Below are 144,179 nucleotides of genomic sequence, written 5' to 3' on the forward strand. Positions count from 1 at the left end.
TTCCGCTCTGTTTCCGTTTCATTTTCTGACTTCTGCTCTGACAGGAAAACAAGGAAGCTGAATCTTGTGCTCTCAAAGCCCTGACTCCCTGGTATCAGATTGGAAGAAGGCTAGGTGGTATAGGAGGGGTTTCTAGGGCTCCAAGGCTTTGAGTAGTGAAGGAGGCGGCCTCTCAGTGTTCTTGTAGAGTCTGCAGCTAAGATGGAGCCTGCATCTACCCAGGGAGCCAGCTGAGCTACCAGAACTGTGGAAAGCAAGTGAGACAGAGCCATATCCCAGGCTCCAGAAAGACTCCACACTTCCCAGACATTTCCATTAAGAAGCACATATCCCACATCACCAAGAAACTATCACATGCAAATCCCTAACCCGAACAATGCAAGCAATGCATTACTATTCTAGAAGCTTAGGATTTAAGACGGTTACATCATTTCTGTTCTTTGAACTTGCCTCATTCTGCTCTTGCTATTTTCCCTGCTTGAAGCACTCTTCTTTCAGACCACCCTTTGGCCAGTCCATTATGTTTGGGTCTCAGAAGAGATGTCACCTCCTCAGAGTGGCTTTCCCTGTACTATCCCATCAGTCTGTTCTTTTTTTTGTTTGTTTTTGAGACGGAATCTCGCTCTGTCGCACAGGCTGGAGTGCAGTGGCCGGATCTCAGCTCACTGCAAGCTCCGCCTCCCGGGTTTACACCATTCTCCTGCCTCAGCCTCCCGAGTAGCTGGGACTACAGGCACTGGCCCCCTCGCCTGGCTAGTTTTTTGTATTTTGTATTTATTTATTTATTTTTTTAGGCGGAGTCTTCACTCTGTCGCCCAGGCTGGAGTGCAGTGGCACCATGTCGGCTCACTGCAAGCTCCGCCTCCCAGGTTCGCGCCATTCTCCTGCCTCAGCCTCCCGAGTAGCTGGGACTACCGGCGCCCGCCACCGCGCCTGGCTAATTTTTTGTATTTTAGTAGAGACGGGGGTTTCACCGTGTTAGCCAGGATGGTCTCGATCTCCTGACCTCGTGATCCGCCCGCCTCGGCCTCCCAAAGTGCAGGGATTACAGGCGTGAGCCACCGCGCCGGGCCAGTTTTTTGTATTTTTTAGTAAAGACGGGGTTTCACCGTGTTAGCCAGGATGGTCTCAATCTCCTGACCTAGGTGATCCACCCGTCTCGGCCTCCCAAAGTGCTGGGATTACAGGCTTGAGCCACCACGCCCGGCCTCTTTTTTTTTTTTTTTTTTTTTTAAAGATGAAGCCTCACTATATTGCCAAGGCTAGTCTGGAACTCCTGGGGTCAAAGGATCCACCCACCTTGGCCTCCCAAAATGCTAGGATTACAGGTGTGAGCCACTGTGCCCGGCCTCCGCTTTATTCATAGCACTTAACACCATCTGCTTGTCCTGTCCATGAATTTTATTTGTTTCAATGTCTGTTTCCCTCTTCTGGAATGTAAGCTTCTGAGTGTAATGGAGGAGCAAGGGCTTTGTTCACCAATGTATTTCCAGTGTTAGAACAGTGCCTTGCACACTGTGTGTCTTCAATAAAGATATGGTCAATAAATCAATTTCTTTAATCCTATACCTCTGTTTTATGGATGAGGGAGTTAAGGATCACAAAGGGGAAGTGACTGGCAAGAAGTCACATAGCTAGTGGTAGTGATGGGACTTGAATTCGGGTCTCCAGCCTCCCAGGCTGGTTCTCCCACTCCACACTATTTTAATCTTTCACAGATTTACCTCTTTCCCTCTCTTCCTTTTTTCCCATATGACTAATAGTCTTTACGGGCTATGCTAAGATGGGCACACCAAGTCTTAACAGCTCCAACCTACTCTTTTCCTCCATCAAAGTCCTATCTTACCGTTTGATTTGTTCAACAGTACAGGAATGCCTACTATGTGATGGGATGATGATGCAACACTGAGCAAGACAGAAACAATCCTTGCCTTGGTGGAGATGATATCTACTTCATAGGATTTATAGTGCTTGGCATACAATGCTCATAAAGAACAGCTGTTATAACTCACTACAAAAAAGTGATTTTCCCACTGAAGGTGTAGAGAAGGAAGTTACGTGGTTCTCACAGAACACTCACTTCCCTGGAGAAACTGACAATTCATTTCTCTCTGTAGCTGCCTTGCCGTGCTCCTGCCTCCACTTCTGGAGGTGGCCTTGGCCCTAGACTGGGCAGAGGACCAGCCCAGTGTACCTACTCTCAGCAGTATAGTTTCTAGATGCTACACTTTCCATGGCCCCAGTCCTATGGAATTGGAGTAGCTGATCCTAATCTGGGATGCTGGCTCTGATGTCATGCCATTGTGGGGCCAAAGTGACCATACTGGCCTCTGATGAAAAGCAGCTATGCTTTACCAGAACTTTATGCTACTTCTTTTTGCTGTGGATAAAAAGGCATTCATGGCCGGGCACGGTGGCTCAAGCCTGTAATCCCAGCACTTTGGGAGGCCGAGACGGGCGGATCACGAGGTCAGGAGATCGAGACCATCCTGGCTAACACGGTGAAACCCCGTCTCTACTAAAAAATACAAAAAACTAGCCGGGCGAGGTGGGGGGCACCTGTAGTCCCAGCTACTCGGGAGGCTGAGGCAGGAGAATGGCGTAAACTCGGGAGGCGGAGCTTGCAGTGAGCTGAGATCCGGCCACTGCACTCCAGCCTGGGCGACAGAGCGAGACTCCATCTCAAAAAAAAAAAAAAAAAGGCCGGGCGCGGTGGCTCAAGCCTGTAATCCCAGCACTTTGGGAGGCCGAGACGGGCGGATCACGAGGTCAGGAGATCGAGACCATCCTGGCTAACACGGTGAAACCCCGTCTCTACTAAAAATACAAAAAAAAAAAATAAGCCGGGCGAGGTGGCGGGCGCCTGTAGTCCCAGCTACTCAGGAGGCTGAGGCAGGAGAATTGCGCGAACCTGGGAGGCAGAGCTTGCAGTGAGCGGAGATCTGGCCACTGCACTCCAGCCTGGGCGACAGAGGCAGACTCCGTCTCAAAAAAAAAAAAAAAAAAAAAAAAAAAAAAAAAAAAAAGGCATTCATTGGCAGTTTCCAAGGATGCTGGGTGACATTTACATCCATCCTGACACTTGAGGTGACACCAGTCAGGTGTCATTTACCAAAAGCATCCTTTTTGGCCTCTGCCTGATCACTTGAAGATGCCCATCCACCCAAGGACAAAGACTCTGCCTTGCCTGCAACTGCAGGAGCCAAACACTCATCATTTAAAGCCCATGGTCACTAGATATTTTTCACCCTTCCTTCAGTGTTTGCCTTTCAATAGTTAGAAAACCTTGACCCCACTGAGTGGCCTAGTGGGAAGGCCTTAGCCACTTGGGGGTGGCAGTGGCTACAAGGCAAAAGAGCCAATGAGGTTTAGAGTATTGTTTAGGCTGGACTTGGCTGCTCTCCAGCTATGAAAGAAGGTTAAGGTCATTTGGGGGGTGGGGAGGGAGGAGCCTGGGAAAAGAACTACTGGCCACACCCCTGGGTTCTCTGCTGGCTAGGTTCTATTTACTTCTCAAAAGCAAATTACTCACAGCTCACTGGCCAGCAGTTCTCTTGGCCATGGTAACTCCAGTCAGAAACTGGAACCAGGCTAGGCTCTCCCTGCATTGCAGGAGAGCAGATGAAAGGAACCCAGGAAACCGAACTCCTAGGTAATGCTCCACACACAGTCCAGATATGCATTTCTAGACTAGCAAACGGAGCTCGAGACCCAGAACAAAAATAGCCATTAGCAATATTGCTTACCAAAATTGTAGATATGAAAAACTTCCCATTTAACTTTTTCTAGAAGAGTCCTAGGAAGGCATCTTGGTTGACAAAGGTTTTCCTTTCTCAATTGAGAAATACTAATTATTCAAATCCTGTTCCTGACCCAAATATTAACAGCCACACTTAGTCTAATGAACACTTGATTGAAATTCTTAGGACAATTTTACCTTGTGTTAAAGACAATAAAAACAAATCTTGCTTGCTGAGCTCCACAGCTAGATCCCTTACTCCTGGTTGGGTTCTCATCCAGAAAGGATGGACATCCAGAAAGACAGGACATTTTAGCTTTGGCATGTTCAAAGTAAACTTCCAAGCAGGGATGACAAGAAAGAAGGTAGTGTGGCATATTAAGAAAAGCATGATCCTTGGAGTCAGGTGGAACTTGCTTGGTGTATGAACTTAAGTCTTTCACTTTTCTTAGCCTCTTTCTTCAGCTGTAAAATGGGAGCCACATACTGACTTCACAGGCACAGGATTGTTGTAGGATTGTGATGTGTTATGTCCAGAATATAAGTAGGTACACAATAGAAAACTGTTGTTTGTTTCAGATTTCACTTCTAAGTGTCCACAGTAATAGCATTTTTTTCTCTTACTGCTTCTGATTTCTCCTGAGGAACTTGAGGCTTCTCAGTTTCCCTAAGGAAGGGGGTGAACAGAGAAACTATACATTGTGACATTAGCCTCATAAAAGCAACTCCATCTAGCCAACATTGACAGTATCATTCAACTACTACTAAAGTAGATGCTATGTGCCAGGCTGTATGTTAGCACAGGGATGCACCAGAGAACAAATTAACCCTCCCACCACCCTCAATTTACATTTCAGTGGAAGGTGACAGGTAAGTATAACTTGTAATAGGCCAGATGGTAACAAGTGCCACAGGAAAAATTAGGCAGACAAGGGAAATGTAGTTGGGGGGCAGAGATTGCTATTCTAAGTAAGGTGACCAGGAAAAGTCTTACTTATGTATTTGGACAAAGACTTGAAGCAGCTGAGGACTTGAGCCATGCAGTTATTTGGTGAGAGTAGAAAGTACAAAGACTCCAAGGTGGAAACATCTCTGTACAGTGGGGTGAGTAACGGGCAAGACGGATGGTGCAGGAAAGGTAGAGGTAAGCTAGATAACTCAGGGCCTTGTAGGCCACTTTGAGTCTGGATTTTTTTTTTTTTTTTGAGACGGAGTCTCGCTCTGTCGCCCAGGCTGGAGTGCAGTGGCGCGATCTCGGCTCACTGCAAGCTCCGCCTCCCGGGTTCACACCATTCTCCTGCCTCAGCCTCCCGAGTAGCTGGGACTACAGGCGCCCACAACCGCGCCCGGCTAATTTTTTGTATTTTTAGTAGAGACGGGGTTTCACCGTGGTCTCGATCTCCTGACCTTGTGATCCGCCCGCCTCGGCCTCCCAAAGTGCTGGGATTACAGGCGTGAGCCACCGCGCCCGGCGAGTCTGGATTTTTACTTACTCAGAGCCAGAAGCACTGAAGGCATTTTATCTGACTTACCTTTTATAGGGGTCCTTTTGGTTGTTCTGTTGAGAATAGGTTCAACCAGGCAAAGCAGAAGCAGGGAGGCCAATTTGGAGGTATTTCAAGAATCCAAGATATAACAGTGTCTTGAACTACAGTAGTAGTGCGGGATTGAGGATTACTTTGTAGAGTGCTAACAGATTGGATGTGGAAGTGAAAGAAGTCAAGGATTTTTTTGGCACGTGATAGAATGGAGTTGCCATTTACTGAAAGGAAAACACAAAAAACCAAAACTATGGTAGAAGCAGGTTTCTAGTGGGGGAAAGACAGGACATTTTAGCTTTGGCATGTTCAAAGTAAACTTCCAAGCAGGGATGACAAGAAGATGGCTGAATGCTCTAGTCTGGAGTCAGGGAAAAGAGCCAGTCCAGAGATATTACAAGTGATTAAGTTGGAGGTTGCCTCCAGATAAATGGTTGTCTTATTTTGGACAGATGCCACTATTTAGGGGAGATCTCACACTAAGGGAGGTTTGCAAAAACAGGACTACCTCCTACCCCCCGACAAAGGTCAAGTTTTAGTTTGAAAATAAAAAGCTTCACAAAAGTCTTACCAAGATTTAATGTACATTTATTCTTAACACGTGGAACATATAGTATAAAGATTTCATACTGAATAAATGATATTCATTAAGCCAAAAAAGGAAAAAAAGGAGGAATTTACATCAAGTTTTAGCTACATTGTTGAAATACAAATATGCAGATTTTATCACTGAAAAAATCTCAATTGTGTTTCTTCATCAGAACTTCAACTGAACCTAGAACTTTTTCACACCTCGATTAGAAAGAAAACAAAACAAAACAAAAACCCAGAAAAAAATAAACTATAAGTTGATTGGCTGCTGAGACAGCAAGGACTTTTTACAGAGACCTGTACAGCATCGCACCAAGAGGGGCGATGTCTGGCAAGAGATTAAATAGCTGTGTCTCGCTTTGTGCAGGTCACCAACTTGTTAACTCGTCATACTATAAAGGGGTAGCTGGGATGAGGACCAAACTGTGGGGATCCAAGGGTATGTGCAATGTACAACGTCATATATATACACACGTGGCAGCGCAGCCGCTGCAGCTAAAGGTTAAAACCAGTTCTAAGAGGTGATCTCAGGGTTATTCATACAATCAAGGAGGAGAGAAAGAGGTCAGGGTGTTGTAGGTTCACACATGATACTTTGGGGGAAAAGCCTTTTTTTTTTCTCCTCAACGTTTAACTAAAAACATTTTTAAAAACTACAGCTTGCTGCTGACCCAGCGTTTTCTCGTTTCCATGTGAGACATTATTATTACAGTATGTTTACAGTATCAGGTGTACAGTACAGTACATGAAAGGGTCTACACTCTACTGCACAGGCCTCTCCAGTGAACAGGGTCTGTTCACAACTGCGAACTTCTTGGCTCCTGCAAGATTGTGAATGTACAACAATAAACCACACACAGTTCAGCAGTCACCTTTTTTGTCCTTCAGAATTTTTTTTTTTGTATTTTTTTCCTTTTTTCTTTTTTACCATTAAAAACAGTTATGAAATGTGGCGTCCCGTTGATGCAAGGACTGGGAAAGCCATTTTTATTTTATTTTTTTTTCCCCAAACTCACTGTAAACAACAGTAACTTTGGTTAAAATAAAAAAAGTCTTCTATGTAGGCAGAGCTTTGTCTTTTCAAAGAGGGTGGGGTGGGGTCCTGAGGGGAGCAAGGTGAGGTCAAGGAACAGAAAGGCGTGAGGTGGTGGACGGGGAGAGGCGGAAGGAGGAAAGAGAAACAGGAGAGACTTTTTCCCAAGGGAGAAGCTGGACAGCACAGGGTAAACTGGATTCTGAGGTGGTTTTGCATAAATAAAGGGCAACAGTCAGTTTCTAAGTTCTCCACACACGCACACACACACAGGGGGGGAGGTGTCCCACGGCTGTCATGACTGGCCAATCAAAAACAGTACATCACAAATGACTTGTGAAACCAATGAGTTCATCAACGGTGATACCGAGATGTCCAACAGCCGTGATTCGTACAGAGTAAACTCTGAGTGGTTCTCGTCCACCTTGGCCAGGGCAAGCAGCGCGCGGGCAGCCCGCCGCATCATGTCCACACTAGTTGGCTCAAAGGGTGGGTTCTGCATGTGGAGGAGGCTGGCCTGGCTCTGCTGGAACTGCGTGGCGGCAAGGCTGTCCTCTAGGAAGCCCAGGAGGTTGCCGATACTGCCTTTCTGCACTGCAATGGCACGAGCTGCCAGGCTGTCCCCCTGAGCCAGGTTGGCCAGCAGTACCACAGCCATCTCCCGGCACACCGGGTTCTTTCGGTCACTGAGGAAGCGCACCATAGTGCTATACAACTTCTCCAGGCGACTGAAGGGGGGTGTGGCCAGAATCAGGTCCACATTGTTGTCCTGGATGCTGAGTTTGCTGAGGGTTTCCAAGACCAGTCTCTGCGGGGAAAGGACGGCATTGGGGCCCAGGGTGGAAAAGGGGTCCTGGGCTTCAGCTGAAGGGCAAACTGCCCAGTGTAGGAGTCCGTCCAGGACAGGCAGGCAAATGCTCTCGGGGTATGGGGATAGGTCCAACTGCCCCGAGATGTTGGCGAGTGTAACCAAGGTGTTTTCCCGGAGCATCTCCAAGCAGTCCCACCACCACTCCACTTTGTTGCAGCTCACCCCTTGGTCCTGTTCCTCCTCCTTCTCATAAGTTAGTGGTGCCTGCTTCCGTTCTGGGTGCTTGTGGTGCAGCAGGATCAGCTTGCCCAGGATGAGCAGCAGCCCTGGGTGTTTGGACATCTCAAAGTCATTGCCTGGCACAAATGACAGGCTTCGAATGGTATTGGAGACACAGACACAGCGCTTGGCAAGAGAATCCTGCCAGTCCAGAAGGGTACACAGTGGGGTCTCATCCTTACTGTGGGGTTCGTCCTCTAGGATCTTGATATTCCGGTGGCTCTGTGCTGGGCTAATGCCAAATGGAAACTTGCTGCTCTCCTTGATGGCCTCTGAACTCTTAGCTCCATCCTCGGTCAAGGTGCTAGACCGAGTAGACAACATGTCATCCATAGTGGCTGTGATCCGTTTTTCTGGAGGTCCATCAGGTGGGGGTCCCTCCTGGTCTGTTGTCCCTGGCGTACCCTCTGCTGTTGTCACATGCTTCCGGGGGGCTGGTGGGCAGGGTGCATGAGGCCGGGAAGGCAGCAGCTCTGTCTTGCTTTCGAAGTGGGTCTGGATATGCTCAGTGGTGTCCCCCCCACCAATCCGCCAGTGCAGCAGGCCACTGTCAAACTCCTGCACACGCCCAAGCTTATCTGAGCAGTCCACCACAAATGGGTCATTCTTCTGTACGATCTTTACTGGAAGCTTGTCAAACTTACTGATCAGCTTCTCCTCACTATTCTCTGAAGCTGGCTTGTCCTTGCCTGAAAAGGCTATCTCCTCATCATTTTCAACTACTTCCTCTTCTTCTTCCTCTTCTAGTTTAGGACCTAGAAGTTCTTCTTCTTCTTCCCCACCCTCCATGGGAGCTGGACTAGACACCTTGCTGAACCTCCCAGGATCCAGTAGCGTTCTCTGTCCTGGGTCACCCACCTCATACTCCTTTAAAATGCCAAAGATCTCAATCAGGCATCGTCGGAAATATTCTACAAGGAGCTCTAGCAACCCTGGGAGCTAAAAAGAGAAAGAACAGGAAATAAATTAAGGGATAAAAGTGGTCAAAGAACAGAATCCTTGACTTGAGAGACCTCCCCAAGTCTTCTGTATCAGCTGGGAGAGGCAGAGTTGCTCCTTTCCCAAAGGTTCTCCACAGAGCAAATTGTTCATCTTAATCTCTTCTATGCCCAACACAAAGTTCTTTCTTCTGCCCAACCTACCTTCACATAAGCCTATCTCCAGGAACACTAGCCAACAGCTTTGCACCTCACCCACCAGGGCCAGTCATCTCTTAGCCTTCTCTTTTCCCAATCAATCTTCTGCTGTTCTTCACCAGGCCAGTTTCCAACCTGGTGGTCACTGCCATATTATCTCTTTTAGGACATTCTCTCCATCTCACTGCCAAGTGGAACCCAAGCTTAGGCATGGTGACTCAAGCTAAGAGAAGAGAATGCAATGTGGGCAGATGTTCATGGCTCTCTTCTCCAAGCTCCCCAATAGTCCAGGGGGCTGGAACTCCATGGATCTTGCAGCATAAGGAGTGGGATGAGGCTTCAGCTCTCCAAACACTGGTCCAAACTGGGGCTACAGAGACCCAAATTCCACCTTGGGTAATATATAGGCCATTTATTTACCTCTAGAAGAAAACACTCCTCTCCAGTCACAATCTTTGGCTGAACAGTAGAGCAGATGGGAAAAAAATAAGGGCTTTCAAATTAGATCTAGGGGCTGGAAGCAGTGGCTCACACCTGTAATCCCAACACTTTTTTTTGTTTTTTTTTTGAGACAAAGTCTCACTGTCATCCAGGCTGGAGTGTAGTGGTGTGATCTCAGCTGGCTGCAGCCTCCGCCTCCTGGGTTCAAGTGATTCTTCTCCTGCCTTAGCCTCCCGAGTAGCTGGGATTACAGGCGCCTGCCACCACATCGGGATAGTGTGTGTGGGGTGTGTGTATGTGTGTGTGTGTATTTTTTTTTTTTTTTTTGAGACAAGAGTCCCGCTCTGTTGGCCAGGCTGGAGTGCAGTGGTGCAATCTCAGCTCACTGCAACCTCTGCCTCCTGGGTTCAAAGTGATTCTCCTGCCTCTGCCTCCCAAGTAGCTGGGATTACAGGTGTGCCACCAGGCCCGGCTAATTTTTATATTTTGGTAGATATGGGGTTTTACCATATTGGCCAGGCTGGTCTTGAACTCCTAACCTCAACTGATCCACCCACCTTGGCCTCCCTCCCAAAGTGTGAGGATTACTGGAGTGAGCCACCACGCCCAGCCTAATTTCTGTATTTTTAGTAGAGACGGGGTTTCACCATGTTGGCCAAGCTGGTCTCAAATTCCTGACCTCAAGCGATCCTTCTGCCTCGGCCTCCTGAAGTGCTGGGATTACAGGCGTGAGCCACTGCTCCCAGCCGGTAGTCCCAATACTTTGGAAGGTTGAAGTGGGAGAATCAGTTGAGCCTAGGAGTTTGAGACCAGCCTGGGCAACACAGTGAGACCATGCCTCTACAAAAAATAAGGAAGTTAGCTGGGGCCTGGAGCAGTGGCTCACACCTGTACTTTGAGAGGCTGAGGCAGGTGAATCACTTGAGCCCAGGAGTCTGAGATCAGCCTGGGCAACATGGTGAAGCCCCGTCTCTCAAAATAATAATAATAATAATAATAATAATAATAATAATAATAATAATAATTAGCTGAGCATGTTGGCGTGCACCTGTAGTCCTAGCTACTTGGGAAGCTGAGGTGGGAGGATCACCTGAGCCTGGAAGGTCGAGACTGCAGTGAGCTGTGATTGCACCACTGCACTCTAGCTTGAGTAATGGAGATCCTGTCTCAAAATAGATAAATAGCTGGACATGGTGGCATTTGCCTGTAGTCCCAGCTACTCAGGAGGCTGAGGCAAGAGGATCACTTGAGCCCAGAAGTTTGAGGCTGCAGTGAGCCATGAGGGCACTACTACACTCCAGCCTAGGTGCCAGAGTCTCTTAAAAAAAAAAAAAAAAAATTCTGGTTTTTCCAGGAAGTAGCTGTATAAAATAAAAATTCCTAAACTTTACAGGGTTATTCTGAGGTGTAAATGGGAGATGTCAAATACCTGGCATATGAAAATTGCTCTATCAAAATTTTTCCTTTCTCATGGTAGGCAATAATATGCAATGGAAATAAAATCAGGCTTAGGAATCAGATAGATTCTACTGACAGCTATGTGAACCTCAACAAGGGTAAGACTCTGAGCCTATTTACTCATCCCTAAATGACCATATCTCCTGTCTCTGAGGGCTGTTGCTAGGATGACATGAAACAGAATATTAAGGACCTGGCACAAAATAAGAGCACAATAAATGGTAACTATTAATAAGTCAGCTCCTTGATATACAGGTTGGTAGGTATTAAAGATGATCAAAAGAAAAAGAGTAGGATGATGCAGCACAAACTCTTTCCAGCACCTCTACTAGTGTGCACATCCTATGGAGGGTGGGTCTGAACAATCAGCTTTGTAAGAATATTGTTAAACAACCAAATCCCCCATCCAACTCTACATCTAAGGACACTGGGATCAACAAAGGCCCCTACTGTTCAAAGAAGAAAGGGAAAAATGGAAACAATGTACTCTGCTCACTGATAAAAAGACCACAGATTCAGGCCAGGCCTGGTGGCTCACGCCTGTAATCTTAGCACTTTGGGAGGATCACTTGAACTCAGGAGTTCATGAACCTGGGCAACACAGTGAAACCTTGTCTCTATTAAAAAAAAACAAAACACACAAGATTCTTCTAGAAAATGTGGTGTCCCCACTGGCATCAATAGAATCTGCATTCTTACTAATACCCCAAAGTGTCTCCCAAATTCCTTTTGAAGTCAATCCTGTGTTAAGGTATCATGTAAACAAATTATTATTGCTCTCAAGATCCTGGGCCCGTGCCCAGAGGCAAAGGAAGCAAAGTACTGGCATGGAAGATATCTACAAGAGTGAAAGAGAAAGACCATGGTGGCTAAAGATGAGACATTCCCATTGTCTACACTAAGAAGATCCCAAACCATCTCAATCTTCCCCAGGCACTGATACTCACCTGACTGAGATTGAAGGTCATGATGCTGTTGTCATCATATAGCAGGATGTTGATGGTATCTAATGCCCATGTGCTCTCTGCCAGGAGACCAGACTTGAGGGACATCATTACCCGCCATGCCTCCGGGGTTCCTGAAATAAACCTCCATGTCGTCCATCCACCAAGCCCGGGTTGGCTGGAGGCACCCCCAGGGTTGCCCCATCAGTGAGGCTACTCTGAAGATAACACAATGTAGAAGGCAGTTCCTGTCTGGGAGATGACACACACCAGCCCCTCATGGCTTCTAAGCTGTCTGTCTAGGACATCACTGCATGGCAATGTTTTGAAGGAAAACTTTTAGTTAGCTTATTTCTTCCTTTTCCAAAGTTCTTTGGTTCTATTTTAGTCAATACTGGACCAGATTCAACCTCATCCAGAATATTAAGGTGGAGGGAACAATGGACAAGACGGAAAGGGGCAGATTAGGCAACCGAATGAGGGAGATCTCCTTACCAATGTCTTTCATTGTGAGCCGCCTCCTCTGCTTCAACACAGGCTGTGTGGCTTCAACAGAGCCAGGTGGGAAGGTGATATCCCGCCGAATCATGGGGGGCTGCACAGGGGCAGGTGCTATGTGTGAGGCAGGTACTGGGGGACCTGCCTTCTGCATTTTCATCCCAGAGTGCAGGAATGGAGACTTGCTAGGAGAGGTGCGGTTCTCCATTGGCCGGGGCAGGGGAGCAGGGCTGGATACCTGAGGAATGTGATTCTGCATGCTTGGCGGGGGCTGGTAGTTAGATGGAGGGGGCCTTGTCATGGGGGGCACAGGGGCAGAGGGACCATATGGGGGCTGGCGTGTGCCATGGGAAGGCCACGGGCCTTCATGGTTGGCCCTCTGATCTGTGTGCAGCATTTCATCTGTTCGGTTCACGCCATGATAGGCGGGGCCCTGGGGAGCAGAGCCCGTGCTCTGCCTGTTGGCATAATTATAGGTCATGTCATTACGCCCCTGCCACATGGTGCCTTGCTGAGCAACCTCAGCTGATGCCTGTATGGGGCCGCCCATCATTTGCGGTGGCATGTTTTGCTGGGCATTGGTGCCAGGGGGTGCAGAGACACGGTCTCGGCCAAACTGGAATGGAAATTGGTTCTGGGGGCCGCCTGCTGGTCGGCGCTCAGTAGCAGCGGTGGCAGTGGCAGGATAGGCATTGCCATATTGGTTGTATACATCTTGCTGAGGGGAAGGCTGGGCAGCTTGTTGCTGGCTGGCAGGCTGGGGCTGGGCTGGGGGCAACTGCTGCTGCTGAGGTTGCCCCTGCCCAGTGCTGTATGGCACGCTGTACATCTCCCCTTCATGCCGCTTGGCAGGAGGGCCATATGTGCCATCCATTGGCCGCTTGTAATTCTAAGGCAGAGACAAGCAGAGGGGAAGTTAATACTCTGCACTCAGGGACATAAAGCCCACAGATGCCGAGATGGCTACAACTAGATGCCTGGTGGCCATAGACTCCAAGGAAACATGGGAATCACCTTAACAAATTATTTTTTGAAGTTGTTTCCAAAAGCAACCACCACTCTTTCTTCCCCTCCCTTGCTCTAAGTAGAAAAATATACAAAACCTAACGATCAAAATAAGGTCTATTTCTAGCCCCTTCCAACTCCAAATAGAGAAGAGATTGAGGACTTGGCTCTTCAAGCAGGACTGGCCAGTCAGGTGAGAGAAGAATGCCAAAATATCTAAAGTGAGCTTCTTAGACTTCAACACGTTAGTTTACTAACTAGCTTTGAAGACGAACCTGCATGCCGGTCCATTCCCAGCTACCCTCCTCACCTGCTGCTGCTGTTGATACATTGTGGTCTGCTGGCTGGGGAAGGGGCTGCCAGAAGGGGTACCTTGGGTGGAGAACTGATTGCCATAGGAATCATGTCTACAGGAGGCAAAGAAACACAGGATCAGGGTGGGCAGTGGCAAAGCCTGAGAAACAGCAGCACCAAGACCAGGCTTTACTCACCGTTGCTGCTGCTGCTGCTGCTGCGGAGGGTAGCGGCTAGGAGAATACATCCCCGAGTCTGGGTTGGAAGGCATGAGATTAGGCTGTGGGGCCCCAGTGCTCATGTTTCCCTCAGGCCCTATTCCAGGCTCCGTCCTAAACAAAATTGAAGAGACAGATTGAGCCCACTATAGCCTCAGGGTGCTGGCGGGTGGACAGGAGCTGGGGTCATGCTTACCTCACTCTGTCATAAGGACCTCCATAGGGATAGTGCTGTCGTGGTCCCATCGCCACATTTCCTAGCCCAGGGCCAGCAGCACGACTGTAGGGGTCACCCATCCCGCCGTTGGGGCCCTGCCCTGAGGACATGAAGGGATCACTCCCTGGAGCTGAGTGTAGAAAGGCAAGCAGTGAACAAACTGGTAAGTTGGCAAAGCTGGTAATATATATTTGTCTGCTCCAAAGACCCAGGCCCTCTTCAAGTTTGATCTCATTGTTTTCCAGACAAGTTCAAAACAGAGATCTAAAGAGGCCCCAACCAGCAAAAGGCATGTACTTGTTAAGGGATGACAAGGTGAGGTCAAGGAGGAGACAAGAAAGGAGGTAGGGATGAAGAGGGGTAGTTAGGGCAGGAAATGCATTATCTCAGAAGATGGCTCCACAAGAACCCTGAGCCACTCTCAAGATTTCCCACCATTTCACTGGTCCCATCTTTACGAGCACAAGCTCAAATAGCAATCAGATCAGTCACCTTTCCTCATGCTGCCATAAGGATCCTTATTTGGCTCATAGGACATGCGCCCCATCATGTCAGAGGTATTCATACTGGGCTGATACCCAGGGTTTGGAGTCATGGAATTCCGCTTCTGGAATGTGGAGTCACTTCCATCATTAAAGGCATCCTGGATCCCAACCGAATTGCTCCTGCTCCAGAGTGAGGAAAACCAATTAGACCACAAATAGACCCATTTCTCCAATGTAACACAGGACACGCAGTAGTCACTGGCTGGGAAGGCAGAGGCAAAGACCACCCTTTGGCTGCAAAGGAGTTCCCATGCACTTATCTCCAGCCATACCTCCCAACCATCTGCCCCTGCTCTTGGCCATACCTCATGCCTGGCAATGGGGGGATCTGACTGTGTGGTGTGGATGCTGGAGTTGGTGGCTTTAAGTCTCCTCCTTCTGCCATGGAACTGCTGGTTGACTGAGGAGTCTGGGGCCCCTGCATAGATCCTGATCCCGCTGTGGACAGAGATACAATTTGAGCAGTTTGCTTGGCATGAAAGTGTTTAACTCTCACACAAACACACGAATGACCCAGAATCTCTTTGGGAAAGTTCTTCCTAAGGCCTTTAAAGCCTGATCACCCTTCTTAGCAGAGGATCTACAAGGCCAGGTCATGAAGACGGGAATTTGAGGGTTTTGTAGCTCTTTGTTTTTGTTTTACATGTAGAAAAGAGGAGTGATGTGGCCATGACATCACCATGCTGGTGATTCCTTGAGTCACTGCCAGCTTCCCTGGCTATTTCTTTTCACTCCTCCAAAGGACCTTGTCTAACCTATTAAACCCTGTAATGCTGGTGCATGAGCTCCAGTCAGAACCTCCCAAATCCTGGGTAGGGAGGGGCTTCCAAATCTGGGATGTATTTTAGGAGTCTAGGAGCTCCTGTTCTGAAGCATCCAGCTTGGTGTCATCTCTCAAGTTCAAATGTTCTTCTAAGCTGATGAGTACAAAACTACTAGTAATTAATGTTTCCAATAGTTACCATTCCTGGCAGTAGATATCCCACTGCTGAGGCCTCCCCAGCTGATGAGTCATCTCAGGCACTCATTACACCCTCAGAGGTCAACACCAGGGCACATGTGTTTACACCCACCTTCCAGGCACCCTGGTCTTCTTCCCTCTCTAGGCTCGCCCTAGGCCTCAGCCTCCTCTCAGAAAGGAGGGTGGGCAGAGGCACTCCCATCAGGGAGTTCCATTCATATTCTTTCCCCACTCCCTCCTTTCCATTCATTACCATCTCAGCTCCCTGGGGAATTCAGGGCTCTAGTCTGAGCTGCATTCTAAGGTGCTGACATCAAGGGGCCAAAGCTCCCAGATGGCCCTGTCTTGCTGCCATTTGTCAGTTCCCTCAACTCCTCTTGTGCCCCTCCCATTCACAACTTTACAAACATTTGGCAAGTTGCCAGCTGCACGACAAAAAGTAAAACTTTAAGGGCTGCTGCAGAGTACCTCCCAAGGGAGTTTCCACTGCCCACTCTCTAGTCAGCCAACCTATTAAGCCCTGTGGTAGGGCAAGGCAGAGCACAGATCCTTGGCATATCCTACTGGAGGCAGGTACCACTGAATATGAGGCCAGGGCAACAGACCCTCTCAGCCTTGGTGGGGCCACTGACCCCATCCTTACCAGGAGAGGGAGGCTGGATCTTGGGCTGCGACTTCTTGGAATCAGCAGCTGCAAAGATGTCTGGGGGAGGGTCTTCTCCCCGTTCAATCTTGCATTCAAAGGCATAGAGACACTGGATATACTGCTTTTTCAAGGAGCTGGCAGCACTGCTTGATGTGCCCACATTGAGGTTGGTTGCAAGTTCCCGCCATTTTTTGTTCTTGTTGACCTGTATAATCAAACCAAAAGAGTCGGGGTATATCTCCCGCCTGGTTTTCTGCCCGAAAGTCCCAAGCCCCATCAGGCTGCAAGGTATTCATCTTTGTAAAATCACAGTTCTTAGTTAATTAAAAAAGTTAAACTTGCTTGGTGGATACTCCACAAGAAGTGCTAATCTGCAGCTGGCTTCGTTTTACCCTCAGGATGTTCCACTGCAACTATCAGACTGTGCTTATGCAAAACAGGGCAAATTTCACATTACTACTGGAACAGAATTCAGAGTCCAGTTTTTTAGTACACTGCTGAAAAATGGTGTACAAATCATCTGCATATCTAAATCCTTTTTTTTTTTTTGTTTTGAGACAGAAAAAATAAATCTCGCTCTGTCGCCTAGGCTGGAATACAGTGGCACGATCTCAGCTCACTGCAACCTCTGCCTCCCGGGCTCAAGCGATTCTCTTATCTTAGCCTCCCCAGTAGCTGGGATTACAGGCGTGCACCACCACTTCTGGCTAATTTCTGTATTTTTAGTGGAGACAGGGTTTCACCATGTTGGCCAGGCTGGTCTCAAACTCCTGGCTTCAAGTCATCTACTCGCCTCAGCCTCCTAAAGTGCTGAGATTACAGGCATGAGCCACTGTGCCTGGCCCTAAATCCTATTTTAAATGCACTAATAAAAACTAACATTTTATAAAATGGAGACTCGTGATAGTATCAATGACCACCCTGCTTGACTTGCTTTGTTAAACTGAGAATTTACACATCTGATTTTTTTCTTGGCATGGTGCTCCCTGCAAATTTGACATTCTTGTGCCACTGGCTCCCCTAACATATCTCACTGACAAATAACCGCAGATCCCTTTCCCTTACCAGTCACTGTCCTGATGGTCCAGGTGTTCAGGGTCTTATTTATTTATTTAGAGACAGAATCTCACTTTGTCACCCAGGCTGGAGTGTAGTGGCGCCATTTCTGCTCACTGCAACCTCCTCCTCCTGGGTTCAAGTGATTCTCCTGCCTCAGTCTGCCAAGCAGTGGGACTACAGGCGCCTGCCACCATGCTCCACTAATTTTTATATTTTTAGTAGAGATAAGGTTTGGCCATGTTGGCCAGGCTGGTCTCAAACTCCTGACCTCAGATGATCCGCCCGTCTCAGCCTCCCAAAGTGCTGGGATTACAGGTGTGAGCCACTGTGCCTGGCCCAGGGCCTCATTATGACTTTTTTTTTTTTTTTTTTTTTTTGAGACGGAGTCTCGCTTTGTCACCTAGGCTGGAGTGCAGTGGCGCGATCTTGGCTCACTGCAAGCTCCGCCTCCCAGGTTCATGCCATTCTCCTGCCTCAGCCTCCGAGTAGCTGGGACTACAAACGCCCGCCACCACGCCCAGCTCATTTTTTGTATTTTTAGTAGACAAGACGGGGTTTCACCATGTTAGCCAGGATGGTCTCGATCTCCTGACCTCGTGATCCGCCCGCCTCGGCCTCCCAAAGTGCTGGGATTATAGGCATGAGCCACTTCGCCCGGCCTTATTATGACTTTTGTACCTCCCCAGCAGCCAACCTACAGTTCTGCCTCCTTCCCTCAGCTTTAGGGCACACTGACCAAGCCCATTCCCCAGATGCTCCCTACAATTAGTCTTTCTGCTCTAGATGGACAGGTCTCCTTCTTCATGTATTCTTACGCTTATTCATCTACCATATGGTAAATCTGTTCCCCCAAGGCCTGGGAACAAGGGTTTTCCAGTCCCTGTACACAAAGGAAGTTCAGTAAGTCGTAATGTCTGCTGATACGGTACCCATGACACTAGAAAGAGGAGTTTCAACAGGCACAGAGGGGGACAACCTAGATGGGGCAGAGGTGACTAGGAATACTTCTTAGAGTGGGTAACACCTGAGCTAAGTCTTCATGGTTGGAAATGGCTTTGGTGGGAAATATCCAGACTCTCTCCCATCTCCGTGGCATCTAGGCCAGTCTACTGGATTGGCCACTCTTCCACCTAAACCCTACTAATCCTTTAGATAAGCTCAAGATGCAGCTTTGCTTTCTTGGAGCCTTCATAAACTAACTTATAAAAAGCACTCTTTTGCCCCTGAATTATCACTGTCTTTTAAAAGTTCAATTACAAGGCATTTTAAAGGTTTGCATCCTTTTGCAATCTGGAAGAGACTCAGACATCAGAATTCTCTCTGTATCTCATCCTAGGTTCAGTGAACCCTGAAGCTCACCCAATCAGAAGCGAGCGAAACCTAACCCAAAGCTCCCCTTCCCTATAGGCAGGGAAGACTTGACTATGAGATCTGAGTATCAGGGAGAATGGCAGGAATATACATGGAGTCACCTCAAAAGCCTTCCATGGCTTTGCTTCTCATGCCAGTTATGTGGCAGTATGCACGTGTCTTGTTTTGTTTTGTTTTCCTTTGTGGGGGAGGGGAATAAAGCCTGAAGGGAGAAGGAATTCGTAACTGACTGTTGGCTGGCTTCATTCCAATCACTTTCTTTTCTGCTGGTGACAGCTGTTTTCCTCTTCTGATTTAGAAGGTCTGGAATAAGTCCCTCCCTGCCACGCCTCCCTGAGCTCAGCCACAAACTGATCCAACAGCAGGCTTCTGGTCTGGTGACTACAGAACACACACAGGAGGAAAGTCTGCAAGGCACAGTCTGCTGTCTGCCTGTGCTGCCTCACCTGTTTGCCTCCTGGGCTAAGTCTACAAAATTGTAAGGTATCAGAGTAGGCGCAAGCTCTGGGTGGTGTCCAATTCAGGTTATCATTTAAGTTTCCCATACAGAAAAACTAAACACATCATTTCCTACTACTTTTTCCTTTATAATAAGCTATTTCTACTAAACAGTTCCTGAAATCCTGTCTCTACTGGGAAGATTCCAGGAATGGGAAGATCTACTTATACTCTGGCTGCCTCTGTACCATCTTGCAGGCCGATTTATGTGGCAGAAACCTTGCTGAAAGTCAAGGTTTTTCTAACTTTTGATAGTCTAGTGAGTTATATACTGTTACATAGTGTTTGTATTTTACAAATAAGAAAATTAAGGTTCAGAGTGGTTACACACCTTAAGGTCATATATGTTGTAAGTGGGTAAGAAGGGACTCAAAACCAGGTCCATCTCTCCAAATCCTGTCTTTGCTACTATGCCAAATTGCCTCCCATGGAATCAGAATGCCCACAGACCTTCCCTAGCTTTGCATCTCAGTGGGACCCTAGATACACGGTAAACTTACTGCTAATACCTCATACTACCAGGGAGGTCTCTGCTTCCTGCCTTATCTTCTGGGAAACCTGTGCTCCCTGGTCTATCAATATTATCAATATTCGACTCAGAGAGCAGGAGAGGATGATGTCCCTGTGGGATGCATGGTACCACGTGAAGCCAGTGAGTACCTAAGAAAGGGGTTTGTGGAAACCACAGGGGCAGTCAAGTGTCAGGCACCCACTCACCTGAGTCAATCCACCAATCTCCTTCACAGACACATAGAGGCGATAGAGGTCCAGAGGTTTCCTACCCACAGCAGGCAGATTTGTCATGCCCATGGCCTTCTCCTCAGTGAAGGCCAGATAACGGTCCACCCACATCTTCCTCTCAGGCTCACCACCCAGCTCATACAACTTGGTGATCTTCTCATTGGTTGTAGTAGAAGAACTGGATTTCTGGAAGGTTCAGGTCAAAATTCATAGGAATGGGTCAGATTCAAAGCCTATGCTAAGGGTCTCAGAAGTCTCTTGACTGGAGCAGTGTTAAAGCTTCTTACTCTGGGGTGGTCACTAACACCTGCCCTGCCTTCACAAGGTTGAAGGGCCAAAAAAGAACCAATTTTTATTTTTCCTATAAAGGAAGGAAGCTAACACTGAATATATGTTATGTACTGGGTGGGATGCTAGATGCCTTTATATATTAGATATTATAAAATTATCCCCATTTTTAAAGATAAGGAAGCAGGCACCAGGAGGCAAAGCGTAAGATCTCACAGCTTTTAAGTGGCAGGCTGAGGATCAAATCCTTGTCCATCTGACATCAAAGCCACTACTACTCCCACACTACTACCCAGGAGCCTGAACATACTTAGGTACTATGTTTTAGGTAAATCGAAAAACTCACAACATGATCTTGAGGCAATGGGATGGACTAAAATGAAAAGAAACTCTTTGCCTCTTCTAAAGAAAGGAAGGGTTTCCCACCTGGTTGAAGGGCTTTGGATATCATCCTGTCCAAGACAGAAGGATGGTCAAAAGGGCTGGGAGCTAGAGGTGAAAACTCATAGGAGGTAACAGCTATGATTTTTATTTTCCCTACGTATATAGATAGGGAAAGTGAGGTATGGCCAAGGACAGAAATATTTCAAATGACCCAAATGCTGAGTAGGACCCATTACTTCTGCACAGCCTAACAGCACACCCAGGACCAACCTAAGGGAAGCCAAGGAATCAAGTCTCATGTGCCTTATCTCCTTCTTTACAGTACACAGGGTACCATTCCTGCTGCCACGAGTAAGGTTCAGGAAGAGAAGAGCAACTAGTTGCCCATGGCACACCCCATCTATCAATGCTTGAGTACAGGAGGCACGGTTTCACAGAGGGCACCAGCCAAACAGTACAAACAGTTTGATGCTGCAGGGTCTGGCATTTCCCCCATAACAAACAGCTGTGAGAATATTATGTTATTTACCAGGATCCCTTAGACCAACCCAGACCCAACTCACTGAGCTATTATTCTGAGACCCTTCATGATAAGAGGAGGCAACAGCAGCTTTTTCAGAGACTATCTAGTCCAGTGTCATAAAAGGCTGGGATCTTGTCTCTCTCTTTTCTTTTTCCTTCCTACCACTGAAAAAGATAGGACACAAAATTGAAAGAGTCAAGACAAAAATTGCTACCTTGGATTTGGATTCTGTCTTGGGTGTCCCGTCTGCCTTGTTGTTCATTTTGGTGGCTGGAGTTAACTTGACATCCCCAAGGCCCATCATCTCTGGGCTGGCTGCCATCCCTGTAAAAGAGAAAAAAATTCTCAAGACCAGTAAGTTTAGCTGTGATGTGACTCCTGAAGAAATCCCTAGTGAGAATGACTAGCACTTACCTGCAGAATTGTTGGCCATGGTTCCACCCATGGAATATGGGGGTCCCTGAGGGTTGATCATGCCAGCCATACTATTAATCCCTTGTCCATAAGGAGGTCCAGTTCCCATCATGCCCCCTTGATTCATATTGGGGTAGCCTGGCGGCCTAAGGAAGAAGATGGAAAGTGAGAGAGACAAGGTTAGACTCTGGGCTTTTAGATTTGAACTTGAGCCAAATAATGCTGTGTGATCATCTAGTTAGGATTAAAAGGAAAACACTGATGGGTCCCCAAAACTAGAACTATGCAACATCCGGATATTATTTTTCTTTATTTTCTTGAGATACGGTATTGCTCTGGCACCCTGGCTGGAGTGCAGTGGTGTGATCATAGCTTTTTGCAGCCTTAAACTCCTGAGCTCAAACGATCTGCCTTCCTCAGCCTCCTGAGTGCCTAAGACTATGAGGCATGCACCACCATGTCCAGCTAACACCCAGATTCTCTTATCTTCTACATCCCACAAAAGATACTAAGAGAGTTCAAGTTCTGGATAGCGAACAATAGTTTATTTAATTTTTTTTTTTTTGAGATAGAGTCTCGCTCTGTTGCCCAGGCTGGAGTGCAGTGGCGTGATCTCGGCTCGCTGCAAGCTCCGCCTCCCAGGTTCATGCCATTCTCCTGCCTCAGCCTCCCAAGTAGCTGGGACTACAGGTGCCCGCCACCATGCCTGGCTAATTTTTTGTGCTTTTAGTAGAGACAGAGTTTCCCCGTATTAGCCAGGATGGTCTCAATGTCCTGTCCTCGTGATCCGCCTGCCTCGGCCTCCCAAAGTGCTGGGATTATAGGGGTGAGCCACCGTGCCCGGCCAATTTTTTTTTTTTTTTTTTAGATGGGAGTTTCATTCTTGTCGCCCAGGCTGGAGTGCAACAGTGCGATCTCGGCTCACTGCAACCTGCAACCTCCGCCTCCCAGGTTCAAGCGATTCTCCTGCCTCAGCCTCCCAAGTAGCTGGGATTACAGGTGCCCACCACCATGCCTGGCTAATTTTTTGTATTTTTAGTAGAGATGGGGTTTCGCCATGCTGGGCAGGCTGGTCTTGAACTCCTGACCTCAGGTCATCCACCTGCCTCGGTATCCCAAAGTGCTAGGATAACAGGAGTGAGCCACCGCACCCAGCCACAATAGCTGAATTTCAAAGGGTACAATTCTTTGAAGCAGAGCCCTGCTGTGTCTTTTAAGTACTGCCTCCCTCAAAGCCACCTCCAAAGTCAAGTTGTATTTCCATTTAAGGGCCCTGTCTGTGGCAAAAGACATAGATGAAATGCTGAACTGTACCACTTTTTGTCATGCTAAATTCCAGACTGGAACCCTCAGCATATCACCCAGAGGTGGCTTTGCATTATTTCTTGATGGGCTAATGCAAACTTTGCACTTCCATCTTTCTGAAGTTCTACCAAATCCAGCTCTTTATAGTCAATCACCCTATTTTACCTTGGTTCATCAACAACTCAATAAGATTTAGTGGCCAAAGAAGTCGTTAAACCTAATCACGTGAGCCTTCTGCACTCTAGCACCAGAGTCAACACACAGGACCACATAAAACAGTAAGAGAAATGGCAAACCACAAGCTTACCATTTGCTATTTCTAACACCAAAGATCCAAGACATATGTATCATTAAGAATCCTTTTGGAAACCAAAATGTTGACTGATAGAAGTTAAACCACCTACTCTGAACACTTATTTTGCAAATCAAAATAAGCTGTCTTTAGCCCTGGCAACATAGTGAGACTCCGTATCTATTTAAAAAAAAAAAAAAAAAAAAAAAAGTCTAGGCATGGTGGATCATGCCTAGCACTTTGGGAGGCCAAGGCAGGCAGCTCGCTTGAGGTCAGGAGTTCGAGACCAGCCTGGCTAACATGGTGAAACCCAGTATCTACTAAAAATATAGAAATTAACAGGGCATGGTGGCGGGTGCCTGTAATCCCAGCTACTCGGGAGGCTGAGGCAGGAGAATCGCTTGAACCTGGGAAGCAGAGGTTGCAGTGAGCTGAAAGTACATTACTGCACTCCAGCTTGGGCAATGGAGTGAGACTCTGTCTCAAAATAAGTAAATAAATAAAAAAAAATAAATAAATAAAAAATAAATTAGCCGTGTGTGGTGGTGTGTGTCTGTAGTCCCACTCAACCACGCCCAGCCAAAACCCTGTTTTTTTTTTTTTTGAGACGGAGTCTCATTCTGTCCCCGGGCTGGAGTGCAGTGGCCGGATCTCAGCTCACTGCAAGCTCCGCCTCCCGGGTTTACGCCATTCTCCTGCCTCAGCCTCCCGAGTAGCTGGGACTACAGGCGCCCGCCACCTCGCCCGGCTAGCTTTTTGTATTTTTTAGTAGAGACGGGGTTTCACCCTGTTAGCCAGGATGGTCTCGATCTCCTGACCTAGTGATCCGCCCGTCTCGGCCTCCCAAAGTGCTGGGATTACAGGCTTGAGCCACCGCGCCCGGCCAACCCTGTTTTTTATAAAGTTCTTTACATATGATGTTTAGTCATGTGAAATTTCAGACCCATCTAAGACATGTAAGAATTAACACTTCATACACACACCCATTTTCCCCCCCGATTTAGGTCCAGAAGCATCTCAATAATCTGAGTGGGTCTACAATACATTTTCTAGAACTGATACCCTCTCCACTTCCCAGGCCTTACCTGTTTTGGATAGAGTTGGCAGCAACATGCATGGCGACAGCAGTTTCTTGGGTTTTCCGGTTCATGCCCCCTGGTGGGGGACACATCCCTGACCCAACCTGAGGTGGCATATTGGCCATGTTAGGGCCATAAGGCCGGTTGCCCATGGAGGCGTGACTCATCCTCCCTGGAGGGAGTGTGCCGTAAGGTGGGATGCCAGGCTGTCCATGCATCTGACCTCCGGCACCCATGGGGTTTATGCCTCCAGCCATGCCTGCACTGGGGTAGTTGGCATTGGGCAAGGCATTATAGTTTGGCTGCCTGGGGTAGCCACCTGAGAGGGGAGGAAGAGAAGACAGAGACTTGGTTAGTGACTCACACTAGCAACTCACTAATATCTCTCAACTCTAGAACACCAAACAATGTCATTCAATATTTTGGTTAGGAAAGAGACCAACTTCATGGTAGCCTTTATCTCCATGAGAAAAAGTGGGGGGGTGCCAGAAGCATGTAAAGGCAGGTCAGTTATCCCCTCCATCTTAAAGGCAGCACAGAGCAAGGCTGGCTTTGCTGCCACACAGGCACTTCAACTTCCAGAAGAAGATAACTTCCTTTCTATCTCCATGCTCTGTGTAAGATACTCAACTTTTGATCTGCCTAGGGCTGTAATTTTGAGCAAAGATCTATTCCATTATGACTTATTCACTAAAAATAATTTTAAAAAAGTAATAACCAATAGCTACCATGTATTAATTGTCTGTGCTCAATGGTGGAGTAAACACCTTATCTCCATTTTTACAAATGAAACAGAGGCTCAGTGAAATTGAAAGACTTTCTCATGGTGACGGAGTAAGTGGAGACAAATGGAATCTTTCCTTGCCCTTCTTCAAGGGCCTGGCCTGGGTGGATTTAAGGCAAAGGACAGCCCTTCTCTCACAAGGTTACAAGCTAGATGGCAACATATCAGACAAGGAACTGTTTTCTCCTCTCACCCCTATCTACTCCTAACTGGGTAGTATACTGACCTTGTGGGCCATACTGACCCCCCTGGGGACCATAGCTCCCCATGGAGTTCTGCTGGTAGGAGCCCATGCCTGTGTGTATCTGTCCTCCGGAAGGCTGACGCGGAGATAAGGCTGAGCCGGGCTGGGGGGAACTGTACTGGGGCATCTGGGGGTTCCTCTGCATATAACCTATTTGTGGGTAGTATCCATATAGTTATTAGCTTTATACAATGCGAACAAATGCTCTCCCTCCTTATCCTGGGACTTTACCATCTACATTTTCTTTAGCAGCTACTTGCATGGAGTCTCTATCTGATTTTCTATATAGTGGTGTGTCATTTTAGGCACCTTCAGAGTGACATAAGCCATTAACCAGGGCATGCCAACTGTTTCTGCTAAATGGAGGTTTGAAAAGACAAAAAGGAATGACAAAAACCAAAATGAATGACTTAATGAGTAAAGACCAAATGTTGAGTCTTCAGCAACTGCCGACCACATGAGGCAAAATGTAAGAGGGCAACCATCAAAACAGAGATAAGTACTGAGAAATGGAGACACTAACATGGCCAAGCCCACTCTAACTTCACAATTTGCTGCTGGGTCTCAGCACAAAGAAGTAGTAAGTGTTTGAGATTATATATCTGCTAATTACCCTGATCTGATCACTATACGTTATATCTATTGAAACATCACTATGTTCCCCATAAATAAGTACAATTATCATGTCAACTTTTAAAGAATATAAAAACAATTTGCTGCAGGGATTGTCCTAAGCTTCATGGTCAAACAGCTCTCTAAAAGCTACTGCACAGGGCACTCAAATGTCTGTCCTAGCTCCCTGCCCCTCCCCAACATCCAGGCTCTCACCTCGATCTTGGGCAATGCTTGATTGGTTCATGGAAGGATGCATGATGCTGTCCGACTGGCCACTGGGTGGCCGAGGTGGCATCTGGTTGCCTGCTCCAGACAAAGAACAACATAAGAATATCATGGCTAAGCCTGGGAATTCTAGCTAGGTAGTCAATTCAGAGCTAGAAATGGCTCATGGAGAGGCCAAGTACCTCCCAGTATCACACACACAGAGATCCAGCCAACAGGTTCCAATCTCCCTTCTCCAAATGCTAAGGGGGAAACTATGCAAGCATGAGCCAGAGATGCTTTCTCTGCCAGGGGAAGACTAGGACTCCTTAATATTACTGGGGGCAGTCACCTTTCCCTCTCCCTAAAGCCCAGCACTTGAGGGTACCTGGCACTGCAGCAGGCGAGAGTGGTCCTGAGCGAGACTGAGCAACACTGGCGGGAGAGCCAACAGGGGACGGGGAGGGGCCTCGGATGCCAGGCAGGTGAGGGGAAGTATGAGGAGAAAAAGGAGACTGAGCTGGATTACTCTGCTCTCCTTGGCTGCTGGAAATCCCTGATGTGCTCACTCCAGGACTCAGAGCTCCTTCTGTCCCCATGGGGAGGTCATCTATTGAACCAGATAGATCCTAGAACATATACATAAGAACATGGATTAGTAATATTAGGCAGAAAGATTCTACTATCAATAATCCTACTACTTGCTTAGCATTTTCCTTAAATAATCAAGAGCAAATACATCACACACGTTCTTTACTCATGATATTATTTTTATTTAAAAAAAAAAAAAAAACAATTTTTTTTTTTTTTTTTTTTTTTTGAGACAGAGTTTCGCTCTTGTTGCCCAGGCTGGAGTGCAATGGTGTGTCTCAGCTCATCGCAACCTCCGCCTCCCAGGTCCAAGTGATTTTCCTGCCTCAGCCTCCTGAGTGGCTGGGATTACAGGCATGTGCCACCATGCCCGGCTAAATTTTTTGTATTTTTAGTAGAGACGGGTTTTCTCCATGTTGGTCAGACTGGTCTCGAACTCCCGACCGCAGGAGGCCCTCCTTGGCCTCCCAAAGTGCTGAGATTATAGGCGTGAGCCACCGCACCCGGCCCTAGTCATAATACTATAATTTACATATGGCAAACTCTGTTAAGGACCAGGTGGAATATATATTAGACCTTGGTGGGCCATAAAGCCTCCTTCAAAACTATTCAACTCTAACACTATAGTGCAATAGTAGTGAGACAATATACAAACAATGGTGTGACTGAGTTTTGCTGATTCCTTTTCTATCCTTCTATCCCCTCAGAAGCAGATCTAGCACTTTCATCTTCTTTCCCAGTCCTAACTTCTATCGTCATAAGAAAGCAACTACTTCAGTGAGGCTTTAGTTCTTTTCCAATAGCAGAACTTTACAAAATGCTGCCAGGATGGTACCAAGAGCTACAAGAGAATGTTAACAAGTTTGGGAAACATTTATAGATCCCCTCTACTTCTATTATATATTAGAATGACGATGATTATTATAGATTATCATAGCCTCCATTTGCCAAGGACTCACTCCAAGTCACCATACTTTACAACATAAGGGGTAGGAGGTAAGAAAGAGATACATTGGATGAGAAAGGCAATTTCTTAACCGCCAAGAAGGTCTGGGACTATACTCCTAACACCTGGTCTATAACAGTAATCAACAAATGTTTGCCAATTGAACAAATTCTGTTTTTTCCCAGCTTTTATGTTTTTCAGTGAGAACTTGGTATTTATTTGTAGGCTTTGCTTGTCTTGAATTAATCAATAAAGAGTTCACTCTAGGTCAACAAACTCCAGTATTAGCAAACAGGAGCTCAATATGAAAAATATTCACCCCAGAAAATATACCCTAACTCCATCCCCTGCCCCATGTTCATTCTCTAGCTAGCAACATTACTTCAGGCTTGGAACTAACTGTAATTGAAGAAAGGATGAAAACCCTGATACTTAAATGGTAAACAAAAGAGTTCTCTTAAACACACTGGGTCACATGCAGTGGCTCCTTTTGGGAGGCTGAGGCAGGCAGATCACTTGAGCCCAGGAGTTCGAGACCAGCCTGGGCAACACGGCAAAACCCTGTCTCTGCTAAAAACACCCCAAAAAATAAGCCAGGTGTCGTGGTGTGCAGCTGTAGTCCCAGCTACTTGGGAGGCTGAGGTGAGATAATCTCTTAAGCCAGTGAGGAGGAGGCTATAGGGAGCCAAGATTGTACCACTGCACTCCAGCATAGGTAACAGAGCAAAACACCGTCTCGAAGACAAACAAACAAAAACAAAACTGAAAACACCACACATCTCGAGGAGGAGGAGATCCAAGTTGGTTTGAGTCTATTCCTGCTCCAATAAACGAGCTCACCCTGGAAAGATCGGCTGAAAGTGACTTTGACACTAAGATCTGACAGTTAACACTGGAGGTCAGAGGGTACCTTTTAGGCTCTCCTTCAAGTATCCAAGCTGGGTGGACCTTCCACAAACCACTTGGTACCTCACTAGGCTGGGAGCATTTCTGCTGAGCTCTTGGAGACAAAGTTTGCTCTGAAGGCAGGTAGATAGGTATGCATTTGTGCCTGTGTCCAGCTTTCCATGTTAGTTGAGAAGTCAGAAAATGCTACCTTTCTTTTTTGTTAAGAAGTAGGCCAGGCATGCCACAGCATACTTTAAAAATGCAATGAGAATTAGTTCCACCATAGAACGATTTCAAGAGGTCAACCAAGAGGTAACAGCAAAGGACATCTTCCTTTCTTGAAGGACTAAAGTACCTGGAGCTATGAAGAGCCCCACGTTAGTCCCAAGAGAGAGGGACTCCATCCTTGGTTTTTTTTTTTTTTTTTTTTTTTTTTTTTTTTTTTTTGAGACAGGGTCTCACTCTGTTACCCCAGGCTGGAGTACACTGGCACGATGCCAGCTCCCTACAGCCTCAACCTGCCCAGCTCAAGTGATCCTCTTACCTCCACCTCCCGAGTAGCTGGGACTACAGGCATGCGCCACCACATATGGCTCTGTGTGTGTGTGTATAGGTATGCGCCACCGTGTGTGTATGTGTGTGTGTGTGTGTGTGTAGAAGAGATTCTGCCATGTTGCCCAGGGTGGTCCCAAATTCTTGGGCTCAATCCTCCCACGCTGGCCTCCCAAATTGCTGATATGATAGGCATGAGTCACCGTGCCCAGCCCCATCCCTGTTTTGATGCCTAAGTTATACCACAGACATCTAGCCTCTGAACCAAGAACAAACTAAAAGAGGCAACAAGATGACAAGGAGAGCCACTGTAAGTAGAAAGGGCCTCAAAAAGCACTCATTAGGCCCTACAGTCTACAGCAAATCCCACAGCTCAATGCTCTGTTTTAGGGATCAGCAAGTTCCCTCACCTACTCCTTACTACAGTCTCCATTCCTTATCAAACTGCCAGCTTTTGGTAATAAGAACTTTCCTGCTTACAGGAAAAAGAAGTGTATTTCAGAACAGAATAGGAATCAAGGATCCATCCATCAGACGAGAACTTGGTTCCGTTCAAATCGCTTTGAAAAATTAAATGTTGGCCAGGCGCAGTAGCTCATGTCCGTAATCCCAGCACTTTAGGAGGCCGAGGTGGGCGGATCACGAGGTCAGGAATTTGAGACCAGCCTGGCCAACATGGCGAAACCCCATCTCTACTAAAAATACAAAAATTACCCGGGCATTGCCGGGCGCGGTGGCTCAAGCCTGTAATCCCAGCACTTTGGGAGGCCGAGACGGGTGGATCACGAGTTCAGGAGATCGAGACCATCCTGGCTAACACGGTGAAACCCCGTCTCTACTAAAATACAAAAAAAAAAAAATTAGCCGGGCGAGGTGGCGGGCGCCTGTACTCCCAGCTACTCGGGAGGCGGAGGCAGGAGAATGGCGTGAACCCAGGAGGCGGGGCTTGCAGTGAGCTGAGATCCGGCCACTGCACTCCAGCCTGGGCAACAGAGCTAGACTCCGTCTCAAAAAAAAAAAAAAAAAAGGCCGGGCGCGGTGGCTCAAGCCTGTAATCCCAGCACTTTGGGAGGCCGAGGCAGGTGGATCACGAGGTCAGGAGATCGAGACTATCCTGGCTAACATGGTGAAACCCCGTCTCTACTAAAAATACAAAAACCTAGCCGGGCGTGGTGGCGGGCGCCTGTAGTCTCAGCTACTTGGGAGGCTGAGGCGGGAGAATGGCGTGAACCCGGGAGGCGGAGCTTGCAGTGAGCCAAGATCACGCCACTGCACTCCAGCCTGGGAGACACACACACAAAAAAAAACAAAAATTACCCGGGCATGGTGGTGGGCACCTGTAATCCCAGGTACTCAGGAGGCTGAGGCGGGGAGAATTCCTTGAACCCAGGAGGCGGAGGTTACAGTGAGCCAAAATAGCACTACTGCATTCCAGCCTAGGAGACAGACTGAGACTCCGTCTCAAAAAAAAAAAAAAAGTTTTGATCATTTTTGTCTTTAGTTATACAAGTAAAACATGAACAGTCTCATGAAAAACACATTTCAGATATTACAGGTGAAGCCAAAGTCCCCTACACCAAAGTTCCCCAAGCTGTCTTTCTGTTGCCCTCAATAGAGAAACCACTGTTCAATTTGGTGTGCATCTTTGTGCGTTTTTTTTTTTGTTAATTTATTTTTATTTTTTATTTTTAGAGAAAGGGTCTCGGTCTGTCACCTAGGCTGGAGTGCAGTGGCATGATCTCAGCTCACTGCAACCTCCACCTCCCAGATTCAAGCGATTCTCCTGCCTCAGCCTCCTGAGTAGCTGGGATTAGAAAAATTGTTTTGTTTTGATCATTTTTGTCTCTAGTTATACAAGTAAAACATAAACATTCTCATGATAAAAACATTTCAGATATTATAGGTGAAGCCAAAGTCCCCCATGGCTGTCTTTCTGTTGCTCTCAATAGAGAAACCACTGTTCAATTTGGTGTGTATCTTCGTGGATTTTTTTTTTTTTTTTTTAAAGAGACAGGGTCTAGGTCTGTCACCCAGGCTGGAGGGCAGTGGTAAGATCTTGGCTCACTGCAACCTCCACTTCCTGGTTCAAGTAATTCTCCTGCCTCAGCCTCCTGAGTAGCTGGGATTACAGGTTAATTTTTGTATTTTTTAGTAGAGACGGGGTTTCACCACGTTGGCCAGGCTGGTCTCGAACTCCTGACCTCCAGTGACCCGCCCACCTTGGCCTTCCAAAGTGCTGGCATTACAGGCATGAGCCACCATGCCTGGCCCCCAGCTAATTTTTAAATTTTTTTGTAGAGATGGGGCCTTGCCATGTTGCCCAGGCTTGTCTTGAACTCCTGGGCTCAAGCGATCTGCCCTTCTCAGCCTCCCAGTGTTCTAGGATTACAGGCATGAGCCACCACCACTGGCCTTGGTGTGTATCTTTGGAAGTGCTAAGAAAAAAAACCAAACAAGAAACAAAACAAAAAACCAAAACCTGGCCGGGTACGGTGGCTCACGCCTGTAATCCCAGCACTTTGGGAGGCTGAGGTGGGCGGATCATGAGGTTAGGAGATGGAGACCATCCTGGCTAACATGGTGAAACCCCGTCTCTACTAAAAAAGACAAAAAATGAGCAGGGCGTGGTGGCGGGCGCCTGTAGTCCCAGCTACTTGGGAGGCTGAGGCAGGAGAATGGCGTGAACCCAGGAGGTGGAGGCTGCAGTGAGCCGAGGAGATCGTGCCACTGCACTCCAGCCTAGGCAACAGAGTGAGACTCCGTCTCAAAAATAAATGAATACATACATACATACATACATACACACACACACATATACATACATACAAACCCACCAACCACTCCTATCAGCTCACGGCAGGAACTGAGGAGGTCCCTTCAGCCACATTTACAATTAAAAAACCAGGCTCGCCATAGATCCACAAGGAGAATGCCCCTGCTCCACCTGAGGGATCCTAGAAGCCTAAAGAAAACCTTTGTAGCTCTTGGGGCTGGGGTCTCAGAACTCTGGAGGCATCTGTGGCTGGCAAAGATGTGGCTTTCCCTTCTTCAGGAGAGCTGTCACTTTTGGTAAAGTGCCCTGAGCTTCTTGGAGAAAAAGTGCTAAATAAACCACTGTCAACAGTAGTCCCACCTGGCTGGGATGCCTGGGCATAGAAAAATACTGGGGAAGGAAGAGCATTAATCTTCTTATCTCTCTGATTTGGTTGGCTTGGGGCCAACCTCTCAAAGTGTCATTTTCATTAGATGGCAACTGGTCAGCATGGGATAGTTGGTTTCAAATAATTTTAGGAGCCAAAATGTTAGCACAGAAAGGGGAAAATCATTTACGATTAACAGCTACCATTTAAGCATCTACTACATGCCAGACACTTTGCAAAATTACCCAATTTTCTACAATTTTTGGTTACAGATACTATTACCATTACCATTTTGGTTTTGGTTTGGGTTTTTTTGAGTCAGGGTCTGCCTGTTACCCAGGCTGGAGTACAGTGGCACAATCCTGGCTCACTGCAACCTGTCTCCTAGGTTCAAGCCATCCTCCCACCTCAGCCTCCCGAATAGCTGCGACTACAGACACCTGGTTAGTTTTTTTTGTATTTTTGTAGTGATGGAGTTTCACCATGTTTCCCAGGCTGGTCTCAAATTCCTGAGCTCAAGCAATTCTCCCACCTTGGCCTCCCAAAGTGCTGGGATCACAGGCGTGAGCCACTGTACCCAGTCACATTATCAATTTGAAGATGAGGAAGTTGATGCCGAAAAAGATTGGGCTACATGCTCAGGTCATCTGGCAAGTGGTGGAAGCCAGATTTTAAACCCAGGCCTGTTGAACCCCATAGGCCATGCTGGCTTTCTCTCTCCATTATGTTGTGACACTATATGAACTGAGGAGAAAGGTCACGCCTCTAAGGAGACCAAGGCCCAGCTTTTGGTATTTATCAGTTGTGACCTTGGGCAAACTGGCAAGAAGCCAGGCTTCGGTTTTCTCACATATACAATCAGAGAGGGCTGGATAAATCTAAGTCTGTGACGCCTCTGGCACATATGCATGAAACCCCCCTAGCACCATATGGTCAGGGTTAAACGACCAGCAGTAATATTCTGGAATGAGAGATATAACAACATACCAGCAATATAAGTTCTAAGACATACCCACCAGTTCCAGTGGCTAGGCATAGTAAATATTTTTATTGGGAAATGGGAGGGAGTAGTAAGGGCAGAAGTCTCCAAAAGATGTCCTGCCCCTCTATCTACATGAACAGATATTGCTCTGAACTCCACATCCTTTTATTACACAGGACACACCTCTGCTTTCTACTCCACAAAAAGCCAGTTTTTCAGGTCTTTTGTTCCACAAAAAGCCAGACTCTGTTAAGCCAGACCTCAATGTTCATAACAGTTCAGTTTTCTATAACACATTTATCATTAATAAAAAGTTCAATCGGGCTGGGTGCGGTGGCTCACACCTGTAATCCCAGCACTTTGGGAGGCCGAGGTGGGCGGATCACAAGGTCAGGAGATCGAGACCATCCTGGATAACACGGTGAAACCCCATCTCTACTAAAAAATACAAAAAATCAGCTGGGCGTGGTGGCGTGTGCCTGTAGTCCCAACTACTTGGCAGGCTGAGGCGGGAGAATGGCATGAACCCAGGAGATGGAGATTGCAGTGAGCCAAGATCGCGCCACCACACTCCAGCCTGGGTGACACAGCGAGACTCTGTCTCAAAAAAAAAAAAAAAAAAAAAAAAAGGCCCCTATTCTCCCTGGTGGGGGATGCCCTTGGCATCTCAGGACTCTCAGGTTCTCAATTATCCCAAAAGAGCCCACCTAACAAGCATCTTCTGGAAAGACTGTTAAAAGAACTGTAGCAATGCCCCTTTAATGGGAAGATTTCTTTTCCAGGGTTTGTTCTCCTCCAACTATAATCCTGCTGAGAGATGGGAGGTGAGGATCAGCCCACTCAGTGCCCTACCAGTTCCAAGGAAGCAGCAGGGCCAGGAGAATTTCCTCACGTGTTTCCAATGTGTTTTGTGCATTTTATTGCTCATCTACCATGCAGATCAAAAGCGCTGGAGCAGATCCAACTATTTCACACAGAATCTCACACTCCAGGCTGGCTACAGCCCTGAAAGCCTTCATTTCTTCACTTGAAATACTGCCCAATGTTATTTTGGGATGTGACCTGATAGAGGAAGCCCACAGGGACTCCATGACGATAACTGTTCCAGCTGTGATTGGTTGCCCAGCCCTAGTGAGCGCCAGCATGAGTCTGTCAGGCTCTGCTGACAAACAGAACTCAGCAGCTAACACCTTCTCTTCACACCACAACAAAACCATGCCTGAAATCACACAGTCCATACCTTATTTTGTGGGGTAGGGGCAGTGGGGGTGCTGGTCCTCTCACAGGAAAAACTGCAAGTTCTAAGATGAATTGGCTGCCCGCTGAAGAATATTTTTAAGCAGGAAGATACCAGATCAGGGTTAGAGGAGGGAAGTTTAAATTATCTCCCAATAGAGCCACATGAGGATGACATAAATTCATTTTGCCGAGCAGGTGAAATGGCAACAGGTACCAAGTATAAAGAATAGGCTCATGACAATGCTCAGATTTAGGGTTTTCCCATAAATCTGGCTAAATCCTTGGGGAATCCCAGATAGAGTTCTTGTATCCATTTAGTTGGGAAAAGCTTTTGCTGAGTTGTGCTGATACAGGCAGGTAAACTACCCATCATGAGAACCAGGTAAATCCTACACATAAGCTTGTAGTAAGTGTGTGCCCTGGGAACCTTGCAACTCAGCCATCCCCATTTAAATGATAATACTTGAATGAAAAAATTCCATAATGACCAAATCTACACTAGTAATTTGTCAGTCTCCTATCCCCGCCCCACCCCTAGGCTGCTCTCATGCTGAAGAATGGGAGGAAATCCTGAAGAACACAGAAGAGACTGGGAAACATAACCCATGAAGAAAAGGAAAAGGTAGGAGAGGAGGCAACAGCCTTAAACTCTAAGGAAGAAAAACTGAGACAAAATTAATTACTTAAGGCAAATAAGTTTTTGGGAGACTTGGCTTTTCCTAAAACCTTCCTCAAGCAACAATTTATTGAGGGTAGCAGAGAAGAAGAGGCTACCTCTACTGAACACTTGTACAATAAAGTTTCAGTTATAAGTTCTCTTTTTTTCTCCTTAGTCTTCGCTATAAATGTAAGAAAGATAAATTTGACCCACCCCAGACTGGTAGGGACTCCAAGAGTTACAGAATTGCTGTGACATTATTCCATGGTTTCAATCCAACAGATTAACTGCCACCTATGCCTAGAGAGCAGGCTTGCTGGTGTTAACTGAAATGCCAAGAAAGAATCAACACACAGAATAGGCTGCCTTTCACACCCGGTGATAATTCCAGGTCAGGAGTTAAGCAGGTAAGGAAGGGGAAGAAAAGATGCAGAGGTTGACAATACCCTTTTAGTGTAAGACCAAGCCCTATGACCTACATGGACTACCTCCATGGTTTGGAACAGCAGAAACTACTCCAGGAAAGGCTCAGAAAAATCTGTTTCCTACTTGCCCCCGTCAAGTTTCCAAAAACTTGGTTTGTATCTTAGAAACCATCACATAGGATGAGATCCCCCACCAAACTCCCTCTTCTCTTTTTCTACAACAGGCTATTGTTCTGAAGATAATGATTCAGTCTTCCTGGTACCTTTTGGCCACCTGATGGGGAAGGCATAGAAGAGAAGGGTTAGACTCTTCTTGTCTCCAGAATGCTTTTCAGGGGCCCAACTCCAAGAGGAAACCCCCTATATACACATCAGAATTCATAAAGAAAGCTCTGGAGACCAAATCTCCAAATACAAAGGATGTTGGAAAAAGTTAATAAAGTTTCTTTATATCTTCCTTTTGAAAGGAAGCAGAATTGACACAAATATGTGACTATCACATATTCAACCCTAAGGTGAGTGGCTTTCATTTAATTTTCACAATCATCTTCTGATATAGGTATTACTCCCATTTTAACAAAGAAGCAAGTTCAGAAGTGACTTGCCCAAGGACAGACAACTATTAAATAAACCTGAGGTTCAAATCCATTACTTTACACTCTTTCCATAAGGTATTAATAGAAGCCTGACATGATCAAAAGCTGGGTTCCATGCTCCAAGAGAGGTAAGGCCAACAGCCTATATCACCAGACATGCTGAGTGATTAGCTACTTGACTCAACTGGCTAACCTCATGAGGCTCACTTAACTACTTTATTGAAGGAAAGACTGATACTAGATAAATCAAACTCTACAAAATCTATGATGCTATGTGTTCCCCTCTTTCCTTTTTTCTTTTTTTTTCAGACAGAGTTTCGCCCTGTCCTCCAGGCTGGAGTGCAGTGGCGCAATCTCAGCTCACCGCAACCTCCGCTTCCCAGGTTCTAGCGATTCTCCTGCCTCAGCCTCCTGAGTAGCTGGGATTACAGACCCTTGCCACCAAGCCCGGCTAATATCTGTTTTTTTTTGTTTTTTTTGTTTTTTTTTTTTTTGAGACGGAGTCTTGCTCTGTCGCCCAGGCTGGAGTGCAGTGGCCGGATCTCAGCTCACTGCAAGCTCCGCCTCCCGGGTTCACGCCATTCTCCTGCCTCAGCCTCCCGAGTAGCTGGGACTACAGGCACCCGCCACCTCGCCCGGCTAATTTTTTGTGTTTTTAGTAGAGACGGGGTTTCACCGTGTTGGCCAGGATGGTCGCGATCTCCTGACCTCGTGATCCGCCCGTCTCGGCCTCCCAAAGTGCTGGGATTACAGGCGTGAGCCACCGTGCCCGGCAATTTCTGTATTTTTAGTAGAGATGGGGTTTCACCATGTTGGTCAGGTTGGTCTCGAACTCCCGACCTCAGGTGATCCACCTGCCTCGGCCTCCCAAAGTGCTGGAATTACAGGTGTGAGCCACGGTGCCCAACCCCCCTCTTTTCTAATTACTCCTGCTATAACTTTCAGTGTTTATTTCAAATCAGCACTTTCACCGATAACCTTCGACTTAAACCTACTTTTTCTATGCTAAATTAAAGGGTATAGTACTTCTTCTCACCCCTGGGTTTTCTGTAGGGTACTTAAATGTATAAGAGGACAGAGGGCTGTAGGGAGGGTGACTTTTAATGTAGGGAAACAAGCAGAAGTCCCATTAAGGTAGAAGTCCCATGAAAGTAGGAGCCTGGTCTCTGCTGGGTATTCAAACTGAATGTGTTCGAATCCTTTTATCAATCACAAGGGCGTGGCTCACAGATTTAAAAAAAAAAAAAAATCAAGGTATTCCTGGCCTCTAGATGGCCTCCTCAAATCCTCACACTTTCCTCCTCACCCAGCACGGTAGCCACCCTTCCGAACTGCAGGATGTTTGGGTTTTGTTTAGGTACCCCACTCCCCAAGCTACAAGATGGGAAGGCTCCTTTCTAGAGGCTTTAAAAGCCAAGCAAGCTTCAACCCTCTGGCCACAGAGGTGCTCCAACAATAGGGCAAATGAACTCTCCTTTCACACACATCAGGCTGGCTGATTTCCCAACTACCAGAGTAGAGTTGGGTGGGAAGATAAATTGCTTGAAGATGCTTTATAGGTACAACAACTACAGGCTAAAATTGTTTTTTTTTTTTTTTTTTTAGCCTTGGGAACTTCCAAGATGAAAACAGTTTTGTGGAGGCAGTGAGGAATCAGAAGCCTCCACGCTCCAAGAAGAGATCTGCTAGCCATTCTATTAAACCATCTACTTTGACCCAAGTCAGAGGGCTAGTTCCCTACTCTCACCCTATAGGTAGGGCCCAGAGTTCCTGAGGCTCCTCTAGATGCAGTTACAGGACTGATGGCACTGTGCTCTATCTCCACTAGCCTGTGGGACCAGAGCAAGATCAGGCTATTTAGTGACCAGAAAGATGCCAGACACACAAACGACAAGATGCTTGATAAATGTCGCTCAATGAATTATCTACTCAAAAGCATCCTCTTTAGACACAATCTCTATTAGTCCTCTTTCTTTCCCTTAATCTCTATTCCCCCATCCTAAACCCCTATACCTGAATTCTAAACCTCCACAAGAGACAGGCTCTTGGGTGCTGGTATCAAGAGAACCCGATTCTCCTGTTTAAAACTCAGAAGTACAACCCCAAATGGGTCTTGACAACTTGGTAAGAGCTGTTGCTAGAACTGCAGCAGTGCAGAAAAGGAGTGTCTGGAAAGGAGGCTGTCAGAGGCAGGGCTCTGTGTCACTGGAGAAATTTCAATCTAACTGTGATAATACGAGAACGTGCTGTTCTAACCCACCTCTGCAAAATCTCTTGAGGCAGGTCTGACCCTTTGGGTGGAGGCTGAGGGCACTGCTGAGGTAAAAAGGTGGGGAGAAGAAAGACTGCTGGGCTGCTTGCATTCCTGTGGTGGGAGCCCCTGCAAACAGCGGCTGGGTCACTGCAGCAGCCATTGATTTTCCAGGGGTCGATATTCTACTCCCACAGATATGCTCAGCTGGAGGTTTAATCACATCGAGTGCTTCTGCTCAACATTTCCCCCATTGTTCCCCCCACCCCCCTGCAACAAACCAATAAAACAAACACCAAACACAATGAGAACTGGCAAAGGATAGATGAGAAGGTGCTCCTCACAGCTGTCCCCCACCCCCGGAGAAACTCTAGGCACCAGCTCAAAGGGAGTAAATGCAAGAGAGAGCCAACGCTACAAGGGGCAGTCCACAAGACACTGCAGGGACAGACCCACAGGCCCCAGAAAAAAATTTTTTTTTTTTTGAGACAAGAGTCTTGCTCTGTCACCCAGGCTGGAGTGCAGTGGTGTGATCTTGGCTCACTGCAAGCTCTGCCTCCCGGGTTCATGCCATTCTCCTCCCTCAGCCTCCCAAGTAGCTGGGACCACAGGCGCCCACCACCATGTCTGGCTAATTTTTTGTTTTTTTTAGTAGAGACGGAGTTTCACCATGTTAGCCAGGATGGTCTCGATCTCCTGACCTCGTGATCTGCCTGCCTCAGCCTCCCAAAGTGCTGGGATTACAGGCATGAGCCACCACGACCGGCTGAGAATTTTTTTTTTTTCTTTTTCTGAGACGGAGTCTCACTCTGGAGTCACCCAGGCTGGAGTGCAGTGGCCAGATCTCAGCTCACTGCAAGCTCTGCCTCCCGGGTTTACGCCATTCTCCTGCCTCAGCCTCCCGAGTAGCTAGGACTACAGGTGCCCACCACCTTGCCCAGCTAGTTTTTTATATTTTTTTTAGCAGAGACGGGGTTTCACCGTGTTAGCCAGGATGGTCTCGATCTCCTGACCTCGTGATCCACCCGTCTTGGCCTCCCAAAGTGCTGGGATTACAGGCTTGAGCCACCGCGCCCGGCCGGCTGAGAATTTTTTAATTCATTGCCTAACACCCTCATATAGACCCATCTAAAAACTGGGAGATTTTACATAAAAATCCAGGCATCTAACTTCTTCCAAAAGAAAAAAAAAAAAAAAAAAAGATAATGATGATGATTCTGGAACTCCCATAAGCCACGAACTGGTTGAAACCCTGCTTTTCAGTTTGTCACAGTCTCATCAGGCCTGTATAATACCATGTTATCTGCCTGACCAGTCACCCTGCCCCCAAAAGGCTTCTCACTGTCTTACCCAGTTAGTAACCACTTTTTGGCCAAAAATGTATGAAATGTTTTGAGAGTCACTAGTTAATAGACTCAAATCTGGAAAAAAAAAAAAAAAAGAATCTGGGTCAGAGCTGGGCCTGAGTTAGAGCAGCCAAGAGCAGTGCATATTTATGGAATAGGGCTGTTCTAATCCCAGCAGGAAAGAAGAGCACTGTAAAGCTAGAGAAGGCAAAGAAGTTAGGAACCCCCTACTTTCTCAAAGCCAAGCATTCCCTGTTAGGAAGGTTAACCAAATGGAGTTTGTTCTATTATGAAGATCATCAGCTATAATCTTAGAACTTGAGTAAAGAGGGCAGGAAAGGGGAGTGAAAGGAAAGGAACACAGAAAGCAAGCAGAGTTCTGGGTATGAGAAGTGTAACAAGGAGGGGATGTTGCCTTAGGCTTCCACATCATCTGGCTCTCCTCTCTACAGCAAGCCTGGTTGCCCCTCAGAATTATAGCAACCAGAAAGCAAGCAAGGACAACCAGGGAAGGCAAAGTTGGCACTGTGCTGAACACGGCTTAGAACTAGGGGGCTGGATGGCCTCCTTGGTTTTGTAAACTCTTAAATTTATACTTGTCAGTGATCTTCCCTACCTTAGCCTACTGGTCTATATACAAAATCCAAATATTTAGGGAGAGAAGGTGGAATAAACAGATTTGAGAGTGAGAAATGGATAGAATCTTAAACCAGAATACAACCTCAAAGGACTTTGAAAAGAACAACTCTGAACACAGGGGAGCTATAATCAAGTTCCAGAAGATAACAGGGGATAAAAATCCAAATATTCTTGATAATGGTTCCTATGAACATTGACCTATTTTGTTTGTTTTTCAGACATGGTCTTGCTCATAGACCCAGACTGGAGTGCAGTCGTGCAAGCATAGCTCACTGCAGCCTCAAACTCCTGGGCTCAAGCAATCCTCCTGCCTTAGCCTCCCACATTGCTGGGATTACAGGTGTAAGCCACCACACCTGGCCACTGATCCCTTGTAGTTTAAATTTGTTTTCTCTTACCTTTCCCAAAATGTCAGGAAAAATTACTTTCACCCATCCCCATCTCAGTAAACAATATTCAATATTCTTCCCATATCAAAGCTGGCCTTAAGGGACAGGTTCACTGACTCTCAAGATTAAGCCTCCAACCCCTAGTTCGCACCTTCAACAAGGCATGGATTCTTAGCTTCTTTGGGAAAGGTCAAATCGGAAGGAAGCTAGCAGCTTGGAGGTGAGTACTGCCTCAAGGCAATCAGATTATGTCACAATACCAAACAATTCTATGCTGGTAACAGGCAGGGAAGATGAAACAATTTCAGGCCGTAGAGTAGGGGTTTCAGGAGACCAAGCACTGGTCCCCAGAGGGATGGCAACAGAATACATACCGATGTCATCACAGCTTTCTAGTACGTCTTAGACACAAGAGAAAAAAAGAATACGGCTAATTCTACACTTGACTTACCAGGTATAGTGTTTTTTTGTTTGTTTGTTTGTTTGTTTTTTGAGACGGAGTCTTGCTCTGTCACCCGCTGGAGTGCAGTGGCTCGATCTCGGCTTACTGCAACCTCCGCCTCCCGGGTTCAAGCAATTCCCCTGCTTCAGCCTCCCTAGTAGTTGCTAGTAGCTGGGACTACAGGCGTGTACCACCACACCCAGGTTTTTTTTTTTTGAAACGGAGTTTTGTTCTGTAGTCGAGGCTGTGTAAGTGCAGTGGTGCAATCTCGGCTCACTGCAACCTCCACCTCCTGGGTTCAAGCAATTCTCCCTGCCTCAGCTTCCCAAGTAGCTGGGATTACAGGTGCCTGCCACCACGCCCAGCTCATTTTTGTATTATTTAGTAGAGACAGGGTTTTACCATATTGGCCAGGCTGGTCTTGAACTCCCAACCTCAGGATATTCGCCCGCCTTGGCCTCCCAAAGTGCTGGGATTACAGGTGTGAGCCACCGCGTCTATCCCACACCCAGCTAATTTTTTGCATTTTACTAGAGACAGGGTTTCACCATGTTGTCCAAGGATGGTCTCGATCTCCTCACCTCATAATCTGCCCGCCTCAGCCTCCCAAAGTGCTGGGATTACAGGCGTGAGCCAGTGCACCTGGCCAGGTATGTTAACATAGCTCCACACCTACAGGTCCTCCCCTCTGGGCCAAATTTCAAGAAACAGATTCTCACCTTGGCTTAAAGGACCCTACTGGTTTCTACAAAGATAATATTTCTAGGTGGACTTGGCTCATTTCCTGTTTGAAAGGCCCAAGTCCGCCCAAGGACAGACATGAAACAGCTGGGCAACCAAACATCTGGGAGCTGGTTTTCTCATTTTGGTTGATCTTTTTGGACAGAAAAGCACCAACAGCAAAAGAAAATGCTAGGGGGAATGGGTGAAGATGAGCCACTGTCACTACGACAACTAGTTCATCCATGATGACTAAGGAATATCAGGACATTCTAGTTTCTGAGAATTCTTCCTTTCAGAATAAATGCTTCTTACATTCTTCTGGAGAACAGAACTAAATCCAAAAGCTGTAATAGCATTAACTTTGCCTAGAAATCTAGAAATCTCAACATCATATCTGTTCATAACTCCTTCCCTTTCTCCAAAGAGAATATGGAAGGCAAAGTCCATTTTCTGAATATGGCATTTTTCCTCTTCTTTTTTATTTTTTTGAGATGGAATTTCGCTCGTTGACCAGACTGGAGTGCAGTGGCGCGATCTCGGCTCACCGCAACCTCCGCCTCCCAGGTTCAAGTGATTCTCCTGCCTCAGCCTCCCAAGTAGCTGGGATTATAAGCACACACCACCACGCCCGGCTAAATTTGTATTTTTAGTAGAGACGGCGTTTCTTAATGTTGGTCAGGCTGATCTCGAACTCCCGACCTCAGGTGATCTCACCACCTCAGCCTCCCAAAGTGCTGGGATTACGGGAGTAAGCCACTGTGCCCGCGGCCTTCCTTTTCTTAAAGGATCTTTTTGCTGATCTTGTATAGGAGTTGGTCCTAACAGTAAAAGCAACAGTAGAACCAGTGGACTAGAAGTCAAAGAATCCAATGTTCTCGTTTACTGAATGACCTTGGACAAGTGTCTTTCCCTTTCTGGGCCTTAGGTTCCTCATGTAAAGTGGAGGTGGGAGGGGAGACAGGAATGGGGGTGTCAATATTGTAAATATTCTGTCGTGCTGGTTCACGCTGCCTCCATTCTATTCTTTCTCTAATTGTAAAGGTTAAAAAACTTAAAAATGAAATTTCCAAGAATCCCTTGGTTTTGCATACAATTCAGCTTCTGGTAATGAGAAGCTGACTCATGAGATTAGATCAAAGCAAGCAGAGACCATATTTCTGTCTCCTTCACTTGTTTCTGCAGGAGCATTTTGGTTCCATCCTCCACTTAACTGGGTGCTGGTTCTGGCAGCAGCAGCTACTGCTTCTTGATTCCAGCTTACTGATCCTGGATCACAGGTTTAGGGATATGATTCAAGAGCAATCAATCCAATAGTAGCTCCGAGGTCAAAGTTCCCCTGGTAGGTCAAATCTAGGTTAAATCTGGGTCCAGTTTCTTGGAGGCCAAGCCTAGAGCAAGCTCCCTCACTCTTTCCAGTTGTAAGCTCAAATTCCCTATATTAAATCTCTATTAAACATAGCTAGACCTAGGGTCTAGTACAGAAATCCTCTGACTCAGTATTATCAAATGATCCCAAAAGAGAAGCTGTAAAGGAAGAGAGAAAAGATTTATTCACAAAGCGTATTTTTTGGAGGAAATGGGCAAGAGCGGGGAGCTTGAGGACTTTAAATACATTTGTCCAGGACAACCTCCTTCACTTCTTCCCTTTTTACAACCTCACTGTACTTTCTCTCTCTCACCTTAAGCTCTGAGGGGGTGGGTGGGGGGTTTGAATTGCTCACACAGGATGGAGGGTTGAGTCAGCACACGCTTTCTTTTCCATCCCCATGTTTTCTGCAGCCTGTTATTCTGCTGAGGATGGCATAATCTGTCCAACTCAATAATTATCACCTGGGCTTCAGGGACGCTTGGGCCAGAGAGAATACCAAGTGTCTTCCTCAGTAGTAGGAAATACGTTTATAAGCTCCAGGTACAAAAGAATCAGGACATACCAGTCCCGATAGCCCTGTATACTAATAAGTGAGGACAAGTTTGGCCCAACTTAGCTTCCTACAGCAGGGCTGAGGACAAACTGAAAAACAAGGTAAAATTCAAATGGTGTGCTTAATGAGGGAGGAGGTACTTCCACCCAGTCCTCTGTAGGACTAAGTGACTCAAGAGCCATCATACTAGAGGTAAGGCTCAGTTGCTTTTCAAAGATTGAGGCTGTTCCGAAGGAAACAAAAGGTTCCAGCAAGAGGAATCTGTGTGAGACACACAGGCAGGAAGCAGAGCTGAGCCACCAGCGACTAGAATAGAAACAGGAAATGGGCCCAGGAACAAGCATACAGTAATCTGCTGCAAGCAGCAAAGGCTCAAGCAGGCAGCAGGCAGTATCGAGGCTGGAGCAGTGTGACTAAGATAGAGAAGCGGATTGGCCAGTCCAGCCCAGAGAACCAGCGTTCTAGAGAAGGGATGGCTACATGCACAGGGTACATGCTGCTCTTAGCAGTCTGGGCAGATATGACAGAGGGGGTGGGGATTTCCTTTTCGAGACTCTGAGAGAGCACCTGGGCTATAATTCAAGAGGAGCAGGCACAGATAGATAGATGGTCAGCTATAAAGAAAACAGGTCACCAACCTCAGAAAGACCCTGCTTCTCTGGTTACCAAAATTGCTAGTGACATTTCTGTTATCCCTTTGAAAATAAACCATCAAAAACCTAGGTAAGGACTGTGGGCCCTCTCTCCTTCTATCATGGAATGAACAAAAGGGAACAGAAACTGTGTAAGATTAAAATCCTTCAGACATTCTAATTTTCTTTTCTTTCTTTTTTTTTTTTTTTGAGATGGAGCACTGCAACCTCTGCCTCGGGTTCAAGCGATTCTCTTGCCTCAGCCTCCCGAGTAGCTGGGACTACAGGCCCCCGCCACCACACCTGGCTATTTTCGTATTTTTAGTAGAGACAGGGTTTCGCCATGTTGGCCAGATTGGTCTTGAACTCTTGACCTCATGATCCACCCGCCTCAGCATCCCAAAGTGCTGGGATTACAGGCGTGAGCCACTGTGCCCAGCCAAACGTTCTAATTTTTAAAGCATTTATTGAGAAGATTTGTCACTCCTCTCAATAAACCTAAACAACAAAACGTTAGCTCCCAAAGCTCAGCTAGGTAGCGAGAATCTGGGGGGTATTCAACAAAGATTTACGAATATCTGCCTGTGCTGGGCACATGACAGATGTCAGATACAGTTCAAGCAGAGGTACTAGCACAAGGCTATGCCAACATGAAAATGGGGAAGAAGTCCCAGAGGGGTATTTCAGCTAGGTTTTGAAGCCAAAGTAGAGGTTTGCTGAGCATGACAGAAAGAGAGAGAAACAGATGTATATCCTAATCAAGAGGACCAGGAATTGTGAGGAGCTTAAGGTACAAATGAGTGGCTAGAGAGGAAGTTGCAGAGGTATGCTGGGGGCTGTGGATGGCTCCACTACGGGTTCTGAACTGGGTAAGCCACCGGGAGCCAGGGTCCCCAAAACATGCACGAAACAACTGGTGGTGGTCTCCCACACTGACAAAGTCTCACTCTGTCACATAGGCTGCAGTGCAGTGGCGCGACCTTGGCTCACTGCAACCTCCGCCTCCCAGGTTCAAGCGATTCTCCTGCCTCAGCCTCCTGAGTAGCTAGAATCACAGGTGTGTGCCACCATGTCTGGCTAAATTTTTGTATTTTTAGTAGCCTCATGATCCACCCGCCTCAGCCTCCTAAAGTGCTGGGATTACAGGTGTGAGCCACCGTGTCTGGCCTACCAGCTTGATACTTCATTTGAAAATTTTATTCTCAGCTGTCAGGGTCTCTGTGCTTCTAAACCATTCGACATATGAATCACTTAGAGATCTTATTAACAGAGTTAGATCCAATAAATCTGGGATAGGGCCTGAAAATCTATATTTCTAGCAAGCTTCCAGGTGATGCTGGTGCTTCTAGACAATGGACCACACTGAGTCACAAGGATCTAACTGACTAAAGTTAGCACTGACCAGGACAGTATATTCTAAGAAGACAGAGACAGAACAAGGCTTGCTCTCATCCAACACAGGAACCAAACTCTAGTCAACGGTTCACTGTTTGAGGTGATTCCCTAGTTGGCTAGTTCCTCCAAGCAGGTCCTATATGTCTGGCTATCTTTCCTACCACCCACCCTTTCCACAACTCATCTGTGCCTCCATCATAGGGATGTCTGGGAAAACAGAAGTAAAATGGAAATCCATTGACATTCCTTCTTTTAGTTCAAGTCTAGTAAATGCTAAATGGCAAAGAGCTGAGTCTTTTGCCTAAAAATGAAGAGAGGATCAGATTGTCCATGTCTTTCCTCTACTGGGTGGGATGCTGGAGGAAATATTTCACCTGAAATATCAGAGCTAGATTCAAATCTTGATTCTGACCCTTGGTTTTTCATATGTAAAACAGGAGTGGGTATTCTGTACATTCTAATTCCTATCTTTTCAGAACAACTGATGTTGACTGTAGCTCCTTGCCTAGCCTTAATCCTGCCCTCTAAAATTTGGATTCTACAGGGACAGCATAGCTCCCTCCCATTTCCTCTTTCTAGACCAAGATCTCAGCGTCTGAGAGCATTACAGAAGTAAAAACATGAATGGTAATAGCTAAGATGTTAAGTGAAATCTAAAGAATGGCTCAGAAACTCAAGGGATAATTTTTTTTTTTTTTTTTTTTTTTTTGAGACGGAGTCTCGCTCTGTAGCCCAGGCTGGAGTGCAGTGGCCGGATCTCAGCTCACTGCAAGCTCCGCCTCCCGGGTTCACGCCATTCTCCGGCCTCAGCCTCCCGAGTAGCTGGGACTACAGGCGCCCGCCACCTCGCCCGGCTAGTTTTTTGTATTTCTTAGTAGAGACGGGGTTTCACCGTGTTAGCCAGGATGGTCTCGATCTCCTGACCTCGTGATCCGCCCGTCTCGGCCTCCCAAAGTGCTGGGATTACAGGCTTGAGCCACCGCGCCCGGCCGGGATAATTTGATAGACATTACAAATCCTAATTCTATTCTCCACCTCCCTCCCGATATCAATAACATCCAGTCCTACCTAACCTGAGGAAATGAGTATGACCCAAATCTTCAACAACAGGCTTTAAGATAACCTTTTTTTCAGCCAAGGGTATAGTGTCCCTTAGAAATTAATCCAGTGGATGCCTTTGATTCCTTTTTCTCACAATTCCAGAAAGACGTGCCTGTTTATACCCTCCTAATATTCTGCTAGCACCTTCACCTTTCCCTCTTCCATCTGCCTTATACATATGCAGGTCTTTGGGATGAAGCGGAGGAACTGGACTGATTCAGCCAGACTCTCCTTTTTCTCAGTGCCTTTCAAGAGTGCTCTTTCCCTTTCCCTTGTTCATTTCCTTTTCTCAAGCCCTCAGAAATCAGGCCTTTTCCTTATCTAAAAAGGATCCCAATAAAATGCTTTATGACAAATCCAACTGCCTATTTTCTTTGAAATACAAATTTGACATCTTCCCTCCTCCCTTGGCTTCCAGAAATATTACACAATCCTGGTCCTTCTCCGATCTCTCCAACTCTCTGTTGGCTGCTTCTACCTGATGGCCTCTGGCATGGTCCAGAGCTCCATCTGGCTTCTATCTCTAAACTCCACAGTTTGGGAGGCCTGTTTCATTCCATGGTTTAACTATTAACTACCACAGTTAACTCTCAAACTCGTATCCAGACTCAGGTCTTACCTAAGTTTCAGTCTCCTATCTCCAACTAGAAACTGGACATTTGTTTTCAGAAATCTTACGATATTCCACAAAATAAATATGGAATTTAACTTCTCAAAAATGAGACTCTCCCTGCCCACCAGTCAATCAAAATCTTTAAATATTCCACCCCGCAGAACCCACTTATTCTCAGTCCTATATTCTTTCCTGCATGTTCCACATGTGGGAGCAGGTGGCTCTGCAAATGAGACAGAAGGAGCAGAACGCCATACCTCTTGCCAGAAGTAGTTCTACGGTTTAACTTATTCCACTGCTTTAAGACTCTCCCCTTTTCAAAGCATACTACAAACTAATGGATCATTTTGGTAAAATACTAGTTTTATCACATGATTGCACCAGTTACCTATCTGTAAGCCCAGAGATCAGATCTAAATGGCTGAAGCTCAGCAGGATCCCTGTGATCTAGCTTTCCTTCCTGTTACTTCCCACCCCAGGAAGCTGACCAGCCCCCAAGTATCTATACTTCACCTCATCCCCATTCCTGCATGGCCTTTGCTCAAGCTGGACTTTTCTTCCTTTTGTAACCACTTAAATACATCCACATCTAGCTCATACTGACTGAACTTCAACATGACTTTTTTCTTCAACTACTGAGACATAAATGGATCAGTGACTTTGCCGAACTCTGACAGCACTCATTATAACACAGGCACATGGTCTTCTGTTTTATGTCTATTTTACTAATGAAACACAGGAGGATCCTTCAGGATAGCAACCGTATCATATTCAGAATCATGGACCCAAGAGTTCGAATGACCTCAGAAGTCAGGCAAGTTCAACCCTTGTCAAATGTCTACTTGTTTTCTACATAACACCCACAGCAAAAAGTGTGCCTGGTTTTACTCCAGGGACAGGAAACTTACCTACATCCCTCCTCATCCTCCAGATCCCAAAGGAACTTACTTGTATGTCACACTTGGACTTAAATCTACAGACAACAGGTAGCCAGGTTTTAAAACATTAATGTAACTTGGCCAGGTTTGTTTGTTTGTTTGTTTAAAGATGATCACTCTGGTGATTATGTTGAGGACAGACTTGGAAGGAAAAGGGGAAGAAAAGAAACAGAACAGTCAGAAGTTTGTGGCAAGACACCAGGTGAGAGATAACAGGGACCCGAAAAAACAAAAGGCAGTAGAGAGAGGGGAAACCAGACTCAAAAGCAAAAACCATTTCTGTGGTAGACTAAGATTTGGTGACCAACTAAGTTTGGCCCCACTAAAGGAAGGGATCCAGTGATGAGCACCATAGAGCAGTGGAGCTCCCAGCGTGGTACTGGCAGGGCAACGGTTCCGCTACCCAGGAATAAACTGCACTGAGGCCACAGCTACAGGAGATCTAGTTTCTTTCAAGTTTCTTCTTTCTACCATTCTTAACCCACAGTGTGCCTTCCAAATCATCAAGAGTCAAACTATAGTGTAAATCACCACTATTATTCTAGTTACCGCTATGGCTTCCTAGTCTAGTACTTTTTTTTCCTTCCCTTTTCAGAAGGTTACTACCTACCTCGGTCTCATTCCAACTGTGGTCTTCTGAACTGGCAGCATCTGTACCACTTCAGAGCTTGTTAGAAATGCAAATTCTTAGGTCCCAGCCCACACCCACTGAATCAGAATTTCTCAGGTAGCAGCAGTAATTCAGGTGATTCTTAACACATGCTAAAGTTTGTGAAGCACTAGCTAACCTCTTCAGATCACAGCTTTCAATCCCGTATCCATTTTCCATTACTCTATCCTAGGTATACTTTCAAGACCAAAATGTAAATTCACAAATGTGTCTCAGTAAGGAAAGTTACAGAAGCTGGGTGCAGTGGCTGACGCCTATAATCCCAGCACTTCGGGAGGCTGAGGTGGGTGGATCACTTGAGGTCAGGAGTTTGAAACCAGCCTGGCCAACATGGTAAAACCCTATCTCTACTAAAAATACAAAAATTAGCCAGGAGTGGTGGCGCACACCTGTAATCCCAGCTACTCAAGAGGCTGAGGTAGGAGAATTGCTGGAACCCAGGAGGCGGAGGTTGCAGTGAGCCAAGATCGTGCCACTGCACTCCAACCTAGGTGACAAAGCAAGACTCTGTCTCCAAAAAAAAAAAAAAAAAAAAAAAAAAGGCAAGCATTCATTATTCTAGGGAAACGGCATACACTTGGAAGAATCATTTAAATAGAAGCTTTAAGATAAAACTCCATATGGTCTCAAAAATGACTATTATCAAAAGTTAGATACCAATTTCCAGATGAGTCCCTTAAAGATTTTATCCCAAAATGAAGAAATTAAAGACCTGGGCTGGGCACAGTGGCTCACGCCTATAATCCTACCACTCTGGGAGGCCAAAGTAGGAGGATCACTTGAACTCAGGAGTTTGAGACCAGCCTGGGCAACGTAGTGAAACTTCGTTTTTTTTTTTTTTTTTACAAAGAATATATATAAAGACCTTAATGAAACACCTAGATTTGCTCACATATCCCTTACAAGAATCACCTCCAACCCCCCCTTACCCAGGCTGGAATGCAATCGCAACCACAGTTCACGGCAGGCTCAAATGATTCTCCCACCTTAGCCTCCCCAAGTAGCTGTGACTACAGGCATGCTCCACCACACCTGGCAATTTTTTGGTTTTGTTTTTTTTTTTTAGAAACAGGGTTTCACCATGTTGCCCAGACTGGTCACAAATTCCTAAGCTCAAGGGATCCTCCCGCTTTGGTCTCCCAAAATGTTGTGATTACAGGCATGAGCCACCACTTCTGGCAACCTTATTAACATAAGGTGAAGTGGCAGACATTTTACAAGATAGATGACAAACCCTAACCTCACTTCTTCTATTTATTATTCTTTTTTGACATGGAGTTTCACTCTGTCCTGCAGGCTAGAGTGCAGTGGTGCCATCTTGGCACACTGCAACCTCCGCCTCCCGGGTTCAAGCGATTCCCCTGCCTCAGCCTCCCAAGTAGCTGGGATTACAAGCACATGCCACCACGCCTGGCTAATTTATTGTATTTTTAGTAGAGATGGGGTTTCACCATGTTAGCCAGGATGGCCTCGATCTTCTGACCTCGTGACCTGCCCACCTCGGCCTCCCAAAGTGCTGGGATTACAGGCGTGAGCCAAAGGCGCCCAGCCTAACCTCACTTCTTAAGGCCACTGTCAGGAGGCACAAATAAATTAATCCATTCTCTAAAACGAAGTTTGTGTCTCCCCATGACAGTCTGTGATACCTGCTTTGCCCTAGCAGTGGAAACAACAATCTGGTAATATAGTCAAGCTGCTCCTGTCAGATGTATAGTTCCTGAATGAGCATTATAATGAACGCTGCTCAGGTTCATCTGTTCAGTAAGTTGGAGCCTACTACATGCCAGGCACTATGACAATAAGTAAGAGAGCAAGTCAGCCCTCACTGAACTTGCAATAAATAAGTAATTTAAATTATACTTAAGTACTGACAAGAAGTATGGGTGCTAAGAGTTTACTATAGGCTGGGTGCCGTGGCTCATACCTGTAATCCCAGCACCTTGGGAGGCCGAGGCGGGTGGATCACCTAGGTCAGAAGATCAAGACCAGCCTGGCCAACATAGTGAAACCTTGTCTCTACTAAAAATGCAAAAATTAGCCGGGTGTGTTAGCGGGCACCTGTAATTCCAGCTACTTGGGAGGCCGAGGCAGGAGAACTGCTTGAACCTGGGAGGCAGAGGTTGTGGTGAGCTGCAATTGTGCCACCGCACTCCAGCCTGGGCAACAGAGAGAGACTCCATCTCAAAAAAAAAAAACAAAAAAGTTTACTATAGCAAAGGAACCTGAAACAGTCTAGAATAGATCTCTACCTGCAAATCAGGATTCACCTGGGACAGCCGCTAACCACACCAATGCCCAAATCCCAAATCAAACAAATCAGAACTCTGTGAACCCTGGGCATTAACTAATTTTTTTTTCTTTTTTCTGAGACGGAGTTTCGCTTTTGTAGCCCAGGCTAGAGTGTAACGGCACGATCTCGGCTCACTGCAACCTCCGCCTCCCAGGTTCAGGCAATTCTCCTGCCTCAGCCTCCTGCGTAGCTGGGACTACAGGCGCCCGCCACCACGCCCAGCTAACTTTTGTATTTTTAGTAGAGACGGGGTTTCACCATGTTGGCCAGGCTCGTCTCAAACTCCTGACCTCGTGATTCGCCCGCCTCGACCTCCCAAAGTATTGGGATTACAGGCGTGAGCCACCGCGACCAGCTACACTTTTTTTTTTTTTTTTTTTTTGAGCTGGAGTTCACTCTGTCGCCAAGGCTGGGAGTGCAGTGGCGCGATCTCGGCTCAGTGCAACCTCCGCCTCTCAGGTTCTGAAGCGACTCTCCTGCCTCTGCCTCCCGAATAGCTGGGACTACAGGTACCCCTGGCTAATTTTTTATATTTTTAGTAGAGATGGGATTTCACCATGTTAGCCAGGCTGGTCTCGATCTCCTGACCTCGTGATCCGCCCGCCTTGGCCTCCCAAAGTGCTGGGATTACAGGTGTGAACCACCATGCCCGGCCCTTTTTTTTTTTTTTTTAAGGTAAACTAACAATGGCCTTTAGTCAATGAAATCATCATAGAAGTTATTTAAGCTGTGTCTTGAAGCTTGATTAGGTAGTAGTTTTCTGAAGGAACAATCTTTAAGATATAGTCTGAAAGATGAACAGGAAGAGTTGAAGGGAAAAGTATGAGGCAAAGGGAAGGGTGTGTGCAAAGGTCTGAAAGCAAAAAATGGCATGTGATGCCTTAGAGACACTGAAAGAAAGCCAAGAGCAGGCCAGGCGCGGTGGCTTAAGCCTGTAATCCCAGCACTTTGGGAGGCCGAGACAGGCGGATCACGAGGTCAGGAGATCGAGACCATCCTGGCTAACACGGTGAAACCCCGTCTCTACTAAAAAATACAAAAAACTAGCCGGGCGAGGTGGCGGGCGCCTGTAGTCCCAGCTACTCGGGAGGCTGAGGCAGGAGAATGGCGTGAACCCAAGAGGCGGAGCTTGCAGTGAGCTGAGATCCGGCCACTGCACTCCAGCCTGGGCAACAGAGCTAGACTCCGTCTCAAAAAAAAAAAAAAAAAAAAAGAAAAAAAAGAAAGAAAGCCAAGAGCAAGGCAGAGAAAAAAGAATAAAGTAGAGGTTCTCAAAGTACCACCCCTGGTCTAGCACCAACAGAATCACAGAGGAACTTGTCAGAAATACACATTTTCAGGCCCCACTCCAGACCTACTGAATGAGAAAGACACAGGGGACGGGAGCTGAGAGGGAACAGCAACCTGTGTTTCTGATGTCTAACATTAAAGATTCTGGATTTTAGGCTGGGCAAGGTGGCTCACACCTGTAATCCCAGCACCTTGGGAGGCTAAGGCAGGTGGATAGCCTAAGATCAGAAGTTTGAGACCAGCCTGGCCAACCTGGTGAAACCCTGTCTCTACTAAAAATACAAAAATTAGGTGGGCGTGGTAGGCACCTGTTATCTCAGCTACTCGGGAGCTACTCGGGAGGCTGAGGCAGGAGAATCCCTTCAACCCAGGAGGCAGAGGTTGCAGTGAATCAAGATCGTGCCATTGCACTCCAGCCTAGGTGACAGAGTGAGACTCCATATCAAATTAATTAATTAATTAATTAGCTGGGTGTGGTGGCGAGCACCTGGAAACCCAGCTACTCTGGAGACTGAGGCAGGAGAATCACTTGAACCCAGGAGGCGGAGGTTGCAGTGAGCCAAGATCGTGCCACTGCACTCCAGCCTGGACAACAGAATGAAACTCTCAAAAAAAAAAAAAAAATCTGGATTTTATTCTAAGATTAACGAAAAAATAATTGAGAGGTTTAAATATATGGATAACATGATCAGGATAATAGCACCTAAATGGCTTGGCATCAATAGCTGAGCATAGACTCCTCAAAATTTAATTTTTGTAATATTCAAGGGTCACAATCATGCCTTTAGGGCCAGGGAGGTAACATGAATGAGTAAGGAGGGCAATGTGAAATCCGAGGCGCTGCTCTCCAGCCAGCCTGCAATCTGCTCTGATGCCAATAGATATCTCACAAACATTTGTTTAGTGAAGGGATGCACTGGCAAACCTAGGGATCCTTTAACAAACTGGTTAAGAAAGGAGAGGGCTCTTGTAGGGAATCCAACTTCTCATTTCTTCAGATGGGGCTGCTTCCTAGCCTGCGTAGGCAAATCTGGCATTAAACCAAAATTTCAAAGAATAACCACTTTTTGATGCCTGTCCAAGTAGCAAAGGGATAAAAAGCAATTCAAAAAACAAGATGCCAATAACCCAGCCAGCTTACCTCCCACATGGAGCTTCTACCACTGAGCAAATGACCCATTTGGATGAATCTTTAGAAAAAGTCAGAACTTGGGAATGTTCCTTGTGATAGGCTTCCCAGGAACAACCATCCCCTGGGCCTAAAAGGCTGCCAAAACCTTCACCTTCACTTCAGTGGGTCAGATAAGAAGTTCTTAAGATTCCCAATCCTTACTAGACATGTAGCATCTCTGGATACAAGGCTTCTCAGGACCAAAAAAAAAAAAAAAAAAAAGAAAAAAAGCCAAATACAGATCTATCAAAAGGTCACCAGAAGCAAGCAAAAACTTTTCGGAACGAAGCAACTTACAGCACTGACAGAAATCCACCGATTTGGGTTCTTGACACAATAGCACCTCACCCAGATTTAGCCACAGACCACAGATGATGAGGGAGTGGTTACACATTCTGACTGAATCAGGTTAAAAAGCACATTCCAATGAAGTTCAGGATGCAGAAAAGGATTGCAACAGACACTAATGAGAAGGGAACAAAGAGTGATCGCTTTATTAAGGCACTTCCTTCCCCCAATTCCTCAGTTGAGAAAGTCAACAGTCTCAGACGTCCTATCTGCATTCTGGCCTCAGAAGCCTGAACACCAGGTACTAAGGGATTCTGCAGACCTTGCCCTACTGAGGTGTCTCAGAGACCTTCAGGGGAATCCATGGGAGGCGCTTCATGATGAAGAGAGTTCCCGCCTTCTGCCTATTTCTTAGAGATCCTGAAACCATTTCTCTCAGGTCAGAATAAATGAAGACACAGGCTTTAAATCCAAGTAGAGTCAAAATTCCAAAAGATTCTTATCTGGATATGTGGCTGAATTTTCATTTCCTATCTGAAGCAGGATTTGTCATGGTGGGTTTGCTACCCACCATCTTACCAGATGACTAGGTTTCAGAGTAGCCTATTTTATCTCTGTGCCCAGCAGATTAACTTTCAGTGGCTGAGTAACTTGCCCACAGAGCTAAGACTAACGGTAAAGGTTCCCACAACCACCTAGTTGGTGTTAACTGCCTTTCAGGTATAAAGTACAGTCCCAATGCCCTCTGAGGCGATGATTACAAAGGCTGACATTTATGGAGTGCCTACAATGTGCAGTGCTCGTGTGTGCTCTCTAGTAACCTATTTAATGTTCACCACCACCCCCATGAAACAGAGTTGGTGGCAGAATCTAGAGCCAGGAACTCTGTTGAGAAACAGTTTCAGACGTCCTATCTGCATTCTGGCCTCAGAAGCCTGAACAGCCAGGAACTCTGGCTCTAGAGCCCAAGCTCTTAATCACTAGACTATACTGCCTTTCTCAGGATATGGTCAGTCCATTCCATAAATAAGTACCTGATTCCATAATTAAGCATGTGGGCATCAAGTACTCTACCAAAAAAAAAAAAAGAGTAGTCACACAAAATCACCACCAGAAAAACTGCTTTTGCTCCAGCAATGCTCAATGTGACAACGCATGCTGAATTGCCCCAGGATCCTACCTCGTAGCTAAACATTAAGCCAAAAGCCTAAAAATTAAGTCCTTAAGAGTAAAGTCAAGAAACTGATACTTTTCTCAACTTTGATGGAGAGCAGACAGTGCTTCTGATATCTCCATCTTCTCTGCCCCTCATGTGGGTCCATGTCTAAAAGCACAATATTTAAAAAAACAAAAACAAACTAAACAGATCATAAACCTATTCCCTGGGCAGGGAGACAGAATAGACATCTACAAGTCAACCTTTAAGTTCCTTGAATTCAAGAAATAACTTATTCATTTAGATCAAAATTACCAAAACTTCCAACCAGAAACTAGTTTGCTTTGGTTTCCTCTCTGCCCCATCACCTTTCAGAAGGTGCAGAAATACTCACAGGCAAGCTGGAGGGTCTTGACTGAAGGCTCAGGTTCATATCTTCTTGCCCTCCCTTACTGGAGGTCATTGAGGGGGCTGAGGATGCCTGAGACCCAAATGAATCTTGAGATAGCTCCTACAACAAGAAAAACAAAAGCTGTGATGGCCTGGTATTGATAAACCAGGCAAGCTTACTTCATGGTGAAAGGGTTATGGGACTGTCTCTCATGAGTGTGAGAGAAAGCCCAGTTGCGAACAGTATTATCTGAAGGCCAGAAAAATCCAAGCCGTGACTTGCAAGAATGTCAACAGTGGACTCTTTCTGGCAGAACTGTCACCCATTCATTGCTACCTACAGAGGGCTATTTCTTGGGGTTAAATGCGAATGTATGGCCAACTTCAAGTTAAATCTATCAAGGAATGAGACCAATGAAACCACAAAAATCATGCTAGATCCTCTGCATTAAAATGAGTACTGCTTCCTTCAAAGACATCACCTTGGGATGAGATATTTATTCCAACAGTGCCACCAATACATAAACTTTTTAGGGGACCTGTCATCACTCAGTCATCTCTCTTCTTTGGGCTCTACAAAGAATAAAGCCCCAAATGCTATTTTAGGCTCTATTACCTATATCTTGTTCACCAGACATAACTCCAAATGAATTTTTGCTATTTCCCCAAACAAAATCCACCCACAAAAAATAACATTTACGACCACTGAGAGTATTCTAAAGAATGTGGTATCAGCTCTGGTGGCAATTCCAAATGAAGGGATCCAAGTATTTTGAGTGATAGCAGAATGGAATGGCAGTTGGAGTGAATGTACAGTACCACCTCTCAAAGTGACTGTTTTGAAAAAAGACCAACTCACTTGGATGCTCAAGTTCTGATGTTGATTTACAAAAAAAAAAGAAAAAAATTCAGTCCCATTATCTTTAATTTCTTATCCATCTATACAACTTTCCATTGCCCTATTTCTTCATCATTAAGGAGAGCTACAGATCTTTATATAGTTAAGGAGGTTATGCCTTTATTAGTTCAATCAATCCAGTTATCATGTTTACCCAGAGTTTAATTGGTCTTTAAGTGCACATTAGAGAACCATTCTGTACAGTAAAGTTCTCATGACACTAACCCCCAAGCTGTCTGTGGTCACACACAGGGAAGGGCAGGAGGTCAAGGATATCTTACCTGCGGTGGAGGGAAGCGCTGTTGGGAATAGGCAGTTTGCTGGGACTGCTGAGACTGGGGCTGAGGATACGCAGCCTGCTGGGAGAGCGTCGAGGGTGCTGGCTGCTGAGGTTGCTGCTGCTGGTAGGGAGACTGAGCCTGTGGCTGTGAGTAGGAGGGCTGGCTCTGAGGGTGCTGCTGTGTCGTGGACTGCTGGGAGGGGTATGGAGTCGGGGACTGCTGATGTGGAGGTTGGGATGGCTGCTGGGAGTATGGAGTCTGAGAGGACTGGAGCTGTGGTGGCTGAGACTGTGGCTGCTGCTGATACGAAGGTTGGGCATGAGGGGTCTGGGATGGTGGTTGCTGGGAGTAGGGTGGCTGCTGCTGCTGAGGGTGAGGACTTTGCTGGTTGTAATATGGAGTCTGGCCCTGTTGACCATACCCGCTGGGGCCTTGTTGTCCATAAGGAGGAATCTGTAGGAAACGAAAATATACTTTTAGCACTGACTCTCCTGAATGAGGAAAGATGAAGTGTTTTGTCAGAAGCTATGCACTGAGGATGAGTATAGAAAGCAAGCATGCAAGGCCTCATACTTAGGAGGCCCGGGGTTTTTCTCTCATCCCTGCCTAAACTGAGCCAGGAAGGACGGCCAAGCTGGGTTTTTAGGTGGTTTGTTTACAAGTGGACATTTATCCACTGAAAATTTACACTATTTACTATTGAGGCAACTAACACGAGTTTAAGAGCAGCTGTTTCTACCAATGAGCCTAATATTTTTATCACGGCCTAGACTGTTTTTATAAGTGTTAGGAATCTGTACCCTAACCACAATGAATAGTCAATAGCAGCCTGGCTCAGCCAACTGAAAACCTAGGGTTTAGTAATTCAGACAGTGTGCAAATCACTAAGCTACTTTGGTTCTTTCATTTAGTTTTCATTCAAAAAAAATGTTTGAGAGCCTACTCGATTACTTGTACCAGGCACTATTTTAGTCACTGGGTATGTATTTAGTAAGCAGGCAAAAGAATAAAATAAAATAAGTAAATAAATTACCTCATCTTTCCTCTATTAAAAAAAAGAGACAATTTTCTATATTAAAGGCATACGTTGCTTTAAAGTCTTAGAAGTAAAATTTGTTTTATATTCTCTCCCTATTTTCAGTATCAGTATCAAATATAAGTGATAGAAAACTTTGTCAACACAAAAATGACAATAAAGAGATAATGATGTGAATGGTTCCACAAAAGGAGATGGATAAGGGGAAATCTTAACATTTGTAACAATGCTGTTAACATCTTTTCTGTTCAATCTTCCCCTTTTCTTCTACTCCCAGTAACATTCATTTTGAACCAGATGGCAGATATGGTAAAGGCATTCAGAAGCATAAAGGGCCTTTTCTGTCCCCAGGGCACATGATATGAATGGTTTTCTTAGTAGTAGCAGTGCCTAGGTGTTCAGCCACTGCCTTTCATCCCACCTCATTCAGAGATCACCACTCACTAGGTATAAGCTGGCCTGTCAGGTCAAGAGAAAAAGAGGTATGTACCTGTGACCAGGGAGTAGTTCTCCTTGGAACACACATGGGACGGTGCCTATAGCTTTGGCTTTGCTAGTAGCACTCTGTAATTAACTGAGCCAACAGGTCTACAGTCTTGTCAAGAGGCTTGGAAGCCAAGGATACATTCTGATTCTATAGCTCACAGATCAGATTTTGGACAGCAACAAGGGTCAAGGTAATCAGAATCACCATCTACCTGCTGTGTATAAGAGAGGCCGCCCATGGCACTCTGCGCCCGGCCCTGCATGGTCATCGGGTACCGCTGCGGGGTCTGGGACCCATATGGCTGCCCTGGGTACCCATGTCCTTGCTGCGGTCCTGACGGAGGTCCCTGTTGCTGCGAGTATGGGTTAGTCCCACCATATGGCTGAGGTCTCATCTTGCCCATCTGATCCATTGGACTGGATGGCTACAAAATAAAAAGCATTTCATTAACCTGAGCTTTGATGGTCTCTGGCCACTGAATATACAACCCAAGTATACAGGTTTTTTCAGTCTGTATGCTACAAAGAAATCCAGTTACTTTGAAAGAGCAATGAGACTAACCTAGTAACCTTTAAGTCAACTGCCCTGCCTCAGAACCCTAATTTTGTCATTTGAAAAATGAAAATACCACCTATTTGTGAAAACATCTTATAAGCTAAAAACTACTTTGTAACTGTGGTACTGCTTGAGATCCAAGGGACAGGCCAGGTGTAAACAACAAAGGCCCTTCAGTTGGTAGAGGACGGTGCTGCTATGCACTGCCATCACCTTGTTAAACACCAAAATTGATGCTTCAATACTATGACGGGGAATTCATATACACAAACATCTAGATGTTTCTATTTTTCCAATAGTGAAAACTCCCCTTAAACACCTATAGCCTATCTGCACTACGGCACACTTAAATTTATGCTTTCTTCCAAATAAGCAAAGAAGCTAAGTGACAGTTGAGGGAACGGTAACTCTGAATTAAGAGCCTTGTGCATCTCAACTGAAAAGCTCATTTCCTTTAATATTCAAGAGTTCGAAGATGTAAGGAGGACAGAACTTTTGTTTCTCTGAGAGACAAGAAGATTCAATGGTAGACTATCATGGATGTTGCTTTCTTTCCAGCTCTTTGTGGAGCAACAGGTTCAATCAGCTCATTCACTTTTTGATATGCCTTTATCCTACTGGCGCTCCAGAGCACACCTTCGACTGCCAGAAATATCTACCTATATCTATTGGTGGTGTGGGGGCAGGGGGAAGTTCCTCTAAGCATCTTTTAGATACACACAAGATGCAGAGTAGGCGTGAGTCTGATATAAAACTTAAAAACTGGCTCTTACATTGGGGGTAAAGTAGATACTGATAATCTAGGCCTATCGTTAACTGTCAAATGAAGGAGTTCAGTGGTTCATTGATTTTAGCATGCATCAGAATCACTTGAAAGGCTTGTTAAAACAGACCACTAGAACCCACCTCCAAGGACTGGTCTAGGTTATCCCTAGGGTTCCTTCCAGTTCTATTATTCAAAATTAATAAGCTATTCTATAATTTAAGATATTAAGACCTTAAACAACAACAAAACCTCCAAAATAAAGGAAGGTGACATCCAAACAATTGGTTCTCTGTATTTATTTTTTAATAATGCTATTAAGTGTTTTATAGTAGAAGAAGTGAGCTTTCATGAAAGAAAACAGATAAGACAATAAGCCACAGAGGCTGTTCTTAATATCAAAAGGAAAAAAGAGAAGCAGAGTTATTTCTTAGGCTATATCTGAACTCTCAACTAACCTGGTGAGTGATGATGGGAATACTCCTCTCCCATGTTTCTGAACTGTATAAAATCACACTAAAACTGTGTCCCAAATCACTACTACATGTCAACATTATTAAAGTACTGTTTCCCACAATCCTAACTAAACAATTTTTGCCCGTCTTTCATCCATATTAGAAGCTCCAATAACGTTCCCAATCATAATTTCAGAGCTACATAGATTTTAGAGTTACTTAGGAAGTTCAAATTTAACAACAATTAAGAAATAGCATATGGTCCTCCCCATTACACCTGGCAATGGAGCCAAAACATCACCATTCTCTCCTGTAAAGAGCTTGGGGGCTTACATGGCCATATCATGCCACATATCACACTGAGGTCCTCATCTCATCCCAGACTGCAGCTGCTGTCCATGCGGCCTCCAACTGCAGAGACTATTTTGTTGAACAAAGAGATCAGCCTGCTCTGGGTATCTCTGTCAGTCTAGGTCTCCCCACAACATGAGGGGCAGTCATTACCATGGTTACTATAGAGCTTCTAGAGCAGTAGCTATTAACCAGGGATGCAGATTAGAATTTTCTGTGAAGCTTCATAAATGGCTAGGCCTCTCTCTAGAGATTCCAATTTACTGGGTCTGGAAGGGCTTGTGCTCTTCTCCAACCTTCTTAAAGATCTTTGAATGAGTCTGGTATATACTATTAGCTAAGAACCAGTGATCTAGAGAAGCACTGGCCAATAACATTTACTGTGATGGATAACTACTAAACACTTAAATTATCAAATATTACTCAGGAACTAAATTTTTATTTTTATTTACATTTAATTAATTTAAATTCACATAACTACATGTGGCTAGTGGCTTATTATGTTAGAGCAGTTCTAGGACAATGCTATTCCCAAATCATTTCCACCACTCCCTGGTCAATAATAGTTTCAAACTTCCTAACTACTAAATCCTGCACAGTATTATTACATAGAGCATAGTGTAGTAATTTGATAGACTTGGGTTCAAATCCTATCTCTCTCACCATCCTACCTTGAACACATCAGTTCTTTAAACGCACATAACATACTTCACACAGTACCTGGTATTTAAACGTCCAATAAATGGTAGCGATTATCAGTAATGATAAAACAGTGCTTCTACCTGGCTCTAAAGCCCTCTACAATGTGACCCGGTTTTCCACATTTTTTCAGTCTCACTCCAAGATTCCCCACATACTATCCACACCCAGCTCTATGCAATGGCATCCTGCCCTGCCCTCCTGTCCACAGTGGCTTCTAGTAACAGAAACTTGACCTTTCAAAATGAAGCCACTTCCCGTATCTTCAGCACACTTTGATCTCTCACATTTCTAAATGCCTTATTGTAAATCCAGTTAGCATCCTAAGATTTAACACTTAGTTGCAGCTAACTATTCCAACTAACTGATTGCATTTCTCAAGACTAGCTTCTGGGAAGCCAGAGATCAGGTGTTTTATCTTCAAAGCTCTCCCAAATACCAAAGTACAGAGCTTGGGCTCAGTGATTGTTCAATGTGCAATGCTGTCCTATTCCAAAAAGGGGTAGGAGACACTATGGGGACAAAGCCCAAATCAAACTATCTAGCCACAAAGCCAGGGTCATACCCTAAATCTAACTCTAACACAGGTTATGACTTTGAAGGTAGAAAAAGAGTTGGACTGAAGTGAAAGAGAGAGAAGGATAACAATACTCAAGGGAGAACAGGCACACTTTAAGAATAACCTGGTTGGGCGCAGTGTCTCACATCTGTAATCCTAGCACTTTGGGAGGCCAAGGCAGGTGGATCACTTGAGGCCAGGAGTTGGGAGACAAACCTGGCTAACACAGTGAAACCTTACCTCTACTAAAAATACAAAAATTAGCTGGGTGTGGCGGCGCATGCCTGTAGTCTCAGCTACTTGGGAGGCTGAGGTATGAGAATCACTTGAACCTGGGAGGTGGAGAACTGAAACGAGCTGAGATCGCACCACTGCACTCCAGCCTGGGCAGCAGAGCAAGACTGTCTCAAAAACAAACAAACAAACAAAAAACCTCCAAGGCCAGGCACGGTGACTCAGGCCTGTATTCGCAGCACTGAGGTGGGTGAATCACTTGAGGTCAGGAGTTCCAGACCAGCCTGGCCAACATGGTGAAACCCTGTCTCTACTAAAATACAAAAATTAGCCGGGCGTGGTGGCACGCGCCTGTTAATCCCAGCTACTCAGTAGGCTGAGGCAGGTGAACCACCTAAACCCAGGAGGCAGAAGCTGCAGCGAGCGGAGATCATGCCACTGCACTCCAGCCTGGGCAACAGAGCGGGACTCTGTCTCAAAAAAAAAAAAAAAAAAAGTTGATACCAGGGAGAATTTCAGAACTGCAGGGACATCCTCATATACACTGCTTAAAAACAAAAGGCTAAGGACAAGTCACATTTTCCTCTCTCACATGGGGGCCTGCACTCCCAATTGAGTACAGCTATTTACATGAGGGCTATAAAGGGTTCAAGGAATGTCCCACCTCAACTTTAGGAAATCTTTGTAGACCAAAAAATAAATGTACATCAAAGAAATTTTTATTCTAAAAATAAAATCAATATGCTTCCTTTTTCTGGTCATCAGATTTCTGACTCCCTCCCATCACAAAAGGCTTATGATCAACAGAATATGCAGCTTATTTGGCAAACTAAATACATATTCAGTTCAAACAATCAGGTTATTCTGGTCTTATGTAAAAGTTAGACATCTGCTTGAATCAGAAGGGGAGGTCGGCAGAGACCTAACTCACACTTATGACATTTAAAACCATCGTGAACGATTTGTGATTTGCAGTTATAGATGAAATGCCATCTCCCAATCTCTAGTAACAGAGAAGGGGCCTTAAATCTTCACTGATCAGTTTTATTGGAAAGTAGCAATCTCACACCAGAAAAATCCCTAGATGCAAGATACAAAAGCCAGTATCAGCAGTCTGCAGGCACAAGGCAGGGGATGGAAACACCAAACCCTAGCTGCAAAAAGCCAGAGATTCCACTCTGGGAAAGACAGAGGAAATCCTTTCAATGGGAAACCACAGGAGTAGATTACTGTGATTACACTTCAAAAGCAAAGGCTCTGCCACAGAAACACATAATTGAGAGGAAAATGCTGCCCCTTGATCAGCAAAGTCAGGCCCCCTGCTATATACTCTCCTGAATTCATAAAAAATAACAATAAAAAAGGAGGAAAGAGCCATAAGAAAACTCCTCATCTCCATCCACCACTTATCTCCTTCCAGATCACTGGCCATGTTATAAACTGCCTGCCAAATGAAATGTATCAAAAGATGCAGTTTAGGGGCATCAAAGGCAAGGACGCCTAGCAGCTTGTCCTTCTGAATATATTCAGAACAAACAGCTAGCAGACAGACCCCTTACATAGGGAGTTCCCCTGCTCCAATCCAACAGAATTACAAGACCCTCCAGACTAATGGGCTACTGGAACCTCTTGCATCAAGGAAAACCAAAATGACCCTCAAAAACTGCTGAAATTAACAGACTAGACTTTTAAGGTAGACCTAGGCTAAATGTCTTATAACCCAAAGTAACCACTTTGTGAAACTCACAGATTAAAATATGCTTCAAATTCTCCATCTGACCATGACCGAGGAGACAGCAGAGAAGACACAGCCAAGAACTCAAAACTTCTAAGCAGAGATACACCATTTACAAAAATGTACCACACCACGTGGCAATGGCACCAGGAAAGAGAAACTTCATAATTTTATTTAAATAAAAGTACAACTGAGGAAAGCTCCAGTTCCAATCCAAGGATACAGAAAGAAGTGACCAGGCAGCAACCCTAAGGAGCTAAATTTAGTACTCAACAGTGCCAAGGGCTAGCAAAAATAAGAACAGAGAGGGTTGGGCCAGGGGCTGCCAAAAAGGTGTCCATCAGAGAGAAGTCTTGACCACCACTCATTTTGTCATCCTAAATGCTAACTAGTTGGGGCCAGTGTAAACCTAGAGCTATAACCTTGACTTTTGGATATTTAAATATTATTACTCCTTGTGCTTTCAATTTATTCCTGGCTAGATTTGTTATATGACTTTTAATAATAACAATAAAAAAATGCATCCCTGGCTCTTTAACCAAAAGAACCCCCCTAATTGATTCCCACAGTAATTAACCTGCATTTTACCTCAGAGAGCGGTAGTTAAGGAAGTCGGCACTGCTATTTATAACTCATCTCAAATTGAGGGCAGACTGCCTAAAATCTAACACATCCCAGCTGTACTCCTGTTTGAACTGGGGCCAAGGGAATTTTTTAAAGCAATCTTGGCACCGAATGAATGACACCAACAGTATGAGAGCGCGAGTGGTTGTGTTGTGGTGACGTAGCATTGGAGGTGGAATGGAGAGGGGGGCCAGTGTACTGTGATCCCTCTGGTGCATGCCTGCTGCTTGCTGAGTCCCAGTACAGTAAGCTGGGAACCGCCCACTGAGAGCCAAACACAGGAAAAGGCTTTTCCTGTGGAACGCCTTGAAGTGAGAAACACATGGCTAATCTGCATAAACTCGAAGCCACACCGCCCCTGCCAGGAAGGTTAGTGCTCGTAATCTCTGGCCATGAAGCTGGCTGCCTGGGAGGACTTGGACTGGCGCCTGATAACCCAGAAAGAGCCGAGAGAACAGATGGGTAAGGACCCCAGCAGAAAACAGCCCCAGGTCACATGACTCGCCACATGGCCCCGCCAGCACAAACTATTGTCTGGCTTCAGAGCTCCCTATACAAAGGCACCCCGTCCTCCGCTTCCTGTGATTCCGGGGACAGGCGGCAGCTGTTGATCCAGTTCCAGCATGGGACCCTCCCCTGTGATAGGGCATTCCAGGCAGGGACAAGTGTAAAAATTAAGGCCTCTCCCAACCAACAGCTTTCAGCTTCCTGCCAGCTGCACGTGGCTCACTTAGATCTCAGGAGCAATCTCAGGACAGACTAGGCTTCCACCAAAAAAAAAAAAATAAATAACACCCTATGTACCCTGGCACATAAAATGACCAGCATAAATCATTATCATTGTCCCTTCTCTCCCCAGCCACAGACATCTATATCTAATGCCCCTTATCCTGTCTTTTCTCTATCACCTAGTACTTCAGGCCTTCTTTGAAGACTAGTCAAGAACTCCGAGCCCCCAACTGAGGAGAAATTGTCCAGAAACCTGTTTGTCTTAGTTTTACCCCTAAGACCCTGCCTCCTAAAATAAGGAGACTACCTTCATCTTGTTTTAAATAGTGGGGAAACATGACTGTTTATATGACCTAGGACAATAAGAGATTTCTAACCTCCTATATGGCCTCAACAGAGACAACACTAAAAATTTCCTGAAGCCAAGCTGATGATAGGAAAAGAAAAAAATCTCATCAGATTATACCCACACCTGATGCAGGGAATCAAACCCACTCAGTCTAGGATTCTCTTCATTCATAACCTAGGAACCATACCTCAGTTTTCTACTTCACAATTCATTCTAGTTCGTTCAAGTTCTAAACAAACTGACCATCTGCCTTTGGTGAGAGAGGAATCATCAACAACTAATTTGAACTACCACTCCCCAAAAAAGTTTTGTTTTTTAAAAATTCTTTCAAGCTTCCATAAATTTCCAAGTGGAATAAAAATTGGCCAAGCACAGTGACTCACGCATGTAATCCCAACACTCTGGGTGGCCTAGGGTGCAGATCGCCTGAGGTCAGGAGTTTGAGACCAGGCTGGCCAACATGGCGAAACCCCGTCTCTACTAAAACTACAAAAATTAGCCCAGCATGGTGGCATGTGCCTATAATCCCAGCTACTCAGGAGGCTGAGGCAGGAGAATCGCTTGAACCTGGGAGGCAGAGGCTGTAGTTAGCCAAGATCCCACCACTGCACTCCAGCCTGGGCAACAGAGCAAGGCTCTATTTCGAAAACAAAAACAAACAAACAAAAAAAACCACCACAAAAATCAGTGAAAATTTCTATCTACTTCATTCTGCTTACAGAAACCATTCTAGAAGATCAGACACATTCCCCTTTGCAGACTTAGCCCATTCCAATGATATCCCCTGAAGCACCAGCCTGATCAAACCTCCAGGAAGGGGCTTGCGACCAGATGTCAAACCAAGAACATCTAGAACGTGATGTAAAGCAAAACAAAGGCCTCATTATCTTCTGGGCTTAGCGATATATAGGCTACCATCTCTATCCTTCCAGACCAGAAGAGAAAACTTACTAAGGTTAGAAAAAGGAGATCAAAAGGGAGTCATTGAATCATATAGCAAAACTCCATCAGATTATAAGAACCAACCATAACCGCCTCACAGCTATCTACCAAAAAGAGGCATGCCAGAAAAACCACAACCAGGTGACTGATACTTCTTCACTTCTTTGGTGCCAGAAAGAGCCCTTAAAATAAAGCCGCTAGAGCATCAAACTAATGAATTCCAACAAATGGTTAGTACTTCTCTCTTCATCCAGAGCACTTTCATTAGCCACCTTTTCCAGAACAGGTAGCTATCATCATTTCCAGAGAAAATGCTCTTCCTAAAATGAAGATCACTTTTTTCTAAGTCCAAACTTAACTAACCAATTTCTCCCTATTTCAAACAAATTACAAAAGCCACTAAAGAAACCAAGTAACTTCTCTGGAAAAAAAATCCTTTCAGGTACTGCTTAAAACCCAGGGTTAGGCCAGGCACAGTGGCTCACACCTGTAATCTTTGGGAGGCTGAGGACAGAGGATCATGAGGTCAAGAGTTTGAGACCAGCCTGGCCAATATGGTGAAACCTAGTCTCTACTAAAAATACAAGTATTAGCTGGACATGGTGGCACGTGCCTTATAGTCCCAGCTACTCAGCAGGCTGAGGCAGGAGAATCGCTTGAACCTGGGAGGCGGAGGTCTCAGTAAGCCAAGATCGCGCCACTGCACTCCAGCCTGGGTGACAGAGCAAGACTCCGTCTCAAAAAACAAAAACAAAAACAAACCAGGGTTATAAAAACAACAGTCAGGCCCCAAGAAAACTATCAAACAAGAACAAAAATGTCATCTCATAAAATTAAACGTCCCCTTCTTTACAACTTTTTATCTCAGAAGGCAGCAGTACAACCAGGTGCAAAAAGCAGATAAACTGAGAGGCAGTAAGCACATCTGGGGTCCAATGCCAGTTCTCAAACCAACTTCCTGAGGGAGTGGTCAAGATGATCAACCAGGTTGAACCTCAACCTCCTCAGCTCCTCAATCCAATTCTACCCTCCAGATTCTTAATTAGCAGGTCTGGGACGGGGGTCAGGCCAGGAATCTTTTTTTTTTTTTTTTTTTTTTTTGAGACAAGGTGTCTCAATCTATCAACCCAGCTGGAGTGCAGTGATGCAATCATGGCCCACTGCAGGCTCAACCTCCTATCCTTGGGTTCAGATGATCCTCCCATCTCAGCCTCCTGAGCAACTGGGACTATAAGCACATGCCATCATAGCCAGTTTTTGTAGAGATGGGGTTTCACCATGTTCACAGGCTGTTCTTGAACTCCTAAGCTCAAGTGATCCGCCAGCTTCAGCCTCCCAAAGTGCTGGGATTACAGGCATGAGCCACTGCGCCCGGCCAGGAATCTGTATTTTTAATCTTAAGAGATTCTCGTATCCAGTCTGGGAGCATTTTGGCTACAGGGCCAAAGGTTAACTGACAATCAAATAAATTAAGATTGTATTTTTTTTTTTTGAGACAGAGTCTTGTTTGCTCTGTCACCCATGCTGGAATGCAGTGATGCCATCACTGCAACCTCCACCTCCCGGGTTCAAGTGATTCTCCTGCCACAGTCACCCTAGTAGCTGGGATTATAGGCCTGTGCCACCACGTCAGGCTAATTTTTGTATTTTTGGTGAAGACGGGATTTTACCATGTTGGCCAAGCTGGAAGGTTGTACTTTTTTTTTTTTTTGAGACAGACTCTCATTGTCACCAGGCTGGAGTGCAGTGCGCAACCTCAGCTCACTGCAACTTCTGCCTCCCAGGTTCAAGCAATTCTCCTACCTCAACCTCCTGAGTAGCTGGGATTACAGGCGCGCGCCACCATGCCCAGCTAATATTTGTATTTTTAGTAGAGACGGGTTTTCACTATGTTCGTCAGGCTGGTCTCAAACACCTGACCTCGTGATCCACCTGCCTCAGCCTCCCAAAGTGCTGGGATTACAGATGTGAGCCACCACTCCCAGCCCAGTTGTACCTTTTTAAAAAGAAAAAAAAAAGTATAGAGCTTCACACTACTTTGAGCAAGTCACTTCATTCCTTGGCACCAGAACTATCTGTAAACAGGGATTAAAAACTTTAACAAAAATATGAGACAGTTCAAATGATAAGTATGTGAAATGCTTGTTATAGTGCCAATCCATCTCCAGCAGAGTATCTCTAGAATTCAGATGTACATCCATTTTCCTTAGCCAAACAATGGTCTGAAGAGGGCAGTGCCTGGCCAGCAGAGAAAAGCCAGAAATGCACCTCAGATTCCCAAATGAGCAGCACTTTCAGTCAAAATCAAGCTTTCCCAAATTTCTATACTCAGTCTCAGATTGTCTGGTTCACCTGGGCAAGTATCACTAACATACTAATGCTTTACTTATTTATCTTGTTTGCTATCTGTATCCTTGACTAGAATATAAATTTCAGGTAGGCAGAGAGAAAGATATGTGTACAAAACAAACATGCTCCCCTATGCCCAAAAGCAGGAAAGGAAAGGGGAATGTAGAAGAAAAAGTGAAACTCTAGTGGCCTGGCAATTCCTATCTGCTTTAATGCTGAACCGAAATGCTCTGGATCTACAGGAGTCCCCCCTTATCCTTGATTTTGCTTTCCAAGGTTTCAGTTACCCACAGTCAACCACAATCTGAAAACATTACATACAATAAGATATTTTGAAAGAGAGAGACCACAATCACATAATTGTTGTATTTTATCATTAGTTATTGTTAATGTCTTACTGCGCTTAATACATCAAACTTTATCATAGGTACGCATGTACAGGAAAACAAAAGTACAATCAAACCTTTGTATCCATGGGTTCTGCATCCACGGATTCAGCCAGCCTCAGATCAAAAATGTAATTAGGCCTATGATGGTTGTGCCTGTACTGAAAGTGTACACTTTTTTTCTTGTCATTATTCCCTAAACAATATAGCATAACAACTACTTACATAATATCTACATTGTATGAGGTATTATAAGTAATCTAGAAATGATTTAACATATACAGGAGAATGTACATATTAATAGTTTATATGCAAATATCATGCGATTTTATATATTCCCCAGATTTCAGTATCCTCAGGGGGTCCTGGAACCAACCCCCTACGGATACTGAGGGGCATCTGCACATTCAGGGTCTGGTACTTTTAGGCATCCACTGGGGGTCTTGGAAGATATCCCCACACAGATAAAGGAAGACTACTGTACATGGCCAGTTCTATGCAGTGGCTTAAGAGCTCTGCCCCTACAGTGCCTTCAACTTTTGTCTCTCAGTTTCCTTATCAACAGAACAGATAGTAGTACCACACTTCAGGGTCAAATAAAGTAATAAAGAACAACAACAAAAAAAAACGGTCAAGTGCGGTGGCTCATGCCTGTAATCCCAACACTTTGGGAGGCAGAGGCGGGCAGATCACCTGAGGTCAGGAGTTTGAGACCAGCCTGGCCAACATGGAGAAACCCCGTCTCTACTAAAAATATAAAAATTAGCCAGGCGTGGTGGTGCATGCCTGTAATCCCAGCTACTCAGGAGGCTGAGGCAGGAGAATTGCTTGAACCTGGGAGGTGGAGGTTGCGTTGAGTTCAAGATTGCGCCATTGCACTGCAACCTGAGCAACAGAGCAAACTCTGTCTCAGAAAAAAAAAACAACTGTTCCTCAAATCAGCTGGGCATCCTCTAGCCTCAAAGCCTTTGTATTCACAGATCCTTCCACTTGGAATACTTTCTTCACCCAGATATTAGTATAGCTCACTTTTATGTCAAATATCACTTCAGTGTGGCCTTTCCTGGTGAACTCATCTAGTATTTTAACCCTGCACATTCCTATACTTGGTCCCTGATTAACTTTTTCTCCCAAGCATGTATCACTAATGTAGTATATGGTTCACTTATTTATCTTGTTTAATCTATGTGTCCTGTGTGTGTTTAATTCACTGCTGTATCCTCTAGCACCCAGAATGTCAGCTATCATAATCCTACACAAGTGCTAACAATTAAGGTCTGTCCCATACACTTAAGACCAGAAGCCCAAAGTCATCAACTAGAGGTTAACTGATAATCAAATAAATTTAGGTTGTACTTTTTTAAAAAGAAAAATAAAGTATAGTTTCACACCACTTTGAGCAAGTCACTTCATCTCTTGGCACCAGAACCATCTGTAAACAGGGATTAAAAACTGTTTAACAAAGATACAAAACAGTTCAAATGATAAGTATGTGAAATGCTTGTTACAGTGCCAGTTCATAAAGTGCACACATAATGGATGTTACTTCTCTCTCTTCACCCTCAATAGAAGAAATGGCAAAATGGGGTTGAGAGCAGTTTCAAAATACCTACTTAAAAAACATGAACTCACAAGTCAGACACCAAAAGGGTTGGCCAGTCCAAGTTTCAAGCACCACCTACTTTCAGTCTGTTCTCCCAGAGGATTTTGTTCAAAGCTCCTTCCAAGAATCCTGACAGTACAGCCAATAGTATTCAACCGGGGCAATACCAACCACTGAGAAGTGTTTGGAAATAAATGTATGAAAGTGCCTTTTTTGGTTGTCACAGCAACTCTATAGTGCTACTGGCATTTATTATCTGGGGAGCAAGATGCCAATGTCCTGCAATATAGCACCATGAAAAGAAGAGCCTTGCTGGCTGGGCACAGTGGCTCATCCTGTAATCTCAGCACTTTGGGAGGGCCAGGCAAGCGAATCACCTGAGGTCAGGAGTTCGAGACCAGCCAGGCCAACATGGGAAAACCCTGTCTCTACTAAAAATACAAAAATTAGTTGGGTGTGGTGGCGCATGCCTGTAATCTCAGCTACTCAGGAGGCTGAGGCAGGAGAATGGTTTGAACCTGCGAGGCAGTGGTTGCAGTGAGCTGAGATCACAACTGCACCTCATCCTGGGTGACAGAGTGAGACTCCATCTCCCCCCCACCAAAAACAAAAACAAAAAAAAACAGAAGAGCCTTGCTGAGGAACAATGGACTCTAACCCAGTATGCCTCAATGGATAACTTCCTATAAAACCTGACCCTAGAGGGAAAGGGACTCAGAACTGACCAGCACCCATCCTAAGAGCTCAAGAGTACAAAGCTACCCATCAGACAAGGTGAGTATAAGTAAAACTTTTAAAAAACAGTTGTGGCCGGGCGCGGTGGCTCAAGCCTGTAATCCCAGCACTTTGGGAGGCCGAGACGGGCGGATCACGAGGTCAGGAGATCGAGACCATCCTGGGTAACACAGTGAAACCCCGTCTCTACTAAAAATACAAAAACTTAGCCGGGCGAGGTGGCAGGCGCCTGTAGTCCCAGCTACTCGGGAGGCTGAGGCAGGAGAATGGTGTGAACCCGGGAGGTGGAGCTTGCAGTGAGCTGAGATCCGGCCACTGCACTCCAGCCTGGGTGACAGAGCGAGACTCCGTCTCAAAAATAAAAATAAAAATAAAAACAAAATAAAAAAAAATAAAAAACAGTTGTGTTGTTCTCCAATGCATTTATTACAACTGTAACTATATAGTTATTTGTACTTATCTGCTTACATATTTTTCCCCACTAGAAAGTACTCCATGGAGGCAGGAATTATGAATCCTATGTTCATAACATACTACCTGATCCACTATAGAAGCTCAATAAGTGTTTTTGCATTAATGTAAGCAACTAGCTTGTGGCAGATACTCACAGGTTTTTTTCTGGTTTTTTTTTTTTTTTTGAGACAGAGTCTCACTCTGTCACCAAGGTTGGAGTGCAGTGGTGCGATCTCGGCTCACTGCAACCTTTGCCTCCCAGGTTCAAGCGATTCTCCTGCCTCAGCCTCCTGAGTAGCTGGGATTACAGGCACGCACTACCACTCCCCACTAATTTCTGTATTTTTAGTAGAGATAGGGTTTCACCACGTTGGTCAGGCTGGTCTCAAACTCCTGACCTCATGATTCGCCTACCTAAGTCTCCCCAAGTACTGGGATTATAGGCGTGAGTCACCGCACCCAGTCTGATACTCACAGGTTTTTCAAAAAAGATCTCTGCCATGTGACTTCTTACATTGGCAAGGCCCAACTATTTTATGGTTTTTTTTAAAGACGGGTCTCCCTACATTGCCCAGGCTGGCCTGGAACTCCAGGGCTCATGTGATCTTCCTGCCTCAGCCTCTGGAGCAGCGGAGATTAGAGGCATCTGCCACTGTCACCAGCAGATTTTATGCTTTAGATTAAACAACATTTCAACAACAGGACTGTGCAATTAAGTGAACTTTAAAAAGTTCTTATCCTAAAAATTCTTGAGAAATGGAAAATATCATAAAAGTCTAGGAAATCTTGATGGTACGCAAAGACACGCTGGTATACTGCATCCCAGTATATGCTCAAAAATTAGAAACTTGTTCCCCATGTGAGGTGATAAAGATTGAAATCAGATAAAGGTACTTCCTCCCACAGACCATCCTCTGGTGCTTCTACTAGGAAAAGGACCTTGGCACAGACGGACCACATGCCCAACTGAATATTGCTGTCCTTTTGATGTTTTCTGCCTTATTACCTACCATTAAGTGATATGGTACACTTAAGGAATACATGGAGGGGCAAAAGTAATGTTACAGAGCTTTACCCAGGAGTGCACATTCCAACTTTTGTTCTATATGCATCTTCTGATCTAGTTTCTAAAATACTCCTCCCTCTTCCATGTTAAACTGATTTGCAGGTTAAGTGCTGAATACAAACAAAGTAAATAAAGGTAAAAACTGCCCCTAGCCACAAAACTTCAAAGCCTCGTTTTCTTTCTCTAATTTCTCCCATTCTTTTTATTTTATCTACAACTGCAAACTTGGACTGGTCTTTCAGTTACACAAAAAAGATCCTAAATTTCTCTAATACATAATTCTATATCCTGCTATCCTGCCAAAGAAGATATCTGTGACATATCACTGAGCTGTAGGAACTTAATTTACATGCAGTCTTGGATTCTGTTTGTCATCATGCTTCTACATCAATCCAATCAAGTACTGTATTTTGATAAAAACACCAAGAAGCAGCAGCAATGCCACTGTGTTTATTTCATTAATTTCTAGGGCTGCCTTGGACTACTTTCCCAAAATACCAGTCTTTCACTAGGTCCCGCCAAGTGGTCCCGCCAAGTCCACTCTGAACTATAGTAGGCACAATTAAGTAAGTTAAAGAACGGCCCAGGGCATAGTCAACCTTATTAAGATTATAGATGCGGTACGGTGGCTCGTGCCTGTCATCCCAGCACTTTGAGAGGCAGAGGCAGGTGGATCATGAGGTCAGGAGTTCGAGACCAGCCTGGCCGACATAGTGAAACCCCATCTCTACTAAAAGTACAAAAATTAGCCGGGCATGGTGACACACGCCTGTAGTCCCAGCTACTTGGGAGGCTGGGCTGAGGCAGGAGAATCGCTTGAACCTAGGAAGCAGAGGTTGCGGTGAGCCGAGATTGCGCCACTACACTGCAGCCTGGGCAACAGAATGAGACTCCATCTCAAAAAAAAAAGATTATAGATGCATCCAAATCCTCAGGTTTTAAGGTCAGCAATTCCCTGGCTGGAAAACCAGAATACTACAAATTCTCTAGTTCTTTTCAATGTTCCAAAAGTATGCTGGTACATAGCAACCTCATCTACACCACTCATACAACTATACAAGTATGTACAGGAGACTCTGGCTTCATGATTTATCCCAGGAGTGTACAGGGCCATACCAGTTAGCAGTTGTCTTTTCAGAAGCTTATTGTCTCTATTCTTTGCCATCTCTGGCCAGTATAATCAAGTTGGGATGGACAGTTGGCATTCTAAACTAGCCAACATTTAATTCTCTTTTTCCCTACCCCCTTCAGTCTATGATGCCTCGAAATTTCCCTTTGGTGAATGTGTTTGGCTGGGTGAGCCCAGCTATCTTAATTTCATTTTAACCCAAAATACCATAATGAGACCACATATTGGTCACTTGAGGTTTTATGTTGGAGTTTTAAAGAAGCCAATTCAAAGTGGCACTGGAAAGCAGAGGATTGAAATCACAAACTGTAAAGAAAAACAATGTTACAAATCTGTCCTGGGCCAACAGAACCCCAAAAACAGATTAAGGAATCTGTCTCCAGACCAAAGGCAATAAAGTGGGAAATGAGAAGAGGTAAAGACGATTTAAGAACTTATTAATCACACATAGACACTTCCTGCCTCTACTTAGCCAGGCTTTTTCAAGAGAGGAAAGCAGATACCAAGAATCTTCACCAAAATGATGTTAGTCTGAAACTGGTGTATGTTGCATCTCCAGTGTTTTTAAAGACATTTTACCAGCTCTGGTGTGGTAAAGTTACCGGCGTTTCCATGTGCTCCGCATTCTACTAACGCAGAGTTAGACATCAAAGAAGAAAACGAAAAAGGAAAAAAAAAAAAAAAGCCAAGAACAGAGAAAATAAAGCTTAAAAGTGATAAAGTTTAAAATACACATGCACAAACACACAAACATAAGATTCCCTACTAAAGTATTCATCTGTACATAGAAATATGAAATCACAGATCAAACTGTAGTTTCCTCCTGGAAACTACTGCCTTCATCGCAGCTGGGTCCCAGTGATCACAGCTACGCTTCTCAGGCAGGAGGGAAAAGAGGCCTGGTAGCAGAATACTTGTTTTTAATGGGAAGGACAGAGAAATCACATAAGGTGTTCAGAAAGTCCAAATGAATTAGAACACTGGTTCTTCACTTGGTCTTCAAACTGTTAATATTTATCACCTGACCACTTCTGTAACTCCCACATCTGTGCCAAGCACAGTCCTTATTCATTAAGTTATACAACCAGAGACAGGTCTTGGCTCAAATGTCCACCCCTCAAAGAGTCCTCATTCACTGCAGAAATGAGGTGACTTGTTCAGGAATCTACTTAGAGGGTTTATTTTTATTTACTTAATTTTTTTGAGACAGGGTCTTGCTCTGTTGCCCAGTCCATACAGTCCAATAACACAATCAGGTCTCACTGCAGCCTCCAATTAGATCCTGGGCTCAAGTGATCCTCCTGCCTCAGCCTCCCAAGTAGCTGGGACAATAGGTGCATGCCACCAGGTCCAGCTAATTTTTAAAAAAATTTTTTAGCAGAGACAAGGTCTTGCTATGTTGCCGAGGCTGGTCTTGAACTCCTGGGTTCAAGCAATCTTCTCATCTCAACCTCACAAAGTACGGGGATTACAAGTGTGAGCCACTGCTCTAGGCCTACTTAGAGGGTTTATTTACTAAAACTTCATAAGAGACACAAGGAAAGGAATTCACAGCAAAACTCAGACTGGCCAGTAAGCAGTAGGGGGTAAGGGAAAGAGGTCAATAAAGGCCTACTGTGAGACCACCAAATCACCCACGGCCCTGTTCTCAGATCAGACAGCCATCACAGGCAAAAGGAACATCATGGCATTTAATTAGTGCTCCAACACTGACCTGTAAATGGCACTTTCAAGAATCACTTTCTTGGAAAAGTGTACTGTATTGGTCATACTTGGAGACCACCACAGTCAAGATCCTTTTTTTTTTCCTATATATAGACAGGCTCTTGCTGTGTTACCTAGGCTGAAGTACAGTGGTGCCATCATGGCTTACTGCAGCCTCAGCCTTCCTTGCTCAAGTGATCCTCCCATCTCAGCCCTCAAGTAGCTGGGACTACAGGCGCGCATCACCATGCCTGGCTAAATTTTTTGTTTTTGTAGAGACAGGGTTTTGCCATGTTGCTCAGGCTGGTCTCGAACTCCTGGGTTCAAGCAACCTGCCCAGCTCAGCATCCCAAAGTGCTTGGATTACAGGCAGGAGCCACCGTGCCCTGCCAGTCAAGATCTTAAAATACCTTTCCCACCTTCATCAAAATCCCAGGACCACAGGTCCAGATTATCTTCACGCCATATTGCCAAAGAACTAAGAGAAAGAGAAATGGAAGGCAGGGAGCCCCCAAGTCCTATAAACAAGCAGACATGTTTTGTGACTAGAACTTAATCATGAGTGCATAGTAAAGATCCATCTCAAAAGTGTTTTGTTTCTTCTGTTACCATCTGAATGTTTATGTAACCATGAAATTAATACATTGAAACCCTAACCTCCGACGTTATGGTATTATTAATAGGAGGTGGGGTCTTTGGGAGGTAATTAGGGTTAGATTAACTCATGAGGGTGTGCCCCCATGATGGGCTTAGTTAGTGCCCTATATAAGAGCAAGAGACGGGGGCACTGGCTCACGTCTGTAATCCCAACACTTTGGGAGACTGAGGTGGACAAATGGCTTGAGGTCAGGAGTTTGAGATTAGCCCGGCCAGCATGGTGAAATCTCGTCTCTACTAAAAAAAAAAAATAATAAATAAATAAATAAATAAATAAAATTAGCCAGGTGTGGTGGCGTGGACCTGTAATCCCAGCTACTCGAGAGGCTGAGGCAGGAGAATTGCTTGAACCCAGGAGGTGGAGGTTGCGCCACTGCACTCCAGCCTGGGCGACAAAGCAAGACTCTGTCTCAAAAAAAATAAAAATAAAAATAAAAATAAAAAAAGAAAGAAGAGGAGCAAGAGACATAAGAGGGTAAGAAGGCTCTAATTGGGGTGGCAGACTGGCAAGAAGACATAAGACAGTAAGACAGTTGCCTACAAGCCAGGAAGATGACTGTCACCAAGAACCAGATCTGCCAGCGTTTTGATCTTGGACTTCTCATCCTCCAGGACTTCAAGAAGTAAATGTTTATTGTTTAAGCCACCTCGTCTATGGTATTTTGTGAAGCAGTCCAAGCAAACACACTCCCCTAGCCTCAAGCATTTTAACCTTTTCTCCATTCAGTAACACTTTTTTCATAGGAGGGGCACATACACATAAAACATCAGTCTATGGTATAATTTAGAAGCAGCCCCTCAGGTAATTTGGATATACTCTGGCAGCCCAGTTGAGTGTAAATGTATAAATCCAGTAGTTCTCAAACTTCAGTGTTCATCCGAATGGCCTAGAGGACTTGTTAGAACATATTGCCAGAGTTTTGGATTCAGTAGGTCTGGCCAAGGGTTTGCACTTCTAAACAGGACCTGGTAATGCTGATGCTGGTGGCTAGGGACCATACTGAGAACCACTGCACTAATCCACCTCTCAAGCTGGAACAACAGGTGCTGTGTATGTGTGTGTTCTATTTTTTTATTTTTTGAGACAACATCTCACTCTGTTGCTCAGGCTGGAGTGCAATGGCGTGATCTCGGCTCACTGCAACCTCCGCCTCCAGGGTTCAAGCGATTCTCCTGCCTCAGCCTACCAAGTAGCTGGGACTACAGGTGTCTGCCACCACGCCTACCTAATTTTTATATTTTTAATAGAGACAGGGTTTCACCATGTTGGCCAGGAGGGTCTCAATCTCTTGGCCTTGTGATCTGCCTGCCTTGGCCTCCCAAAGTGCTGGGATTACAGGCATGAGTCACTGCACCCGGCCTGTGTGTGTGTGTTTTAAAGCACTGATAAGCCAGGTGCTCACGCCTGTAATCCCAGCATTTGGGAGGCTGAGGTGGGTGGATTACCTGAGGTCAGGAGTTCAAAACCAGGCTGGCCAACATGGTGAAACCCCATCTCTACTAAAAATACAAAAATTAGCTGGACGTGGTGGTGTACGCCTGTAATCCCAGCTACTCAGAGGCTGAGGCAGGAGAACTGCTTGAGCCCAGGAGGCGGAGGTTGCAGTGAGCTGAGATGATGCCACTGCACTTCAGCCTGGCTGACAGAGCAAGACGCTGTCTCAAAAAAAAAAAAAGCAAGCAAGCTGGCCCTAATAGCTGGCATAGTGATACGTGCTTGTAGCTCAGCTACTTGGGAGGCTGAGGAAGGAAGATTGCTTGAGACCAGAAGTTTGAGAGTGGGCTATGATTGTGCCTGTGGATAGCCACTGCACTCCACCCTGGGAAACACAGCAAGACCCTGTCTCTAAACAAATTTTAATTAAAAAAAAAAAAAAAGGCATTACAATAACTCAGATATAGCTAAAAACTAGGGATAATTTTGAATTCGGTAAAGACCAATGCTAGCTTTAACCACTCAGTTCTCTCTCTCCTGAATTGAGAAGCAGGGCCCAGTGGGAACCTGGGGTCCTGGGTCGGGGGGCACTGTCGAGAACTTCCGTCGTAGTGCTGCAATCTTCCTACGTCACCCTTCTGGCCTCCTGGCTGGACCAGGGTGGTAGCATTCCAGGAGAGCTGGGTGCAGGGAAGGAGAATGTGAGGTAGATTGGTGGATGCATAGGAGGAAGGTGGGAGTAGTGGTGTCAACTCTCCTGGAGGCTTGCTTCTGAAAAGGACAGTTGGAGAGTGGGAGAGATAGTTGTGGGACTGACCAATCAGGAGTCATGTTAGAATTGTATTTGATAAACGAATAGTACTTTCACATATCTAATATTTACTACAGCTTCAAGGTAGATATTTTTCCTCATTATAATATAGTTGAGAATACAGATTCAGAGAAGTGATTTGCCTAACGTCATACTGCCATAAGAGAACTTTAAACCTAGATTTTAGAGATAACTCTGCTATGAAAACTTTGTATGTGGCACTCAACTTTTATGTGTTCATTTCCCCCAAGTGGCAAATTAAGACGATAATCCGCTTGGCGCGGTGGCTCACGCCTGTAATCCCAGTACTTTGGGAAGCTGAGGTGGGGGGATCACGAGGTCAGGAGATTGAGACCATCCTGGCTAACATGGTAAAACCCCATCTCTACTAAAAATACAAAAAAATTAGCTGGGCGTGGTGGCAGGCGCCTGTAGTCCCAGCTACTCGGGAGGCTGAGGCAGAAGAATGGCGTGAACCTGGGAGGCAGAGCTCGCAGTGAGCCGAGATCATGCTACTGCACTCCAGCCTGGGCGACAGAGCAAGACTTCGTCTCAAAAAAAAAAAAAAAAAAAAAGAAAGACAATAATCTCAGCCTCTTCAGCAAGTGCTCCAAGTTTCTGGAAAAGTAGTATCACTCTGCACATATTTTCATAATTCAAGTCATTTTCACTCAGATCAAAGTGAAAGACTCTGACTGGGTGCAGTGGCTCGCACCTGTAATCCCAGCACTTTGGGAGGCCGAGGTGGGTGGATCACAAGGTCAGGAGTTCAAGACCGGCCTGGCTAACATGGCGAAACCCTGTCTCTACTAAAAAAAGTACAAAAATTAGCCAGGCGTGGTGGCGGGCGCCTGTAATCCCAGCTATGCGGGAGGCTGAGGCAGAAGAATGGCGTGAACCCAGGAGGCGGAGCTTGCATTGAGTGGAGATGTGCCACTGCACTCCAGCTTGGACGACAGAGCGAGACTCCATCTCAAAGAAAAAAAAAAAGGTGAAAGACTATCTTAAAGCCTGAATCTCACTCTCAACCTCAAAGATCCCTCTTGAGAAGGAGAGGACCGGGGACTAGAGGACCAGATGCTGCCAGTTCTCACCAATGGAATCACAAGGCAGCTGTAAACCAAGTGCCACAGCCATCCATCAGAAATCCAAAACAACAAAACCCTGAATGGAAGGGATGGAAGGGACTGACAGAGCTCGAGGCACAATGTCAAATTGTAACTAATGGCTTTTCAGTCTTTCACCCCATTTAAGAGTTTCAGACTATTGCAAAAATAATGTCCTAAACAATCTTGGTGCCTGAGTAATTTATTTTGAAGAAGCAAAATTAGTATTTTAGAGTGTAATACCTTTGAAGAGTCAGACAAACCCTGTCTACCTTGTCAGACAAACCCAACTCTACCTTTTACCAGCTATTTTTCCTACAACAAATTTCTTATCTTACTCTATCTCCTCAATTGTAAAGTAGGAAGATTAATAACAGAACCCACCTTCTATACAGTTTTGAAGATTAAATTAGGAAATAAATCAAGAAGACTAAGCATAGTGCTTAGCACATAGTAAGTGTTCAAATGCATGGTAGCCATCATTTGAAAGTCAGGATCCTTGCCAGTCAGAGTGGCTCACACCTGTAATCCCAGCACTTCAGGAGGCCAAGGCCAGCAGATCACCTGAGGTCAGGAGTTCGAGACCAGCCTGGCCAACATGGTAAAACCCCATCGCTACTAAAAATACAAAAATTAGGCCGGGCGTGGTGGCTTATTCGTGTAATCCCAGCACTCTGGGAGGGCGAGGCAGGTGGATCAATCATGAGGTCGAGTTTGAGACCAGCCTGGCCAAGATGGTGAAACCCCATCTCTACTAAAAATACAAAAATCAGCCAGGTGCGGTGGAAGGCGCCTACAGTCCCAGCTCCTTGGGAGGCTGTGGCAGAAGAATCACTTGAATCTGGGAGACGGAGGTTGCAGTGAGCCGAGATCATGCCACTGTACTCCAGCACAGGTGACAGAACAAGACTCCATCTCAAAAAAAAGAAAATTAGCCTGGCAGGGTGGCACACAGGTGGCGCACACCTGTAGTCCTAGCCACTCAGGAAGCTGAGGCAGGAGAATCCCTTGAACCCGGGAGGCCGAGGTTGCAGTAAGCTGAAATCGTGCCACTACACTGCACTCCAGCCTGGACAACAGAGCAAGACTCCGTCTCAAAAACAAAGTCAGGATCCTGGTGAGGATCTGTGACCCAAGAACAGATAAACTACCTACAGAATTGTTCCCCAAACAATTGTAATATGGTTCTCTTTAGCAGCCTAAACTCCTAAACAAGCAAAATGTTAGAAATCTGGAGACTAAAAGCTGGTTATCCAAACCTAAATTACCAAGAGTTTCACATAACACTGGATCAACCTGTGAACTCCAGCACCTTAGGACCAGCACAGAATGTTGTCCAAAAAGCAAGAAAAAAAGACATACATATTTGCCAAGAAGACACAGTAATAAACCAATTCCCAGCATTTCTGCCCTGTTCTCTAAGGACAACAGAAAGCAATAATGTCTACCCCAGACAGGAGAAATCACTGGGCAAGAAGAGCCCAAAGATCTATCTGTTTCCTCTGAAAGGAAGCATCCAACACTATGTGGCCTTTAATCCTCTACCACGTGGCTGAACTCGCACTCTACTTAAAGTCAAAGTACACAGCAGTTGAGAGTAAACAGCTGGGCCCAAACGCACTCATGCCCGGCAAGCACATTGTGACCTCAAGGAAAACATGAGGCAAAATAAAAACACCAAGCACACACCAAATGGGCTTTTAAATGACTGATATCACACCAACCACCAAGCTCCCCTGGTGCTAGATCTTAAGGGGAAAGAAGGGTTCCTTTAAACAGAGATGCCTATAAACAAGCAAGCTGAAAACGAACAAGTTTAAGAGAGAAAAGCATACAAAAATCTTGGCTGCTGGTGATGAGCCATGGAAAATCATGAATGTGCCAGTGCCAAGGGAGGAGGAAGTCTAATATCTAACTTTGCAGACTTGGGAACATAAAAGCAACAAAGCCATAAGGAAGCCCAAATGCAAAAGAGAAAAAAAAAAAAGGCACATGGCACATTTCCTCTTCATATGGGTAGCAATTCGAGCAGTGCTTTGGGCCTGCAGAGCACTTAGCTCAGTACCCAAAGCCCCTTAGTATTTAATATCAACATAACTTCCTGAAGGGTGACAAAAATCTGTCCTGGATTACTGGGTGATTTCTAATATGTACCATAACCAACACTAAGTCAACATTTCAGGGATCAAATTTCCTACTCTGCAGCATGTTGGAATGCATTCTTGGCATTAGACTTCTTCCCATTCCAGTCCACCCTCAGAAAATGCAGAAGCCACTGGGAAATAAAGACTCAACCTGTCCCAAGATAATATTCCAGCTATGCACAAGTGACTAACAAAAACAAATAGTTCATTCAGATGTCCCTTCACATTCAGTAAAAAACTAATTTCATCCATTTAAACGCAGAGGAGGGGCAATTTCAGGAAGAACACTCAAGGCTGTTAAGTCAATATTCACCAGAACTTGGATTCCTATAAAACCTGGGATTGATCAAAGAGTTCATCTCAAGCCCCTAAATACCTGTAATCCATAGCAGGTTAACTACGGTGCCCAATTCTGAGTAACTGAAAACCCACTTTCGCAAAATGCAAAAATGGCAAGGCAAAAAAGGTGGAAGCAATACTTCTAAACTATAATGTTTATCCAAGACTCCAGTACTTTCAGCAGGTCATGGACAATTATTTAAAAAAAAAAAAAAAAAGAAAAGGGCCTGTCACGGCAGCTCATGCCTGTAATCCCAGCACTTTGGAAGACCAAGGTGGGTGGATCACCTGAGGTTGAGAGTTCAAGACCAGCCTGGCCAACATGATGAAACTCCATCTCTACTAAAAATACAAAACTTAACCTGGCATGGTGGCGGGAGCCTGTAATCCCAGCTACTCGGGAGGCTGAGGCATGAGACTCGCTTGAACCTGGGAAGCAGAGGTTGCAGTGAGCCGAGATTACACCACTGTATTCCAGTCTGGGTGACAGACTGAGACTCCATCTCAAAAAGAAAAAAAAAAAAGGGCTGCAGTACTTCTGTACTGGAGCAGTGTAACCAGTGTAACCAATCCTTCTCCAGGTAAAAGCATTATAGTGGCCTGGCACTGGACACACCATGCATCTTCAGCTGTTAAGCATTCACTAATGATCCTTGACCAGGGAAGTGCCAAGGCCCAACCATACATGGACCAGCAGGTAAAGAAACCAAAATCACTATATTCCAGAGGCTCCACAAGGATTAAGCATTGGTGAGCAGCATTTGTTAGCTGCTTGGCCATAGAAATCTAGTAAAAAACAATTTTTTTTTTGAGACAAGGTCTTGGCTCCACTGCCCAGGCTGGAGTGCACTGGCGTAATCACGGCTTACTACAGCCTCAACCTCCTGGGCTCAAGCGATTCTCCTGCTTCAGCTTTCTGAGTAAGCTGGGACTACAGGTGCATACCACCACATCCAGCAATTTTTGTGTCTTGTAGAGATGGGGTCTCCCTATGTTAACAGCTCAGGCTGGTCCTGGGCTTGGGCAATCCTTTCCCCTTGGCCTCCCAAAGTGCTGGGATTATAGGTGTGAGCTATCACACTTGGCCAAAAACAGTATTAAAGGCCATTTCTATGAATAAATGGGCAGACTGCGTATATGCACTTACCTAACCCACCAACCTCAATATAAAGTCTAACACAAGCAACTTGGCTTGAACACAACTCCCAGCTCTTCAGAAATAGCAGCCTAAGAGTCCCAACAGGTACTTCATGGCTCTTGATTTAAGAAAGGTCAAGTAACTCTGCCAAGACAGAAAAGGTCCAGACTCACCAACAAAGTTGAACCACCATTACTACAGAGCTGTCCAGGGGACACAACTCTGAAGGTGACGTGACCTTCCAAATCCAAATTTACTAGAAAAGTGCCCCTAAACTAGCCAAGAACATAGCAGTCTGTACCAAAGACTTGACCTAACCACAGGAACCACTAAGACCCTGGAACCACTCTTTCATGGAGTTTTATGATTAGAGTCCAAATTCTCAAAGTCACTGGAACACTGAGACAACTACTGGTCTGGAGATGGATGTGCAATGTGGATTCTATCAAGTCCATGGAACTTAAGAATAGCATTATGAAAAGGCAAATTAGTACTTTAACTTTCTTGAATATTTAGCTCCACAAAAAAAGCCTCTGAAAAGCTGTCCCATGTTAACCCTGCCAAACTGATTGAACCTTTTCCTCTAATGCCTTCAGCTCACATATTTAGTGTGGTCTATATCCATTTATAAAACCTTGCTTTGCAAGTTTTCCAGATATGTGCACATAAGTATGCTTTCCTAAGAAAACCAAATGCCTCTTATGGAGATATTGTTTCTACCTTTTAAATCTCTTCCTAGTACCTATCTGGTATAATCACACAGGGCTATTTCCCACCCCCAGTGGAATTTCCAGATCTCTCTGACTTAGAAACAAATGCTCTCAGCAGTAAGTCTGAAGTTCCTAATACCCTCACCACCAACATACTGGGAAAGGACCATGCAATATTAAGCAACCTATGTCAGTGTCAATCAAAGTTTTTGTGTTTTGTATTAAAACAAGCTGATAGCCTTTGGTAGTAAGTTAGCTGAACCTAAAAATCATGGTCAGGACCATAATTACATTCATATTCCCTGCTACTATATAAACAGCTAAGTCAAAAGGGCACTTCCAGGACTCTGGTCTAAAAAACATTTCTTATAAAGAAAACTGGTGTCAGAGTCAATGAATCTAGTTAAAAAAGACATTCTGAGAAGGCAAATCTGGTCATCTCACAAGGCTACCAAAGAAGAAGACCACAGGCAGACAACTAAAATATTCATAGATTCTTCTTCTTCCTCCATAAAAACAATGTGTCACTGAAGGAACCCAGATATGTTTTTAATCCTAAAATGGCAATTTCAAAAACAAAGACAGTGTCTACCCACACAATCCTTCAAGTAAGATGTAGTGAGTCCCCAAACATTTGGGCTTTGTACTGCCCCAGGAACAGGGGGTAAAGGCATGTTAATTTTATCATAAGTGATGCACAGAAGTCCAGTAAAAACTGTATAAATAAACCCAGGCCCTTGGGTAGCGGACTTATAATCCCAAGTACAACAGCAAAACTGAGGATGAAGACGACACTCAATCTGCAGTATCTTTTTTCTCCTTTCTAATATTCCAGAAATGCAAACCAAGCCAAAAACAATCTCACCAAGCTACCCTTTAAACCTCAAAGTCTCATAAGCCAAGCGTTTGGGGTAATACTTAACCTTATTACTGACACTTAGGATCTTCTTTCCAAACTTCTATTTTCACTATGAAAGTGCAATTGACTTTAACAAGGTATCACATGCCCTGAACTTAGCATGGAGGCAGGGCCACAGAGGTTTCACTGCCAGGGCAGCATCTTTCCATGTCAATTTTTTTTTTTTAGATCACTTCTTATCTCCACACTTACTGCCCCCCAGCACTACCCTTTTCCTATCCCCAAGTCTTTTTCCCCAATGTTATTTTACTCCACCACATGAGGAGGCTAGCATTATCTTTGCTTGAAAACTGTTTACTAATTTGCCTGTCAAACATTCTATAGAACTGTTTACATCTTACTACAGAAACCTCCTGGGTACATATTGACAGCTCAGCAAGTATTTACACAAAGCTCTGAAACATTCGGTTCCTTCAGAGACGAAGAAGATGCTGTGTCAAGCAGAGAATTATCAAACACCGTTTCCTCTACTATTTTCCCTCCTTTATAAAGGAAAGCTCCCTTCCTCTAATATACCTAAATTACACTTCTAAACTGCTAAGCCAGGAAGAGAAAGAATGGAAATTCAGGTGTATTGGAGAAGAGAAAGAATAGCATTTCCAGGACCACGTGCAAAGCACACCATGTAGTTTTTTAAACCATAGCTGTGAGAAACAACGAATGCACCTATGAAATTGACCCTGAAACACAGCTTTTCCTCTTCCAGTCTCAGGAACTTTTGCTTCTCTCTCAGCAAAATTTACAGGACAAGTCCTAGCACTCAGATTACAACCAGCTGCCCAAACCAGACCTAGACCTGCCCAAACACCAGGAATCTGGAGAGCTTAATGTTCCTCTCTCTCCCTACTCCTTCCCAAAAGCAGCAGAATATTAACACTGAACTTATGATTATCCATTCCTCACCCCAACCCCAAGTGCCAAAGCCTGCTGGGGATCCTGAAGCAACTATTTTTCAAGTCTTGCTTTAATGAAATCTAGCTAACTTTCCAATGACTATTTAGTGTTTTAAAACCACCAGCCAGGTGGAATGACTAATGACAAACAGATTAACAGTTTCAAGGCAACAGTCTGGTAGAGCTTTTTCTGTAAAGGTCCACAGACCACAATGGCACCCAACTGTTCAGAGCTTGTTCCTGTGAATCTCAGGAGAAAATAGCTTTGAGTTCCTTCAGCCCAGGGGAAGAAAGATGGTCTCAAGACTCCTGATTTATGTATAGAAAGCTGCCCTCACAAACAAGCCAGCTATGGAAGCACAGATATGTAGCATCTTAGAGTGAGGTCATGCAGACCAACTTCATTTTATTGATGAGGGAGAAAATGAAAAACAGAGAAAGCAAATGACCTGCCCAGGGTCACACAGCTTAATCTGGAGCTGTATGTGGAACCTAAGCCTCCTCCTTCCTCCTCCTGTTGTGAGTCCTGTGCTCTTTACCACTAATGCAACACACAACTCAAGTGTGCACCAGTAATAACAACTTAAGTGTGCATCAGTAATAATAATGACCAATCTAAACAACAAAAAACTCAGAGATAAAAGTCACAGGAATCAGTACTCCATTCGACCCCAGGCATTACAGCTCACTGGCAGAAAAGAACGACTCGGTGCCAATATATTTGAATACCACATTTTTACCATATTTACAAGCTTCAGTTGATTCTAGAATTTTGAGAGTTGAAGCCAATCAATAAAACCTTTTGAGGGGTGGGAAGAGGAAAGGGCCCTGCCCATTACTTTGTTAGCCTATTCCCACATTTTTAAAAAGTTCACTAACCTCTTTGCAAAGGGCCTACTGTAGACATTACACCCTACAGGAGTCAATCCAACATATTAATGTTTAATGCAATCCAAGACATCCTGTTTCAGCAGGTGCTGCTTGTCATGGTTACCCATGTCACACACAAAGCAAGAAACCTAAAAAGTCCTCACAGGGCCCAATACACAAGAAGCCAAACTCGGTCCTGGCTGCTTTCTCTGTTCTCACACCACCATCTCAATCCTCATCACCCCAGTTCTCTCATGAACAGTAGAGAAACATGAAACCCCCACAACTAAAGTGCCATCTCAGTGTGGTTTTCCTGGTCCCTCCTACTTGAGAGAGCTCCAAGAGTCCTGTATTTCAGCCAGCCTAGAATTTCTGCCAGTAGGCATTCCCATAATAAATCTAGGATTCCTGTATCTGTTTCCCAGGAGTCAGAAATATCATTTGATATTTCCATAGTAGAAACTAACAACCAAACTTCTACAATCAAATCCAACTGGTTCCTGGACTATTTATTGTATTTCATTTTTTACCTTGGTAAACTGGTACTACTCTCAAAGTATTATTGCTAAACAGCGTTCCAATAAAAGGCCTTAAATCAACTTCGTGTGTGTAAGTAACCTAAAACTATGTCATCAGTACCAGGATTCAACACTTGACATACGCTACTTATGAAAAGGAATAAAGTAGAAGTTTGTCTGCTAGGACCTTCCCAGCTCCTGTGAAAAAGACATAGTCACAATACACACACCTAATCTTTATTTCATAACAGCAGAGTCAAATGAAAACATTATCACCTTAGCTATGTTAATTAAGTCGCTGCAAAATATTCTTAATCTAAGACTGGGCCAGGGAAAGATGGGGGCAGAGCAAGACTTTTTAATTTCAGAATGTTCAAGACTAAAGCATCATGGTCTGAAAAAACATTCATCCTCAAGTGGCAAAAAGGAATTCAGAACAAAGTCTGAACCTACAACCCTCACCTAGACTACTACCACACACCTGAAGCAGTCCACAAAACTGGAAGCTGCACTCTCTCTCAAACAAGTGAATGCTCACCAGCCCATTCCCTGGGCCTCTGGGGAGTAGGCCACTGAGCTGAAATTAATTAGGAATCTATGTTGTGTGTGTGTGGGTCTAGTGATAATAAAAGAGATCAGAAAATTCATCCAAAGGCAGCAGACAGGCTTCCAAACAGGGACTGTATCCATTCTCCTATCATCCACACAGAAAAAGTGTTCCATAATTTAATGACTGAAAAACAGAAATCATTATACCAAAAGAGTTGGCTTTTTCTTTAAAAAGTTTGACTAAATATTTCCAAACCAGCAGAGTTCAAATCAATTTTGCTTTTAAATGAACCCTGACTTACTACCCCAAATGACTTATTCTAATAGTTTTCAAGAAAGGTAAACTTTTCAGCCAAAACCAAACAAAACAAGGGGAATGAAGGGAAAGAGGTTCAGACTATAGGATGACCCAGAGACAAGAGGATGCTGTCTTTTAAGACAAAACTTTTCCTCCAGACACTAGAAAAACAATGTAACATTTCCCTATTTCTTGCCCAGATACACAACATCATGGAAGATGTAGAATCAAGGCACAGAGCTCCAAGCCCACCCTCTAACACAGCTAATTTCAAAATGCCCAGCTCAAAGGAGGAGTAGAAAAGTAGCTCTAGGATGGGCTGGGAATACAGCTAGTAAGTGAACAAAATCTCCTAGCACAAAAGCGCAAGGGGTTTGGGAGGCGATGGATGGAGCTTCCCCCTCTTTGAAAACATGTATGACTCCACAGAATACTCAGTATCCCTGACCAAAAGCACTGCTGACAGAGCATGATGAAAATGGAAGAAAAGCAATAAAATAAAACAAGATAGAATAGTATAAAAAGATACTTCGAAGTTGCAATTTCTAAGCTAATCTCAAGTGTCATTCTAGGTCATATCTTCATGTCTTGGAAGACAAGAAAAAAAGTGGTACATTAAAATGCAAAGGAATAAATTGGCCAGTCTCTATTTCAAAGCTCTAAAATGACTGATGACAAAACAGAAAACTAGACTTTTTGTTATTCCAGGAAAAAACAATTTCACCAAACCAAGCCTTTAGGAGAAAGTCCCTCAAGATCATGAAAGACACCAACTTCCGTTTAAATTAAGCTGCTATTCCAAAGTTCAATTAACAAAAGAAAGTGTTAACAAGATTCAACATGTAAACAAAGAATGAGGCCAGCCTTCCATAACACAGAATGCTTGAACCTAATATAAAATTCCTCAGAAAGCTCCCAGTTCTTAAAAAGAAAAAACTAAAAAACGAAAATTGTTTTCTCCCCCACCCACAAAGATCCCACATTTGCCACTCAATAAAAACCCCAGTAAAATCATTTCAATTCTGCAAAGCAACCAGTGTCAAAATTACTCAAGACAAATGCATCTTCAGAGCCATCAAAGAAGTCATTTATACCATCAGGAAAGTCACAAAACCAAAACAAACAGCAAACCCATTGTAGAGAAAAAACTCAGCTACTGTTCTGACAACACAGAATTCATTTCAGGCTGCATAAAACATAACAAGCAAAATAAATCCAAGGTACAAGCAAAATGCCATTGCCCCCTCTTTTGTTTCGGGCACAATGTAACAAGGGCAGGCTGTCTGAGGCTTTGCTCCTGCTGATACAGTATTGCTACTTAAACCTCCCTCCTCAAGGTCACAGCCAATTTCAGCTCTGGAATAAAAGGCAGATAGTGGCAGCGATGGTTTGGGTTATCACTGGCAGAAAAGCAGAGTGTAAAAGTTTATGAGCTCATCAGGATTGTTGTACCATTACATCAGAGGCAATTATAAATGGCCAAGAGCAGGAGATGGGGAGCCAATCAGATCACAGATAGGATGTCAACCTAAGACCAACTGTCTCCTGGCTTTGACAGAAGGATTTTACCTCCATAATTCAAATCCCAAACCAAAGCAATCTGCACTTACTACTCCAATCACTCAGCTGTTTACCAGCACTTCCAGAGAGAAGCCCAGGCCACTGGGCCGGCGGAGCCTAAGACAGGAGATGGCAAGGGCTGCCCTAGGTGAACCGCAGCCGGCCTCTAGCAGCTCCCAAGCAGTCCCCTGCCCTCCCTCGAGGTCCCTCCGAGCTCTAGGGGCCCTCTTTGAAAGCACAGATGGGGGGCGGCCCAGAGGAAGGCCGGGGGACGGAGAGGAGCGGCAGGTGAGCAAAGAAACGTTCATTCAACTCCTGGGTTCCTACCACTGCCTACACTCCTAACCTGAGCCCCCAGCACCCCCTCACTCCCGGCCAGGCCCTTCCCCACACACTCTGCCCCGCACCCCCATCAAGACCCCTGGAGTTCGAAGGGACCAAGGGAGAGGAACAAGAGAAGCAGACACCTCTGGGAAAGCCCGACACAAAGGCTGGAGGAGGAAAGGAGAGGAAGGCAGACAGGCAGCCATTTTAAGAGAGAAGAGCCAGACAATGGCAGCTCCCCAGCAGTGGGGGCCCGAGACTGAGGGGAGCCCAAGGCTGTGGCCCGCTGACCGCAGCCGCCACCCACCCCCAGGACCACGCTCGCCCCAGCCCCCTCCCCACTCAGCTGTGTACCTGAGGGGTCCGGGCGAGCGGCTGCCCCCCGCCGCCGCTGCTCCCGGGGCTCATGGGCGCGTGGTGGCTCCTTTGTTGGGCCCCTCCCGAGGCGGCCGCCGCCGCCGCCGCCGCCGCTGCCGCCGCCGCAGCCCCCCAGCACTGCGAGGCCATGTCCGCCGGGCCCTTGCCGGCGCCCCCGTCCTGGGGCCCGCCGCCGTAGTCGCCCCCGGGGTAGCCCTGGTAGCCCCGGGCCGAGCTGGGCGACGTGAGCAGTTGGTTGAGGGTGGGGGTGGCGGTGGGCTGGGGAGTTCCCCCGCCGGCCGCGGAGGGGCCGCCTCCCCCCATGGCCCCGAAGCGCTGCTGAGCGAAGGACGAAGACGACGAAGAGGCGGAGGCGCTGGAGGAGGGAGGCGGCTTGGAGCCGGGAGCCGCCGCCGCGCCGGAGCCCGGAGTGCCACCTCTCGGGGAGCTCAGCGCGTAGGCCGGGGCGGGCGGGGGGTAGGCGCTGCGGTTGGGGTAGTAGGAGTTGTACTGGTGGTTGGGGAAGCCGTGGTCGTGAGAGTTCTGCTGGGGCCCCGCGTAGGGCTCCAGGCCCCCGCCGCCGCCGCTCTGCAGCGCTGCCAGGCCAGGGCTTTGTTGTCCGCCATGTTGTTGGTGGAAGACGGCGGCCGCGGCGGCGGCGACGGCAGACGGGCTCCGGCCGTAGGGTTGCCCGAAGCCGTAGGCTGGGGGCGGCAAGGCGGCCGCGGCAGAGTGAGGAGGCGCCCCCACCCCATCGCTGCTGCCGCCACCGCCGCCGCCGGGCGGCTCCGTGAGGTTATTGTTCAGGGCGGGCCTAGGGCCCGCGTTCCCGTTCGAGTTCTTCAGGTCCGGCTCCGCGCCGGGCCCGCCGCCGCCGCCAGCTCCGCCGCCGCCGCCACCCCCATTGCTCTCGGCCCCGTCTTGCAGCTCCTTTCCCAGCGGCTGCGGCGGCCCCACGGCAGGGCCCTCGCTTTCCTGCCCGGCGGCTGCCTTCATTTCCCCGCGCTCGGCCGCTGCCGCCGCCGCCGCCTCGCCCCCCGCCTCCTCCCGCTGCTGCTGCTCGGCTTTCTTCAGCTCCGAGGGCGGCGGCGGCGGCGGGTTGCCCAGGCTGCTGGCGGCGGCGGGGGCGACCTGCGCGGCCATGATCCCCGCTGTCTCGTCCGCGGAGAGACCCGGCCCTGTCTTCGTCTTCTCCCCCCCTCCCACCCCGCCCCGGGGCCGAGTCCCCCGGGCTGCCCTCCCCACCCGCCCGGGCGGGCCTCGCGGGGCTCCGCTGCTGCGCTGCGCTCGCTCCTCTCCCCCCCGCCCCGCCGGCTCAGGCTCCGGGCTGGCGGCGGCGGAGGAGGAGGAGGCGGCGGCGGCCGAGGCGCCGGCGGCTCAGCTGCTCCCGGCTCTGTAGGCTCGGGACCCGGCTCTCCCGGCTCATTCCCCCCAAGCCCTTGCCTGGGAATGAGGGGGGCGGTGGAGGCTCCGCTCCCCAGGGCCTGGCCCCGCTGTGACTCTCCGCTTTCTGCTGCCGGAGAAAGGAGGAGGGAGGGAGGGAGGGAGGCGAGGGGGAGGGGGCGGGGAGGGAGGGAGGGAGCGGGGGGAGGGGGACCCGGGACGGGCGGGCTGGAGGGCGCGCGGCAGCAGCCCGGGCGCCGGGAGCCAGAGTCAGAGCGCGGGCCGGGCCGGGCGCCCTGCCTTCCCTCGCCAGCCGCGGCTTGGGTCGAGGCTGCGGCGCGGCAGCGGGCGGGCGAGAAAGCGGTCGGCCGGACTGAGCGGCTAGAGCGCCCCACTCTCCTCCGAGTCCCCCTCACTCCGACACGAGGCTCAGCACTGCCATTTTACCCAGCGCCGTCGCGGCCGCCTTGCAAACCCGGAGTGGAGAGCGGAGCGGGCGCAGGCCGTGGAACGGACTCGCTCCCTACCCCTCACAAAGGAGGAGGGGAGAGAACAAGCCGCGGCGGCGGCAGGCCCTTAGCCGCTTTCGCTAGGCAGCGCCGCCGCCGAAGGCTTCGGAGAAAACCCGGCCCGGAGCCCGCGCATCTCTGGAGCCTGCGCCGCCTCCCTCCCGGCGTCCCTATCCAGGTCTGTCCCCTCCCGGCCGTACCGAGGGGAGCGGGCAGCGTGAACTTTACCCGCGACTGCAAAATTGGCCAGAGCCCGAGACCGCGGCCGCCTCGGCCCAGCCCTGACCCCCTGGCAGCGGGCCCGGTCCGTTGGCTGCTGTTTAGCACCTCTACAGCACTTTTCGTCTTCAAAGCCTTCTACAGACCCCGCTAAAGACCCAGCCTTTTTACCCTCTTTGCGAGCCCAAAGGAATGACTGGTCATTGTTCAGATGATTCGTTTCCCACTCGCCTGCCCTCATTAGCCGGTCCTCACAAGGCTCTGGGGGCATGAGGTCCGGATTATCCCCATTTTACAGAATTGAAAGAGGGGAGGGAACTGCCTGTCACTTAAAGTCAGAGGGCAGAGGAGGGTGACTTTAAAAAGAAGTGGAGTCACCAAAGCTGCCTTCGGTCTACTTGCCTTAAAAAAAAAAAAAAAAAAAAAAAAAAAGTCAAGTTGTGAGCACATTCAACAATGGAATCAGAATATCAAAATGGATTTGAAGTCAAAACTGATCATCTCACCACTGACTTAAAATGGAGGCCACTTGAAGTTGCTTTAGGAGCATACAACAGTTACCCAGCAGGAGAACCTAAACCCTGTTTTCACTCCCTCTCAGGAAAACTTAGCCCACAATGACCAGTATCCCCAGTCTCCAAAGACAGTACCTTCTAAGACTGAAAACCCACAGAAGAGGCTCCAGGGACTGCAGGAACCTGAGTGTTCAAACCATTACAGAAGAGAGATGCAGAAAATGGAAACCATTTTCTCCTTGAAGAAAAGGCACAGTCCAACAAGTCACTTAGAAAATGGATGCTTCTCAGATTTGTTTTCTATCCTGTAGCGTAAAAATTGTTTAAAGTTTACCATTTACATTCTAAGAGACCCCGATTGAGCTGGATCTGAAAAGATCAAGACATACACAGAAAACTCCAGTGTTGTCCTGATCTACAGGCCCCACCAAATCCCAGCAGCAGCCTTTTCTTCCTCAGGCTGACTTGGAATGTTCTGACATGACAGGCTACGAAAGCCAGAGGGGATTCCAGCTCCTCACCAGACCCAAGGCTGCCTTGGGAAAGGCCCAGGCCAGTGTTCCTAGACACCAGGATATTTTCCCCCTCAGATTTTGTAAAGGGAGACTTCATGGCCACAGGACCATTAGATTATGCAGGACCCCGGAGTGCTGGCCATATCCCTGGTCACTATGAATAATTCCAAAGCCTGAACTCACTTCTCCCCCGCAAGAAAACTTAGTGAATCCTACATTGAAAAGGCAAAACCTTCCTGTTAATCTAACAGTGGTGGAAAAAAAAAAATCCCACAGCTTTATTCTTCTCCCCTCCCCCGGCCTCAAGCCAAGAACCAAAGCAGCCTACCAAGAAGATCCAACTGACTGGTATGGGCCAGTGCCCTCTTTTCACTCATAGTCCTCAGGGGCAACAACTCTCCCCGGTGCATTAGGTCCTAGAAACCAAATTATAGGCTGCTCATAAATAGAGCTTGGCTATTTAATCAACTGCCTCTGAGCTGGCAAACAGTCCTGAGTCCTGCACACAAATGAGGATTTTTTTTTACATGCAATTACCCTGCCATTTTCCTCAGAGCTGGGGTGTAATGGGAAACCTGGAGCCCAGTGAAAATCTGGAAGCTAGAATGGATTTCTCTCCAAAGAAAGCCCTCATCCCCTTTCTTCAATGGCTGTGAAATATGGAAAGCGCCAAAAATCTCCTTCCCTACACGTGGGCACGCTGTTTTGAAAACAGTCACCATTTTTCTCTAGCAATAAGGTAAAGTGCACAAAAATCTATCCACCTGGGTTGGAGGAGATAATGTGGCATTTCTCTTTTTGTTTTTTAATTCACTAGGGTTCTCTTCCACTTCTACCTTTAGAGCCCCACACCACAATCCCAGGGACTGTTGAGCTGAGGGAACTTTTTTAGAAACTGGCCCATCAGCTTTCCCTAGGGGCAGTGGCAACGGGAAAGGGGGGGAAGGGAGGAGCTGGGCACGTGGCTGGCCCGAGCAGCGAGACCCCGGCTGGGGGCTGTGGGTCCTCCCTTCGGTGGAGTTTTCTCCCCCACGGTCCCTGCCTTTTAACCCCACACCCAGGCAGCTCAGGAATCCCGGCGCAGATTGGAGAACTAGGACTAGGACAGCGCTACCCTCGCGAAAGCGCCTCGGCCAACAGCCTGATGGCAAATATGGACTGAATCGTTGACATGGAAACCGGACTAAAGTCTCGCTAGCTCTCCCTCACAGGAGAGTTCTTATCGCCGTCCCCGACCGCACGGCACTTAGCAAACATGGACTGGATCTGCGGCCTGGAGTATCAGGCGGAGTTTCTGGGCGCATTAACTCCAGCGGCAGAGCAGCCAAGGAAGGGGGCAGGGCTGCCAGGACAAACCGGCTGAAAATGGCAGAGGATGTGCTCCCATTTTATCCGGCTGCACAGTGTGCATGGATTGGGCCCGAGGATAAGGGAACAACCTATTAAAATCCAGAGAGTCAACTGCAAAATGTGGAACCGAGGCCTGGAGGGTTTGCTAGGAGAGGGAAACGTGTGCAGGGAAGACAGCCCTTCCTCTCTCGCAATTTGCTTCCCCTAAATGTCTGAAAAACTCAACAAACAAACAGAAGATCGGGCTCGGCTCCTTCCTCCACCCAATCCTTGTGGGAGAAGTCGTTTTAAGCCCAGGGACCCTAGTGAGGGTTTGCTTAGGTTCCTAACTAAGGCGTGGAGAATCGTTGGAGCGCCAGGTTGTTGCCCCCACACGTTCCCGCCGCGGCACAGCAGCAGACGCCCAGCAGAGCTCTCTCGAGTGCGAACTAGAGCTGCGAGTTTGAGCAAAAGGGCAACTATGTCAGTTGACGGAAGCCAGAAGCAGAGTTCAAAGCCTGGCGTGGATTTCCGTCTGGAGCTGTCTGTTTCTTAAAGTTTGTAACTCCGTGTTAAGAAACAGCCCCAGCGGAGGCTTTGGGATCGGTGTGAAAGTCTAGCACTACCATCTGACAGCGAGTTGCAAAACTTTGGGCTGCATATTAAGCGAGGAAAGTGGATTGAAGCGAGAGTCAAGGCAATTCATTATGTTACCGGCTCCCAGACGGGAGCTGTAAAATACGAACTGGATCCACACACGGAGAAAAATGGAATGAACTTGGAATGGCATTCAACAGCTCTTCGCGGTAAAACTGTGCCTGCCAAGGACCTAGAATGCCAAAGGAGCAAACCAGGAGGCCTCAAACTTGGTGGGCACACAGTAAATGCTTTTCTAGATCTTTTCCCCATTCATCTCAAACTTAAGCAATTTGGGGTCATTTATATTTCAGAATAATAAACACATTTTGAGAAATGTTAATTTCTGAATAAGACTTTTTTTCCCCAAAGTAGCTGTGAAAAAAAGAGCCTCAGGCGTAAGTCAACCAGCCTATTTTGTCCCAAAATAAAATAAAAATTACCCTCACCCCCACTTTCCCCAAAACTAAAACAAAAAATAAGTAAAAGTCCAGGCTGGTCTGGCTTGTGGCAGGTTTCAAACAAAAATAACACCCAGGGCCAGTCTAATATGAGGAAAAAGGTACCAAGGCTTTCATATTCTCCTAAGCACAGCCTCACTCACCAGTCTTACTGGTGAGCTTGCTGACCAGTGAGCTTATTTTTGTGGAAAAGACTGAGTAAAGCTACTACTACTACTATTTTTTTAAAAAACAAAAACCAAAAAAACAGGACTGGGGTTTTATAAAACCACTGGGCAGATCAGGAATTTGGATTTCTTATTTCTGCTGAGCTCATTGAAGATTTGTATTCACCAACTAATACAAAAAATACTGTATGAAAAACCCACTTAAAGAAGCTTGAGCCAGGCGCAGTGGCTAAGGCCTGTAATCTCAGCACTTTGGGAGGCCGAGGCGGGCGGATCACAAGGTCAGGAGATCAAGACCATCCTGGCTAACACGGTGAAACCCTGTCTCTACTAAAAATACAAAAACTTATCCGGGCGTGGTGGCACCCGCCTGTAATCCCAGCTACTCGGGAGGCTGAGGCAGGAGAATTGATAGAACCAAGGAGGTGGAGGTTGCAGTGAGACGAGATCATGCCGCTGCACTCCAGTTTGGGCAACAGAGCGAGACTCCGTCTCAAAAAACAAAAACAAAAACAAAAGCTTGATAGCCACTTCATAGTCAATCAAAAGAGAAACTTAACAATTTTGTACTTGGTACTTATTATACTAAGCTGTTTTTAGATCTGGAAGGCTAAGCACCAACAATATTACCAAGGAAGGGTAAGGTCACCAGTCTTAGCACAGAAGGCTATTGCCCAGGAACAGAAAAAATCTGTTATCTTGGACTTCCCATGTTAAACCAATGTAGGCTGCTTTTGTTTTGTTTTGTTCTTTAAAACCAACCTAGGTAAATTTCACACATATAAAATGATTATAAGGGAAGTTTTTGAGAGTTGACAAGAAAATCAGAAGGAAAAATCAAACACTGTATTCTAGGTGGAGATTTCTTTCAGCCCTTGCCTCCATAAAGCTTTCTTACACTGCCATTTTACTGAGTTAGGAAAAAAGAGTCAGTGGGGAAGTTTCTCACAGCAACTCTGGAATGGATCTGGAATGGAGTCTTTTGTTCCAACACAAGTTCTGTAGAAGAGTTGGAAAGAGAAGCAAAAACAGTGTAAGCACAGACAAAATGGAGGGAGGCAGGCATGCAGTCCTATGAAACAGGATAGGTGGCTAAAAAAGCAAACATGCTGTCTGTTCTCTGCAAAGCAACCACCTCAAGAGAATCCTCCAGCATGATGATACTGGTTTTTTTTTGTATAAGAATCAGAGAAAATCCAAAAAATCTATTAGGTATAAGACAGGAATTGAGTGGCCCCTAATGAAAAACATTCTGACCAGCTTTAATAGGGTTTAAACCCATCTATCCCTACAGAAAACGCCTATTCCCAAAGATAAAATGGACCAAACAAAAAAGTCAGGCGTGGGAGTGAATACTATAGTAGCAGTGTGGCACTCCACTCCAGTGAAATACAGAACTTACCGATGACACCAAGGGAAAGCTGCCAGGAAAAATCAGACTGAGTTTTGGCACTTTTCCACATTATCACTTTCTTCCCTGAAATTTAACAATATTGAAACTGGATTCAGAAGTCACCAGAGGGGTTGGGGGTAGGGACCAGCATGTTGGTTCTTATTGGCCTACCCTTCCAAAGAGACTACTAGAGACCTATATAGAAGTGTGTTGTTGCTCTTCTAGTCTTGCTGTGGGAGGGACAGAACAGGAGACAATGGACGAAAAAATCCAGCACACTTCATCAAGCCTATTCAACAAGCCATTTTAAAAACAGTATGGGAGGACGAGGCTGGCAGATCACTTGAGGTCAGGAGTTTGAAACCAGCCTGGCCAACATAGTGAAACACCGTCTCTACTAAAAGCACAAAAATTAGCTGCGCATGGTGGCAGGCACCTGTAATCCGGGCTACTCAGGAGGCTGAGGCAGGAGAAAATGGCTTGAACTCAGGAGGCAGAGGTTGCAGTGAGCCGGAATTGCGCCACTGCACTCCAGCCTGGGCGACAGAGTGAGACTCCTTTCAAAAAAAAAAAAAAAAAAACCAGCATGGAAACACACACACACACCTCTACCACAATGCGTATTCATCAATATAACTCATCCACAAACTACACTCAAGAGCACACAGTGCTGTGCAACACTAGGCACTATTTTTGCCCCCAACACCAAAACCAGGATGGAGATTACACATTTTTACTAGTCCCTTTGGACTTTGGAACAAAGCCCAAGAGCTCATTGAAGTATTTTTCTTCTAATCACTCACAACTACTTAAAAATATGGATACTCTAATTAGCCAGGCGTGGTGGCGGCAGCCTGTAGTCCCAGCTACTCGGGAGGCTGAGGCAGAAGAATGGCGTGAACCTGGGAGTTGGAGCTTGCAGTGAGCCGAGATAGCGCACTGCACTCGAGCCTGGGCGACGGAGCAGGACTCCGTCTCAAAATAAATACATAAATACATAAATAAATAAAATATGGATACTCTGGAGAACAAAAACCCGAGTTTGTGGCTAATGTGTTTGCCCCTTTAGCCCAGATAAAGTTGGAAGTCCAAAGTGTTTAGAAAAGAGGGATTGTAGTTGACTCCACCACACCTACCTTCCAGTTCTTTATGAAGTAGTAGCTAGTGTTTCCAAGGTGGAATCACGGGAGAGTGGAGGTACCACACAGCCTTCAGAAAGAAAATACTCTCTAGGAAAAAACTTTAAGGTCAAGGGGGCTACAACCTGATTGGCTACTGAGGGTTTTTAGGAGTCCATCATTATTAGTACAATTTGTCACTGATTGTAGAAAGGGTAAACAGAAACCATTTTATAAACTTAACCAAGTTCTGTAGACCAAGACCACGGTCTCTACCCTAAATACTCACCTTTCATGATGAAGCAACTTTAACCTATGCACTTGTTCATCCTCAGCAATCCTTGAGTTGCACATGCTCTTCTGACCCAATTTCCACCAAAATCGGTCTTCTCCTAAGGCTTAGAAATTTTTGTGAGCCTGTTATTCTTTCAACTAGAAATTAACAGTATGACGATTGCTAATAATAACCACTCCAAAGCCATATTTTAAAACTTCATTAAGTACCTTGTTCCTTGATCTAACTACCTCCTGGAATACTTATTAATGCTATAGAAATTACATTTAGTGCCAGACACTGTGGCTTACACCTGTAATCTCAGCACTTTGGGAGGCCGAGGAGGGCGGATCACCTGAGGTCAGGAGTTTGAGACCAGCTCAGTCAACATGGTGAAGCCCTGTCTACTAAAATTAGAAAAATTATCCGGGCATGGTGGCAGCCGCCTGTAATCCCAGCTACTTGGGAGGCTGAGGCAGGACAATTACTTGAACCCCGGAGGCTGAGGTTGCAGTGAGCTGAGATCATGCCACTGCACCCCAGTGCAAGATTCTGTCTCGGGGGGTGGGGGGAATTACATTTAGCTACTACTTGGCAGTAGAATTTTATTTTATTTTATTTATTTTTTGAGACAGGGTCTCACTCTGTTGCCCAGGCTGGAGTTCAGTGGTGTGACCATGGCTTACTGAAGCCTTGACCTCCCCGGACTCAGGTGGTTTTCCTGCCTCAGCCTCCCTAATAGCTGAGACTACAGGCATGCGCCACCACACCCAGCTAATTTTTAAAAATGTTTTTGTAGAGATGGGGTTTCGCCATATTGCCCAGACTGGTCTGAATTCCTGGGCTCAAGTTATCCTCCCACCTCGGCCTCCCAAAGTACTGGGATTATAGGCATGAGCCACTGCACCCACCTGGCAGTAGAAATTTCTGAAATTCCACAATAAAATTCATAGGAGAGCCCTGCAATAGCCATAGTGCTAGGACTAAATACAGTATCAAACAGGAGCAGTCATGCTGTGCCATAACCGTTCACTGACATCACCTTTTGACTGCCTGTGAGTGATTCATATTCTCAGTGATCTGCTAATGTGAAGATTAATTTAGTAGGTTCTTCACCATTGCACACCGTGCTATAGGACCAACCAAGTCTCCCCCTCACCTCCACCACATACATGCACACACATACACACAAACCTCTGGCATCATATTTTTGTATGTGATGCCAAAATATGAGAAATATTTAACAGGAAGAACTTGAGAAACATTTTCTTTTCTTTTCTTTTTTTTTTTTGAGATGGAGTTTCACTCTTGTTGCCCAGTCTGGAGTGCAATGGCCCAATCTCAGCTCACCACAACCTCCCAGGTTCAAGCGATTCTCCTGCTTCAGCCTCCCAAGTAGCTGGGATTACAGGTATGTGCCACCATGCCCAGCTAATTTTTATATTTTTAGTAGAGATGGGGTTTCTCCATGTTGGTCAAGCTGGTCTCAAACTCCCGACCTCAGGTGATCCACCCGCCTCAGCCTTCCAAAGTGCTGGGATTACAGGCATGAGCCATCATGCCCGGCCCAGGAGAAACATTTTCTAAACAATTAAAAATATGTAGGAGACCCGGATAATAAGGGAGGTTTGTTTTCTATTTTGTTTAAGGTTTTTACTTCTGTATTTTTAACCCTAGAAAACACTCTCTCTCTCTCTCTCTCTCTCTCTCTCTCTCTATATATATATATATATATATATATATATATATATACACACTTTTTTTTTTTTTTTTAGGGATCAGAGATGCTGGCCAGGATTAAGGTTATACCAAACATATTCCACACTTTCCACACTGCCATTTTTCAAACTAAATGAAACAGCAAAAACATGGAGAAGGAATTTACAGGAACGGAGTACTGCAAAGACAGATGAAAACTCTACAGAGGTGTTCTTGGAAGTGAGTGAGGGTAGGAGATGAGGAAAGGAAAGTTAAAGGCTTATGCCCTACTCAGTATTCAAAGCAAGGAGCCTATAGTTTGAGAGCTAGCTCTACTTTTGAAACAAATGTCTAGACGTTCATTCTAAGTCAGGTTTCCAAATGGCTGTATCCATTTATAAACTGTAATAACCAGGATTTCAAATAGACTCACAAAATCCAGTCATATGGACTATGTCTGCTTAGAAGCATCAGAGCAGAGGGTCCCCTCCAGTAGAATAGCCATCTCTTCACCGTGATATTTTGAAACCAGTTTGCCATTTTCCACTTTTTTGGTTTGAGATGTCAATCCTTTCATTCAATTTACTATAATGAGAGATCCTCTTATAATTACTCTGCTATGATATACAACATTGAGTATACACTACCATTGTACCTCCCATAAAGCTGATATCTACTTAAAAGGAAAAACATACCTCCAAAATCGTACAAGCCTGTTGGATTCAATATTTGTTTATAAGTGCCTAGCACTCAGATCAAGATCCCTCATTTTGTCCGGTACAGTGGCTACTCGGGAGGCTGAGGTGGGAGTATTGCTTGGGGCCTGGAATCCAAGGCTGTAGTTTGCTATAATTGTGCCTGTGAATAGCCACCACACTCCAGCCTGGGCAACACATGGAGATGTCATCTTTTTTTTCTTTCTTTCTTTTTTTTGAGACGGAGTCTCGCTCTGTCGCCCAGGCTGGAGTGCAGTGGCCGAATCTCAGCTCACTGCAAGCTCAGCCTCCCAGGTTCACGCCATTCTCCTGCCTCAGCCTCCCGAGTAGCTGCGACTACAGGCGCCCGCCACCTCGCCCGGCTAGTTATTTGTATTTTTTAGTAGAGACGGGGTTTCACCATGTTAGCCAGGATGGTCTCCATCTCCTGACCGTGTGATCCACCCGTCTCGGCCTCCCAAAGTGCTAGGATTACAGACTTGAGCCACCGCGCCCGGCCGAGATGTCATCTTTAAAAAAAAAAAAAAAAAAAAAAACAGGCCAGGCCGAGTGGCTCATGCCTGTAATCCCAGCACGTTGGGAGGCTGAGGTGGGCTGATCACTGGATGTCAGGAGTTCAAGACTAGCCTGGCCGACTAAAAATACAAAAATTAGCTGGGCTTCATAGCAGGCACCTGTAATCCCAGCTACTTGGGAGGCTGAGGCATGAGAATTGCTTGAACCTGGGAGGTGGAGGTTGCAGTGAAGCGAGATCGCACCACTGCACTCCAGCCAGGGTGACACAGCAAGACTCGGTCTGAAAAAAAAACAAAAAAACAAAAAAACCTTCACTGTCCAAGAAAGCCCATGAACAAAGAGAAGAAAAACAAGGAAAAACTGAAGACATGGCAACTCCCATTTTATGGGACCTTAAAGTGAATTTGGTGAGTACAAGGAAAATAATGAATTTTTTTTTTGTACTTTGAGGTCACGGGCATAATTACCAAAGGTATTAATATCAATATTATTACTACTCTGATACTCAGGTTTATACATTAGTCATTTTTTTCTTGTAGAGAATAAGATAATTAAGTAACTTATCCTCCTCTTCTGCTCTTCCCTTTCCTTCTCACTCTTATCTTTTTTGTTTTTCTTTTCTCTTTTTTTTTTTTTTTTTTTTGAGACAGAGTTTTGCTCCGTCACCCAGGCTGGAGTGCAGTGGTGTGATCTCGGCTCACTGCAGCCTCCACCATGCCCAGCTAATTTTTGTATTTTTAGTTTCACCATGTTGGCCATCACCATGTTGGCCAGGCCGCTCTGAAACTCCTGACCTCGTGATCCTCCTGCCTTGGCCTCCCAAAGTGCTGGGATTACAGGCATAAGCCACTGCGCTGGGACTTTTTCCCTTTTTTGTTGTTGTTGTCTGTGGGTCACTTAGGCTCTCACATTGCGTGATTATACTTGGACTAAATAGCACAAAAATGTCCACAATGTACAATTTATACCACACCATATGCTCTCAAACTCAGGCTCCTGTACATAACAGTGCTCGTGCCAAGGATTCCTGCATGGTTTGAAATCCTGTGCTCCTAAGGCAGCTATGTGGAATCATGAGATATTTGTTCTACCGATTCAGCTGACTCTGGGTTTAGAATGGTCCTTGGTCTTTGTAACAAGAGAAACATCTGTCCACCAAAATGAATGGCTAAGATGCGCCAAATCAAATAATTTCCTTAATTGGACAGATGAGAAAGGAAAGAGCAAGCCCCGCTTAGAGTCCATTTCATTGGAACTCCCCAACAGAATCCTGGTGCTAGATGAGGAAACAGAATAAAGTCTTCCAATCTTTCAATCCTTGCTACTGAAAGACTAGAATTTGATCGTTAGATTAGTGTTTGGTGGGTTTCAAAATTAGTGACCTGGGAAGTCCCAGACTGGCAACCAGCACTTCCTCACTCCATGAAAGTGTGGCTGTCCCTTTCAGGGAGTTCATTCCTTCAGTTCAGCCTTTTTGAGTGCCTCACCTAGCAGCGACACAAAGCAGAACAGTTACCTGAAGAAATCTTTTTTTTTTTTTTTTGAGATGGAGTCTCACTCTGTTGCCCAGGCTGGAGTGCAGTGGTGTGATCTTGGCTCACTGAAAGCTCTGCCTCGTGGGTTCACGCCACTCTTCTGCCTCAGCCTCCCAAGTAGCTGGGACTACAGACGTCAACCACCATGCCTGGCTAATTTTTTTGTATTTTTTAATAAAGACAGGGTTCCACCGTGTTAGCCAGGATGGTCTTGATCTCCTGACCTCGTGATCCACCCGCCTCGGCCTCCCAAAGTGCTAGGATTACAGGCATGAGCCACCACGCCCGGCAAGAAATCTTAAATATTCAAAGCTGCACTGACTACGTAGACCCCCTTGTTTTATTTTTCAAATTTGAAAATATGTGCTCAACAGAATTCTCTATTTTAAAAAAAAGATTTTAGGCCAGGTGCAGTGACTCACGCCTGTAATCCTAGCACTTTGGGAGGCCAAGGTGGGAGGATTACCTGAGGTCAGGAGTTCAAGACCAAACTGGCCAACATGGCAAAAACCCATCTCTACCAAAACTACAAAAATTAGCTGGGCATGGTGTTGCGCGCCTGTAGTCCCAGCTACTTGGGAGGCTAAGGGAGGAGAATCACTTGAACTCAGGAGGTGGGGGTTGCAGTGAGCTGAGATTGCTCCACTGCACTCCAGCCTGGGCGATACAGTGGGACTCTATCTCAAAAAAATAAAAAGTTTTTTTTAAATGACATCTCCAAACTCAATTTTCTTTTTCTTTCTTTTTTTTTTTTTTTAAATTGGCATGGGGTCTCACTCTCACCTAGGCTGGAGTGCGGTGGCATGATCTCAGCTCTACCTCCTGGGCTCAGCAACTCTCCCACCTCAACCTCCTAGTAGCTGGTACTACAGGTGTACACCACCACGCCTGGCTAACTTTCGTATTTTTGGTGGAGACGAGTTTTTGCCATGTTGCCCTGGCTGGCCTCAAACTCCTGGGCTCAAGTGAGCCTCCCATTTCAGCCCCCTAGTAGCTGGAACTACAGGTGTACACCACCACGCCTGGCTAATTTTGTATTTTTGGTGGAGGCAGGTTTTTGCCATGTTGCCCTGGCTGGCATCGAACTCCTGGGCTCAAGCGACCTGCCTGCCTCAGCCTCTCAAAGTGCTGGGATTGCAAATGTAAGCCACCATGCCTGGCCCCAAACCCAGTTGTCTGTTATAGTATTTGTAAAAGTATTTGTTAACTTTGTGATGTTTACCTTAAACTCTAAACATTTACCAGTTGACAGCATTAGACTCCTGATAATTTGGAAAAGAGAAGAAAACAAATTCTTAAGTTTCTATACTGCTTAGGCATTCATATGGGTAGTGCTGGGTACACAGTAATAGAAAGTTGTTGGCAAGAGGTCAAATTTATAAAAAGTATATTGAAAAATTATTTTAAAAGGAAAAAGCAAGGTCGGGCATGGTGGCTCACACCTGTAATCCCAGCACTTTGGGAGGCCAAGGTGGGTGGATCACTTGAGTCCAGGAGTTTGAGACCAGCCTGAGCAACATAGTGAAAAAACCCGTCTGTATAAAAAATACAAAAATTAGCCAGGCATAGTGGCATGGGTCTGTAGTCCCAGGTACTTGGGAGGCTGAGGCAGGAGGATCACTTGAGCCCAGGAGGCAAAGGTTGCAGTGAACTGAGATTGCACCACTGCACTCCAGCCTTACTGGGCAACAGAGTGAGACCTGTCTCGAAAAAATAAAATTAAATTAAAAAATTAGGCCGGGCGCGGTGGCTCAAGCCTGTAATCCCAGCACTTTGGGAGGCCGAGGCGGGCGGATCACAAGGTCAGGAGATCGAGACCACAGTGAAACCCCGTCTCTACTAAAAATACAAAAAATTAGCCGGGCGCGGTGGCGGGCGCCTGTAGTCCCAGCTACTCAGGAGGCTGAGGCAGGAGAATGGCGGGAACCCGGGAGGCGGAGCTTGCAGTGAGCCGAGATCGCGCCACTGCACTCCAGCCTGGGCAACAGCGTGAGACTCCGTCTCAAAAAAAAAAAAAAAAAAAAAAAAAAAAAAAAAAAAAAAAATTAAAAAAGGAAGAAGGAGGCTGGGCATGGTGGATCACCCCTGTAATCCCAGCACTTTGGGAGGCTGAGGCGGGTGGATCATCCTGGCCAACATGGTGAAACCCCATCTCTACTAAACATACAAAAATTAGCTAGGCGTGGTGATGTGCACCTGTAGTCCCAGCTGCTCAGGAGGCTGAGGCAGGAGAATAGCTTGAACCTGGGAGGCGGAGTTTGCAGTGAGCCAAGATCAGGCCATTACACTCCAGCCTGGGCAACAAAGCGAGACTCCGTCTCAAAAAAAAAAAGAAAAAAAAAAAAGAGAGAAGCAGCACATTTCACTAACACGGTGTGCTAGAAACTTGCCTGTGACAGTATAAGTATATGTCACATTTTCTTCCCTACACTAGGAAAATCAGGGAGATAAGATCAGCCTAAAAGTTGAAAGAATATGAAAACAAAATGAAAGCAAACAAACTGGGCAGCCTCTTGAGTCTGTCTTTATAACATTCAGAGGAGACTAGCCCAAGTATTACATGAGAGGACAAGGTGCCTGGGTGATCACCTGGTGCTCCAGTCTGGAAATCTTCTGGGTCAGAGCACCTCAAAAAGGAAGCCACAGTCCTCACCCCAGCCCAAGCTGTGTGCCAGTGATGTCAAGTCATTTGCAGCAGTACAGTACTAGGAATCCTTCTTCCATGGGGAGCTATTGAGGAGCAACTCAGTTCCAAAACAGGGTTTTCTAAATTGCCTCACTCCTCACTCTATAAGCTTCCCTGAGGGCCAGGAATTAGGAGAACTTGCCTAGTGTACCTGTAAAGGAAAAGGAAAACAACCGAGGCCGTAAACCACAATGAAGTAACTAAGTGTGAAAGAATTTGTAACAAAAATAAAAATAACTTTTGTTGAATTATTTCAACTTTACACTTAAAAATCAGAGAGACCAAAATTCCTTTTTGAATTTCTCTCCTTCTGTCTTTCCTTCCTTCCTTCTTTCTTTCTTTTTTTTTTTTTTTTTGCTTTGTTTTTTGTTTGTTTGTTTGTTTGTTTGATTTTGTTTTTGAGACAGAGTCTCGCTCTGCTGCCCAGGCTGGAGTGCAATGGCATGATCTTGCCTCACTGCAGCCTCCACCTTCCGGGTTCAAGCGGTCCTCCTGCCTCAGCCCACCAAGTAGCTGGGACTACAGGCATGTGCCACCACGCCCAGCAAATTTTTTTTTTGTATTTTTGGTAGAGACAGGGTTTCACCATGTTAGCCAGGACGGTCTCGATCTCTTGACCTGGTGATCCGCCCGCCTCAGCCTCCCAAAGTGCTGGGATTACAGGTGTGAGCCACCGCGCCCAGCCTTTTTTTTTTTTTTTTGAAGACAGGGACCCATTTTTTCACCGAGGCTGCAGTGCAGTGACTGGACTGCAGTGGCGTGATCGTGGCTCACTGCAGCTTCGACTTCCTGGGTTCAAGTGATCCTCCCACCTCAGCCTACCAAGTAGCTGGGACTACAGGAGCACACCACCACACCGGGCTAATTTTTTTGTTTGTTTTTTATAGAGACGGGATCTCACGAAGTTACCCAGGCTGGTCTCAAACTCTTGACCTCAAGCAATTCTCCTGCTTAGAGGTGTGAGCCACTGCAACTGGATCCTTACTGAATATTCTAAACTTTTACTTTGTTTTTTGTTTTTTGTTTTTTTGAGATGGGGTTTCACTCTGTCACCCAGGCTGGAGTGCAGTGGCACGATGTTGGGTCACTGCAACCTCTGCCTCCTGGGTTCAAGCGATTCTCCTGCCTCAGCCTCCTGAGTAGCTGGGACTATAGGCACGTGCCACCACACCCAACTAATTTTTTTGTATTTTTAGTAGAGATGGGGTTTCACCATGTTAGCCAGGCTGGTCTAAAACTCCTGATCTCAAGTGATCTGCCTGCCTTGGCCTCCCAAAGTGCTGGGGTTACAGGCGTGAGCCACTACACACGGCCTAAACTTTTTTTTTTTTTTTTTTTTGAGACAGAGTCTTGCTCTGTCGCCCAGGCTGGGGTGCAGTGGCTGGATCTCAGCTCACTGCAAGCTCCGCCTCCCGGGTTTAGACCATTCTCCTGCCTCAGCCTCCCGAGTAGCTGGGACTACAGGTGCCCGCCACCTCGCCCGGCTAGTTTTTTGTATTTTTTAGTAGAGACGGGGTTTCACCGTGTTAGCCAGGATGGTCTCGATCTCCTGACCTCGTGATCCGCCCGTCTCGGCCTCCCAAAGTGCTGGGATTACAGGCTTGAGCCACCGCGCCCGGCCCAACGGCCTAAACTTTTACAGAGTCTTGCTCTGTTGCTCAGGCTGGAGTGCAGTGGCATGATCTCAGCTCACTGCAACCTCTGCCTCCCAGGTTCAAGCGGTTCTCTTGCCTCAGCCTCCTGAGGAGCTGGGATTATAGGCAGGCACCACCACACCTGGCTAAATTTTGTATTTTGAGTAGAGACAGGGTTTTTCCATGTTGGCCAGGTTGGTCTTGACCTCAGGTAATCCACCTGTCTCAGCCTCCCAAAGTGCTGGGATTATAGGCGTGAGCCACCACGCCGGGCCGCCTTTTTTTTTTGAGACAGGGTCTCTCTGTTGCCCGAGCTGGAGTGCAGTGGCATGATATTGGCTCACTGTAGTCTCAACATCCTGGGCTCAAGTGCTCCTACCACCTTAGCCTCTGGAGCAGCTGGAACTACAGGCACACATCACCATGCCTGACTAATTTTTGTATTTTTTGTAGAGACAGGGTTTTGCCATGTGGCCCAAGCTGGTCTTTAACTCCTGACCTCAAGTGATCTGCTTGCCTCACCCTCTCAATGTGTTGGGATTACAGGCATGAGCCACCACACCTACACATAGGTGTGTGTTTTCTTTTATTTGGATTGGATCCAAATACTACATTGGTTCAAAATGATACAGCCTGGATGTGGTGGCTCATGCCTGTAATCCCAGCACTTTGGGAGGCTGAGGTGGGCAGATCACCTGAGGTCAGGAGTTCAAGACCAGCCTGGCCAACATGGTGAAACCCCATCTCTACTAAAAATACAAAAATTAGCTGGGCGTGGTCATGGGCCCCTGTAATCCCACCTACTTGGGAGGCTCAGGAAGGAGAATTACTTGAACCTGGAAGGTAAAGGTTGCAGTGAGCCAGGATCCTGCCACTGCACTCAAGCCTGGGTGACAAAGCAAGATGCCATCTCAACAAAAGAAAAAAAAATTATATTCCCTATAGATATTACTAGAGGTCTAAATGACAGTGATGTCTTCAAATGAATAAAGAAAAAATATCTTGGGAAGCATCTCTTACACAACCAAAATTTCAAGATTTGGGAGATTTAGAAGATTTAAAAGAAAATATTGAGTAATATAAACATGAAAAGGAAAGTGGGGTAGATCCTTCATCTCACACAAATTTTTCCACAACGATAGAAGCTATCTTGGGCCAGGCATGGTAGCTCATGCCTATAATCTCAGCAATTTGGGAGGCCAAGGCAGGAGGATTGCTTGAGGCCAAGAGTTTGAGACCAGCCTGGGCAACATAGCCAGACTTAATCTCCACAATAAAAAAAATTCACCAAGCATGGTGGTTCATGCCTGCAGAATCAGCTACTGGGGAGGCTGAGGCAGAACTGCTTGAGCCCAGGAGTTTGAGATTACAGTGAGATATGATTGCACCACTGCACTCCAGCCTAAGTGACAGAGCAAGACCCTGTCTCAAATAATGATAATAATAATAGAAGCTATCTCACAAGTGACTATTGTGTGTGCTATATAGTCTCTAATACTCACAAAAATCCAATAAGATAGGCATTATTATTTCCTATATAAGCAAAGAAACTGAGGCTCATATAGATTATGTAATTCAAGGTTACAATACTGGTAAATGATGGAGTCAGGATTCAAACTCAGCTCTCTTATAAATTCTGAATTCTGAGGTTTTCAATAAAAATGTGTAATAAATCCAATAATGTTAGAAATGTACTTTTTCTTTCTTTTTTTTTTTTTTTTGAGACGGAGGAGTCTCGCTCTGTCACCCAGGCTGGAGTGCAGTGGCACGATCTTGGCTCAGTGCAACCTCCGCCTCCCAGGTTCACGCCATTCTCCTGCCTCAGCCTCCCAAGTAACTGGGACTACAGGCGCCCGCCACCACACCCGGCTAATTTTTTGTATTTTTAGTAGAGATGGGGTGTCACCGTGTTAATCAGGATGGTCTCAATCTCCTAACCTCTTGATCCACCCGCCTCAGCCTCCCAAAGTGCTGGGATTACAGACGTGAGCCACCGCGCCCAGCCCGAAATGTACTTTCTCAAGGTACCAATATTAACTGTTAGTAGAAGCATCTATTTTTGTGTGTGTGTGTGTGTGTGTGTGTGTGTGTGTACTGATCCCAAAGAATATAATTTCTTTGGGCCTCTTAGAGCTTGTCATTTCCAAGTGTGATCCTAGGATTAGCAGTTTAAACATCACCTTGGAGCATCTTAGAAATGCACAGTCTCAGGCCCCACTTCAGACCTTCTGAAACAGAATCTGCATTTTGACAATATTCCAAGTGGTTTTTCTGCAAATTAAAGTTTGAAGCCTGGCCAGGTGTGATGGCTCATGCTTGTAATCTCAGTGCTTTGGGAGGTCAAGGCAGAAGGATTGCTTGAGGCCAGGAGTTTAAGACTACTCTGGCCAACAGTTTTATAGAGCCCTGGCCCCTAAAATAACATGAAGTTTGAGAGGCACTGTCTTTTTGTTTGTTTGTTTTTTTGAGACAGAGTCTCACTGTGTCACCAGGCTAGAGTGCAATGGTACGATCCCGGCTCACTGCAACCTCTGCTTCCCGGGTTCACACCATTCTCCTGCCTCAGCCTCCCAAGTAGCTGGGACCACAGGCGCCCGCCACCATGCCCAGCTAGTTTTTTGTATTTATAGTGGAGACTGGGTTTCACTGTGTTCGCCAGGATGGTCTCGATCTCCTGACCTTGTGATCCGCCTGCCTCGGCCTCCCAAAGTGCTGGGATTACAGACGTGAGCCATGGTGCCCAGCCAAGAGGCACTATCTTAAGGATGGGTGGTTCCCTCCCAGTTACTAAGGAGGCTAAGGTGGGAGATCACTTGATTCCAGGAGGTAAAAGCTGCAATGAGCCTAGAACAACAGAACGAGACCCTGTCTCAAAAAAAAAAAGATGGGTGGTTCCACGAAGAGGGATGCCTCTTACCCCCGTTGTGGCCATCCACATTCATAGGACCAGGGAGGGAGGGGAAAGATGGTAAGAATGCACTCACATTATAACCTTTCCTGTCTGATTTTTAGCTAAATGTTCATCAGTCATTTTTTATGACAGCTTTGAAATATAATTACAATTCACCCATCAAATTGTACAATTCAATGGTTTCAGCATATTCAGAGTTATGCAACCATCACCACAATCAATTTTAGAACGTCTCATCACCCTGAAAAGAAACTCCATACCCTGTAGCCTCCTCTCCCCATTCTCCCCAGCCTCACGCCCTAGGCAACCATTAATCTACTTTCTGTCTGCCAGGGGTGATGGCTCACACCTGTAATCCCAGCACTTTGGGAGGCCGAGGTGGGCAGATCACTTGAAGTCAGGAGTTTGAGACCAACCCGGCCAACATGGTGAAACCCCATCTCTACTGAAAATACAAAAATTAGCCAGGTGTGGTGGCAGGCACCTGTAATCTCGATTACTTGGGAGGTTGAGGCAGAAGAATTACATGAACCCAAGAGGTAGAGGTTGCAATGAGCAGAGATCACACCACTGCACTTCAGCGTGGGTGGCAGAGTAAGATTCCATCTCAAAAAGAAAAAAAATAGAAAAAATCTACTTTTCATTTCTACAGATTTGTATATTTTGGACATTTTTTACAAATGGAATCATATAATATGCAGTCTTTTGTGACTGGCTTCTTTCACGTGGCATACTGTTTTCAGGTTTCATCCATGTTGTTCACCTGTCTTAATCCTTTCTCATAAGTGATAGTATTCTTCCAACAGATGTGTGGGTGCCAGACAGCAATGTCACCCTCTCAGCCACTCCTCCCAGTGGAGCTCCTGAGTACCGTCGCTTCCCTATGAGAAGCCTTTCTCCTCCTGTTACTGACTACCCTCATAAGGAGGACTTTAGCAGAGTTCTTTTTTTCCATTTTCTCCCTGGGACTTAGCAGCTGAAGTGCAGCTGGCCCTTGGCCAAGCTTCCTCTCCAAGACACCTGCAGGTGCTACCAGTGCTGCCACCTTATGCCCATTTCTTGAAGTAGTGGACACTGGATCAGGCACTGTCTTCCTCTCTGAGAGCCCTGCTCTTTGCTGTGTTCACAATCAAGGTTGTGACTCATGACAGAGTGTGACCAGGAGAGGTCGAGGGTGTGCTGTGTGGGAACTCATGCCTGGTGCCTTCAAACAACCAAGAGGCAGAGAAAGAAGCAAGTGCAAATGCACTTGGAGATCAAGAGGAGCGTGACTTTAAACCTCTCTTTCTGATCCTCTTGGCTGTTTCTTCAGCTTCCACTTCTCTTCCTCTCCTCAGTTCACTTTCATTTCCCTATGTTACTCCTCACAGAATAGGGAACCTACACGTCTCTCACTGTTCATTTCCACCTGGATTGTTTTCTCTTGTCACGTCGATTGTTTTCTCTTGTCTCTAAGTTTCATACTTAGACATTTGGGTGGGCTTAAGTTACTTCTATAAAAAAGAGTCAGTCTAAACATTCTGCCCTACTGAACGGCAAAACAAGGAAAAGGTTTTCTGTTCTCCAAAAAAATAAAGATGTTCTTCCTGAATAAATGAAGCTACCCAAACTCAAATTTTTAAAACATACTTAAATCATCAGTCCCACAAAGAAAAACTAGCATAGTAATGAAAATACTTTCCCTAAATGTTCATGACTGAATCTGGGACCTTATCAAAGTTCATTCTGGGGCACATGGTTCCATTACAGATTATCATGCACTACCCTGAGCTCCCTGAATAGCCCATATATCTCCACTCATGCTCTTATTCCTGGGAAAAGCTTTCCAAATTAAGGCTCCAGGTACTTATCTACCTCAGACTGTCATTGCCACTCTATGATATTTATTTGAGAAATGTTTGAATACTACCATATGCTAGCCTTGTGCTGTACACAAGACAAACAAGGTTCCAGCTCCCATGGGGTTTAACTTCTAGGTAGGGAAATGTAACAGTAGGCTGCAGCCCTAAGACCTATGGTGTGCTTGGCTGAGTCCCTCAGTGTGTCTTGATGAGTCCTGCTACCCCTAAGTAAAACAGGCAGGAAACACCTTGCTGTCTTAGACAGCAAAGAAGAAAAGCAGATGGGCTGGGTGTGGTGACTCACACCTGTAATCCCAGCACCTTGGGAGGCCGAGGCAGGCTGATCATTTGAGATCAGGAGTTTGAGACCAGCCTTGCCGAAATGTTGAAATCCCTCAATTAAAAATACAAATATTAACTGGAGGTGGTGGCAGGCGCCTGTAATCCCAGCTACTGGGAAGGCTGAGGCAGGATAATGACCTGAACCTGGGAAGTGGAGGTTGCAGTGAGCTGAGATCATGCCACTCCACTCAAGCCTGGGCAACAGTGAGACTCAGTCTCAAAAAATACAAACAAAACAAAACAAAACAAAAAAAACGAAGAAAAGCAGATAGATTCAGGTGGTCTTGGCTGATAGCCTTACAGAATCTTCTGCCTTCATCTTATTTTGACCTTCCAATAACTCCGAGAGCCTCAGAAGTGTCCCAAAGTGATAACCGTACCATTAACGGATTTCATAACCTTATTAAATTCTTAAACTCTTAAACTATAGCATATATGTATGCTATAGTTCTAAGCAATACCATATATATGTGCTATAGTTCGAAACAATTTCTTTTTTTTTTTTTGGAGACGGAGTCTCGCTCTGTCGCCCAGGCTGGAGTGCAGTGGCCAGATCTCAGCTCACTGCAAGCTCCGCCTGCCGGGTTCACGCCATTCTCCTGCCTCAGCCTCCCAAGTAGCTGGGACTACAGACGCCCGCCACCACGCCCGGCTAGTTTTTTTTTTTTTTTAATTTTTTAGTAGAGACGGGGTTTTACCGTGTTAGCCAGGATGGTCTCGATCTCCTGACCTCGTGATCCGCCCATCTTGGCCTCCCTAAGTGCTGGGATTACAGGCTTGAGCCACCGCGCCCGGCCAATTCGAAACAATTTCTAAGCAATGCATATATATATATATAAAATGCATGAGCCATAGAATTGTTTTCATGTATAATTTTTGTTAATTTATATAGTTTGATATTATTTAACAGTATAAACATTACATTGTGGGTTGTTTTGTATCATCATTCTTTAATCCTTGAGAACTCAGAACAAAGTATTACATGCCTTTCCTATTTTCTACTCATTCTGTCTTCCGAGGGGCTGGGCATATCAATGGGATCTTGTTAAACTTTTACTGTTAATCAGCTCGTAGGGAAATGCATTATTTATTCTCTCTTGCTTGGGGGTCAAAGCAGCCAACCAGATCTAAAGGGATATTTAGAAGACCTGTCAATGAAAAGAGGTGTGTATTTACTCTGACTTTGCTATAAGGCTTCATTTATCTGACACCTTTGGATAATGTGAAAAGCCTGAATTCATTTTCTAAATAATTAAAACGAATCCCTTTCAGTACAAGATGTTTTAAAATATGCCTTTAATGAAAAATTATTTTAAATAAAACAGATCCCTGCCTTCTTGAAATGTATAGCAAATATAATTTAAACTTTTCTTATTTTCTTGGTCATTGTTAGCATTCAGAACGAAACTCTAAAGTACTGCATCTCTGAGAAATATTAAAATATGCTATGCTTTTTGCCCTACCCAAAATAATCCAAGGCTAGTGTGATTTTGAGTTCTTTTGTGTCCTTCCAATAATTTTCTTTCTGTTTTATCCATTCCTTTGCCAAGATATTAGATAATACCTCTTGCTACTTCCTGGGGGCCTGGCTGTAGCAATTCTCTTCCTAATCTGTGTCCTAGGAAACTAGCTAACAAAATTTATTAGCGTTGTGTGTAAAGTAAGAGCAAATAGGCTTTGAATCTGACAGTCTTTCCTAGAAGTGAATAGTATTAGCTTTTCAAGCAGTTCATTTTTTAGTAGTATTCTCAATTTCCCTACTGATATCCTAGATTATTGGATAAATTACCTTCTATAGAAAATTGAGACGTTAACATAGTCCTTTTCTTTTTGTTATTGTTGTCTTTTTTGAGACAGGGTTTCATTTCCGTCAGTCAGGCTGGAATGCAACGGCACGATCTCAACTCACTGCAACCTCCACCTCCTGGACACAGGTGATCCTCCTGCCTCAGCCTCCCAAGTAACTGGGACTACAGTTGTGCGCCACCACACCCGGCTAATTTTTTCTAGTTTTTGTAGAGACGAGGTTTTGCCATGTTGCCCAGGCTGGTCTCCAACTCCTGCCCTCAAGTGATCCAGCCACCTTAGCCTCCCAAAGTGCTGGGATTACAGGCGTGAGCCACTGTGCCTGGCCAACATAGTATTTTTTTTGCTGATATAATTTAGCTAGATATAACTTTTTCCACCAACCTTCTCCTTTGATTGGATGGGTGCGGTGGCTCATGCCTGTAATCCCAGCACTTTGGGAGGCCAAGCAGTGTGATTACCTTGGGCCAGGAGTTCCAAACCAGCCTGGGCAACATGGCAAAACCTCATCTCTACAAAAATACAAAAATAAGGCCGGGCGCGGTGGCTCAAGCCTGTAATCCCAGCACTTTGGGAGGCCAAGACGGGCGGATCATGAGGTCAGGAGATCGAGACCATCCTGGCTAACACGGTGAAACCTCGTCTGTACTAAAAAATACAAAAAAAAAAAACTAGCCGGGCGAGGTGGCGGGCGCCTGTAGTCCCAGCTACTCGGGAGGCTGAGGCAGGAGAATGGCGTAAACCTGGGAGGCGGAGCTTGCAGTGAGCTGAGATCCGGCCACTGCACTCCAGCCCGGGCGACAGAGCGAGACTCTGTCTCAAAAAAAAAAAAAAAAAAAAAAAAAAAACAAAAATAAGCTGGGCATAGTGGGTGTGGTGGCATGCACCTGTAGTCCCAGCTACTTGGGAGGCTGATGCATAAGAATCACTTGAGCCTGGGAGGCGCAGGTTGCAGTGAGCTGAGATCGTGCCACTGTACTCCAGCATGGGTGACAGAGTGACTCTGTCCCCCAAAAAGGTTCTCCTTTGTTTCTATTCTTTTTAGTTTCTCCTAATTTCTGATTTCAGACCATTAGTCCTTTCAATATGGCATAAAGAAATCCTAAATCTAAATAGCTGGACAGGGTGACTTAAGCCTGTAATCCCAGCACTTTGGGAGACCAAGGTGAGAGGATCATTTAAAACCAGGAAAAGGTGCGGCAGGGTGGTTCATGCTGGTAATCCCAACACTTTGGGAGGCCGAGGCAGGCTGATCACTTGAGGTCAAAAGTTCGAGACCAGCCCAGCCAACACAGTGAAACCCCCTCTCTATTAAAACACAAAAATTAGCTGGGCATGGTGGCAGGTGCCTGTAATCCCAGTTACTCAGGAGGCTGAGGCAGGAGAATCGCTTGAACCCAGGAGGCGTAGGTTTCAGTGAGGCAAGATTGCACCACTGCACTCCAGCCTGGGCAACAAGAGCGAGAATCTGTCAACAACAGGAAGGAAGGAAGGAAGGAAGGAAGGAAGGAAGGAAGGAAGGAAGGAAGGAAGGAAGGAAGGAGGGAGGGAGGGAGGGAGGGAGGGAGGGAGGGAGGGAGGGAGGGAAGGAAGGAAGGAAGGAAGGAAGGAAGGAAGGAAGGAAGGAAGGAAGGAAATTTAGAAACCTGGTAAGATTTAAAGATCTTATAGATTACAGGGAGCCTTCCAAACACAGTGGGTTTTTGTATGTTTTTCTGATATAAAAAAAGGCCCAATTTGTCAGCTTTAAGTTAATAACAATGTAGGCCGGACGTGGTGGCTCACACCTGTAATCCCAGCACTTTGGGAGGTCAAGGCGGGTGGATCACCTGAGGTCGGGAGTTTGAGACCAGCCTGACCAATGTGGAGAAACCCCTGTTATGGGGTTTCTATGACCCCATATGACCTCTGCTTCCCACGTTCACGTGATTCTCGTGCCTCAGCCTCCCGAATAGCTGGCATTACAGGCACCTGCCACCACGCCTGGCTAAATTTTGTATTTTTAGTAGAGACACGGTTTCACTATGTTAGCCAGGCTGGTCTCAAACTCCCAACCTCAGGTGATCTGCCTGCTTTGGCCTCCCAAAGTGTTGGGATTACAGGCGTGAGTCACTGTGCCTGGCCAGCTCATCCTTTCTTCAGGCCCTCTGCCCCATCAAAGTTGGAGCCAAAACTCAGTTGTGGTCAAAACTCAGTTAACTAAAAGTTTACAAACGGTAATAATTCATCATGCAAAGATTTGCTTTGGGGCTTTGTATGAGGAGGAGATGAGTGGGGATGTGGGCCGTGAGCTGTGCTACCATCTTGATGCTGTGTCTTGTGTTTTCCTGTCAGTGTCTTGTTGCTTCAGGTCCTGTAGTTGTAAGCTGCAGTGATGGAGAGTGGGGTTAACCTAGTGTAGTTTTTACTTCAATAAATGACTCCTCTCTAGGGTGTTACTAATATATCTCTTCATACCTTTTCTCATGCTGCACCTCTTTCAGATGTGCTCCTATGGTGTCCCCCGTCTCGTCTTAAATATCACCCCTTTAGGAAACAATCTCTAACTCCTCTAAACCTGGGGTCAGCAATTTTTTTAAATAAAGAAGCAGTTATATAATCCCAGCACTTTGGGAGGCTGAGGCAGGCAGATCACCTGAGGTCAGGAGTTCGAGACCAGCCTGGCGAAACCCTGTCTCTACAAAGAATACAAAAATTAGCCAGGTATGGTGGTGTGCACCTGTAATCCCAGGTACTAGGGAGGCTGAGGCAGGAGAATCGCTTGAACCCGGGAGGCAGAGGTTGCAGTGAGCCGAGATTGAACCACTGCACTCCAGCCTGGGCAACAGAGCAAGACTACGTCTCAAAAAAAAAGAGAAGCAGATAGTGGCCAGGCAGGATGGCTCATGCCTTTAATCCCAGCACTTTGGGAGGCGAAGCAGGTGGATCACCTGAGGTGAGGAGTTTGAGATCAGCCTGGCTAACATAGTGAAACCGTGTCTCTACTAAAAATACAAAAATTAGCCAGGCGTGGTGGCAGGTGCCTGTAATGCCAGCTATTCAGGAGGCTGAGGCACGAGAATCAAGTGAACCTGGGAAGCAGAGGTCATAGTGAGCCAAGATCACACCACTGCACCTCAGCCCGGGCGACAGAGCAAGACCATGTGTGTGTGTAAAGGTGTGTGTGTGTGTAAACATACATGTGTGTCTTTAAAAAAAAAGAGCAGATGGTAAATATTTTAGGCTTTAGGCTTTATAGGCTAAGAGTGGTAAGAGTGTACTCCAGCCTGGGTGATAGAGTAAGACCCTGTCTCAAAAAAAAAAAAAAAAAGACAAACAGGTTGAGAATTTCCTATTGGAAATGCTTGAGACCAGAAATGTTTCAGGTTTTGGAATTTTTAAACATGAAATTCACTTATGTTTCATATACACCTTATAAACATAGCCTGAAGCGAATTTTATTTTTCCCTTGGGGATGCTATATGTTGTATACCTGCATTTTGACTGTAGCCCATCGAATAAGGTCAGGTATGAAATTTTCCACTTGTGGTGTCATGTCAGTGCTCAAAAAGTTTCACATTTTGGAGAATTTCAGATTTCAGAATTTCGGATTAGGAATGTTCAACCTTCAATAAAAAGTGTTGGCTAGGCATGGTGGCTCACACTATAATCCCAGTACTTTGGGAGGCTGAAGCAGTAGGATCACTTGAGCTCAGGAGTTCCAGACCAGCCTGGACAACATAGGGAGACCCCATCTCTACAAAAACAAGTTTTAAAAAAGTCAGATGTGGTGGCGCACACCTGTGGTCCCAGCTACTCAAGAGGCTGAGGTGGGAGGATCATTTCAGCCAGGAAGTTCTAGGATACAGAGAGCTATGATCACACCACTGCACTCCAGCCTGTCTCAAAAACAAAAACAAAACAAAGAAACCCCATGAACAATCAAGAAAGACGTGTTGATGAAGATGTGGAGAATTTGGAACCCTTGTACATTGTTGATAGTAATGTAACATGGTGCAGCATTTTGGAAAACAGTTTGGCAATACCCTAAAAAGTTAAAAGCAGAGTTACCCTATGACCCAGCAATTCCACTTCCAGGTATTTCTACAAAAATAAAAACATGTGTCCACAGAAAAATGTGTATGCAAAAAGTTGTACATAAATGTTCACAGCAGTGTTATTTATAAACAATCTAAATGTTCATCAACTATCAAATAGAAGCATTGAAAGTAGGCCGGGCGTGGTGGCTCATGCCTGTAATCCCAGCATTTTGGGAGGCCAAGGTGGGAAGATCACCTGAGGTCGGGAGTTCAAGACCAGCCTGGTCAACGTGGCAAAACCCCGTCTCTACTAAAAATACAAAAATTAGCTGGGTGTGGTGTCGCATACCTGTAATCCCAGCTACTTGGGCGACTAAGGCAGGAGAATCGCAGAGGTTGCAGTGAGCCGAGATTTGCACTGCAGATTCAGCAACAGAGTGAGACTCCATCTCAAAAAAAAAAAAGAAAAGAAAAAGAGAAAAAAGTGGTATATTCATTCAATGGAGTATTATTCAGCAGTAAAACAGAATCAAGGCTGGGCAACGTGTCTCATGCCTCTAATCCTAGAACTCTGGGAGGCCGAGGCAGCAGAATTACTTGAGCTCAGGAGTTCAAGACCAGCCTGGGCAATGTGGTGAAAACCCATTTCTACAAAAAATTTAAAAATTAGCTGGGAAGCCTGGGCAACATGGTGAAAACCCATCTCTACCAGAAATACAAAATATATGTATATATATATACACATACATATTAGTTAGGTGTGGTGCTGTGTGCCTGTAGTCCCAGCTACTTGGGAGGCTGAGGAAGGAAAATTGCTTGAGCCCAGGGAGGTGGAGGCTTCTGTGAGCCATGATTGTGCCACTGTACTCCATCCAGCCTGGGTGATAGAATGAGACCCTGTCTCAGGAAAAAAAAAAAAAAAAAAAAAAGACAAGAAATCAAATATTGGTATATGCTATAACATGGATGAACCTGGAAACATTATGCTAAATGAAAGAATCTAGTCACAAAAGACCACATATTGTAAGATTCCATTATATGAAAAAATCCAGAATAGATCCATAGAGACAAAGTGAATTTGGTTCTACAGGATGGGGAGTGACTAATGGGCAGGGTATTTCTTTTGGGGATGATGAAAATGTTCTAAAATGTGGTGATAGTTGCACAACTCTGTGAATATATTAAAATTATTACATTGTACCCATTAGCCAGGTGTGGTGGCTCTCACCTGTAATCCCAGTTACTCAGAAGGCTGAGGTGAGACAATCACTTGAGGCCAGTAATTCAAGACCAGCCTAGGTAACAGAGTAAGAGCCTGTGTCTTTAAAAGAGAACTGTAGGCCGGGCGCGGTGGGTCATACCTGTAATCCCAGCACTTTGTGAGGCTGAGGCAGGCAGATCACTTGAGCTTGGGGGTTTGAAACTAGCCTGGACAATGTGGCAAAACCCTCGTTTTGACAAAAAATTTTAAAAATTAGCCAGGTGTGGTGGTGTGTGCCTGTCGTCCCAGCTATTCAGGAGGCCTGAGGTAGGAAGATGGCTTGAGCCTGGGAGGAGGAGGTTGCAGTGAGTCGAGATTGTGCCACTGCACTCCAGCCTGGTCTACAGGGCAAGATTCTGTCTCAAAAAATGAAACTGTACACTCTAAATGAGTGAATTTCGTGGTATGTGAATTATTTCCCAATGAAGAAACATTTAAAAAACAAGACATGTACAAAAATATAGTCAGATACAATGAATAAGATCTAGTATTTGATAGCACAACAGGGTGACTATAGTTAGCAATAATTTGTTGTCCATTTTAGAATAACTGAGGGAGGCCAGGCATGGTGGCTCACGCCTCTAATACCAGCACTTTGGGAGGCTGAGGCAGATGGATCACCTGAGGTCAGGAGTTTGAGACCAGCCTGGCCAACATGATGAAACCCTGTCTTTAATAAAATTACAAAAATTAGCCGGGCGTGGTGGTGGGTGCCTGTAATCCCAGCTACACAGGAGGCTGAGGCAGGAGAATCGCTTGATCCCAGAAAGTGGAGATTGAGTAGAGGCAAGATCACACCATTGCATTCCAGCCTGGGTAACAAGAGCAAAACTCCATCTCAAAAAAAAAAAAAAAACCCAAACAAAAAGAATAACTGAGGGAATACAATTGTAATGTTCATAACACAAAGAAATGATGAGTGCTTAAGGTTATAGACAGCCCATTTACTGTGATGTGATCATTACACATCGTTTGCCTGTATCAATATATCTCATGTATCCCATAAATATGTACATCTACTACGTATCCATAAAAATTAAATATTAAAACATGAAAAATATATTTAAGTCCGGCGTGGTGGCACACGCCTGTAATCCTAGCATTTTGGGAGGCCGAGGAGGGTGGATTGTCTGTGCTCAGGAGTTCAAGACCAGCCTGGGCAACATGGCGAAACTCTGTCTCTACTAAAAATACAAAAAATTAGCCAGGCATGGTGGCGCACGCCTGTAATCCCAGCTACTCTGGAGACTGATGCAGGAGAATCGCTTGAACCTGGGAGGTGGAGGTTGCAGTGAGCTAAGATCGCATCACTGAGCTTCAGCTGGGGTGACAGAGGAGACTGTGTCTCAAAAACAAATAAAAGTTTCTTAAAAACTGTATATATACATATATATATGTTATATATATATGTTATATATATATATATATATTTTTTTTTTTAAACAAAACAGGCCGGGCGTGGTGGCTCACGCCTATAATACCAGCACTTTAGGAGGCCGAGGTGGACGGATCATCTGAGGTCAGGAGTTCAAGACCAACCTGGCCAACATGGTGAAGTCCTCTCTCTATTAAAAATACAAAAATTAGCTGGGCGTGGTGGCAGGCGCTGTAATCCCAGCTACTCGGGAGGTTGAGGCAGGAGAATCATTTGAACCTGGGAGGTGGAGGTTGCAGTGAGCTGAGATTGCGCCACTGCACTCCAGCCTGGGGGACAAAGTGAGACTCCGTGTCAAAAAAAAGAAAAAATTGCATAGCAATGACTTGAAGAGCAGAGAAATAAAACTCTAGAAGTTGCTTATTCTACATTTCCATTTGGGATTCGATTCTAAATGTGTCTGATGCCAAAGGATGTATGTTCTTTTTTTCTTTTTTGGGGGGGCGGGGGGGCCGTACCCAACCCAAACATGTATGTTCTTAACGACTCTACTATACTGTCTCCTAAAGATTACTTCCTCAGGTTAGATTCCCAGATGTAGCATTACAAGACAAAGGATATGAACAATTTTCTGGAACAGCTGAATGAAGTCCATGCATCCATCTGGGCTTGCCATGTACATGGCCCCCTTCTAGATAAAGTGAGATACCGTTCTTGCTCAAGTGCGATGATTCACACAACCTGTTTTGAATGAAACAAACCCAGCTATCACAGCTGATTAACCAGTAGCTTAAACATAAGTCAAAGGCCACTATATGCAAGCTACCTACTGCCACTGAGGCAATAGGATTTTTGAACTACTAGTTCAAAAAATAGCTGTTCAAAAGCAGCACTCGATATCAAGTAATGGCAAATCAATCCAATCAAATTCTCTCTTTCGGGACATATAATATAAATGCCAAGCGAACAAAGAGAAGACAAGTAACTCAAACTCAAGTTGTTGAGCTTTTGGCATCTGTGTGGTAAGTGTAGAAAATGAATTATTTGGCCAGGCGTGGTGGCTCACTCCTGTGATCCCAGCACTTTGTGAGGCTGAGGTGGGCAGATCACGAGGTCAGGAGATTGAGAGCATCTGGCCAACATGACGAAACCCTGTCTCTGTTAAAAATACAAAAATTAGCTGAGTGTGGTGGCACACGCCTGTAACCCCAGCTACTTGGGAGGCTGAGGCAGGAGAATCACTTGAACCCAGGAGGCAGAGGTTGTAGTGAGCTGAGATTGCACCACCACACTCCAGCCTGGGTGACAAAGTGAGTCTCCATCTAAAAAAAAAAAAAAGAAAAAAAGAAAATGAATTATTTATGGAGAAGCTTTCAATCGTCATCCAAAGATTGAACCCAGGCCAGGCGTGGTGGCTCATGTCGGTAGTCCTAGCACTTTGGGAGGCCAAGGCAGTGGATCACTTGAGGTCAGGAGTTCAAAACCAGCCTGGCCAACATGGTGAAACCCTGTCTCTACTGAAAATACAAAAAAAATTAGCTGGGCATGGTGGTGGGTGCCGTTAATTTCAGCTACTTGGTAGGCTGAGGCACAAGAATCGCTTGAACCCTGGGGGTCAGAGGTTGTGGTGAGCCGAGACAGTGCCATTACACTCCAGCCTGGGCAACAGAGCGAGACTCCATCTCGAAAAAAAAAAAGAATGAACCCAAACACTTCTTGAAAACAAGCTCACCCCACTAGGAGCCCAGGTATAGCACATTGAGGTCAAGTCACTTACACTATCAGAAAAATATAACCATATGATGGCTGCACACGGTGGCTCACAACTGTAATCCCAGCACTTTGGGAGGCCAAGGCCGGCTGATCACTTGAGGCCAGGAGTTTCGAGACCAGCCTGACCAACATGGTGAAACCCTTTCTCTAATAAAATTACAAAAATTAACCAGGCGTGGGCCAGGTGTGATGGCTCATGCCTGTAATCATAGCACTTTGGAAGTCCGTGGCAGGCAGATCACCTGAGGTCAGGAGTTTGAGACCAGCCTGACCAACATGGAGAAACCTTGTCTCTACTAAAAATACAAATATTAGCTGGGCATAGTGGCGGGTACCTGTAATCCCAGCTCCTCAGGAGACAGAGGCAGGAGAATTGCTTGAACCCGGGAGGCAGAGGTTGCAGTGAGCCGAGATCGCACCACTGCACACTCCATCTCAAAAAATAAAAATAAAATAAAAAATAAAATTAGCCAGGCGTGGTGGCACACACCTGTAATCCCAACTACTCAGGAGGTTGAGGCACAAGAATCACTTGAACCTGGGAGGTGGAGGTTGCAGTGAGCTGAGATCGTGCCATTGCATTCCAGCCTTGGCGATAGAACAAGACTCCATCTTGAAAAAGAAAAGAAAAGAAAAAATATAACCATATGAACCATTCCTTAAGGATAAATAAGTTTTCAAAGGAAAACAGAGTCATTCCATCAGACTGAATCATTGTACTGATAAAAACTTTAAGTAAATAATCTTTTATTTCAAGGGGGAAAAATGAAGTTAGAATTGCTAATCAACCTGGCCTCTAAACCTCTAAATCTCCATCTCTCCTCAAACCTTAACAGCTTTTTCCTGCCCTGTTCTCTCAGCTAATGAATTCGCCTTTTTTTTTTTTTTTTTTTTTTTTGAGACGGAGTCTCGCTTTGTCACCCAGGCTGGAGTGCAGTGGCGCGATCTCTGCTCACTGCAAGCTCCGCCATCCGGGTTCACGCCATTCTCCTGCCTCAGCCTCCAAGTAGCTGGGACTACAGGCGCGCACCACCATGCCCGGCTAATTTTTTGTAATTTTAGTAGAGATGGGGTTTCACTGTGTTAGCCAGGATGGTCTCAATCTCCTGACCTCATGATCCTCCCACTTTGGCCTCCCAAAGTGCTGGGATTACAGGCGTGAGCCACAGCGCCCGGCCATGAATTTGCCTTTTATGTCATTGGGAAAACATAGGCAAGCAGATAGGAACTTTGTCATCCTCTCACCACCAAATCCCCCAACCTACCTGCATCAGAATCCATATCCTGTCTTTTCTCCTGTGACAAGGGGAGAAGTGAGGCTGTTCCAAAGTCCATCATTCCATTTGGGCTCTGTTTCCCATCCCCTCTAGCCTAGTCATGGACTTTGCTGCTGAAAATTTCCCAAATCTCTCCTGATTCATCAATTTCTTCCTTTTTATTGAAAACATACAATCATGCTCTAGTTTCTCTTTCCCAATACTTAAAAAACTCTTCTGGGAAATTAAGGGGAAAAAAGTAACTTTCGAGTGGAGGTGGTTTTTAAAGTATGACAGAAAACTTGGATAAATTCAACTACACAAGAATAAAAAATTTCTGCAGGAAAAAAAAATCACCATTAACAAAATGAAAAGACACTTACAGCTCACATCACAGAGGGATAATGTGGTCTACGCACTTACCACCCTGAACGCGCCCGATCTCATCTGATCTCGGAAGCTAAGCAGTGTCGGGCCTGGTTAGTACTTGGATGGGAGACAGAGGGATACCGTGCCTAATATATTATGAGCTCCTATAGGCTGGGCTCAGTGGCTCACGCCTGCAATTCCAGCACTTTGAGAGGCCAAGGTGGGCGAATCACTTGAGCCCAGGAGCTGGAGACTAGCCTGTGCAACGTGGTGAAACCCTGTCTCTACAAAACACACATACACACACCCACACAAATTAGCTGGGCACGGTGGCACGTGCTTGTAGTCCCAGCTACTCTGAAGGCTGAGGTGGGAGGATTGCTTGAGCCCAGCAGGCAGAGGTTGCAGTGAGCTGAGATCACACCACTGCACTACAGCCTGGCCAAAGAGCTCCTACAAATCAATAAGAAAAAGACCGACAATTCATTAGAAAAAAGAGCAAAGGGGCCGGGTGTGGTGGCTCATGCCTGTAATTCTAGCACTTCAGGAGGCCAAGGAGGGTGGATTACTTGAGGCCAGGAGTTCGAGACCAGCCTGGCCAATATGGTGAAACCCCATCTCTACTAAAAACACAAAAATTAGCCGGGCATGTTGGCGCACACCTATTAATTCCACCTACTCGAGGGGCTGAGGCAGGAGAATTGCTTGAACCTGGGAGGCAGAGGTTGCAGTGAACCGAGATCATGCCACTGCACTCCAGCCTGGGCAACAGAGCAAGACTCTGTCAAAAAAAAAAAAAAAAAAAAGCAAAAGAAAAGAAAAATGAGCAAAGGGTAGGAAGAGACAATTCAAAGAAAAAGGAAAACAAATAGCTTTTAAAGTTTTGGAAATATGTTCAACTTCACTCAAAAGAAATTATAACTAAATAAGTACACCAAAAGATCATTTTCCACTTATTAGATTGGCAAAGATAAAAAATTGAGGCCAGGCACGGTGGCTCACGCCTGTAATCCCAGCACTTTGGGAGGCCGAGGCGGGCGGATCACAAGTTGAGGAGATCGAGACCATCCTGGCTAACACAGTGAAACTCCATCTCTACTAAAAATACAAAAAATTAGCCGGCCATGGTGGCAGGCGCCTGTAGTCCCTGCTACTTGGGAGCCTGAGGCAGGAGAATGGCGTGAACCCGGGAGGCAGAGCTTGCAGTGAGCTGAGATGGCACCACTGTGCTCCAGGCTGGGCGAGAGTGCAAAACTCCATCTCAGAAAAAAGATAAAAAATTGATAACACACTGTACAGGGAAGCAGGCCTTCTCATCATTGCTGGTGGAAGAGATATTGGTACAAATTCCATAGAAGCATTTTTTTTTTTTTTTGAGATGTGATCTTGCTCTGTCACCCAGGCTGGAGTGCAGTGGCACGATCTTGGATTACTGCAACCTCCATCTCCCAGGTTTGAGAGATTCTCCCCACCTCAGCCTCCCTAGTAGCTGGCACTACAGGTGCATGCCACCATGCCCAGCTAATTTTTGTATTTTTTGGTAGAGACAGAGTTTCACCATTTTGGCCAGGCTGTTCTCAAACTCCTGACCCCAGGTGACCCACCCATTTTGGCGTCCCAAAGTGCTGGGATTACAGGCGTGAGCCACGCACCTGGCCCCATAGAAGCATTTTGGCACCATATCTATCAAAGTCACAAATGTACTTACCCTTTGACTCGGCAATTCTTTTAAGTAATTTTATCTTACAAATACATTGCCACACATATGAAATACTCTATGTAAAATATTATTCATTGCAGCTTTACTTGTAATAGCAAAAGATTGGAAACAACCTAAATATTCATCAATAGGAGTCACTAAGGGATTGAATAAATAAATTAAGTTGTAACAACACAATGGAGCCATAAATAAAGCAATTCAGAGAATCAGTGAAGCAGAAAAAAAAAAAAAGAAAAAACTTCAAAGAAAAAAAAAGAAAGTGAAAGACCTTTATATATAAACATATGGAACAATCTCCAAGATAGATTGACAAGTAGAAAAGCAAGGGACAAAAACGGTGTGTACAATGAGTTGCCATTTGTGTATTTGTTTAGAAAGAAGGAAGGTAGAAGAACACACACACACACACACACACACAAGATTGCTAGTATATACAGAGAATATTTCCAGAAGGATTCATAAGAGCCTAGAAATATTGAATTTAGGGAAAAAAACACTGTGGCTGAAGGAAAGGTGTGGCAGTGAGACTTTTCACTTTATATCCTTTGGTATCTTTAAAATTTTGTACCATGTAATATAATCTATTCAAAAACTTGGTTTTGGCTGGGCATGGTGGCTCATACCTGTAATCCCAACACTTTGGGAGGCCAAGGCAGGCAGATGGCTTGAGCCCAAGAACTGGATACCAGCATGGGCAACATGGTGAAACCCTGTCTCTATAAAAAATTTAACAATTAACCGGTTGTGGTGGTGTGCACCTGTAGTCCCAGCTACTTGGGAGGCTGAGGTGGGAGGATTGCTTGAGCCCCAGAAGTTGAGGTTCCAGTGAACCGTGATCATGCCACGGCACTCCAACCTGGGCAACAGAGTGAGGCCCTGTGTCTAAATAAATACATAACAAAACAAAAACAGTATTCAACCCTGTTGACTACTCTCTCCTTGAAAAAAAAAGAAATTTCTTTTTTTTCTTTCATTTTTTAGAAGCAATGTCTCACTCTATCGCCCAGACTGGAGTGCAGTGGTGCAATTCACTACAATGTCAAGCTCCTGGGCTCAACCCATCCTCCCACCTTAGCCTCCTAAGTAGCTGGGACTACAGGTGCATGCCCACCATCCCTGGCTACTTTTTATTTTTATTTCTTTTGTAGAAATGGGGTTTTGCCATGTTGCCTAGGCTGGTCTCTAACTCCTGAGCTCAAGCAATCCTCCTTCCTCAGCCTCCCAAAGTGCTGGGATTACAGGCATGAGCCACTACATCCAGCCAAAATAATTTCCTTCCCACCTTCTAGGGCACTACTCTTCTGGTGTTCTTCTTGCCTCCTTGGCCACCCTCAGTCATCTTGGTTGGATCCTCCTCTTCCTTGACCTAACTTCTGAAAATTCACTCTGCCTTTCGCTCTTTTCTACTCTATCCATAGTTTGCCCTAGGTGATTCTATCCAGCCCCATACTTTAAATACCGTCTATCTTCCATTGACTACCTAATTTATAATCCAGCCTTACCTCTCTTCCTTGAGCTCCTAGTCTCATATATTATACACGTGACGAATCACTGACATATCTAGTAGACATCTCAAAGTACTTAATATATCTAAAACAAAACCTTTGATTTTTCTTCCTGGAACCTCTATCTCAGTCTTCTCCAGCTCAGTAAAAGGCTCTTCTGAATATTCAAAGTTGCTTGAGTCCAGATCCTAGGAATCACCTTCAATGCTCCTTTAATACTTATATCAAATCATCAGCAAGTTTGTTCAGTTTTACTTTAAAAATATAGCTTAAATCCATTCACTTCTTTCTTCTTCTTCTTTTTTTTTTTTTTTTTTTTTTGAGATGGGAGTCTCGCTCTGTTGCCTAGACTAGAGTGCAGTGGTGCAATCGCAGCTCACTGCAACCTCCACCTCCTGGGTTCAAGCGTTTACCCTACCTCAGCCTCCTAAGTAGCTGGGATTACAGGCATGCTCCACCATGCCCACCTAATTTTTGCATTTTTGGTAGAGACGGGGTTTCACCATGTTGGCCACTCCCGGCCTCAAGTGATCCGCCCGCCTCGGTCTCCCAAAATGTTGGGATTACAGGCATGAGGCACTGCGCCTGGCGATTCACTTCTTATGTCTACAACTTTCTAGCCTGAAGCACCATTATCTTTCTAGTGTGGTACTCATCTTTCTGCTATTATTGGTAATTTAATGTTTCCACCTCCCTAAATAGACATTGAACCTGTCAAAAGGAGAGCGCATGTCTCAATTATCTAGTTATAATACAGTGCTTAGTATGTTATACCCTACATAATAATAAATATTGAATAAATATTTGCTTAATAAATAAATACATGATTGGAGGAATAAATTAGTGATCTGACATTTCCTTGCAGTTCATTGCCAGAAAGGTAACATCTTTACTAAAATTCATATAGTAGGCACCCATTAGGTTTTCTGTTCAGCGTCCTATTTTCTGGAAACTCCTTCCACCTACCACCATACTAAATTCACTTGATAGCAGCAGTAGGACTCTGGCAGCCATTTTGTGAAATTTGTGTGTATCAAAAGACAACGTAAACTAAATCTAATGAAAGGAAATATTTGTAGACAAAGGACAAATACTATGAATGTAAAAGGAACTCCAATAAATTAATAAAAAAATGATAAACAATCCAGCAGAGAAAAATGGACAATGAATAACAGCAGGCAATTTATAAAAGATGAAATTAAAAATGTCAAAAATCAGATGCTCAACTTCACTAGTAATCATGGAAATACAAAATATTTCTGGCTAGGCATGGTAGTTCACATCTATAATCTCAGCATTTTGGGAGGCCAAGGTGGACAAATTGCTTCAGCGCAGGAGTTCAAAGCCAGCCTGGGCAACATGGTGGAAAGCCTGTCTCTACAAAGAACTTAAAAATTAGCTGGGTATGGTGGTGTACACCTGTAGTCTCAGCTACTTTGGGGGCTGAGGTGGGAGGATGGCCTGAGCCTAGGAGGCAGAGGTTGCAGGGAGCCAAGATCATGCCACTGCACTCCGGCCTGAAAAACAGAGCAAGACCCTGTCTCAAAAATAAAATAAAGGTCGGATGTGGTGGCTCACGCCTGTAATCCCAGCACTTTGGGAGGCTGAGGCAGGCAGATCACTTGAGGTCAGGAGTTTGAAACCAGCCAGGTCAACATGGTGAAACCCCGTCTCTACTACAAATACAAAAATTAGCCTGTAGTCTCAGCCACTGGGGAGGCTGAGGCGGGAGAATCACTGAAACCCAGGAGGTGGAGGTGGAAGTGACCTGAGATCGCACCACTGCACTCCAGCCTGGGTAACAGAGCAAGGCTCCATCTCAAAAATAAAATAAAGGGCCAGGCGTGGTGGCTCACACCTGTAATCCCAACACTTTGGGAGACCCAGGTAGGTGGATCACCTGAGGTCAGGAGTTTGAGACCAGCCTGACCAACATGGCGAAACCCCATCTCTCCTAAAAATGCAAAAATTAGCTGGGTGTAGTGACAGGTGTCTGTAATCCCAGTTACTTGGGAGGCTGAGGCAGGAGACTCGCTTGAACCCAGGAGGCGGAGGTTGCAGTGAGCCGAGATCGCGCCACTCCACTCCAGCCTGGAGTCCACTCCACTTCTTTTTTTTTTTTAGACGGAGTTTTTCACTCTTGTTGCCCAGGCTGGAATGCAATGGCTTGATCTCGGCTCACTGCAACCTCCGCCTCCTGGGTTCAAGAGATTCTCCTGCCTCAGCCTCCCAAGTACCTGGGATTACAGGCATGCGCCACCACACCTGGCTAATTTTTTGTATTTTTAGTAGAGACAGGGATTTCACCACATTGGTCAGGCTGGTCTCGAACTCCTGACCTCAAGTGATCCACCCCCGTCAGCCTCCCAAAGTGTTGGGATTACAAGAGTGAGCCATCACGCCTGGCCAGTTTTAACCCTTTTTGATTGTACAATTCAGTGGCAACCATCACCATTATCCATCTCCAGAACATTTTTGTCACCGAAACTTAAACTCTATACCCATTAAACAATAATTCTTCTGGCCGGCTGTGGTGGCTCATACCTGTATTCCCAGCACTTTGAGAGGCTGAGGCGGAAGGATTGTCTGAAACCAGGAGTTTGAGATCAGCTTGGGAAACTGGGTGAAATCTCATCTCTACTAAAAATACAAAAAAAAAAAAAACAAAAACAAAAAACTGGGCATGGTGGTGCATGCCTATAGTCCCAGCTACCTGGGAGGCTGAGGTGGGAGGATTACCTGAACCCGGGAGGTCAAGGCTGCAGTGAGCTGTGATCACATCACTGCAGTCCAGCCTGGGCAACAGAGTGAGACCTTGTCTCAGAAAAAAATAAAAAATAAAACTACTAATTCTCTTACCCCCAGCCCCTGGTAACTACTATTCTGTCTTTTGTCTCTATGAATCTGACAATTCTATGTACCTCACATAAGTAGAATCATGCGTTTTGCCTTTTGCATCTGGCTTATTTCACTTAGTATAATGTTTTCAAGGTTCATCATATTGTAACATGTATCAAATTTTCATTCCCTTTTTATTTTTATTTATTTATATTATTTTTTTTTTTCTTTTTTTTTTTTTGAGACGGAGTCTCACTCTGTCGCCCAGGCTGGAGTTCAGTGGCCGGATCTCAGCTCACTGCAAGCTCTGCCTCCCGGGTTCACGCCATTCTCCTGCCTCAGCCTCCCGAGTAGCTGGGACTACAGGCGCCTGCCACCTCGCCCGGCTAGTTTTTTGTATTTTTTTAGTAGAGACGGGGTTTCACCGTGTTAGCCAGGATGGTCTCGATCTCCTGACCTCGTGATCCGCCCGTCTCGGCCTCCCAAAGTGCTGGGATTACAGGCTTGAGCCACCGCGCCCGGCCCTATTTTTTTTTTTTTTTTTTGAGATGGAATCTCGCTCTGTCGTGAAGTTGGAGTGCAATGGTGTGATCTTGGCTTACTGCGACTGCTGTCTCCCAGGTTCAAGCAATTCTTCTGCCTCAGCCTCCCGAGTAACTGGGACTATGGGTGCAAGCGCACGTGTGCCACCACGCCCAGCTAATTTTTGTATTTTTAGTAGAGACAGGGTTTCACCATGTTGGCCAGACTGGTCTCAAACTCCTGACCTCAGGTGATCCGCCTGCCTCAGCCTCCCAAAGTGCTGGGATTACAGGCATGATCCACCACATATTTATTTACTTTTAAGATGGAGTCTCACTCTGTTGCCCAGGCTGGAGTGCAGTGGTGCAATCTTGGCTCACTGCAACCTCCCCCTCCCAGGTTCAAGCGATTCTCAGGCCTCAGCCTCCAGAGTAGCTGGGATTACAGGCATGCGCCACCATGCCAGGTTAATTTTTTCTTTTTTTTTTTTTCTGAGAGGGAGTCTTTCTCTGTTGCCCAGGCTGGAGTACAATGGCACAATCTCAGTTTACTGCAACCTACACCTCCTGGGTTCAAGCCATTCTCCTGCCTCAGCCTCCCAAGTAGCTGAGGCTACAGGCATGTGCCACCATGCCCAGCTAATTTTTATATTTTTTGTAGATGTTGGCCAGGCTGGTCTCGAACTCCTGACCTCAAGTGATCCGCATGCCTTGGGCTCCCAAAATGCTGAGATTACAGGTGTGAGCCACCGTGCCTGGCCTAATTTTTGTATTTTTATTAGAGATGGGGTTTCACCATGTTGGTCAGGCTGGTCTCAAATTCCTGACCTCAAGTGATCCACCTGCCTTGGCCTCCCAAAGTGCTGGGATTGCAGGTGTGAGCCACCATGGCTGGCCTTATTCATTCCTTTTTAAGGCTGAATCATATTCCCTTGTATGTATATACTACATGTTGTTTATCCATTCATCTGTTGATGGACACTTGGGTTGCTCACCTTTTGTCTATTGTGAATAATATTGTTATTAAATTGGGGCCAGGTGTGGTGGTTCACGCCTATAATTCCAGCACTTTTGAGAGGCCGAGATGGATGGATCGCTTGAGGCCAGGAGTTCTAGACCAGCCTGGGCAACATGGTGAATCCCCACTCTACTAAAAATACAAAAATCAGCCATGTGTGGTTGTGGTGGTGCCTGCCTGTAGTCCCATCTACTCTGGAAGCTGAGGCAGGAGGATCGCTGGAACCCGGGAGGCAGAGGTTGCAGTGAACCGAGATCACATCACTGCACTCCAGCCTGGTGACAGAGATTCTGTCTCAAAATAAAAAATAAAAAATAAAAAAAAGACTATGAAATTGGTATACAAATATCCGTTCAGGGCCCTGCTGTCACTTCTTTGGGCTATAATATACCCCAAAGTGGAAGTACTGGATCATATGATAATTATATTAGGTTGGTGCAAAAATGATTGCGGTTTTTGGCATTGAAAGGAATGGCAAAAACCGCAATTATTTTTGCACCAACCTAAATATGTTTAATGTTTGAGGAATCACCAAGCTGTTTTCTAGAATGCTGCACTATCTTACATTCCCATTAGTAATATATGAAGGTTTCAATTTCTCCATATCCTTACCAATACTTATTATTACCGGTTTTTTTTTTTTAATTAGCGTCATTCTAGTGGATGTGAAGTGATATCTCATTGTGGTTTCGATTTGTATTTCCCTAACATTTACTGATGTTTAGCATCATTCATGTATCTTACTGGCCATCTGTATAGCTTCTTTGGAGAAATATCTATTCAAATCCTTCGTCCATTTTTTTAGTTGGGTTTATTTTTTGGTCAGTGAGTTCTAGGAGTTCATCATGTATTCTGGATATCATCAATCTTTTATCACATATATGATACACAAATATTTTCTCCCATTCTGTGGGTTGCCTTTTTACTCTGTTGACAGTGTTCTTTGATGCACACATTTTCAAATTTTGATATAGTCCAATTTATTTATTTCTTTTCCTTTTTAAAAAATTTGTTTATAAACAGGGTCTCGTTCTGTTGCCCAGGCTGGAGTGGTACAGTGGTGCAATCATAGCTAATTGTAACCTCGAACTTCTGCATACAAGTGACCCTCCCTCCTCAGCCTCTCAAGTAGCTAGAACTGCAGGCATACTCAGAGATGGGATCTGGCTATCTTGTCCAAGTGATCTCAAACTCCTGGCCTCAAGTGACCCTTCTGCCTTGGCCTCCCAAAGCACTGAGATTACAGGCATGAGCCCCATGCCCCAATCCTCAATTTATCTATTTTTTCCTTTTGTTGCCTGTGCTTTTGGCGTCATGTTTAAGAAATCATTGCCAAATCCAATGTCATGAAGCTTTTCTCCTATGTTTTCTTCTGAGAGTTTTCTAATTTTAACTATGACATTAGATCTTTGACCCATTTTGAGTTAATTTTGTATTCAATGTAAAGTAAGAGTCTTTTGCATGTGGCTATCCAATTTTACCAATACCATTTGTTAAAAAGACTGTTCTTTCCCCCATTAAATGTTGTGGGTTTTTTTTTTTGTTTTTTTTTTTTTTTTGAGACAAGGGTCTCCCTCTGGTGCCCAGGCTAGAGTGCAGTGGCACGGTCATGGTTCACTGCAGCCTTGACCTCCCAAGCTCAAGAGATCCTCCCATCTCAGCCTCTTGAATAGCTGAGACCACAGACGTGTGCCACCAGGCACAGCTAATTTTTGTATTTCTTGTAGAGATGAGATCTCATCATGTTTGGTCTTGAACTCCTAGGCTCAGCTTCCCAAAGTGCTGGGATTACAGGCACTGTGCCCGACCCCATTAAATGATCTTGATATCCTTGTTGAAAATCATTTAATCATATACTTGAGAGTTTATTTCTAGGCTCTCTATTCTAGTCGATTGGTCACATCTGTCTTTATGCAGAATAGACTTGTAAAGATACCATTTTAAACTATTTGGGTTATCAAATCATTCAGTTCTGGAAAAAATGTGGGGAGATGAGAATATTCGCACACACTGCTAGGGGAAATAAAAATTGCTATCTCCTTCTGGAAAGTATTGTGGCAATATCTTTAAAAATGTAACACATAATTTTAATGCAGCAATTTCACTTTTGGGAATCTTTTCTATAGATATAAAAACACCAAGGGAGGGAGGGGAGGCAAAAAAAAATTAAACATCAATACATAAGAATATGCATATAAATATATTTATTGTGGCATCCTTTTTTTTTTCTTTTCTGAGACAAGGTCTCACTTTGTTGCTTAAGCTGGAGGGCAGTGGCACCATCATAGCTCATTGTAGCCCTTTTTTTTTTTTTTTTTTAGATACAGGGTCTTGCTCTGTTGCCCAGGCTGGTCTTGAACTTCTGGCCTCAAGCGATTCCTCCTGCCTCAGACTCCCAAAGTGCTAAGATTTTGCAGGTGTGAGCCACTATGCCCAGCTTCTTGTGGCATCCTTTGTAGTGGGAAGAGGCTGAACTGGAAAATAGTCAAGTACCTACTCTCTCCATCTTTCTTTCCCTGAAGTCACACGCATTTTAATCTCCGTTTCTTTTTGTGTTTCTTCCTGAACTTGTAGATGGACCAACAGTATCAGTAGGCTGATTCTGTTTGATCTTTACAAATGTCAGTGCTCACTACTGTCTCAAGCTAGAATTTCTATTTTATTCACTTATAAATCTACTATTAATATATTGTGTTTTTTTTTAATTTCTATTTTTATTTTTAGAGAAGGAGTTTTGCTCTTGTTGCCCAGGCTGGAGTGCAATGGTGTGATCTCGACTCACTGCAACCTCTGCCTCCCAGGATCAAGTGATTCTCCTGCCTCAGCCTCACAAGTAGCTGGGATTACAGGCACCTGCCACCATGCCCGGCTGATTTTTTGTATTTTTAGTAGAGTTGGGGTTTCACCATGTTGGCCAGGCTGGTCTTGAACTCCTGACTTCAGATGATCCACCTGCCTTGGCCTCCCAAAGCGCTGGGATTACAGGCATGAGCCACCGTGCCCAGCCAATATGTTCATTTTTAATTTTGGTTTTTATAATTCCAGTTCTCTGCCAAATCTTTCAAGTTTGGCTTTGATCTCCTTAAACATAGTCCACAGAGTTGTTTATAGTCTGTATCTGGTCATTGCGGAATATAGAATCCCTGTGGGTCTGTTTCTATTATCTGTTATTTGTCCTCCTTATTTCTTGTATCTTGTCTCCTTGTGTGCCTGGTTGTCTTTTTTTTTTTTTGAAGCTATTTTGATACTTGTTCCTAGAAACCTGGTTATCCTTGTACTGAACATTGTATTTCAAAGAAAATTATAGGCTGGGCGCAGTGGTTTGTGCCTGTAATCTCAGCACTTTGGGAGGCCAATGTGGGTGGATCACTTGAGGCCAGGAGTTTGAGACCAGCCTGGCCAACATAGTGAAACCCTGACTACTGAAAATACAAAAACTAGCCGGGCGTGATGCACACGCCTGTAATCCTAGCTACTCAGGAGGCTGAGGCAGGAGGATCGTTTGAACTCAGGAGGCGAAGTTTGCAGTGAGCTGAGATCGTGCCACTGTGCTCCAGCCCAAATGACTGTGTCTCAAAAACAAACAAAAAAGAAAGAAGGAAAGGAAGGAAGGAAGGAAGGAAGGAAGGAAGGAAGGAAGGAAGGAAGGAAGGAAGGAAGGAAGGAAGGAAGGAAGGAGAAGGAAGGAAGGAAGGAAGGAAGGAGAAGGAAGGAAGGAAGGGAAGGAAGGGAGGGAGGGAAAAAAAGGAATGAAGTGAAAGAAAGAAAATTACAGAAACAATTGAGGCCTGGGATGATGTTATTTTTTCTCCAAAGTGGATTTTGGTTTTACTCTTGCCACTAGCAATTAGGGGCAACTTAATGTAAGTTCAGGCCTTGAGATTTTTCTGGGCCACTTAGATGATTTGAAGTCAGTCTGCAGTCTACATGAGAGTTACTTTACTTGTGCTCCCTTACACCTACAATGCAGGATTTTAAAGTTCTAGGCCAAATCCGAGGGTGATATAGAAGGGTTGCCACCCTTTATTAGTCCTGGACTCCAACTTTTGTCCCCATGGGCTCTTAAAGCTGCCGAAAATACATCTTAGCTTTCTAATTACTTGTTCTGCATCAGCAAATGTCTCCGACAAAGCATCAAGTGCTAGGCTCCTCACTTCAAATTCCTTAGCAATCCAAAATCTTGGCCCAGTTAATTCCTCATTATTTTGTTAGTTATGATATACTTTCAGAGGATGCATTCTACTTTTCATCCAGCTTGATTAGCTGTATGCAGTAGGAGGGCTGGCTGAAATTACATTGTATGCCATTAACAACAATGAAAGTCTATACAGTTTACTTTATTCCTGAATGATAAAAATCTCATTGGCTCCAGTCAAGGGCCCATTCCTGATTTTGTGGCCAGGAATACAGAGCCATTCAATATATAGGGTATCCACTATGTATTGGCTTTGGGAAGGGCAGGTTGCTAGGAAGAGGATGTAAGTACAGGAGAAATGACTGGCATCTCTAATATACCATATTACATTCTCTTCTCCAAATATACCCTCCTATATCATATTCCAGTGCTTTTTCATATGTTATCCCCTCAGTCAGAATTTCTTCCCATCCTGTTCACGAGGTTCACCAGCCTATTCCTTTTTGAAGACTTAGCTCAAGTATTGCAACTTCATCTCAAAAACTAACAGGCTGGACACAGTGGCTCACACCTGTAATCCCAGCACTTTGGGAGACTGAGGCAGGTAGAACACTTGAGGTCAGGAGTTCAAGACCAGCCTGACCAACGTGATGAAACTCCATCTCTACTAAAAATACAAAAATTAGCTGGGCATGGTGGCAAGTGCCTATAATCCCAGCTACTGGGGAGGCTGAGGCAGGAGAATCACTTGAACCCAGTAGGCGGAGGTTGCAGTGAGCCAAGAATGTGCCACTGCACTCCAGTCTGTGTAACAGAGCGAGACTCCATTGCAAAAAACAACAACAAAAAACAAACAAACAAATAAAAAACAGACAGCTTTGCATCTGTATGCCCTTTGTAACTTGCATAAAGCTTTTTATAGCAGTTATTTTATCCTTCAGGATGGGAATTAGTTTTTCACCTATGTGACCTGAGATTTTGTCAGGCACATTCAACAAATATTTGGTGAATTAATAAATTAATGAATGAGAGGGAAGAACACTAGATTAGTTTTATGAGATAATTTCCAAGTTTCTTTAGATCTTATGTTCCATGATTCTATGAAACTCAAGCTCCAGGCCGGGCGCGGTGGCTCACGCCTGTAATCCCAACACTTTGGGAGGCCGAGACGGGCGGATCACGAGGTCAGGAGATCGAGACCATCCTGGCTAACCCAGTGAAACCCCGCCTCTACTAAAAATACATAAAAAAAAAATTAGGCCGGGCGCGGTGGCTCAAGCCTGTAATCCCAGCACTTTGGGAGGCCGAGATGGGCGGATCACGAGGTCAGGAGATCGAGACCATCCTGGCTAACACGGTGAAACCCCGTCTCTACTAAAAAATACAAAAAAAACTAGCCGGGCGAGGTGGCGGGTGCCTGTAGTCCCAGCTACTCGGGAGGCTGAGGCAGGAGAATGGCGTGAACCCGGGAGGCGGAGCTTGCAGTGAGCCGAGATCTGGCCATTGCACTCCAGCCTGGGTGACACAGCAAGACTCCGTCTCAAAAAAAAAAAAAAAAAAAAAAAAAAAAAAAAATTAGCCGGGTGTGGTGGCGGGCACCTGTAGTCCCAGCTACACAGGAGGCTGAGGCAGGAGAATGGCGTGAACCCGGGAAGTGGAGCTTGCAGTGAGTGGAGATTGCGCCACTGCACTCCAGCCTGGGCGACAGAGCAAGACTCTGTCTCGAAAAAAAAAAAAAAGAAATTCGAGCTCCAAAAAATAACTTAATTCACTGATTTGTCATTCACTGGAAATTAACACTTACAAAAAATGTTTCCTCTTCCTTCTAAGAATAAATAAACAGGTATGTAGGCTTGACGTGGTGGCTCACTCCTGTAATCCCAGCACTTTGGGAGGCCGAGGCAGCTGGATCACCTGAGGTCAGGAGTTCGAGACCAGCCTGGCCAAACATGGTGAAACCTCGTCTCTACTAAAAATACAAAAATTAGTCAGGCGTGGTGGTGGCTGTCTGTAATCCCAGCTACTGGGGAGGCCGAGGCAGGAGAATTGCTTGAACCCAAGACTCAGAGGTTGCGGTGAGCTGAGATCACGCCATTGCACTCCAGCCTGGGCGACAGAGCAAGGCTCCGTCTCAAAAATAAATTAAATTAAATTAAACTAACAGGTATGTTTTGAGAAAGAATAGACAATTATATCATTTAGAGGCAATTTCATAATGTATTTTACTTACTAGATTTGGCACTCTCAGATTCTAACTCTTTTTTTTTTAATTTTCTTGCCTGAAAGACAAGTCATCAAACGCATTAGTTGGCTTTATGGATGCTTCACACTTTTCCCATCTCCCTCTCCATCCCTACAAATTCCTATTTTTTTCTTCCCACATTTTCATCCCTTCTTTCTTTTATTCTCTTTCTTTCTTTTTTTTTCTTTTTGACAGAGTTTTGCTCTGTCATCCAGGCTGGAGTTCAGTGGTGTGATCTTGGCTCACTGCAACTTCCGTCACTGGGCTCAAGCGATTCTCCTGCCTCAGCTTCTTGAGTAGCTAGGACTACAGGTGTGTGCCACCACTGCTGGCTAAATTTTGTATATTTAGTAGAGACAGGGTTTCACCATGTTGGCCCGGCTGGTCTTGAACTCCTGGCCTCAGGTGATCTGTCTGCCTTGGCATCACAAAGTACTGGGATTACAGGTATGAGCCACGGCGCCCGGCCTTCCCTTCTAACTTTCTATATTTTTTTCCATACAATAGCATTTATTATTTTTATTTTTATGTTTTTTGAGATGAAGTCTCACTCTTTTCCCCCAGGCTGGAGTGCAATGGTGTGATCTGGGCTCATTGAAATCTCTGCCTCTCGGGCTCAAGCAATTCTCCTGCCTCAGCCTCTCGAGTAGCTGGGATTACAGGTGCCTGCCACCATGCCCAGCTTATTTTTTTATTTTTAGTAGACAGGGGTTTCACCATGTTGGCCAGGCTGGTCTTGAACTCCTGGCCTCAAGTGATCTGCCCACCTCGGCCTTCCAGAGTGCTGGGATTACAGGCGTGAGCCACCGCGCCCGGCGAGACAGAGTCTTGCTCTGTTGCCCAGACAGGAGCGCAGTAGCGTGATCTCGGCTCACTGCAACCTCTGATTACTGGGTTCAAGTGATTCTGCTGTCTCAGCCTCCCCAGTACCTTGTTTTACAGGCACCCACCACCACATCTGGCTAATTTTTGTATTTTTTGTAGGGACGGGGTTTCACCATGTTGGCCAGGCTGGTCTCAAACTCGTGACCTCAAATAATCTGCCCAACTCAGTCCCCCAAAGTGCTAGAATTACAGGCATGAGCCACTGTGCCCGGCCTAAAGAACATTTATTAATCATGCTACTGGTAAAGTGCTGCAAAAGAAACACACAACTTTTTATCTACACAGTTCTATAATTTCTTTTTTTTTTTTTTTTTTTTTTTTGAGACGGAGTCTCGCTCTGTCGCCCAGGCTGGAGTGCAATGGCCGGATCTCAGCTCACTGCAAGCTCCGCCTCCCGGGTTTACGCCATTCTCCTGCCTCAGCCTCCCGAGTAGCTGGGACTACAGGCGCCCACCACCTCGCCCGACTAGTTTTTTTTGTATTTTTTAGTAGAGACGGGGTTTCACTGGGTTAGCCAGGATGGTCTCGATCTCTGGACCTCGTGATCCGCCCGTCTCGGCCTCCCAAAGTGCTGGGATTACAGGCTTGAGCCACTGCGCCCGGCCCACAGTTTTATAATTTCTATGAAAATCAGGGACCTTGAACATACATCAAGTTTAATAAGGAATCAAAGCAATTGCTAACAAATTCAGAGCATTCCTCTGGGACCCCTTCAACCAGTTCTAACAGTTGCACTCCAAGGGAGAGTGTTGTGATTACCAAGGAGCCACCTTTGAGAAAGATTAAGAGGGCAGTGTGGCCAGATAGGCCATCGGCAATACAGTTCATCAGAATAAGGGAAAGAGAATGCATCTGTTTAACCATATTCCCAAAAAAATAGAGACTGGAAAGAAAACCAGAGAGAAAGTCAATAGTGGTGGCAGCTCTTTCGGGGGAACGAAAAGAAGAGATGAAGTGTGACTGATTGTACAAAGCTGGAAGGATGCAAGAAAAAATTGCTATCGAGTAGTTGCTTCAGCTCTTTTTTTTTCTTCATGTTTCTACTGCTTGATTTGCTTTCTGGGGTGTCAAATGTGAGGGCTCCCAGAGCCCAGCTCCAAGCAGTGTCCGGCAGATCCTTCCCCGCCCAAGGGTCCCGGACGTGGAGGTTTCAGACGAGGCACTGGCTGGAGCTCTGGAAGTCAGGCAGAAGCCACCCTGAAGCTGGGGATCTCAAGTCTGCCTTTGGAAACAGAAAATAAATTCACTTTGGCAGGACTGGTTTTTCGCTTTTGGATGAGGTCAGGGTCTGAGTCCTCCCAGCTCTCCTTGTCTTGCAATGTGCTCTGCAGATTGTGGTGGCATTTCTGCAACTCCCAGAACCTGAAGACAGACAGATCAGAGTGCTCTTCTGAGGCAGGAACCCCAGAGGTTCTCCCTGGGCATAGGCAGGGCGCCCCACCCTCCAGGGTACCTCTCACAACATCAGTAATATCAGCAGCATCTGAGAGCAACGCCATGGCACAGGTCCTGGCCCGTGCATGATGGTCCTATTGCTGGTTGCTGTCTAGTTGCTTCAACTTTAATGTAAATATATCCACTGTCTCTAGAGAAGCAACAGTAACCTAAAACTAAAGGAGAAACAAAAGAAAAAGAATAATACAACTTTACCCAAAGAATAAATCACAAAGTGGATTTTCTTTTTTCCTAAAACATGCTTTTTTAGCAATAGTGAGAAACTTCCAGTGTTCCAAAAGTACTCATTTAAATCATTTCTTTAATCCTTTGAAAGGTTTCTTTTTCACTAGTTGCTGCACTTATATCCCAGAAACATTAGTGACAACCCATGTAGCTTTAATATAATTTCTCAAGGTCTGCATGGGAATTTTCAGTGTATTGTGTTCAAGAAATGCACCTGCGCCAACCCAATATTTGTAATGAACTATGGAAATGATCCCTGAGGCCAGGTGCAGTGGCTCACATCTGTAATTCCAGCAGTTTGAGAGGCTGAGGTGGGCAGATCACTTGAGGTCAGGAGTTCGAGACTAGCCTGGCCAGCATGGTGAAACCCCATCTCTACAAAAAATACAAAAATGAGCTGGGCATGGTGGTGGACACCTGTAATCTCAGCTACTCAGGAGGCTGAGACATGAGAATCACTTGAACCTGGGAGGTGGAGGTTGCAGTGAGCCAAGGTCATGCCACTGCACTCCAGTCCAGCCTGGGCAATAGAGCAAGACTCAGTCTCAAAAAAAAAAAAGAAGAAGAAGAAGAAATGATCCCTGAAAGTACAGTCTTCAAACCAGTATTTGTATTTTTGTACACAGAAAAGAAGTTTTGAAGCTTGGGGGCGGGTTAAAGAAAAGTGAAAATAGACCAATACACTTTTTTTTTTTTTTTTCTGAGACAGGGTCTTGCTGTGTCACCCAGGTTGAAGTGAAGCAGTGTGATCATAGCTCACTGCAGCCTCAACTTCCTGAGCTCAAGCAATCCATTAATCTCCGATTTCTGAATAGCTGGGACTATGGGCACACACCACCACGCCCAGCTAATTTTTCTAGTTTTTGTACAGACAGGGTCTCATTATGTTGTCCAAATGACAATACATTTTTCTTTTTTTTTTTTTTCGAACTTGCTCCATCACCCAGGCTGGAGTGCAGTGGCGCGATCTTGGCTCATGGCAACCTCCACCTCGCTGGTTCAGACAATTCTCCTGCCTCAGCCTCCCAAGTAGCTGGGATTACAGGCGCACACCACCATGCCTGGCTAATTTTTTTTTTTTTTTTGTATTTTTAATAGAGACGGGGTTTCGCCATGTTGGCCAGACTAGTCTTGAACTCCTGACCTCAGGCAATCTACCTGCCTTGGCCTCCCACAGTGCTAGGATTACAGGCGTGAGCCACCACGCCCGGCCTATAATACATTTTTAAAGGCCTGTTTGGCAAGTGTTTGGTAGATGAACAAATGGCTACAGTGAAGAATTGGGAGGGATATCCGGGACAGAGCAAGTGGCTGATTACCCTTTGAGCACACTCTTTTTTTTTTTTTTCTTTTTTTGAGACAGGGTCTTACATTGTCACCCAGGATGGAATGTAGTGGCACAATCTTGGCTCACTGTAGCCTTGATCTCCCAAGTTCAGGTGATCCCCTGCCTCAGCCTGTCCCCTAGTAGCTGGGACTACAGGTGTGAGCCACCATACCCGGTTAATTTTTTCTTTCTTTCTTTTTTTTTTTTGAGACAGAGTCTTGCTCTGTTACCTAGGCTGGAGTGCAATGGCACGATCTCAGCTCACTGCAACCTCCGTCCCCCAGGTTCAAGGGATGCTCATGCCTCAGCCTCCCGAGTAGCTGGGGCTATAGTCATGTGCCACCACACCCAGCTAATTTTTGTATTTTTAGTAGAGATGGGGTTTTGTCATGTTGGCCAGGCTGGTCTCGAACTTCTGGCCTCAAGTGATCTGCCCGTCTTGGCCTCCCAAAGTGCTGGGATTACCCTATCGGCCAAATTTTTGTACTTTTTGTAGAGATGAGATTTCACTATGTTCCCCAGGCTGGTCTTGAACTCTGGAGTTCAAGCATCCTAAAGTGCTCGGGTTATAGGTGTGAATCACTGAGGCTGGCCTGAAGACATTTTTTATTGAACGAGTGGCCACTTATATAATATTTTTGCCAAAAATATTTACCTTTAATTATAAAGAAATAATCAGATCATTTTGTAGTTCATAAGCATGATGATTGGGTATTCCCATGGATGTGTGAAATGTGCCATCCACAAACATTGTTATGATGTTAGCACATTACCCGTCTGACATGAAAAAAGAAAAAAGGGCCAGGCACAGTGGCTCATGCCTCCCAGCACTTTGGGAGGCTGAGGCGGATGGATCACGAGGTCAGGAGTTCGAAACCAGCCTGGCCAACATGGTAAAACGCTGTCTCTACTAAAAATACAAAAATTAGCCAGGCATGGTGGTGGGTGCCTGTAATCCCAGCTACTTGGGTGGTTGAGGCAGGAGAATTGCTTGAACCTGGGAGGCGGAGGTTGCAGTGAGCCGAGATCACACCACTGCACTCCAGCCTGGGCGACACAGTGAGACTCCATCTCAAAATAAATAAATAAAAAATAAATAAATAAAAGAAAAGAAAAAGAAAAACATGATAATCAGATTAATCCAAATTAAGACCTTACCTCTCCAAAAGTGGCAATGTCATGAAAAACAAAAAAGGTGGGTTGAATTGTTCAAGAATAAAGGAAACAAGAGACCTGAGGAGTAAATACAATACTGAATTTTTTTTAAACTACAGAGTCGCCGGGCGCGGTGGCTCACGCCTGTAATCCCAGCACTTTGGGAGGCCGAGGCGGGCGGATCACAAGGTCAGGAGATCGAGACCACGGTGAAACCCCGTTTCTACTAAAAATACAAAAAATTAGCCGGGCGCGGTGGTGGGCGCCTGTAGTCCCAGCTACTCAGGAGGCTGAGGCAGGAGAATGGCGTGAACCCGGGAGGCGGAGC

At 45.5% G+C, this 144,179-nt stretch overlaps 1 protein-coding gene and 1 non-coding gene across 5 annotated transcripts; one reads left to right on the plus strand and one right to left on the minus strand.

The window, feature by feature from the left end:
• Window positions 1-5,844: 5,844 nt before the first annotated feature.
• On the minus strand, window positions 5,845-92,083 carry ARID1A (AT-rich interaction domain 1A). 4 transcript variants are annotated; one of them, XM_045377147.2, is made up of 20 exons: window positions 90,566-92,083; window positions 58,732-58,944; window positions 56,998-57,450; window positions 55,823-55,939; window positions 26,544-26,784; window positions 26,165-26,254; window positions 25,319-25,486; window positions 24,315-24,627; window positions 21,633-21,778; window positions 21,433-21,542; window positions 20,000-20,209; window positions 16,352-16,559; window positions 15,053-15,185; window positions 14,695-14,870; window positions 14,182-14,332; window positions 13,965-14,099; window positions 13,784-13,880; window positions 12,466-13,357; window positions 11,974-12,104; window positions 5,845-8,930 (listed from the first exon to the last, which is right to left on the minus strand). In XM_045377147.2, the coding sequence occupies exons 1-20, from the start codon at window positions 91,709-91,711 to the stop codon at window positions 7,197-7,199; spliced, it is 6,864 nt and encodes a 2,287-aa protein (XP_045233082.2). In that variant the 5' UTR covers window positions 91,712-92,083; the 3' UTR covers window positions 5,845-7,196. The 4 variants fall into 4 exon arrangements, 3 of the variants coding, with proteins under 3 accessions (XP_045233082.2, XP_005544379.4, XP_045233090.2); XM_005544322.5 differs by having other exon boundaries at window positions 14,695-14,867; window positions 90,566-91,778; XR_012423958.1 differs by having other exon boundaries at window positions 6,814-8,930; window positions 11,974-12,280; window positions 90,566-91,779.
• A 51,292-nt stretch (window positions 92,084-143,375) lies between these two features.
• Window positions 143,376-143,479, plus strand: LOC123571198 (small nucleolar RNA U13). Its single transcript, XR_006695375.1, has one exon. It is a non-coding gene; the product is annotated as a small nucleolar RNA U13 (small nucleolar RNA).
• The last annotated feature ends 700 nt before the right edge of the window (window positions 143,480-144,179 follow it).

The sequence above is a fragment of the Macaca fascicularis genome, chromosome 1 (assembly GCF_037993035.2).
Source record: "Macaca fascicularis isolate 582-1 chromosome 1, T2T-MFA8v1.1".
Taxonomy (NCBI): Eukaryota; Metazoa; Chordata; class Mammalia; order Primates; family Cercopithecidae; genus Macaca; species Macaca fascicularis.

What these genes read in the sequence shown, in the direction of transcription:
- ARID1A (XM_045377147.2), bottom strand. Translation starts at nt 91,711, where the DNA reads ATGGCCGCGCAGGTCGCCCCCGCCGCCGCCAGCAGCCTGGGCAACCCG. An exon ending in CTCGCCTGCTGCAGTGCCAG is followed by an intron (nt 26,255 to 26,543) that starts GTACCCTCAAGT and finishes TGTCTGGAGCAG; the next exon opens with GCAACCAGATGCCACCTCGG. An exon ending in CCCCCATTGCCAGGCATGAG is followed by an intron (nt 14,871 to 15,052) that starts GTATGGCCAAGA and finishes CTCACTCTGGAG; the next exon opens with CAGGAGCAATTCGGTTGGGA.